At 39.9% G+C, this 129,692-nt stretch overlaps 4 protein-coding genes across 5 annotated transcripts; 2 read left to right on the forward strand and 2 right to left on the reverse strand.

Annotated features, from left to right (window-relative positions):
- The first annotated feature begins 27,604 nt into the window (after positions 1-27,604).
- Positions 27,605-45,493, forward strand: LOC108679264 (activating transcription factor 7-interacting protein 2). Its single transcript, XM_047885309.1, has 15 exons — positions 27,605-27,675; positions 27,866-27,891; positions 30,609-31,673; positions 31,831-31,929; positions 32,507-32,647; positions 32,963-33,082; positions 33,344-33,427; positions 35,785-35,836; positions 36,363-36,521; positions 42,081-42,172; positions 42,499-42,579; positions 42,831-42,947; positions 43,409-43,508; positions 43,802-43,968; positions 44,266-45,493. The coding sequence occupies exons 3-15, from the start codon at positions 30,834-30,836 to the stop codon at positions 44,365-44,367; spliced, it is 2,154 nt and encodes a 717-aa protein (XP_047741265.1). The 5' UTR covers positions 27,605-27,675; positions 27,866-27,891; positions 30,609-30,833; the 3' UTR covers positions 44,368-45,493.
- Positions 45,494-45,676: 183 nt separating this feature from the next.
- LOC108679245 lies at positions 45,677-55,715 on the reverse strand. Of its 2 annotated transcripts, none has more exons than XM_018167852.2 (8): positions 55,440-55,715; positions 50,408-53,206; positions 50,051-50,245; positions 49,685-49,894; positions 48,929-49,054; positions 48,437-48,619; positions 47,949-48,095; positions 45,677-47,523 (listed from the first exon to the last, which is right to left on the reverse strand). In XM_018167852.2, the coding sequence occupies exons 2-8, from the start codon at positions 53,174-53,176 to the stop codon at positions 46,891-46,893; spliced, it is 4,263 nt and encodes a 1,420-aa protein (XP_018023341.1). In that variant the 5' UTR covers positions 53,177-53,206; positions 55,440-55,715; the 3' UTR covers positions 45,677-46,890. The 2 variants fall into 2 exon arrangements, with proteins under 2 accessions (XP_018023341.1, XP_018023333.1); XM_018167844.2 differs by lacking the exon at positions 55,440-55,715 and adding an exon at positions 54,622-54,717.
- A 3,155-nt stretch (positions 55,716-58,870) lies between these two features.
- Positions 58,871-98,100, reverse strand: LOC108679233. The gene is made up of 14 exons (XM_047885308.1): positions 94,859-98,100; positions 93,553-93,624; positions 74,082-74,153; positions 72,967-73,038; positions 72,510-72,581; positions 71,544-71,767; positions 70,737-70,842; positions 69,725-69,945; positions 69,155-69,290; positions 68,434-68,861; positions 67,587-68,144; positions 66,467-67,275; positions 65,868-65,968; positions 58,871-65,150 (listed from the first exon to the last, which is right to left on the reverse strand). The coding sequence occupies exons 1-14, from the start codon at positions 95,755-95,757 to the stop codon at positions 60,026-60,028; spliced, it is 8,895 nt and encodes a 2,964-aa protein (XP_047741264.1). The 5' UTR covers positions 95,758-98,100; the 3' UTR covers positions 58,871-60,025.
- A 16,295-nt stretch (positions 98,101-114,395) lies between these two features.
- Positions 114,396-116,300, forward strand: LOC125179444. Its single transcript, XM_047885310.1, has 3 exons — positions 114,396-114,500; positions 115,256-115,492; positions 116,106-116,300. Exons 2-3 carry the CDS (start codon positions 115,268-115,270, stop codon positions 116,298-116,300), a joined length of 420 nt encoding a protein of 139 aa, XP_047741266.1. The 5' UTR covers positions 114,396-114,500; positions 115,256-115,267.
- The last annotated feature ends 13,392 nt before the right edge of the window (positions 116,301-129,692 follow it).

Consider the following 129,692-nt stretch of genomic DNA (forward strand, 5'->3'; position numbering starts at 1 on the left):
ACATTTTTAAATTACTACATTTTTCAATTTTGTTTTCTTATATTTCATTTTGTTACCAGCAACAAGAAATTTGGGACGTGTAATATATAAATATGTACACATATTAACCGGATTGACAGATCCGAACTCAGACCAACGCTTTATAACTCAACCAGCATCCAGAATGCTGCGTTTTCCGTAGAATAATCCGGTGTACTCGATACCCTGATCACTTGCACTGGCGTTCAACTTGGCGTACATGGGTATAAATTGCTAACCTTTCGTACACGTCTGACGAGCATCTGCATCCGGCGTGCCCGATGCTGCCATTGAAAAACATCGAAATCTACTCCAGCCATCCTCTATTGCAAAACTGCCATAAACATTTGAAAACTATCTTTACATTCCGCCTCTCAAACTCACATTCTATGCAACACTTTGCTAGAAAACTTCGATATTGTAAACTTTCCACATTGCGCAATTGGTGTCAATGTTGTTTGGGAATAACAGTCTAGAGTTTTCATCGATTGGCTCCGCATGAATACCAAAGCCGGTAACGAGAGATGCATTGTCTACAAAGAGGAAACGCAGATTAATCAAGTGAGTGAGGTCAAATGTGCCGCCGGCTTCGCCAGTTGCGACCATACACGGGTTGAGTGAGTTATCTAATCTTCAATCAAAACCTTGATTCCATCATGCACTCCATCAGTAATAGGCTTGTTTGTCGGTTGTAGTAAATGCTCAAAAAATAGTCGACCTTCTTCTGTCTTAAGAGCATTTATCTGAACCTTTGAAACAATTTTTTAACGCAAGGAACTTAGACTCGCCAATACAGCTACAATACCGGCATAAGAGCATCTACACGTATTGTTTACGAATTCGCTTCATTTATGTTCTTTCAATATTAACACAGCAGCGGCAGCGTTAAACGAAACTCAATTTCGAGACTTGATTATAATAAACCAGACGTGCAGCGGTTATTAAGCTGAGTCAGATTATTCAAGTTGCGTCAAGAGTACGGCCGAGCACAGCAACAGCGATACGGCAAACTGCTAGGAGCAACTTCACTAAGGTGGAAGCAATTTCGCACTATAGTTCCGAAGTAGAGTTATAACAACTCCACTGTCAATCGGCCATGAGACATTATATAGGCGAAACGAGACCGTTCACCAATGATGACGGAGTGACTTCGATGTATGAGTATCAAAAATTTCTATTCAATTCAGCCAGTTTATATTAATATTAAATACATATATAAATCAGATTCTAAAATGGACACAAGCTGGTTAACCCAGCTTTGCCCGAGATGAATAATTAATCGTATCATTTCTATGGTCAGATTGTCAATAATTTGTCATCGGAATCTCTTCGATAATTTCGAAATTGATGTTTAACTATTGGGAAAAAAAATGATTCAACACATTCTTTTAAATTCGTCTTTCCCAAATTCCCTGTTCAGCAATATCGCAGGATTACACTGTCTTGCATGACTCCCCTACTCCTGTCCCCAGATTCCCTGAACTCACTCCCACATCTGAAACATTTTTATTCCGCTGGGGGGTGGGGGGATGTAGCGGTTTTCAACCCTATCTTAATTTCTGTGCAAAAGCATGCCTAAACTAGTAATAACTATTTTTTGTTCGTTATTCGATAAATGAACCTACCAATGTTAATTATGTCTCAGAATATAAAAATTGAAAAATTACGTTATTTAGTCACTCACAACCCATCCCCATCACCGCAGGTAGGTAAGAGTGAGATTTAGAGCCAGACAGTGGCGGGAAACTTCGTTGGTCACTTCGAGTGACTTGATCTACATTTTTCGGATTCATGGCTTCGTTATTACTTCCAAATTGGTATGAATAGCACAGCACATTCATTGTAACAAGGGATAAAGTGTTTGCGGTTCAGACAATATTTGCACTGAATGGTGTCTCTATAATAAAATTTAATCATTTAATTGATCGAAGCTATAATTTAACCCTCTACAGCCTGACATAAGTAACCGGAGCAATAATGTCACACAAGCCTACCCAAAAAGGATACATTGTCAGTGAGCTCAAACTGTCTTGCACTGATGGCTGCTGCCACGTACAACTTTAAAATGTTCTTTTTTGCGTACAGATGTCCTCAGGTTGCTACACTCAATGGTTTATGTATAATTTAAGTTGAAAGTTATGTTCCCTGATAGTGACATACGGCGGTAGAGGGTTAAATAATAATCACCAAGGAAATTTTTGCGTGGGTATTTTTATTCATACAGTGAGCAACTTACTCTTTTTTTACCTACTAATCGCTTCACTTGCACTCCTTAATCAGTTTGGTTTTGCTATCACGGCACAGCAGCAATGGTGTGCATAATGAACTTTTATTGTGAATACTTTCATTAGAAGGCATTCAATGTAATTAGAGGATGAAACAAAATCATATTAGAAAATTTCTGCTGAAGATCTTGTGCAAACCCTGAACATAAACGAGCAGGCAAATTTTCAAAGTAATCATTTGATGATAAACAATATAATTTTCTTTCGATTTACATAATTATTAAAAAAGAATCAACATGATGTTTGCGTCACAAACGAGAGTGGGGGAAGTGTGGACGTTGAGGTTTGGTTGGGGAGCAGTGCAGCCAGACGTAGGATAGCCAACTCAGGAGTGGAGTCAGAAACTACAGCAAGAGATTTCTTTTCGCCTTGTCGCACGCAGGCTCGATGCGCCGTTCAGTGTTCGGTGCACGGGACTCCTAACTTATGAACTGCTGCTTCTCACTCCGGCTCGTGTTTTCTTTTATAGTAGTGTCGACGCTAAATGTGCCTAAAAACGAGGAGAGTATTTATTAGACGATGTTTGTAGCGGTAAGTATTTTATACTTCGAAACTTTATACTTCTAATTTTTTTCATACTTTTTTTCAAAATGTTGATAAAATTTATGATTAAAAGTAAAATGCATGATATATCTTTCAAAATTTAGTTCGATATTCAAAGTGGAAAATACGTAACATTACCACCTGTGCAGCTATTAAAAGCTGCACAGAAAAAAAAATTTAGCTGCACGGCTAAAATTTCTCCGTGTAAAGCACCTGATAGAATAAGCCATGTTTTGCCTGTCGCCCATTCTTGCAATTTTCGTGACTTGTTACTTGTGCTTCGTTTGACCTTCACTACTACTGCAGTTTAGTTAGCTACATCGAGGTTTCACTTGGGCATAACGGCAACTGAGCTACCTTTGGTTTTCACTCTTGATTTATTAGGGTTTCATCTTAGCTTCACTTGTGCTTCAAAAGGGCTCTCTGCTGGTTATACATTCTGGCTCCGCATGGACTCTCCCTGGGCTCTAATTGGCCTTTACTTTGCGTTCACATTGTAAAACCATTCGGTTACCTTTACAATTTGAACGATGGAGGTAAAGCGTGTCTACAGATCTAGAATCAGTGTAAATCTAGCACGTCAAACTTTCAAGTATGATATTCTGCTTCAAAATAACCTAGAAACGGTTAATAAACGGAAAATTGATGGATGAATAATTCTAAGAATCATATGGCGGAAAGGCATAGAATTTTATAATATGAAAATAAATTTTCGATATTTGTAGCGTTGAACAAACCTCTTACATAAAAGAGATGGACTAGCATGGCTTGTAGACTGTATAGTGTCTTTCGGCGTGGGCTCGTTTAGGTACCATGCGCATGCTTTGTGTTTTATCGTTTCGTGAATACGTCACAGAAGCACGTGGTTTTCATTGGTCAGGGTTTTTTTTGCGATAATTCGTGTCGATTTGGGTGTGTTTTTTTTTACAAATAACGTGAATAGTATCATTTGTGATAGTTCTTCTTTGGTGTCATGTTCATAATTTGAAAAGTTTTTTAATCATTTTTCTTAGATTGAGTTGCATTAATCCTTTCTTGTACCACTAAATGGTTTTGGCCACCGTCTAATATCTGGGGCTAAAGGCTATGAAGGTTTTTTTCTCCTTATATGTTGAGTTGCCCCGACAAATTTAGTTTCGAGAAGACCGAGTCACGACCATTGCCAAATCGGCTCCGGTTTTCCAATTTTTTCTTGTTCATTAGGTCTTAATCGTACTTTTTTTACTTATATATTTGGCGGGCTAACTAGCATAGCTCTAATTGATTGGACAACTGAATGCTATTCTTCTGTTCCTTATGCTGGATGGGCCCCAACATAATAGATGCCGTGCCCGTCGAAACCGTAACTGGGTTAAAGCAAAGTACAGTTCCCGACATTATCGTCTATGTACCTTAGAAGCTCCGTCTCTTGTGGTGGAAATTCACATACACCAGACACCTAGCCGCTATACTGAGACCATTTCTTTGACTTGTTGACCGTTCGATCTGACGAAAGTTCAAATGGCAAGAGGTCGAGATGAGGAACATGCTGTTTCTTGCGTGAAGAGGTCGATTTCGTCGGAGAAAACGCGTTGTTTCACACAATTTTGATTTACTTATCAAGTGAATTTCAGGACTCTTGCAAGAATGCGTGGGCTCCGTATGTACAGAAATGCAGCCCAATAATGCCGAAGAACGAATATATGACCAACACAGTGCCTGAGTGCCATGAACCGTACGTAGGAAGTCCACAGAAAACGTAATTACGTAAGCGCATTCCCGTGTGGAAGTGTACTCTGCACAGTAACCTATCACTGCATCGTCGTAAGAACTGTAAGGAATTTTTCAATTCGCTACATAATAGGTTAAGTAAAGATAAATAATAAGAGAACCATAAAATTTTATTAGAAGAGATTCAAAGTTGGATCTCCTTAATTGGGTCTTCATCCACGGGAAGCGTCGAAGGTTTTTCATGGTAATTAAATTTTCATCCAAGGAGTAAGTCAAGTGGTACGACTAGGCTCAAGAATTTAGGTGAACAGGACATCAAAATTGTAATCTTCAGAATAATAAGATCCAGGAAAGGGTCGGGATCGGCAACAGGGTCACAGGAACGGCGAAGTTCATACTGTTGACGAAATTAAACAGAATTATAGCACGTGTAGAGACGACGTACACAAAGCGTGGCATATGCAATGATTAAGGCAGTATATATCATATCAATCAAATGAGTATAATGGCACACACCTAAATCTATTCGGGATTCAGTGTGTAACAGTAGTCTACAACTGCCAGGCTTAAGGAATGAAACCCTAACGAAAGAGGAGTGTAAAGTAGGAGGAAGGCTCACCAGAAAGGACAGGCAGGACAGTAGGAGGTTCAAATGCACGGGATAAAGTTAGAGGAGGAATGAAACCCTAAACCTCCATCTACCTATACTAGACCCTAAGCAAATGACAAAAGTTAATTTATATCCACCTTAAACGTCCCAAATGGAGGTTATCCCCAAACGTAAATTATGGTGAGCCTAAGATAAATCCTACCTAGTTAATACACGAGTAATAAAAAGTAAAATAACTCCTGCTAGAAACCACATTCACACAAAATTAAAAGATAGAAGAATAATAGTCTCAGCAAGGATTAGGAGCCTGTGGACGCTGAAGAAGCGTAGTCCAAGCGTCAGGTCGTTGGTAAGATTAGAGATGTTGCTAAGTCGGCTGCCGGTACTAATCTGAGTGGGCAACAAGTGAAGGCAGCAATGCATCCGAAAGTGGTAATTTCTTACAGAATGAATGCTATATTGACTTAAATTTCGCACAGGAAATTGAGCGACATCGGATCTTAGTACCGCGCCTCCGAACGCAAACCTGTGTCGTAAATTCATTCAGCACGAGAATTCCCGTCTACATCTAATTATACTAGGCAAGGAAGAGCGGCAACCGAACAGATCGAAACTACTCGAGAGCACGCTGAGCTCAGCAGCGAACGTCTGATTCCAGCGACGTTGTTAGCGAGGATGAACGCAAACACGTGAGTGTTCAGTGTCGTGCATGGTGAAAATGTTATTCCATTCGCTGATAAGAAATTCACTTTTTCCGTAAGTGTCCTAATTGAAGCCTTCCTCGTGCTAACACGTTCGCAGATCGACCAACGTCAGCTCGTTCGCGTGCAGTTCCGGATTTAGAGCAGTGGTTCCCAATGTGGGCGAACGCAAGATCTGGGAAATGTGGAAACATCTAGGCGGCGGTGAGGAAGAAGTTGGCGGCAGTCCGAAGTCGAAGTCAGAAGTTCGAACTTTTGTTTGACGATTTGGATACAACACGTGCAGCACACGGCTCTCAGCGAAGGATTTTTCCACCCAGATCTGGACTCTTTGAACCTCTCCTGGTTTCTAGTGTAAATTTTTGAAAATATTCAAAATCTGTGGTTTTTTGTGTGTCTATGTGAATAATATGTGTCTGGGGAGCGCTCGAAATGCACTGGGGAATCAAGGGGGCGCCAGCCTGCAAAAGTTTGGGAACCACTGCCTTAGAGGCTTGGATCTTGAGCCGTGAACTTGCACGTGAGCGTAAATAGAGATGATTATTTTATTATTAAAAGCTTGCATCCAGTTATGTCCAATTTTTATCGTTCACCTACCCATAATATGATGCATAGGGTAATAAGATGCATATTGTAATGTGATGCATATGGGAATGTGATGCATAAGGTGATGCGAAATTGAAACGTGACAGGGTAAATATGGAAGTAAAATTGTCCAATGTATAATATGGAAGTAAAAGTGTCCGATGTATAAAATTGCTGTGCCGTTTGAGAAACTCTGGTTTCTAATTGTAGCGAAATGTAAAAAGTAGAATCCCAAAAATCACTCCCGGACCGTGCCTTCAGAATTTCAGTGAATTTTGTGGTCACGCCTTGTATTAGGTTCAGTCGCACTCGCAGCCTCGCACAGCCAGACAGTAGATCTCCAGACTCAATACTAGGCTGACGTACCCAATCGATTCACGCACTTAGCCTCTAGCTAGTTTCGCAGCACAGCAGTTTTGAACTTTCCTGGGCCCATTGAACTTTACCGCTTGCTGATTTATCTCCATTTGTTCTAAGCGAACTACGCTCACGGAGACGCGACTTCGCTGGCTTTCATTTTTTGGCGGTTGACTTCGGGGGCCGAGATTTCGTAGGGAGACGAAAGATCGTCGCACTGATGGCCTGCGAAGGTGAGATCACGGTACAACCCCTGGATTGTTTTTTTTTTTTTCAATTCAGTATGGAACTTGATTCCGATCGTTTGAGCACGTTTCAGTGAATAAAATGCTTCCCCGTCTTTGATCAGTTCGTTGAATTCAAATTTAAATTCTTGCATGTAATATCTAAATTAATCGAACTCGATTTACATTTTCTGTGTACAGACGGGAAGTGGCGCCAAAGAGGAAGGTGCCTGGGAGGAGTCTGTTTTTTTCAGAGTCCATTTATTTAATAAATTTGCTTTGTGCCTCGACTATATATTCAATTTCCCCCATAATTTAGTATTTGATTGCATCCGAGGAGCCGCATGCTTTGATGCTCGAAGCCGGCCGTATGTTGAAGACGAGCTGGAGTGAGCTCCGTAGAGAAGCGAGCAGTAATTTTTTATACAGGTTTTGGATTGATTTCGCTAGTTCTAATGTTAAGGCTTGAGTTTATTTGTAAATTAAGTGTATTAATGAAACTTGTAAGGACGTTTTAGCGTGCAATAAAGCTGTAAAGTAGAAATATTATAAAGTAAAGTTTTCTGGTCATATTTTACTATTTATCGATTCATGTTTTTGGTTTCAACCATGATCGCCTCTTCACGTTCGCTTGGACAGTTAATTTCAATGTTTTACATTTAGTGGAAGATATTCATTGTAAGGGAAAGAGGTTCAATGCATTGGTTCATTAAACGTTGCTTGTCATATTTTTACATGTAATATTTTTTTAGTCACCAATGATGAAGCCTCGATCAGGCATGCTTTGTATTTGGTCATTGTTTCGTGATTTCACGTGATTTTATTGGTCGTGTTGGTTTTGTATTAATTATGTGTCGATTCAATGTTCATTAATATGACCGAGAATCGCATTACTTGTACTAGTTTCTCATTTGTATTGTTTTCCAATTACTGTTTAAATCATTTTTTTACTTTTATTTCTTATTATTATTTCACTTTTGTGTTTGGCAAACGATCATTACTAATGCTTGAGAGGATGAAGGTATTATTTTTCTCTTTGTTTATATAATGGGCTCTGAAAATTTTTGCACTTTCGAGAAGGCCGAGTAACGACGACCATCGCTAAGTCTGCTCCGTACTTCATGTACTCACTTGATCGACCATGACACCATCATCACACTACTTTAACAATCTACATGGCGATTGGCGATCAATATATAATCAGCGTTACAAATTCAGACAACTGTATTTACGAAATGCAACATAAAGTTTGAGTAACATGAATAAAATATAGCTAGGAAATGAGAAGAAAATATGCCCGCATTAACTATAACAAAATTTGTACAATAACCGCTCTAGATCCTCGTGAATAGTCGTGAAAATACTCGTGATCATATTTTGAAAACATAATTGAGATCAGATGGCAGTACGCTGAACATTTTTAAAATTACATTTGATGCGCTCCGTTCACCACATGATGCAAAATACAAATCTGGAAACAGCATAAAAAATTCATCAACTTCACACATGGTCCGTGCCAACTTGATACAAGATAATGCCACAGATATTTGCCGTAAATCTTATTAGTTATCCCTACAGATTTCAAAGAAAATTTACGTTCAATAGGACCAACTGCTTGAAACAACATTTCGACATCATCTAAGGCAATGAAAGTGGCTCTGGGGTTTAGATCCTATGTTGGTTTCTCATTTGAATTATGAATTAATATATAACATGATCTACATTGAATAGAATTTAAAAATAAATGATTTTGTCAATGTTGTTTCGGAGCACTTGGTGACCTCAATCTGAACTCGTGGAAAATGCAGACAGCTAATTCAGATTCAATTACATAAACTATTCTATAACCCTAGAACTTCCACCTGGAGGTGGCCATTTCATGGTATATCATTACACAAATTCAATAATTTAAACTAGACATGACCAGGTTAAAGTTTGGCCCCAACCATTCTAGAATGGCTAAACTAATCTGCGTAGTTTTTCTTGGATCTTTTTTTTTACTAGTTTAAACCAGAAATATCTCTGCGGGTCAATTTTGAGCAAATTGCCTAATAATCAACAGATGAAAAATCGAGGGAATTCCAGGATCATTTTTCAGTGAACATGTTAAAACAAAATAAAATATAGAATGAATCAGATAATTGCAAATGCACGATTCAACTGGTTACATTTTTACGCAGCGTAGCTAGTCATTGGAAGATGACTCTACTACACTAAAAAAATAGTCAAGTTGAAGTACCGTTTTATGACCTCATCACAGTCATAAAACTTATCACAGTTTTATGACCTCATGGTTGAAAAATAGGCCAACACCGTCAAAGTTTACCACAAGCAACCTATTGCAGTGAACATAGTCGACGACTGCAGTGCGCATGCACAAACCCCGCCCTAGATGCTGACGTGCCACATCTAACTAGTCTCAATCGATTCGTTCAACCTAGTCTTTCAAGAAACGTTGTTAATCTTGTTGCCCAAGACTTGGAATTACGTTAATATCTTTCATAACCATTGCAGGAGTAAAAAACTTACTAATTCCAATTACTTTCAAAAAGAGGTACGCAAAATCGCCGAAGTAGGAGAAAGCATTCCTAATTACCGTTATAATCAAATATGTAGGTTATTTAGTTCCTGGAACTGACAGAAAAAATATTGATGTCCAAGCTGTGTGATTTTAATGGATTTTATTACATGTACAAGTGGACATTCTTCCCGAGACGAGTAAATCCCATATTTTTTTTAAATCTTGGGGAAAAAATGACCCTTTAGCCTTTTTCTCAAAGGATCAACTAATCATGAATCCTATATCTATTCAACCGGGGTTTTACACAAATCAGTGTTGAATTGTTGATATTCAAGTATATTGCTGATTGGGAATGAATTTACTTCCGTCGTCCGCCTCAAGAGAAACGCTTTTCCTTGAGCATTGTTAGTTTTGCCTGTTCGAACTCTGTGCCAACCCTATCGATGACAAAATTCCTAATTATAAATAAAAGATAACTGATATTATGATGCAATTCAAACAGGAATAATCCGGTAAATGTTAACTTACCCATAGAGTAATTCGAATTAAAGGCTTAAAAATCACTTATGCGAGTATAGGGTTAAACCCTTTACGTTTCATTGATATGTTTTCTCCTATTTTGCATCAGGTTAGGTATGCAAAGCTAATTACATAGGTTTTATATTGATTCTGTGAACATGACCGTTTTCGTTCAAAGAGTGACCGAGGTGGACCAACGCTCGTCGACTCTGCCGCAGCTCTATCAGCCTCTACCGTGCACGCGTGCAGTCACTGCAGTGGCATGCCAGCCGTCGCATATGGAGGGAAGGGTGTGTCTGTCTATTCGCTCATGCTGCCTTTTTTATACTGAATTATATGCTCACTGACAGAAATAAAGACTATGACAATGTTCGTCTTTTTAATTTAATCTGAGATAGATAATCTTCAAGGCGGTTAATGCATTGACAAATCTTAGACGACGCCATGTCAATGAGCTTCCCAGAAACTTAGCAGACAGCTTATTCACGAACTGTCCTTACTCCTTATCCGAGCGCACTGCACATATTTCAAATTTTCAACTGATACGTCCATGATTGAGTATTGTACTCAAAAGGGTTTTACTACTACATGTAGGTTAGTAAAATTAACCTCAACGCAACGCATTGGATATGTTTGGAGGAGGCCATAATATGAAATATCGATTATAACATATAATCTATTACCGGTATACTGAATATGAGTTTAAATTCTAATTAATGGGATTTGTTACTTACACCTTGGGTACTACACTATGTTCAGCATTGAAGACTATCTGATCATCATAAGGAAACTCGGGCTATCCTTCGGGAGCTTCTAAAAGTGTATTGATGAAATCTTGTGAATGTCAGACTGTATGAATGTAACGTGAGGACTTGAACAGATGTATTCTCCACGGCATAAAGTACCGCATGTACGAGTTATTGGCGACCACTTCTGTATCCTTACGATTCTGTATGAAGAATCGATAGTAGTTCTGAGCCCCAGGGTAAGCAGAAGTTGGCTGACGAAGGATACCAGCAAATTCAGGAAAAAAATTCGTCCGCTCGTTATATAGACGGCTTATCCGCGTAACCCACAGAAAGTGAGCAGAACTTGGTAATGTCGGCTCATAGCGCCCAGCATTATTATTGCAAACAAAACTCATAGATCTCCATCTGCTGATATTTGAGAAAGTCAGATGGCCAGAGGAATAAATAATTAATCGATATGTGTAAAGCCAAATTGTTAATTTGGAACTTCGCCCTCATATATGATGCATGTCATGGTGCATCCATGATACTTCGAATTAATGGTACTAAAGATATTCATTCTTTTCACAATTACATACCTGTAAACCCTAGTAAATTGTCACCATCTTTATTCTGAGCTACACTTGAAACAATCTTACCACTGGCGGAACTTGTTGCAGTGAGAACCGCGGCTACGAACACACCTGTAGTATTGCGCGTATCGATTGATCTCTAGCAGCAACATTGCTCAGGGATTTCCATGCAATATGAGGAAAACCATGTAGCTTGTTTAATAATGGAAAGTGTTGTAGGGATTTTCAAAGAAATTCAGATTTCCAACTTCATTTCATTTTTAATGAATAGGTCCACACCAATAACTTGAAGATCCATTCTTGTACCTTAGATAAAATATAATTTGAAAAATAGATCACTCATCAAATGACGGCGAAAGTGAATATTTTCACTGAGCGCTTCTGCTTTTGGAGAAAAGAGTGTCTCGAGCGGCGCTGCCAACTCTGCATCAATTCGCCCAATCTGTGACAATATAATCTACGTAAACATTAACATATTATTTTAGATTCATATAGCTGAGACGGTCTGCTTGTCCTAATTTTTTATCGTTCTGAAAAAAAGCATGAATCGTGTAGATAAAATTTATCAAATCATTGAATGCCACAAATGTTGAATGAATGGTTTCCGATATTGAATCAGGGATCTTGAGATCCGGACAGCTCCGGATTTTACTGGAAAGTCAAACTTCATTTTTCTGTATCGTATTCATTATTGCATCAGTAGAACCTTGCTTTGCCTAATTTGACAATGAAAGACTATATGAGAAGAAGATTATTTATTGTCGCTCAATATCATGGGCACACCTTAAATAAATAGGAAAAGAAAACTTGAAATGACAACCACTTTCTTTAGACGATTAAAAACTATCTTAAAATACATGAATTTTAGAAAACCTTGAAAATTTAGGATTTCATAGACGACTAGGAATCCTACTTTTTTTCACTGGTACAACTGTTTCGATCAAATTAAAATGAAACAAGAAAGTATTTAGCGATGATATAACTGAATTTTAAATGATGCCAACAATATTGCTCTCACGAAACTTCATCCTTTAGTGAGCAAAACCTAATTTTTACGGGGCAGATCAAAGTGATTAAAACTGGTGTGCACGTTTCTGAAATGCATCACATGCCTGCCGTAGAGTTTTCATTCCATTCTCTGATCGTTTATACATTTATTTACTTGCACCAGTGAATAAATATTATATATATATATATCAAAAATTGAATCAGTCTTATCTGTAATTATAAGTTTTGAGGGCTAATAGTGCTAGTGTGTAATTGGCATGTATAAGATGGTCAAGTGCGTGAAGATTTATTCAAATCTTTGAATTCGATGAATTTGCGCCTTGCAAATGTAAAAAAACAACGAATTTCTGACAAAATAAGTTAACGAAATTCGAACTTAGGGGCTGATTGAATGAAATATGAACAAAGGTTCTTGCACATTTCTAGAACAAGGTAATCGTTGGAAGAAAATTTAATTATCATAGAGGGGTCATATAACAAAAAAACGTCAAAATACCTGTGGAAACCTGTAAGTTTCATTCATACCTTAAATTATCGAAAAACTTGAATTCAGTAATTATGAGAATAGGAATGTCAATCATCTATTCATTCTTCGTCTAACGTTTTACATTGATCAGAGATACTGGGGATAATAAAGGATTTGTTTGCCGAAAATAAATTTTCACCATTGGCCACTCCAAGTCATGTGCGTCATGTGCTTTTAATACGTTGTTAGTGTTCATATCTGCGCAAATGTTAAATAAAAATGAATATATATATATATAATTATGAGGGCAAAACATCCTAGTGATCGAGCATGAGCAACATGATATGGCCGCCATTTTGAGACACCATTGTTTTAAGGTACTAACCATAATTTACTGTACATTTGGCAACGCCGCAATGCGTCACTCGGCGATAGTCATGTTCTCTTTGGTCGACGCGGCCGAGGCTAGCTCAGCAGCCGGGGGAGAGAGAAAGATACGGGTGAGGGTGTAGTCTGCGCACGCGCACTGAGTTGGTCGAGCATGAGGTTTACTGGGTTATGTTGGTAGGCGCAAGTGGACCAAATAGTGCATGCCGTTTTCTGCTGTGTTTCATGTAATTAGCATTTGCTGGTCGTAATCAGTTGATTTTATCGTTACATTGATAATATAATGAATCCTTGGTCTCGGATCACTAACATTCAGAGTTCAAACTTTTCATGTAATAATAAACTATGGAATGACAAAATGCATAAGCATTTCCAATTAACTTCAAACGAAAAAATAAAATTGTGTTTTAATTTTGTTTAATTGTTAACAACTAAACAGTGGACTAGAAGAGAATTTTGAAACATAACTAACATTTACCTACCATGGATTCGAAGTAAAAATTTAGGTTTTTCATCAAAGCAGAGATACAACTTTGGCATTTGTACTGTTTTATTTAGATTATTTGAATGCCTGGTAAGTGGTAACATTAAATACCCTGTGGCGAACAAACGACTATGCCGGGATATTTAGAAATTTATTTTAATTATTATGTAAAATCTGTGCCATGGCGAGCCCTTGAATCGCGTGTAACTCATAAATAATTTCAGGAAGTAATAATTCACGGTTAGCTATGATAAGACACTGGTTAGCTATGATAAGACACTTTTGATCCGCTAATGATCGGAACAAATCTTTTTTTTACCATATATCAGAATTCAGCTACTATATTTTGGGCAGCGTAGTGCTCACGAATGTCTTTTTATCCCTCATTTGAAGTCCGTGAGTCACCGAAATGTAACTTAGGCCAGTTTGAACTAAGGACAGATATTCAGTAACAGCTCCCTTGCAATCTCTGGTCATTTTTTCCGATAGTATTACAAACAGTAAAAGTACATGATGTGATCATCATATGTGTCAATCCGGGCGTGCGTAGTACCTACTTATATCCTAGTCACTCTGATAATAAATTGACCTTTTTCAGGGGCCAAGGAGACCTAATTTAGAAGATGACACAAGCCTCAGTCGGGGAGGAGAGCCACAAGCGGGGAAGAATGCACATTCCACAATTTTAGTCGTAATGGATTACCACCTGCACGAAGAGGGACCTAAGTTTTACAACGCATGCACTTTATAGGCTTTCACTACGACCTGACAGTTAACAGTCAGAGGATGACTCGTATTTAATGAGGCCTTGTAAATAGTGACATTAAACCTGCAAACTACAAAATGAACATAGATATACCGACTTCAAAGGCACGTGAATGGAAATGACCAACAAACTTTTATTTCAAATTTATATTAATTTTTACTTCAAACACCTGATTGAAAAAAATTATGATGATTTTTTTTTTTGCGGAAGTATGATATCACTGTAATGAACATGTTTTTAAAACTAGCTATAAATAAAGAAGTCAATACTCAGTGTTCAAGGTCAACGCTCTCGAGTCGCGCAGCTGGCAGCCTTGCTTCGTGCTCGGTACAGAAGAGTCTGAGGAGTGAGGACTTGGTTCTTCACCACTCGCCTCATGTCTGGACGGGGTTCTGAAGTGTTTTGGCAGAACCTAGATGCTCTTGTCCAACGCTCGTCAAAAGGTCAATTTAGAATTACGTAACTTTTTAATGAGTTATACAACAGCGCGAGAACTATGCATTAATTCATGGCGTGTTTCATTTATGTTTGGGTAAAAATATTCTAATCTTCCCATTTCATGTCTAGCAAGAATACCCCGTTCTTCTGTTTCTTCCTCATAGCTAATAGTAGTTCGGAATCTATGCAGGTGAAAGTTAATCATTTTTCACAATGAAAACATTGTTAAGGTTAACTAAAGAGTTCAAATAGTGGACAATATACTTTCCGTCTCTTCCCTAGAATGCGGGAGTTTTCAGGGAGTCAGTGTTTGTCGATTTCCCTTTTAATCTTTCAGATAAGGCATATGTAGGTGCTGGACAGGAAGATATAGTTGCACAAGGATATTTGGAACGATTAATTGTACCTCATTAAGAAAAGTGGCACTTGTTAACCGAATAGGTATTTTTAAATAAAAATAATATCGCGCTCACCATTTTTATTTCTGAGTTTGAGCTTCGGTTGAAGTGCGTATTATATCGGTGTTAGTGATAGTAGGCTCGTCATCATTAAATTAATTTCATCACACGTGCTCCCAAGCATGTTTCTGCATAAAAGGTTGCCAACGAATACTGCAGATGTCCGGGGTTAAACAATAATTTTTTGATGAACGAATCATACGAAGCATTCATAAACTCTTCTCTGAATTTATTATCAATAGACTGTTCTACCTGCGTTGGTAGCTTCAATTTGAATTCATATGCACATTCTATAGTCCTCTTGATACCACACTTTTCTTGCGCAGTCTCCCTAGCTGATCGATTAATTATCGTTTATTCATTAGATCGTGTCGACAGAATCAGCTACATCTGGGATTTTTGAGTAATTAAGGAAATACTTTTTTTCTTATTCCCATCTCTTGGTTTGGTCTATTGTTTATTTAGAATAAAGAAAATAATAAATACATGAATTTTTATTCTACTCTTTATTTATAACTAGCAGCAGAGCTGGGCAGCGCTACTTTGAAATGTAGCGGGCGCTACCGCTCCCGCTACAATTGCTTAAATGTACCGCCGCTACCGCGCTACTGCCCAGCTCTGGACTAACAACTAACATGTTGACACTAGTAACAGGCTGAGGTTGACAACATTACACCGAAATCTTTCGTGCAGTTTATTCTGTAATTTATATTATGTATGTATCATGCTGGTTTTTAAATAATATTTAATACTATTAAGTAAACTCTAAAGGCTTTATCTAAACATGTAGCGGTAGCGCTGTAGCGGCAAAACCTCGTTTCGCTACTTAAATATGTAGCGGGCGCTACCGCTACTGAAAATGTAGCGGCCGCTACAGTGGATATGCGCCCCAATAGCCCTTATAATTTTGTGGTGCGAGGCCTCAAACTTTCACACACACTAATCACGTTATTTGACGCATACCTGTATTAATTAGATTGAAAGAGCGCTGCAGACATGTCCAAGGTATCCCCTCGACAGAATGTGGGGTTTTGCAGGTATAGATACTCGTTTTCTGCTACAGACAAGTAATCATTCATTCGTGTCAGAAATTTGTTGGCCACAGCAGTCCAGCGCTTGATAGCCCATACATAGTCGGGAGTCTGGATCTCATAGTCGCCAAGGTGCCAGCCAGGTCGTCCAGATGACCGCTTGACTAATCAGGTACCCGGTTGTCCCGGACTCGATCCATTTACCAAGTGCCCTGGTGCCTCTAAGCCATTGACACTTGGTTGCACACGACACCGATTGCCTGAGACACCAGACAATCGATGACACCAGGTTGGTCATGTCACTCCTTTCATCACGGAACTCCATCTACAATTACTGCGAAGAAAGTACGTTCATGGTGTAGTAACTCCTCACAAAGCGAAATTGTTTCTGAACTGATCTGAAGAAAAAAATATGTATGCGCAGTCGCAAACATTGGTTCAAGAGCTTTAAACGGTACATCGCAGATGGTTTTTACTTTTAGTTTTCAACGAGAAAGCGTGAGGTCACAAGCGTTTTTAGCGTGAGGTCACAAGCTGCTGCTAAGAGTACGTAGTGCGCGTCTAACTTCAATGGTTAGGTTATCGCACGTTTACCCACTTACTCTGGTTTTACAATTTACATATTTGGTTGTCATATGCCGCACGCCAACAATGCGTACCTGTAATTTAAAGTTCCTACCGAGTCTCGTTAGTAGTCAGTTTTACTCCTTGCATAAAAAGATTCAAACGATTATAGTGTCGTTATGATTATAAGTGTAACTATCTAACTCAAATTATGTTACTCAGCCCTTTTGTACGACATACTTCATTATCTAGATAAGGTTTGCAAAGGTTGATATGACGCGTCAGTACGTGGACTACAATCATCTTGATATAAAATAGATTTCCAGTTGTAGGGTGAAAATTCTTAGTTTTACGGAAAGTTGGCCGTGCGGACATGCATGTTTACGGTTAGTGATGTCATTAGCCCTATTTTAGGGGTCTTCAGCCCTCTTAGAATATTCTTAACCGGCCCCCCTCAAATAATTATATGTTCATTTGTTACAATTCTTATTACTCTAAAAAAAATATGACAAATTTTGTCAAAAATATTTTGGCCAGAATGTAAATTAAAATAAATAATTACATAAGCAGTCATTAGTAACATAAATAATTTGATAAATCTTAGAGGGCTTAGCCCCACTGTCCTTAAAACCTAGGGGTGTCGCTGCTAACAATATATATTAAGTATAATGTATTATTATATTATAGTCTGAGCTCCATTACAATAGGTGTAAATGCAGCAGCTAATATTGAGGCATGAAAGTTCGCTGTTTGACAGTTGCTTTGCCTCCGCTGCACGCCTAAATCCTAATACCATTTTTTTTCTTTGATTATAATTTTATCAAGTTTTACTTTCTAGTTCAGTTCTAGTTTTAAATTTTATAATTTTTGAGTTTGTTCATATTTTTAATTTAACGCGTTAATAAGCCTAAACCAGTCATGAAATTAGTCAGTGATAAATTTGGTGTGAGTGAACCATGTTCTGCTTGCGACTAATGATTTTAATTGATGGCATTGTAAGATTTTCTCAAAAGTAAGTCACACGTGCTTATAAATTTGGGTCTTTTCTATTTTTACTCATGAGATGTTATATTTTCTGCACCATTTTTGCGATTTGGTGACCGCTAATCTTTAGAGGAATTTCTTAAAAAAAAATTTAACTTTCATCCCGAACCAAAGCCTAACCTTTGCCATTCTGCGTTAATGTCAGCGCATTATTCTGTTGTATAATAAATGGGTGTATAATTCGAGTTGAATTTAATCAAAATCAACTGTCTGTTGCTACTAAAGAGAGAAAAAGCTGAATAAATGACCATTTGCAGCATCTTCGCATACAAATACAACTTTATATCTTGCTCGTAATTTGAAATCAGGTTTGGCAATAAAGCCAGGATGTGGGTGTAATATTTGCAACAAACTAGCTGTGCCCTAGCTGTGACCTAATCCTAAATTGGCGCACCAATCAACGGATGCGTAATCCAACATCCCACTGCTATAGAGTAAAACTTGATGGATTTCGTAGAATCTATAAACCATGATCTCTATTTGTATCATGGCATCTTTGATTCATTCAAATAAGATCACTGAATACGATCGTTTGGTGGATGTATATTTATTTATTTGTATTTTAACCTGAAATTGGTGTAGTAAATTTGATGTAATTTAACTTGTTTTCTGATAAACGGTGTGAAGTTACCCGTTCAGTGTTGGTCAGTGCGCTGCGCCATGTGCACAGCTCAGCTCGTTTTACAAGACTACTCGTCTGCTCGCTTTCCTGCGTCTTCTGACGAATGTATTCTTCTACAGATACTCCTAAGCTAAGGCAAATCACTACTGAGTCGAAACGCTCCACTCGAATTTGTTGAAGACAACATATCATTTATACAGCGAAAATTTACCCTTCTGAAGTGACTAATGTAGGCGTCTCTTTTGTATTGAAGAAATCGCAATACATATATAGGAAGGCTTATTTTCAGTGTACACCAGCGCAATATTACTAATACTAGGGTTCATACTACGTTTTTCGCAGTCTTACCTCCCCCTTATGGAACAGTTGTAGCAATCAAGGACTCGTATGCAATCATGTATCTATCACCTATAGATGATTTCACAATGAGCTATTGCCAAGTAGCCTCTCTAGATCGAACATGAATTAAGATTGGAAGAATCTGTCGGCGAGCAAGTGAAACGCAACGATGGATTTCCAACATTCCGCTGGTGAGACATGGCAATGAGCTGTCATGTTCACAGCCGTGCCAGGAGCCTGCTGCGAGGCTAGGAGAGGTAAGTACATTGAAAAATGCCAAGTACTATTTTGCTAACGAATATGAGCCCATGTTGTGTATTTAGTCTCACACATAAACATTTTTTAAAGAATTCATCGACACAACCTAAAATCAGTTTTGTCTTTTTTTCATCACATGTTACTTGATGGGTTTCAAAGCGAAACTTGCATGGCCTCGAGTCACGTGGACTCCCTTGTTCTTAGAAAGTAGTTACGGTGTACGAATTCACTGTGGTAAAGTTCGTAAAACCTGCTGACTTTTTTAAATGCTCGTTTCGACAAGTATTAGTAAACATTACTGCCTTCAAACTTACTACAAAGTTATTAGGGAATTTTTTTTCCTAATTTTTGAAGCATTTCTTATATCCTCAGGGTGGTCGAAAAGTTAGATAATCACCAGATTGAAGCAATGAGTTGTGGGTTCGAAACCTTCAATGAGATGCGAATATTCCGGTCGAGATCGATATGGTGGCCGGGTGGTTAAGAATCACCAACAAGCCAGTTAACAAAGCCTGAACAAAACTGACTCCACCATATTTATGTTCTAATTCATGAATTTTTCAAAATTATCGTTAAAATAAAAAAAAAACATAGTAGGCAAAAACATAATTTTGCAAACTTGCGATCGAGCGACTAGTGCTGAATCATGAAATATCCGATGTTCGTTCGCCGTACATTAAAGTTTTTTTAATGTAAAGATGAGATGGTTTTATATATCCAAATCAAAAAGTTACTCAACCTGACAATAATTAGGTCACAGAATGAATTACTTTTTTCGTTGTATTTTCACTATGATTATATATTCAATATTTTCAATCATGATTCAACTTAACTTTCATGTCAACTCTAGTCTTGACTCCACAGATATAAATTGATGGAGTATGAAGATTCAAGCACAATCAAGCAATATATATGTCAGGTCGGTGCAGATCTAATCCAAGCCCTGGTGCATCCTCAAAAATTTTCATTGAGTTTCTTTAATTATTAACTTCATAATTTCAAGAGTTCAAAGTTGAAGAGTAGACCCATCACTAAATGAGGCTAACGTCACTTTTTTGAATGGAGTCGTAAGTTACGGGTTAACTACTCGCGGCTAGCTGTGAAACACTCTCACGTCTAGAATCGGCGAAAGGTCAAATATGCCCTAACCTTTAACGCTGACACGCTGTATATTACGCTGTTTACGCACTTTCCAATATTAGGCTCTAACATTACATTCGGTAATCGGTTTTATAAGCTTAGAATATTAATGAGTGATATTTCAGAATGACTGATGAATTCGGTTTCTGACGTCTAACGGAAATTCAATTAATAAGTCAACTTCTAGTCATTTGCCTTGAATATTACTTACCTCTCAAATTTGAAACAACAGTTACTTCCATGAAGATCACTCCTGGCACACACTCTGCTTTTAGATACCGTAACAATTTTTTGAATACCGTTTAATCCTCTCCAACAACCATTATGCAAATTACTAGTTGGCATCTTGAAGATGGGCGTGTCTGCCGGCTTTCTGAGTCATAAGCTGAAACGTGTATGACTAGCCTACTAGGTGGTAATCAGTATACTATTAGGTGGCAAATGGAGAAGTTAAAGACAACAACCTCCCAGCTTTGAAACGCTAGTTGGAGTATTTGAAGGTAATTTAAGTTAAATTCTATGCATAAATTATCAGTAATATATTATGCTCTTATATAATGCCGGTCCGGACGCTGCGTTTTGCACAACCGTTTGTCTGCACAGTTAGAATCGTTGCAGATAGATAGTTCGTGTTAAGACCGGAAAAGTGCGCAGTTTTGAGTCCGTCGAGGAGATGGACTCGCAGTTCCTTGAACTGTGCGGAGAAGTCGGCGCATGTAGACGGTAGCACCGTTTTCCTGTTCATTTTGTTCCTCATTTTCAGTTTGTGAGGCGACAATGGCTGCTTTCGGCACTGTTCTTGAGAGTTTCTCACTGAATTTATTGCATTACATGGAAGTTTCCCATGCAATCTGCGTGTTGAATCCAATGAATATAGATGGTAACAGGAATGAAAGGGGGGAAGCTTACGAGAGCTTAGCGGAAAACTAAACGATGCAACGACAAGCAGGGGAATAGTAGTAAAAATCAATTCTCTGAGAAGTGTTCGCGGTAAAGTGATGATATTGAGGTTCTCATATAAGTATTTTCTTTGATGATATGCGGTATCACAAATCCAAATTAATAAGTATGCGTGTCTATGCCCATTATCGAGTAGTTCCATCAATCACTAGGTTCATCACATGATTCAAGCAGTAATCTAATATGATGGGAAAAGTGCTACTTTATTTGAAGCCACTTCCCCGACCACCCTGCATGCCACGTACTTCTGAGGTCTTGCAATCTTTTCTTTTTAGCAAGACACACTGCAAAAATTGACCATAGTAGTACCTCCTCCATGAAGATTTCACATAAAACTGAGCCTAATATTACAGCAGATATCTTTGCGCCGTGTATCCGCTGTGAAAATTGTAACCTTCTCAGTTCTCACTCCGTCTTGAGACAGCGCAGATCGAAGCAGTGTCTGGAGACTGGGCAGGCCTTGTTGATTCATCGCATTATATCCATGCTAGCTGTATTTCTTAGCTTTCATTGTGTGATTACTATTCCGACTATTTGAATAAACTTCAATGCTTAACTTGGAGAACACCTCTGAATGTCGTTGTGGAAATAACCCTAAACGTTTTAGATAGGCACTACTCAGTCGCTTTCTAGTTCTGTCTGTTAACTTAAATTACCTCCAAATTCAACTGCCAAACTAATTTGGCAGTTAAATTAGTTTGGCAGACTTGGCAATGTATGGCTGAATAATTAGTGAATGATGTTGCTGTTGAGCTTATAATCGCGCATGACGAAAAACATACGAGTTCATATCACTTAGCGGTACACCTACTAATGGCATCATGTGGAAGGTCTTTATTAGGCCCTGCAAGACGCCACGAATCAGAAGGGGTAACTGGGAATATTTTGAGGAGCAAAGAACAGGCGAAGACCATGATGGCCGAGGTATTGATTAACAATACCAATATTTGGTGCAAACTTTGTGGCGATATTTACAAGTTCAATGATGGCAACATTGGTAGCCATCGGGCAGGGTGGCCCATTGGTTACAGTTCCAGAGTATGATTCAAGCAGTAATCTAATATGATGGGAAAAGTGCTACTTTATTTGAAGCCACTTCCCCGACCACCCTGCATGCCACGTACTTCTGAGGTCTTGCAATCTTTTCTTTTTAGCAAGACACACTGCAAAAATTGACCATAGTAGTACCTCCTCCATGAAGATTTCACATAAAACTGAGCCTAATATTACAGCAGATATCTTTGCGCCGTGTATCCGCTGTGAAAATTGTAACCTTCTCAGTTCTCACTCCGTCTTGAGACAGCGCAGATCGAAGCAGTGTCTGGAGACTGGGCAGGCCTTGTTGATTCATCGCATTATATCCATGCTAGCTGTATTTCTTAGCTTTCATTGTGTGATTACTATTCCGACTATTTGAATAAACTTCAATGCTTAACTTGGAGAACACCTCTGAATGTCGTTGTGGAAATAACCCTAAACGTTTTAGATAGGCACTACTCAGTCGCTTTCTAGTTCTGTCTGTTAACTTAAATTACCTCCAAATTCAACTGCCAAACTAATTTGGCAGTTAAATTAGTTTGGCAGACTTGGCAATGTATGGCTGAATAATTAGTGAATGATGTTGCTGTTGAGCTTTTAATCGCGCATGACGAAAAACATACGAGTTCATATCACTTAGCGGTACACCTACTAATGGCATCATGTGGAAGGTCTTCCTTAGGCCCTGCAAGACGCCACGAATCAGAAGGGGTAACTGGGAATATTTTGAGGAGCAAAGAACAGGCGAAGACCATGATGGCCGAGGTATTGATTAACAATACCAATATTTGGTGCAAACTTTGTGGCGATATTTACAAGTTCAATGATGGCAACATTGGTAGCCATCGGGCAGGGTGGCCCATTGGTTACAGTTCCAGAGTACCGAGATTGGCGCCGAGAGGTGCAGGTTCGAACCCAGCTCTGTGCGCCAGTTTCTGAACTGTTTTCCGATGTCGACCGCCAAAAACGGATTTCAGATTCTTTATCTACACCCCAAAAAACATATAATTAAGCAAAAAAACACCCTTTTTTGGATGCACTTAATCTAAAGTAATACCAAATATTCTGACTGCTGAATAATTAAGCAAGTTAGAACCTAAAATTATGTTTAAATAATTTTCACTCCCCTTAGAAACTGGAATGTTTGAATTGCGAGTGCCAACGGGGACATCAATAGGAATGACGGGTTAAAGATAATTACCTCGAGCGCAAGCAATTTCACACCTCTTGGCATAGTGAAGAATGCTTAGAATATCATATTTATTTCATTCTTTCATCAAGGTACAGTAGATAATTCAGAATTCAAGAAAAACTCTTCTTCATGTACTTATGGGCAGGGTGGGCCAGTGGTTACAGTTCACAGAGTACGAAGATTGGAGCAGAGAGGTGCGGGTTCGATCCCAGCTCTGTGCGACAGTTTCTGGTCAGAAACGGCTAGGAGGCCGGGCGGTTAAGCAGAGCAGAATTTGAATCAGTTAGTTGTGAGTTCGAGACCGCAACAAGCTGTGGATGTTCTGCGATGTTAGGAATCGGCGACAGGCCTATGGCCTAATAAACGCTGAAACCGCAATTATTATAAACCGCTAACATACCGGGCATGCGTAGACTCCTTCGTGCCTACGCTGGTTAGCTCCGAGGCTGGAGAGACTTGTATGAGAATAGTAGACGAATACGTAGTAAGTTTGGTGTCGGTTAACCAAAGCCTAAGTTTATGCCCTAGCAAAAAGCATCGAATAAAGTTTCTTATGCCATCAGCACCTGTAAAATACCACAGATGAGTAATTAGTCCCAACCGAGCAGAGAACGTACCACATTATGCTCTTTGAACTTGTTCGTTGGACCTCTCGGTCACTTCAAACCGAAGATTGTTAAATAACGAAGCATCATTGTTTCCCTGGCAGAGGGTTCGTAAAAACATGGCTGGAAGTAGACTCACAACGGGCAGCTACTGGCCGCTACTCGCTATTAATCCTTGAGCAGGCAGTACCTACTACCTCGGTACACGAAGCCACTAGCCTGGTAATTAGTGACGATTATTACAGACCGTAGGTTAAATAAAAAACGAAGCAACGCGAACATTTGCGTCAATTCCTACCGCAGAGTCTGGTTACTCATTAGATACGTTATAAATTTCATGCAGTCCGTTCAGAACTAAAGGACTTATGAGCTGTTCAGTTACGTAATTTTTTTTTTCGTACCAATCGATAACGAAATGACGTAAAAATCTGTAATAATACCATCCTCTGCATATTTCTAACAATTGATTACGTTCTCAAACTCCCCTTGACCCTTCAAATTTTGTAAATGGGCTATAGTATATACCTATAGCGATGTCATTTTACTAAGTAATGTACCTGAAGCGTGAAATGACGAAAAACTCCTATTTTAACCGGGATGTCTAGGTATTGTGGAGTGGGGATTCTTGGGGACAACCAGGACAAACCCTGTTGTCTCGTCTCGAATGAGAAAAGTATCAAACGCAAACGCAGGAGTCCATAATGGGAGCTTTTTTTCTGTCGGAAGCGGTTGTGGAATGAAGACTATTGACAAAAAGTATATCTGGTAGAAGTGTACAATTTTGGGTTTGACAGCAGACTTGGCGATGCCAAACGATGGCGATGTCGTTAATCATTTTGATTCACTGTTAGGCGATCCAAACTCTAGCAATCAATACCAGTAACGTTCAGCTGGCTGCAGTCATAAGTAGGTGCAGTTAGATTCATCACTAGGTACATATTTCCACGAATCGTCTCGCGTCTTATACTTTGAGTCTGAACTACTTATAGAAGTCTTTAACTTTAACCCTATAATGGCAACTTTCCTCTTTGATTCCAAAAAAAGTTCATGGTACATAACATTGTAACCCAAATCTTGTAATGTTCCTATCTATGAGACTATGGGGTTTGTGATGTACATTCAATATATTCCAGCTGACCCTCGTTCGCCAAGTCATAAGTAAATAGATTTTTATAGTCCTATTTTTTGGCTCATAGCTCTTTGTCGTACAAATTTATGGCGCTCGCAAGGTACCAGGACAGTGGTGTGGTGTAGCTTGAGACCAATTCGAACTACAAGTTATGCAGTCGTGATTTCATTGTCACTTTAGGTCCCTCCCGTCTTGAAATGAGTCATGAAAACTGACAGGACTTCACAATTTGAACATTCTAATAAAATCCCTTCTTTACAGCCTCAGACGGTGGACGAGGTGAACTCAAGTTCACAGTGCTGCTGTAGTTATGGCCGTTATTCGTGCCTAATGTCGCCAGAATGTTGAACGAATGTAGATGCCGACTGATCTATTGAAAAACTTAGTGATCTATTCATTCGGTTAGCAAACTATAAAAGGTTCAATTGTTTGGATATTTTTGAAGCAATATATTTTATGTAGTTATATTTTAGGACTAAAGTTACTTCCATAAAGAGCACACCGTGGAGCCGGCTCGCAGCCGCCATCTAGCTCCTCTACCGCGCTCAGCTTGCCGTACTTGCCGACTCTCTCCCTCTTCCTTACCCCACCCCTTTAAATCCACCACTCGCTCACTTCCTTCTGCTTGAACCAGCTTGTAGCTCAAGTCTCTATTAATTGCCATAAATTCGTATAGGTATCGTTTATTCCTTGAAAATTTTCGAAGTAGCGACCTGTTATTTTGTTCAAACACAATTCTAGGCCTTTTCTGCATACCTCAACTACAGTAAACATAAACCTTACGTTTGGACAGACCTGAAACTATGCAAACTATAATTTTAAATTATTTTGAAGAATCATACGAGTACCTCATAGTTAGCCTCCCGTGTTGTGTTAATATTAGCGGAAGCCACTGAAAATCCATAAATTATGGAAAACCATCATGAAACTGAAAACCATGATAGTAATTTAGCTCATGCATTTTTTCAATACGAAAATTAGATGTGTAGTTCAATTTTCAAACTGATAAAATAGTTTTTATAAACAATTTAAATTGAAATGGGAATGGAAATCAGGTCTATTCTTAATCCCAAAAGGCATGATAAGCAAGTACAGAAACAAGGTGGCGGCGTCTGTGAGAACAGCATCCGATAGTTGCTGGTTTGAGCCTCAGCTAGCTGTAAAATTTCGCGATCTAGAATCGACTACAGGCAAGATATCTTCTTCTCGCCCCATCGTTAAATTAATTATTTCTATAAGAGATAGTAGCACATTAATTTAATGCAATTATTTTACAATAGTTATTGCTTCTCAATAAAGCATATGCAGGGAAGTTTTAAAACGTCAAGTGTTAGCTGCTAATCGTTACAGGGACGTGGTGTCATAATTGTACTGCTTACTTGTAACCTGGCTTTGAACGAAGCCTTGGAATCAGTACGTTTACACAATGTCATAGGAATAATTAGGATAACCTTATTCTAATGATGAATTTTAACATTGCTGCGAATTGCAATCATTATTGCATCTGCTGGATGCTGCACATAAGATTTGGATTATACAATTACAGTTAAGTAATATAGAGGTATCAACTCATGTTTAAGTTGGATTGAAAATTTATGCTGCCAGGACCGGAGCCCCGTGTGCACCAACTGAAAGTGTGTATGGTACCATCAAGGAGCCTAGTTAGGACCTCCGATTTTGAGCAAGTAAAATTCGGTTGAATCTGTGCGATGAATAGATGGGTATATTATCGACGGAATAGAATACTATTTATTTTTCACACATTACATGCAAGTGAACCATATTGACACTTTCTACTTGCACATACCTCTTGATGGTCCACGATTTGAGGACCAACTGGTCAGCCATCTTGAATTGTGTACGCTGTTGCCAAATGAGTGAACATGACGGATGTGAAGCAAGTGTAAAAATGTTGTTGAATTTGGTTCTTAATGCGTTGGATAGCCATGTAAATCACGGTATATTCACCAGTAAATCGGGAAGAAACCAAGCAGATAAGCTAAACAAATTTTTTTGATCAAGTGGAAAGCCTTAGGTGCTGTTCATCTTGTGTAGTGAATCGCACATTACATGTTCATGAAAGGCCCTTCTCTTATATAATTATTCGAAATGAGATATTACTCATCAGGCAGCTCACGTAACTTATAGAACATGAAATTTTGTTTGTTTGATCAGCATGTTGATGGCATGAATTGAATAGTCTTGGTATTGTCATGTTCATCAGCTGCCAACTAGTGTTTTCCGCATCGAATAAGTGTGTCGCCGCTTAGTGTTGGCCCGCGTTTGGAGAGCGAGGTTGGTGGTGTCCGGTGCTGCTCTCATGGTCACTGACTGTCTTGAAAATTTTAACAGGTCGGCCTCTTGTTTTAAATATAATTATGGTGAACAATTCTGTGATATGTTAAAGTTCAAATTTTATCTATTAATCCGATTTTCTGCAAAAAGAAATTAAATATGTTTTAAATTTCCTAATAAGTATAACGTTTTAAATTCTGCCGTAATTTCATGAGTACTAACGTAAACTTTGATTCCGACCAGGTAGGCATCACATTATTCGAACCTTTAGAGGTAAGTTCAACAATAAAACAATTAGTACTCATATTCACTGACTATAATAAAATTTGTAAATAAAAGCAGACAAATTTGCCGTATTACTTATGTGTACAGTGTACACCCGTGGTTCCCAAACTTTTTCACTGGCGCCCTTTTACCTTTGGCTCCCCAGTGAATCTCTAGCGTCCCCCCCCCCGACAGATACATATACCTAATAACAAACGCCCCTTTCTTGATATTTAGTATGCTGCAATTTTATACAATAAAGGTTAAACACAAATCACATTCACGTGACAAATGTGTATTTCACGAATAGAACCCCATGTCCCCATTTAGTAAACCAATTTATTTTTTTACAGTTTTAACTGCTTCAGGCTTCAGCACTAGAAATTCAAGATGGCTTGGAATCTTGGACAAATTTACAGCTGGACTTGTGGCTGGTCTCACAGCCAATCTACAAATTCAGTGACCAAGGAATATCTCCCAAACTAATAATAGCAGCTTGATAAAACTTGTAACACGTATTCATTAGGACCTAACGGTGATGTTAAGCTTGTGAAAACATTTTTAAATTTCACCTTCATTCGGGAGTTATATGGCAATACGGGCCAAAATTTGCAGTGATCAAAGAGTTCCTTCCAAATTACTGAAACAGATTTGAACTAAATTTTGAATATAAATTCCTAACTACCAAAAGGCAATTTTTAGCTTGTGAAAACTTATTTGAATCGGTCATGTTCTGCATGTGTTGTGTACAAAATACAAATTGTCAAATAAACGTATTAACTTCTGACTTCAACTTCGCGGATTGCCGACCCCCTACTGCCCCTTTCTTCCTCACTGCCCTCCCCCCCAGATCTTTCCACTGCCCCCAGGGGGGCAATATTGCCCACTTTGGGAAACACTGGTGTACACTGTAGACTGTCTGTAGTACTGTTTAGTAGAGTAAGTTTGTGCATGATGGCAAACCAGATTTTTTAGTATCAGTTCATCAGTTTTTTTTTTGGCAAATCAGTTTTTAGTATCAGTTAATCTAATCAATTTAAACCAATACCTTACCCTTAGGTATGATGATGCGTTTATGATCCATGATACTTTACTGGTTAGTGGTTTACTTATACAGGAATGTAATTTTCCTACTTAGAAATAAGATTTTGCAGCACTAAAGTGACATTTAGGATCCTGCAGCCCAATATTGCACTTTTTTTTTAAATAACAATTTGAGAGTAATACATCTAGCAGGAATCTCACAACTCCAAAAATTACATGAAAGCTCTATTTGTGGCTCAAAAGGTTATATTCCAATTCCATGCCAGTACATTTACATACAGCACTTGAAAAATGTAGTTGGGGAGGTGTCTGAATAAATCCCTGCTTTGAAAGTGCCACTTGCATGTGTGTGGTGCCAGTGGTGGTATTACTGGTATGGAGTATTCAAGGTATTCCTATACCGGTACCCATGTTAAGTATTCTTTCAATATATTTGCATTAATTTTTGGTTGATATGGAATTGCCATGGTCTGCCTATGAATGATGTTGATGGTGGTGGGCTGGTCAGGCTGAGTCTGACAAGTTACCAAGTTCTAGCATTGTTATTGTTGGCACTTGGCCCTATAGAGTCAAAGAAAAATTTATGATATTGTTAGTTTTTTTCTATATATTAAGATGCATTTTCTGTCATTATTGAAATTGCAACATTTGTAAAATCAAATCTCACTATTGTTATTTGTTGAACGATTTATGAAGCTAATAATCAAAAATAATTTTGATAGTTTAAAAAAGTGAAATAAAGAGGAAAAAATATTTTTATATCAATGTAGGTTTACTAGGTTATTATATTCCCCTTTAAGAAACTGCAGTATGCAAATTATATCAATACTAAAAGTGATGATATTATTATAGGTTCCTTTTTTATAGGGTTTACAAAAAAATAGTTACTGTACAATGAACATTATTGTGGAGCTTATTTCTTCCAGGATGATGCATTGAAAGAAAAGTCCCTCAAATTTAGACTAACTCACTAATATCACTATAGACCAGTGTGAACTGTGAACTTGTGAAGGAGGTACAGTGGAACCCCAACCTTATGAACAAACTTCCTTACAAACCATCAGTTCAGGAAAAATATGCTCCACTATGCAATGTTGATTTGCTTTACAATCCCTGGAGCTACATAAAAGCAGTGGATTGGCATAAAATGTGTATCAAGGATTAATTTTACATCAAGCAATATGCAGGTTAATTATTAAAGCCAAAATGAAAGTATGATGGGCCAGAGAGATGCCATGTTAGATGCCTCAAAAGAATAATAATTTTTTACCTTATAGGCCTATTGTTAGTATACATAATATATAAATACACAGTATGAAACATATATAATAAATTGTTACTTAAATGGGTGTTTTCTTTCCTAATCTCAAATATAATTGATTTTTTAGCACAATATATACTGTAAAATGGGGTAACTTTGATCACTTTTTTTTCAAAATGCCATTTTTTTACTAGATAAGTTAAACTTAAATTGTAACATGCAAAATACAGGTCTGTACTCTAGCTTCACTCACCATAAATTGCTGGCTCCTGCCTCTCATAGTTTTGATGTAATTTAAAAATAAAGTGATGTTCTTTGTTACCCCAGCTCTTCTGAAGTATTGAATTGTTAATCATTACTACTAGTAATATTCTTATTGCATTTTTTTAACCTTTAAATTCTACATATCTTTCTCTTTCAGAAAGAAAAAGATGAAACCAGTGGCTGGATAACAAACGCAGTATCCAATAACAAATCAATAGTATCCAATAACAAATCAAGTTCAGATCATTCCTGCAACAAACTCAACACTGAAGAAATAGAGCAAACAAAAACTTCAAGCTCAGGGCAGTTTTCTCAAGTTGATTCAGAAGAAAACTTGGCAGCTAAAAACCAACCAACTGAGAATCCTCCATTACAAGACACTATGAAGGGAGAAGTTGCAACAGCTCATATGCCTATCATTTCTGAGACTCGTCCTATGATTCACATCCCTGCTGGGGTTGTCAGTGAATTCATGAACTCTGAGTCATCTCTACCTCCAGTTATAAACTCGTCAAAGAGTTCAATTTCCGTGCTTAAAACAATGGATTTCAATTTATCCAGCTTAAATGGCATCACTAGTTCGAAGACAATGGCAGCAAAAACAGCAAGCCCTTTAGTGAAAGCTGTGAAGGATGTTGAAGATAAAAAGAATGAAGCTGCATCGACCAATGGAGAATTATCTCTGGATCCATTAATAGGCTCTATTCCTCCTGATTCAAGACCAGCTAAACCTGCAAGTCCAGCTGCCTTGTGTAATATCCCCAATGCTACTCAATTGACTGCTGATACTGTTTCTCCTATAGAGAAAGCTAAAGACCTTCCTCATTTGTCTGCACCCAATAATTTGCTGAAAAGTTCTAGCTTGCAGTCCACTTCTGATCACATGGAAGAACTTGCTTGTGTCGAGAAAGATTCAGTAACCGAAGATTCTTTATTGCTCACTAATTTACCTTTCACAGTAGCTACACCGGTAGTTCTTGCTGATCTTCCAGATCTTCCAGAATCTACAGACATCACAGAACTTTCACCATTGAAGCCTAGTGGAGTTTCCACATCTAATTCTGCTGCAACTTCTAACAACTTGGATGTGCTACTGGATGTTGGAGAAGGAACTTGTGACATGTTAGATAGCACCAGGTCTGGAAAGAAAACTCCGAAAAGAGTGCTGTCTTCGGAAGATGAGGGACTCGTCAAGAAACGACGACTATCTCCTAATGTTGAGGTAACCTTGCAAAAATTGCATATATAGTAGCTTTCTAGAAATTTTTGTTGCATAAGTTTTCCCATATGAAAAAAACTTAGCATGTATATAATTCTGAATATATGATGAACCCAAAATTTAATCTGCTAGATCTTATGATTTAGTCTGTGATTTGCAGACACTGGATGCACACAAGAAAGAAGATGAAGCTATGGTAAATAAAGAAGTTGAGAAATTAAAAATGGCCACTTCTAAACTACGGAAGCTCAAGAGGAAGGCAAGTATCTTGTTAAAATGGGTTTATCTCGTAACCTGACTGATAATTCCCTACATCTTTTGTAATATTTACACTTCCTCTTAGCTCTTAGCCATTCTAACAATGAAAAAATTTTTTCCTTAAAATGCATGCAGCTGTGTTTAACTCTTGCAGAATTGTTCATTCATTTCTGTAAAAGCTTTGAATTTAGACTATCCTTTGGCTTTTGTTTTGGCCTACAATTTCCGTTTTACTTACCTGTAATACATATTTTCAGCAATATATGTGATTTTTTCATTTATTTTTGACCTTGTTGATCTAACTAAATTTCAATGGAATGTTTATGTAAGAAAAAATTCATCATTGAATGCCCACTATACTTGTTATGAGTAAAGACTGAAAAAAATTATTGCATGTATGCTTTTATTTAATTAAACCATGGATTTTTAAATTTAGATTAGGGTGGGTGCTGCCATATTCTTTCAAAAGCAATTTGCACTTCTGGTGTGTAGATGCCAAGAATATCTTTTTACATTCCTGGTGAACAATACCTGCCTTTTAGATCCATTTTAAAAACAATTTCTACTCTCTTTTGCAGGATTTAGAGAACATGATAGTAGATTTGTTTATGAATAAAATTCTACACAGCCATGAAATTGGTAAATACAAGAGCCTCTGCGAGAAGCTGGAGTTTACCCTGGAAGCCAACCGCAAGAAGACAGCTCAGTTTCATAAGGAGGTAAGTTTGGTTTCCCCATTTTCTTCATATATGTAGGAAATGTCATGTTATGTATCTAATTGAACAATAAAACGCAGCATACTATATTTACTTATGATAATAAGTTTCAAATTGCGAGTAACCTGCATTTTGTGAAGCACTCTTGAAGTTGCATAGAAATGTATGCATGTAAATAAAATTATAAATACGTGTTAGGCGTTGAATTTTTTTCAAGTATTGTGCACTGTTTTTAGCCATCCATATGATGACTCGACAAATACATAAGACATCTTGCAAAGACTATTGGGTGTGAGCATTCCAACGATTCTATTTCAGCTGGAGGACCTGCGTAAAGTCACCAAAAAATTACAAGAAGAGCATAATGCTCGCAAGGAATTTCTGGTCACGCCCATCAAAATTAAACGATCTGTTGGCATTCAGGCTGCACCACACATTGTAAGTTGATCTCTTGTAAGAATCGTCAAAAAAATTTTTGCAATGAAACTTTTGATTCTAATATGTTGGAAGATTTGTTCAGAATTTTTTTTTATCCTAAAAATTTTGACGTACTTCGCAGTTGAATGCCAGGACATGAATTTCTCCACCGTAATGATTTTTTTTGAAAGGTTGGACCGATCCACTTTAATATTAACATACCTTACAAAATACAAATCCACTTACAAATTTGATGACCCGAGCTCTATAACCGCGTTTCAGATACAGAAGGGCATCGCCGCCGCCTGTGGCGATTGGGGCAAAAGTGGCCCGCGGATGTCTGCAGGAGGCTCGATGCTCAGTCAGGTCTGTACAATATTTTTTTACCACACTTCTCTGTAACGCCACTTCTTGTTTGTTTGTTTGTCTGTCTGCTACAAATCTTATAATCAATATTTAACAGACTTGTCCAATCGATCTGAAATTTTGCACACTTGCGTGAAGTTGGAGACAATACATGAATCGATTGACAGAGTATAATTTTTTTAAATTGAAAGATTTTTTTTAATATTTTATAATAATGTAGGAAATTCATTGTACATTTGTAACATTAGAGACACCGGCCTCTTTTGAAGTGTGGTCTTGAAATTTTTTAAAGCATATTATTGCCATTACCAATAGAATTTTTTTTATAAATCTCAATATAAGTCTTGGTTCATTTAGTGATTTTTCCTAGTGGGAGGAGATTGGGGAATGGCATAACACGCTCAAGTTTGATACCCAAAATGTACATAATTGCATATATGTTGAAGTCCTTGGTTGAATATAAAGCTCTTGGGCCATACTTGCAAACCTCGCTAAGTGAACGTAAGTACTTACGCTCTATTTTCTTGTCTGTGATTGGTGGATTTTGCTTGAAATGCCGTCTATGATTGGTTGATGAACTTACGATCTCTTAACTTTTTTTGAAATTATAGGCCCTGATTCAGAATCGCGAGGCTTCGAACAGGCTCTGCTCTTGCCTATGAGTTTCTTCACAAGTCAGGCTAGACTTTACTCCACTCGTAAATGAGATGGCGATATAAATTTTTCCATGCTTGTTCAGCTATTTGCTTGCAAACGGTGGACAGTAACAAATAATATGTAAATTTTGTATTAAAAGAGTTATATGAAGGTAATTTCAAGAAGCTTTAAATATTAATGTTGATCAAGTCTGCGATTTTTACACTTTTTCCGAGATGTCAACGAGTTGTAATTTTTTATTTTCCAATGAATCGTATACTCAGCATTTCTTTGTCAGCTTCTTTGGTGTAGATATTATCTACCAAAAACTAGTTACTAACAAGCCTGCTGATACGTGGTGGGAAAAGTCCGTATATTAACTGATTCGATGGAGGTTTTGTGGAAGGTATGAGTGGAAAGAGACGTCGTAAATTACTGAACTGTCAGTGCACGACGGGCGGCACGGTGAAGGCGAACTCAATGAGGGGGCGAGGAATAATACGTTGCAAGTGGTCGTCCTAGTCCAATTAGTTATTGCCGACCGCTTGCCATTCCTTGGCCACCTGAATGCCGCCCATTATCGCAAAAATGGCTGGCTAAAATTAATTTCAAAGACTACAAAGCCCGAGGGTATCAACTAGCCGAGCTTAGGGCATATCAAGGATTTCACAGGATGGTATCAAATACTTCGCTCTCAGACTTCGCCGCACTCTGACTTCACAGTCATAGTGCGGCGAAGTTCGAGGGCGAAGGACTCGTGACAAGGATGCGGAACCCTTGTTCTGTGTTCAGATCGGCAAGTTGCTACATTCGAGCTTGTTGCCTTTGTAATATGAGCAGCTACTTTCGAGCACACACGAGTATCTACTGCAAAACAATGGTCTGAAGAAGCAAGCGCATTAGCGCATTATGATACCTGAGCCAGTACCCATCTTGGTTCTACGGCCGACTTTCAGGCGGCCGACGAATGGCCTGTGGTCGGCTAAAACTAATTGGCCTCGGACGACCACTGGCCATCTATTATTACCCGCTCCTCATTGTGCTCCCCTTCACCACAAGAGTGAACGGAGGGTTATTTACGACGTGAATCCTCCATCAGAACTGCAGCTTCCAAAGAAAATGTGAATTCTCCGATTTAGCAGGAACGAAAAAAGTCTTTTGTTAGAAAATATCTACAAAATAGAGGTTGATTCAGATATGTCTTCAATACCGAACATTTGAGTATGAATAGTACTACTTCCTTATGTCTCCCCAATTTAGGGAAGTCGCATAGCATAATGAACATCGATGTACAACCTTTCCCTCTATCGTAACTGATGCTATTTAAAATTTACATATTTTTGTTACTGTAGAGAAAGATGTAATTAAACTGATAAATAAGCATGAAAAAATTCAATTTGATATTTCATTTACGAGCGGAGATATAATGACTATACTTTGTGATAGAATCTCGTAGGAATCCAGCCGAGCCTGCCTGAGGGCTCGCGGTTCTCAATCAGAGCCTTAATAAATTTTCTGAGAAGTCACAATAAATTGGACTTTTGACTTGTGTACTTGGTTGCTTTAATTTAACTTTTAATTGATTGAAATTCAGACCTAAGTTTGTTTAGAGCTTGCTACTGTGAAACTTCATCATAGACTAAAATCATATTCCGATGATTTCATGTAGTTGATTTACATCCTCGTAATTATTGATGACTAACTTTAATACTCTTCTTCAGAGTAACGGTCACTCATCTCTGCAGTCCGCGATGACGGCGAGCGCTAATGCAGGTGATGCATCATCCGATTTATTATCACTGTGATATTTGCATTGAAACTTCACTCTCCTGGAGTTACAGAAATTACTACTCTCCTTCTACTTCACTCCTGCGAAAATGATTCTATCATTAGCTAGAACCATTAAGAAAAACTAATTAATAGGTTTTTTAGTCAATATCAGAATTTCTAAAACTAATTTCCTTGAAAAACACGTTCATCAGGAGTTAAGGCTAGAATTCAGTTTCTTGTAAACGATTTCGTTTAGTGTAAAATTTTTTAATTACGCACTTAGATTAATTTTAATAAGACTCATCTTGTTATCTTGGAAGTTGAGAAATTGCTATTTGTATGAGAATAACAATCGCATATGAGCATCATAAGATTATATTATTTTGACATGTATCCTCCCTTATGAAGACTTTTTGAAAATTATTTTCATATATGCCTTGTATGTGGCATATCAGCATAGGTGTTGATTCGTAAAAGATAATCTTGATTGCGATGTATCGGTGTGTACTTACCTGCATGACGTCAACAGGAGCGAATCAGGGAGCGGTGATGCGCACGTCGATGAGTGGCGTGCGGTTGGGCCCTTACATCCCCGGCGCCCCTAGCGAGCGGCGGTCTCTGGGCACATCCGTGACCAGCGCAGGCAGTAAAGGCAGTGCCGTCATTGACCTCACTGACGAAGAAGAAAGTAAGATTTAGGATTACAAACAAAATTATATTACTTAGTTTAGCATATAATTTTTATATACTCTGCTGCTGAAAGATGGAAAAGACAAAATTTTCCGGCGTTGATGATTACATAAATGTATTGTGTTTGAGTAATCTCTTTGGTTTGATAGTTCATTGATTAATCGAGACCTTCATGATTAAATGAATATTGTATTTTCTTATTAATTCAAGTGTGAAATCTACCATGCATGCAATAACTCAGCTCGACGCAGGGTTCTTCAGAATAAAATAGTAATGCAGGAAAAATAGCACGAAAGAGCTGTGAGGGACGAGACGGTTACTAAATAAAGTAGTAACTCACCATCATGCCAGAGAACCTCCTGATTGGTTGATGCTTGCTCGCTCAGTCGCCTGCAGGGTTATTTCCTACCTCGCACCTTTTGTTTAATTAAATATATTCCAACCTAAATTATATAAACAAATATTGTGTAAAGTTGTGTTAGGAATTCAACTTACCCATTTAATCATTAATTGTAATCCTGTTGGAAATTAAACAAAGATTCAGTTAAGGTGCTGCTTATACACAGGAAATTTTTGCGAAATTGCACATCAGCCTTTGTCGAAGATTCACGGAACAAAGTCGATGATGCCCCAAGTTACCTCTTTATCCTACCCAGTCACTCACCTACACTCATCGTTTAGCGACGAAGTTTTTTTGTCTCCTCAGCTGTATTAATTACAATTTGACCATCGGCTTTATAAATTGCCTCCTCAAACTCGCCATTACTATAACGTTCCATATTATTCCACTGAGCGCAGACTTTACTCGACGGCTTCTTACGACGAACTGGCGCTTGCAGATGAAAAATATCGTATAGCTACTACTTTCCTGTTTTATAAGCTTTCAACCGGTAAAATTAGAACGAGAAAGTATTTGCCGCCAATTATATCGGCTGAAACTTTCCCCGTTCGCACCATATCGGCTGAAACCTTTAGGCCGGGTTTGCACCATAATGCCGGGCACTTGCTAGCGACGGCCCAGTTCAATATTCTTTAATGTAGGTATTACCATAGAAGCATTCGCACCATATAGGCACGGCAGGTACCTTGCACGGCTGGTGTGAATGCTATAGAAATGCATTAAAGAATATTGGACTGGACCGTGACTGACATATCCCTGGCAAGTGCACGGCAGTATGGTGTGAACCCGGCCGGTGTCAATAAGATTTCGTTGTCATGTTTGACAAAAATAACGTGGTCTCATAATCACAGTTCTGCTTAGTCTCGACTCTAACATCTCACTCGAGAGACGTCTACCAAAAGCGAGGCTGATTCCGCCAATGTATGCAGCTGCCGTAATACGAAGTAGGTTTCGTGATCATCTGGTTATGCAGAAATGCGTCAAACATAAAAAATGTTATTAATGAAAAGTTGAGAATTATTACGGACCCCTTTGTCAATGTCAATATACTTTTCGATTGCGGTAATTTTTGGGATCGGATCGATAACATTCAAGTGTCGATTTATAGAGGCGAGGTCCGTTTTGAAATTGAAATGTTTTATATTGTGTCGGCCTGAATTCCTGAATTGAATTGTAGCGTGTGCGGTCTCTTCAGCTAACCCTCCAAGTCACGCGAGTCAGTTTGCCGTTAAAATTTCAGGATGGATGACATCCCGACTCTTGAGATCTCTGCTAGCTGTCTTGCAGCCTTTGCGTCTTGGCCTGCGCATTACGAACCGACACCTCCATCCGATATAAATATTTTCCTCGCTATGCCTCCCCATGCTCGAACTACCGACATCGATTTAAAAAGTCGTGCACTTCCATCGTCGTCACGCACATCTAGATCCTACCTGAACAATAACCCGCTTTGTTGGTTATCCACCGCTAAGCTTTCACAACTTGCCTCCTAACAATAATTTTCGTTGGCTCTGCGCTTCGACTAGGCGCCAACATGCAGCTTCGCTGCAGTTGCAGTCGACTTCCAAAATGTCGGTCGCTACGTAAAATGTACTATATATCGCGATATCGGCAACCATCATCTATCCCCCAACTTGTCCAAACAGAGCTTCTGCGACATTCTCTTAGCTCTAGCCTCACAGTCTAGCCCAGTGTTAATTTCTCAAACTTTTCCTTCTAGCGCCTTCTGGGGCATAACTAGTGATTTCATACTTATCTAATCAAGTTACAAGTAAATTTAAGTGATAATCATTAGTTTTGTTGCTGAAATTAATTAAATATTTGCAAAAATATCCTGACGAAATTCGGGAATCGCCTAGGTTCTGGCCGAATAGTCTCTATACTCGGCACAGTTATTCTGGGTCTGCTTCGCAACCCGATCGAAATCAGTTCCCTATAACAAAATTCGGGGACCGCCTAGGCTTCGGCCGAATGGTCACTACACTCGGCGCAAAGTTATTCTGGGTCAGTTGGCCAACTGATCGCAATCAGCGACTAGTCAGAACCTCCTTGCCGACTTTATGGTCTCCTGAGAGTAGGGCAAGAGTTGGCAGAATTCCCTCAGTCCCCTCACCAGGCTCTGGTAGCTGTCTGATTCGGGGACCGGAATGTAGACCAAAAAGCGGACATAGAGAAGCTGATTTACGTTCGGTCCGAGTCCTAGGCGGTCCCTAATTCAGGCTCGCCACCAACTAAACTTTTTGATAGGGATTGTTGTTTGGAATCTTTCAGACTTTGAAGATGCCCGAGAGTATGACAAGGGTTGGCCGAGCCGAGTCATACCGAGCTAGCAAGCTGCCCAGAGGCTGCCTATCGAACCCTGAGCCGAAACGGACATAGAGAAGCTGATTTACGTGCTGCCCGAGTCTTAGGCGGCCATAATGCAGAGTCGCTCATGCTTCTAAATTTTGTAGGGAAATTACTATTTCAACTCTTGACTATAGTTGAGCCTCAACGATGGTAACTTTAGCAAGACTAAACTCGTTTACTCGATTAAGCCACTAGCGTAGCAGCGGTGTATTCTCTCCCAAGGTATGTAAAATGGAGAAATGAGCCGAGACTGGTCCAAATAGCGATGCACTTGTTGCTCTAGCTACACCTGTTCACCCTGACCTTCTTTAACCCGGCAAAAAAGGCGTATCGGTGCTACGTCCAGTCTGTCCGTTTTTCTACGCTCACGACTGCGATATTGGCCGCGACCATATAGGAGGTAGTAATGGTCCTTGAAAATTCCCAGAGCATCCTTCCTCCTTGATGGTCCTTGAAAATTCCTACATCCTTCCTCCACACGGTTACATATTTCCTATTGAGTTCTTACTTCTTACTAAAGCGCCACGTTCACCCTGCAACTGGTGTCCGAGCCGATGCAGAAGGTTATACATGTGTCACGACTCAGACTTCCCATTTAATAGCACCCTACCAATTAGCTATAACCTACGAATGCGAAGATGAAAGATCTCCAACCATGGTCGTTGAAGCCTTTCCTCTGGGAAATTCCCATTCAGGGCAAATCCGAATAATCGATCTCATGATCACGTCTTCAAAATCTCGTCTCCGTTTCTGTGTTTTCTTCTTTCCCTCCTCGGCTCCCGAAAAACAGTTGTGTATGAAAACGACCAACCATTAGGTTCGTTGGAACTGAAGTATCTTCACAACTGGTCGGCTTCTTTTCTTCTGTCGCAAAAAATTCGCTTATGCAGAGGTTTCGTCGCTTTTCATCATCTGATTACTTGCGGACCACCTTTTCTCTCGGGCGAGACCTCATTCCTAGTCTCCGGTTATATCCTCCTCGTCATTAATTGATAGAAGACTCCTATCGTTTAATTTGAGCCATCCCCTCAGTGGGGACTTCTGACGCGTGTCTGTGCTCGTCAGAAGTCATATGGCGATTGTTCCTGAGCGCCCCACCGCTGAGCTCGCGGTGTCTGACTGCGGGCTTCAGTTGTTGGGTCAAGTTATTAAGTAGGTAGAATTCTTTACATTTCCATTCTCTGTCTCTCGTGCGGGAGGCCGACGTCCCGTGTAAGCGACCTCTTGTTCGAGTGTCTTCGTTTCTGTTGTTTTTCATCTGTCCCTCCTTGTCACTTCGTCTCTCTGAGATGCTAACGCTGCTTCTTTAGCGGCAGCTTCACCGGGCTGGACAATTGAGACCTTCCGCCCCTTGTGGGTGAAGAATGATTTTTGATTTGAGAAACTTTCGATGACCGAGACCTTCCACCTTTTTGGTGATGTTCATCTTGACTTTCCGTGCGAGATAGCTAAATAGCTGAAGCGAGAGTAAACATGTGGCCACTAAACTAACTTAATTTGAGCCATGGTTCTTTATTACACTGAAGGCTTCGAACTGCTCATGCATTTGTTGCGACTCCATGCTGTCACCTAAGATGGTAGGTTACATGGAGGTTCTTCGACCAGAGCCCAAGTCCTAACCTGGCGTAGAGCCTAATACTTTTGCCTGCCTCAGTCGTTGCGGTGACGGCGATTGAGAAATTTCCTAAAATTTTATTCAGCGTCAAGTTCGTTTCTGACACGGATTGATTGATTGATTGATTGATTGTGTTCACGATCCCATAATCGAGCTATAGCCAGGGGACGAACTGATGTTTCGATGCGACGTTCAGTCGTGGACGATCATTACACTCTAGGTTATTCGCTTCAGAATATTGTGGCGTAAAGCTTATAATACTACAATCTAGATGATATCAAGGGCTGGTTACTGACTGCAGGCCTAACTGCGGTTTATTGGCTGTCTTGCGGAAACATTCTAGGCGTGCCATTCAGGGCTGATAAGTGCACAGAATTGGTGGTGCACGGCTGCGCTTTCCTTTGCTTTACCCTGGTTTCGTTTTACTGAACCAAGGTTCAGGCTTTCCTCGACCAATCAATTTAAAACCTCACCAGCAAAACAAGCTTGACTTATTGCTTTGGAAATATCGCGGTGCTTGATCAAAGAGGTAAAAATATGTTACAATTGTATTTAATTGTAGTGCTTCGAAGTCGACCACTTCGAAGAAGAGGGAAATTTGAACAAATTCGTGGATCGATTTCGACATGAAATGATTTGTATTGATGTCTGTAGAACTTATTGCATCCAAATTGAACTGAATATGAACTAACTGAAATTAATGTATTTTTAAGTCGAGAATGGTTTGGAATAGAAGTTGCCAGTGTCCTACTCAATGTAGTAACATCCCAGTGGCTTATTGTTACTTTTCGATTGGAGCACGAACTTCAGCCTACTAAATCACTGCGCTGGCGGCTCAGTGAACATCAGCCAGTCTTTCCTCTAAACTCTGATGGTTTCGTCACGTGGTTCTGTTCAATACTAATACTACAATCAATCAAAATACTACACAGCTCTCCATCAAAATCTGGTTTGAAAATAAATTTCGTCACGAGACAAATCCAAAGCATTTTTTGTAGCAATAATTCATATTCAGCAGGGCACGAGTTCTGATACAGTTCGAGGCGAAAGAAATAATAGGATGTTCAATGATTCCAGTTAAATGTCATTTGTAGTTTCTGCGAATTTCCCCTGTACACAAGAAAGTTATTGTAAATGTTGGATTGTTTCCATGATATTTTTGACACCGTTTCTTATTTAATTTACTCCCCCAGCTCGTGCCCCGGCCCTGGCTAATTCGGTGACCAAGACTACCCAGGTTGTCAAAGCCTCGACTTCGGTAGGCAGCGCCTTCGTTACTATGCCGGTGAGCTACTTTATTTTCCACTCCTAATTATGATGGTAATAATCTTTGTAATATGAGTAAGATTTTTTTATATAAGTAATGGTGTATTGGTCCCGTTAATTATTTGATTTTTAGTGAAGCCAGAACATCAAACTATTCAATACTTGAATTCTTTTTCCTTTTTGTTCACGACTTGATGTTGTATTTATTTCCTCGAAACTTCCCTCCGCTGCGTTCTTCACAACAATAAAGTTTCATTGCGTGCTGGTTTGTGTAGCGGAGCCGTTTATCTTGACAACATTTGGTATTTCCCAGCATGCTGTTTATCGCTGAATTATTCTTCCTAGGCTTCTGCCGGAGCCCAGTACGTCTTCGTCCCAACGTCTGCCAACGCCTCTGGGACCACCGTTGTCGTATCAGCTAATATGGTGAGAAGAATTCAGAATTGCTTCTTAACTCAGCTCATGATGTAGGATTTTCTTGACAAAAAAAAAAAAACGAAACTCACCTTATTGCATAATTGGGCTTTCCAATTACACGTGTTGACAACATTACGAATTTCACAAAATGAGTCCGATTGCTGCGTCGTGAGTTGCTGCAAATCCTTTCAAATTTTATCTCGGGCATCTTACCTGCTTTAGTTTTGTCGATATGTTTTTAATGCGCTATTCAATTTCAGGGGAGCAATTCCGTCGGGGGCGCCAACAATACGTCGCCTCGTTTCCTACTGCCTGGCATTACTTCGGGTGCCGCGCCGAAGCCAGCGGTGCCTGTAGCATCACAACAACAATCACCGGTTAGAGTTTGGTGATCTTTCATATTTAACTTTGCATTCATTAAGATAAAAACCGGATGTGACTTAAAACAAATGAAATTAATTCAGAAATTGACTTTTTTGTATACACTATCTTTATTGTTAGCGTCATACGGGGTGGTATACAATAAATTTTACATATCATACCTGAGAAAGCGAAGAGTTAATGCAACTTGAAGCTGTAGATTGTGGTGAATTCTGCAACGGACTATTTGGTGAAAACGTATCATAAAGGCTCTGTGACAATTTATGCAAAATGTGCAATAGATGAGAAATATCGTGATGAATATAACGCATTCGCTATTAGCCCAATAAGTAATTTGATTAATCAACTTGGACATGATATGAACTCAGTTTGTTTCTCACAACTACGAGATTGAACAGATACGTCCGCTCGATCCAAGCCTCATTGTAGCTCATTAATAAATGGCTGTCCTCTACAGCATCCTGCTCAGCTGCCGAGGACTGCACCACAGCAAGTGGTTGGTGGGGCGAAGCAGCTACCACCTCAGCCAACATTGAAGCTCAGCCACAAAGAAAATAGTAAGTATTTCTTTTCAACCAGTTAACTAGTTGAAAATATACAGGACAGTATTATATTATACTGTATTTACTCTAAATTGTATTTACCCTGAATCATTCATTCCTCCGTTAGCCGTATTCAAGTCACAACACAAGCTTTGACTTGACTGAAATTGAAGATTAATTTTGTTACTTGAATTCATTATGCTGAAATTTCTTACCTACTTCTCATGAATCTACTTCCTAACTTACTATGTCACGAGATAAATGAAAATAATCTGACCCTGCTTATCCTGAACACTTGCATTTTGCAGGCATAGTTTTATCGTGGACAATGGCTAAAAGCACCGAGCACGAGAGCATCGCGTCATACCAATTGTTCGCCTACCAAGAGAGCAACCAGCCGCCATCTCCGAACTTGTGGAAAAAAGTGGGCTCCGTCAAGGCTTTGGAACTTCCCATGGCCTGCACTCTAACACAAGTACGTGCCTCAGTTTAAAAATTAAATTAATGTCATTTATCTACTAGAAGCTATCTTGGCTATAGAGGTGTAGATAGAAGAAATGAAGGAAAGTTGAGGCAAGAACTACTGATTTTCTTATTGTGGGTCCTTTTGAATAAGCTTTTGTGTGTCCTTGGAATTAGCTATGTGTTTTTTCCCTATTCTCTGCATCTGCGCTAAGTAGAACTTTGCGTGTATTTTTAGTGTTTTCAAGTTGAAAAAATAAAAAAAACGATTTAAAGTGTTGAGTTTTAACGTGATGGTGCACCTTTACAGTTCATGCCTGGTCATCGCTATCATTTCGCCGTTCGGGCCGTCGATGCTAAGAATAGGCTCGGTCCTTTTTCTGATCCTCGCAGCATCAGACTGGAGAAATAGAGCATCATCGCACTTTTTTCGCTTTTATAATAGTATTGTGTATATAATTAGAAGTTTTACTGTAAGGCAAAACTCTTGGACCACCGTCCATGTCTCTGGTGAGCACTGGTGTACCTCTTTTCTATAAGTTCATATAAAAAAATATTCGTATTTACTATGTACAACTAACGTCGTTGATAAATTGACAGTTGGGACAAAATCTGCTTGATGTAGTTGAGGAGGGTTTTGAGGCAGCTCTGTTGCTACAGCTCCTAGATATAAATATGTACGAATTCAATTATTATGACGAGTGTGTTGAAGCTGTCCAAATTTACAATAAGTGTGCTTTTTATAATGTTCTTAAGTTATTAGATCGTCCAATACATGATTATCTCAGCTCTCAGGTTATTATTATCTTCGTGAAGATAGTTGGTAATCTCAATTCGTTGTGACCTATGGTTTGTGGGATCGGCGTCTCGGTCTTCATCGGGCTGAGCGTAGAGTTATTCGTACTTATTTCTTGCATTAGTAGTGACTAGCGGACTCGCTCGACTACCTAATTATGCTTAAACTAAATATGAACCTAAATCATCTCACCTTAGCTCATTCAATGACAATTATTATCCTCGGCCTTTCCTTATATTATTCACTTAAATAATATTTTGTACGTTTTTACCATCGAGTCCATCAGATCAAGTCGTTTAATTTCTCGGTGTAAATATCGTTTGTAAATATATCATCTTAATTGTACATTTAGTATTAGAACTGTTGTTTTTGTGCGAGATTAAGGAAACATTAATTAAGGTGCCATGCTTTCTCTTCGAATGAGCAGAGACGGAGTGCTTGGTAGATCTTTTCGTGTGCCTCCCTCTCCTTCATTAGCACTGCCACGTATGGTTATTAAATTAGCGTAGTTATTATTTATTTATTAATAACGGCAGAGAATAGATTCTGGTGGTTTTTTTTTTCGGGTTTTTGGCATCATTCTTGTAGAATGGTGGCGTTATTAACTTACCCCTTCCTTTCTCATACATCACTGGATATTTTCCTTTACATTTGATTGGTGAAGTTATCGGTACAGGTATATTTAAGCTAAGGAGCAGTTTGACTTGTGTGTGATCGAAATCAGTAAACTGTTGAATTTGTACATCGCTGAATACCTGATATCATACCTATTTGTGCGTGCATCACGGCACCCAGGATTTTGAGTACTCAAGATTCTCAACAAAAAAATGTGAGATGATACCTAGATGTTCGGTCTAATCGTCAGAAAAGGGTGAAAAATATCCTCAAGACCAGACCAACTACTGAACTGGCTAAGAAGACAACATTCAAAGAACATACGTTAAATGTTCAGCAGGACGCTGCAAATTTATAAATCACCAGGTAATTAAATATAATGAGTTCTCTTGATACAATACATTAGTGTATTCCGGTACTTAAGATGGGGCCCGCGAAATATTTTTTACTAGCTCGCATACTTCTAAAAGCGCTTACCACTTATAACGAGGCTTTCCTTATCTCAATGAACTATCTTCAACATATGGCAAAGTTTGGCACCATTGTTTGCAAGGTACTAGCACCCATGAGGTGTTTTCTAGATGTAAAGTTTAGTACTAATATTACGAGTATTACAAAATTGCTCACGAAGCGAAGCAGAAAAATAATGCAAATTGAAAATAATGAACATAACAGAGAATCTCGAAATACGATTGAGACAAATGACGGACTTTCTACTCGACTCGTCACAGCGCAATACGCAGAAATGAACAATCGGTAACAATTGAGATTCCGAAAAAATACGTCCATTTTTCTTTACCTCATCACCATATCATTTAGAAAAATGAATAGGTTACATACCAAATTATGATGATGCACGTAGCACTACTACGCCTTTTTGTCGTGTGAAATATAGGGTCAAGACAACCCACCCAAGGGCAAAACCCGCGCAACTATTTGAATAATGTCTTGCTGATATCTCCTAGAGTTACGATTTGGACAACTCAGTACATATTGAAGCATATCAAATGTGTTCAAGATGCGATTATTTCGATAGCTCCTTTTTTCACCTCACTGCACAACCTGGAAACGAGCAATCGTCGTCTAAGACGTGCATATACAGCACGTAACCCATACATTCAAGATGTTTCTAATAGTAAACACAGCCAGGGATGAACTTAATGCACGCGAACTTATTTGTGACTTGATCAAGGATTGCCAACACTTAAGGTTATAATTAAAATGTCTCTTAAAGAAATAAATGCTTGCTAAATAAATGCTTGCTAGGAGTAGTATTGTCAATGCCCTGTCAGAGATAATTTGTGTGGGGCAAGGATGAGGCATAATATTAGAGATTCATATGGACGAGTGATGCCCTAATTATGCTTACACTTAAAACGTAGGTAAACCAAACTGTACTCAAAGATGCATAGAAATAAATGTACAATGTCGTTGATAGCTATATTCAACGCATCTGGCCCAGTAAACGACCACCTGCTAAGCACCTAAATATACATAAAATTAACGAGGATCAACATCGCGCGGTCACTGATGAAACGTGTTTTCTTTCATCCCAGCCATAAAATAAGCAGGGCTTTCAAGCATTTTTTGGCACTGAGGCGTAATTTGGTTAATGTGAGTCATCCCTTGACTTGGGTCCAGGTAATGACTGGCGAAATAAATTTCTCCATTAGGAATATATGAATGCGGAGGCTCCTGCATGGCATTACCGTGGCCAGGAGCAGCCGAGGGATGCAGCACCGCTCCCGACACAGTGGGAGTTGCTGTAGTCATGCTTCCCAAGGGGGACGGCACCGAGCAGTGAGGAACGACACCATGTAGGGGCACCATTGAGGTGGGCGGCGGGGGTGGGTACACCCCACTTTTGCTATTCGCTAACCCCAAATTTCCCAGATGGTTTCTGCCGGTACTTGCGTTTTGCGGTTTCTTCTTGCCGGAATTATTTGAGCCGCTTCCGCTCGAAGGTGAGACTCGTGTACGTTTTTTAGATGCAGCCACTGAAGTGGACGATACTGGCCCGGTGGTAGAGGTCTGGTGCAGGGGAGACGAAAATGAAGAAGTTGAAGCAGTGGGAGATGAAGAATCTAAATTGCCGCTAGGCTTCATGGGGCGCAGATGCTTTCCTCTCCGGTCATAAATGGGCAGCAGTGCGCCATCCTGGAAGCAAACGAAAATTAAGTTGAAGTTCCACTACGCGGAGTAAACATTCAGAACATAATTCTCCATCAATTCAAATTTATTTCGTACTTATATAAAATGACTAAATCATTCATAGTTTTAACTGCATCAGTTGAGTCCTCCTGCCAAAACCACACGAAAAAAATACTTGCCAAATTCTCACTGACTATGAAGACACGTGAATGTTTCGATGAGGCATACGTTGAATAAACTAGGCAAAGATTCTGTTTAAATAAAGGTCTCCATTGTGAGAAACTACAAAAATATAATGAAGACAGCAGTCAATGTATGGGAAACTTTACACAAGTGCGCCAAATACCACCTGAAGTGAGGCTAAGATCGCGAGACCCACGTAAGTCTTGATGCTCCTCATAACTTGGTGCTCACGACATGGGTAACTTTACCTTCATTTGTGAGAGCAAAGTTCTGAGCCTCTTGTCTGATGTGAGGCCATGTGCGCTCATGAAGGCACGTTTGCAGACGCGTACGTGCTTGCCGCTGATCCGTACGAAATACTCGAACGTGTTCTGACGACGTGACTCTTCAGCGGGCTGGAAAATGCAACATTAAATGAAGTGAAAGAGAACGCGAAGACGTAAGGTAAAAAATAACTAAATTCCATAAGTGCAAGTCGGCGGATGGAATGTAAGCGTGTTGTTACTTTTTTCTATGATGATGGAAAGATATTCCCGTGAGCCATCTCGCAGTTAACGATGCGGTTAAATCATACACCCGCCGAAATGTTGGTATGAAAGAAGAAAATTATTTACCGGACGTAGCTTAGACCATCAAAAGTTAGGAAAGCTTACGGCCAAATGTAACACAAATATAGGCGAGGTTACTGGAACAATAAATTATGCTGTTCAGTGAATTCTAAAGATCCATTACTCACTTTTTTCGTATATCTTCTTTTGACATCACAGAGTTTGAGACACGTGAAAAGGTAGGAGTTCTGCAAATTAAAATCACAGAGATCCCAGAAGTTATTGAAGATCACCACAACCTTGGAGCCCATTCTGTCCCAGCATTTCATGGGGCAGTTGCAGGGCTTGCCAACTTTCCGAGCTTGTACGATCTGACGAACACAGACAATTAACTATACGCCTGGGACTTCATTAGACCAGTTACATTTGCGCTGCCTTCAAATTCTGAGTCAAATACGAGCCACGAGTGGTTGATATGAATTTCAAAACTCATTACATTACAAAATGTAATCCAATTAATAATTGCGACGGTTATCATCGACTAAAAATACATTACAATAATTCCTAGGCGCACAATCTTTTGAATAAAAAATGAGGCTCAGGTGAGAAATAGCTTGAGATTTTATTAAGGAAAGTTATTTTAGTTATGGTGTTGAAATCGGCAATGATTATGGATGTACCTTGCCAAGCCTGTTGACGTATTCCCTCCCTGAATTTCGGTTGAGTTTTATCCTTTGCCGCTTCTGCTTTAAAGAATCGATGTGGTCTTCCGACTGCCGGCTCACAATCGTCTTTGTCGTGTCAATCTGATAGATTAGAGAAAATTAGTGTTGATAAAACGATTGCCTTTCAACAGCTGACATACAATGAAAATAGCATCAGAGTACTACGATAATTATAGTTTTCTCGACAATTCAATACATTTGAGGTATCAACGTTATCTCAATTAACATTCCTAGCCTGAAGACTTAATTTTTATGAATATTCAGGGTCTAAATTACTATAAACAAATAGAGGAACTGACAAGTATATACAAAAATAATTTAAAATTTCGAGTATTCGGGTGAAATTTTATCAGATGAAAAGTACGTAGGGACATGAAAATGAGGAACCGCTTCACAGCTAGTCTAAAAATCGTGACAAGAACATCTACCTCGTCGATCGGGAGCTAGCGGTCGTGAGAATAGTTGCTGGTTATGCATTCCATTCTAACCGGCAAAACTGTGTCCGAAACCACATGCTTGCCTTTTAGTTTAAACGTTTTTGTATGAACAGAACTTGGTGTCTACAGCCACTTCTTAGTCACTATAATTATTAAACCTGCAAACATCCAGCGATATAACTTATGTAGTATAAATGTTCATAATTTTACTTGCAATTACTGTTATTTCCAGAGGTCATCACACGAGCAAATTAAATGCAATACATGGACTAACCGGAGGTCCGTTTCTAACGTCGATGTGTATGACTTGCGTTCGGTGATACGTGGCGCGTCGCCTGGGTTTGCTTCGACGCACTTTGCGCGCGGGCTTCTTCTTCTTCTCGCGCTCCTTCTTCTTTTTCCAAGGGCGACGCCAGGTCCGCTTCACGGGCGCCTTGTCCACACCTTGGGCTGCGTGGCCTGGCGTCATCGCGATCACCATCACCTAATAAAAGTAAAATTCATTTAGTTTTAACACAGTAAATCAAAGATTCGTGTATAATTATTGATAATTTTAATACAGATACAGAAAACACTATTCTGATAACCCCCATCACGTATAAATAAATTTCAAAAATTAAAATTGAAATGACGTATATACCTCATCATCTTTATTTGACACTTCGTTCTGGAGATTACTTCGCGCTGAGCTGTCAGGTGGAACTTCAACAGTGGGGTATGTATCAAAAGTTGAATCAGGTTCATCAGGAAGCTGGAGCTCGCAATCATGCACTGCACTGTCGTCACTTAACGAACTGGACGAATCGGAGTGACATGAGACAACACTTGGACTCATGTGCGAACGCGCTGAGCTGTCAGGTGGAACTTCAACAGTGGGGTAGGTATCAAAAGTTGAATCAGGTTCATCAGCAAGCTGGAGCTCGCAATCATGCACTGCACTGTCGTCACTTAACAAACTGGACGAATCTGAGTGACATGAGACAACACTTGGACTCATGTGCGAGATTTCCGTGTCACAAAATTCCTTCAATTCTTCAACATCACGTACCTCGCAGTTACTCATGTTATTAATTTTAATACCAGTCAGCGATTCATCCATCAAAGTAGGCGTCTGCTTGTCAGAAGTCAAATCTGACGTTTGAAATCGGTTCGTTGAATGCTCTTCAGAAAAAATTGACACTTTTCCAGCAAAAGAAGGTTTGAAATCTTCACTGAATAGAGTCTTAGAATCATTAGAAATGGTCGAAGAGGGTTTGCATTCATCCATCTCTAATGCAGAAGGAGAATGAACGACATTTTCATCCAGATTTTTGGACGGAAATTCAGTTTTAGGACTTAGTGAATGGTACCCATCAGACAAATTTTCAACATTAGGACAAATATCAGTAATTAGTGCAGGTGATTCAGGGGGAGATGTGTTGGTGCTGACCGACACTCGAAGGTGTGGAGGGGAAAGTTCATAAGGATTGCACGGAAAATCAGGCTCAGTGTCTGTGCCAATACACACGGACCGTGTGGCCACTTTAGGCTTGCTTGGCTTCCTTTTCAATGCTACAGTAGAATCCGCAGCTTCTGAGGAAACCACATCAGTTGATTTAGAAGTAACATTTATTTCATCTCCCGGACTTGTCTTGATTTGAGAACACTCAACTTCTTTTATCTGCGAAAAAGAATTCGCATTGGAAGATTCATTTCCTTTACTGTAATTTGAATTAGAGACTGGCACTTCAGGACAGATAAAAGCAGGCAAGTTGACATGTGAAGTTATAGGAGTTGGAACCGATGCATTTAATTTAGATATTGAATCTGGATATGAAACAGCAACGCTGGCAGGTGAAGCAACATCATTGTTTTGGTGAACAAAGGGAATACTTTTTGTTGAAGTTATGAAGACTGATGACGACTCGGGTAAAGCCTTCATGCTGGGTTGAAGAAACAATATTTTAGAAGGACTCTGCAAAATGGACTGAGTAGTGTATTCTGTTTTTCCAATTTTGTACGATTCTCCAAGTGTAGTAGTAATGGATCCATGTTCCATACCAGCGCTTGCTGCAGGTATAGCGTGCTCAGAGGTAGGGAGCTGTAGGGTAACGAGGGAAGGCTGGTGCAAAATTGGCGGTACCGAATCCTGGACGGTAGCCAGATCAGATGAGGACATTTGTTGCAAGGACGAAGTTGAAGGTGTCAATAGTTGTAAGGGCGGTACCTGGGCTGACAATATAAGTGGCACTGAAGAAGATGCTTCCATTTTATGGCCCGGCAGAGAGAGCTCCGAAGTTGATGAAGGTGCTTTTGATCTTCCAGTGGAGTTTGCTGTTGTATTACTACAAGAAGAATTACTGACGGTTGTACAAATTGAAACAGTGTGGAGCTTATCGTTTATGGTATTAGTATTGGCAGTTTCACAAGCATCTTCAATAATTTGCTCATTATCGACACTTGCAGGAAATTTAGTTTTTACTTCAGCTTTCACGGACGACTGTTTAGTGTCAGACTCTGATGTCACCAAGACACCAGTACCAGACAGTTCAGCTTCAGTCTTCAGTAACTGAATATCTTTTTTCATTTCTTCTTTCGAAGAACCATCATACTTCTCAGTTTCATAAGAACAATTCCCGCTTGAGTTCGTTGTGGTAGTGACACATTTTTTAGTGGTGCCTCCCATTGCAGTTATACTAGAGCGCTTATCAGCTGCACAATGTTTAATGACATCTGGACTTTCTGTATTCAAGTGTTTAGGTTTCTTTGATTGCGCATCACTTGAGACTTGAGCCCCCATATCCGTTTTAACAGACTGTTGGTTAGCATGAACGAAATTATTGGTACTTGAACACTTATCAGTAATTTTGAGGGGTTGTTCATTCTGAGAATGTTTTGATTTTGCATCCTTTGAAATAGAAGTCCCGTTACTCTTGCTTGCATTGCCAGTATTTCTTGACTGAGCAGCACGACTCTGCTTTGGTTTAGACTGTCTAGAATTTGATTTCGTTTTCAGAGGGACTAATGGCACATGAGGTGGAGGAAGCATTGCTTGTTGAAGCCCAGGCTGGGGAATGATATGTTGCTGTTGTTGTTGATGCTGTTGTTGTTGGAGATGTTGGGCTTGGTGCAGATGTTGTTGGTGATGGTGGTGATGATGCATGTGCTGCTGTTGCTGCTGATGAATCTGTAATTGGTGTTGATGAGGGTATAGATGATGTGGGTGAATATGATGGTGATGATGATGTGGGTGAACTTGGTGAGGCTGCATGGGTTGCAGCTGATGCTGATGATGTTGTTGAAGGTGGTGATGATGGTGCAAGTGCAGCTGGTGGAGGTGATGTGGGTGATGGTGAAGAGGGGAAGGAGCAAGAGCAGAAGATGACGGTGACATATGGTGAGGAGGTGTGGGAAGAGGAAGTGTAGAAGTTGCAAGTAAAGAAGTTGAGGTGAAAGTCGGAGCTTTTTGTGGTGACAGTAATATTTGCTGTGACTGCTGGGGCATATGTTGAAGAAGCTGTTGTTGTTGTTCTTGAGGAGATTTCTGTGGCTGTTGTTGTTGGATGGTCTGTCCTGTAGATGTCATGGTAGATATCATCATATTTGATGTCGCTGTTACATTTGATGAACTTGTGTTTGTCACAGACAGCTGGAGAGGATACTGTTGTGGATGTTGATGCTGCTGCAGGTGAAGTTGTGATCCTTCTTGTACCACCTCACAAAACTGTATAGGTGAGAACATGTCCTGAGCATAATTGCTTGAAGTGACACTTGATGTTTCCGTCATTGCTGAAGAGCACCCTGCACTGGACCAATCCTGAAAATTCATATCAATTAGTCATGAAGCATGATGGTGCTACATATTAATTAGGGAGAATTGATGGATATAAAAAATAGTAAAAATATAACAACTGGTTGGATGATTTAGTTAAATAAAATAATAAGCTTTTACTTGGGAACTACCACTCAGACTGTTCCCAGCACTTGAGTTTCACTTCTATAGAAAAAAATATTTTCCAGATGGAGTGAAAGAGTACACCACCCACAGGCCCACATCACCATGGCAAATGTGCTGCTAGAATCTCATATTTAACTTTTTGGGTGCAAACTGTTACCACTATTATTGGGAATTTGTCACCAAAACTACCTAAACCTTCAACTTGCTTCAAGGTTCAAGATTTGTCCAAAAATTGATGTAAGGAAGTATTTTAAGAGAAATTTGTTGGCAAGATCTCATAAAGACCTAGATTTAGAAGCTTATATTGCACCAAAGATCTTTAGATATTTGCCCACTCTCTGCACTCTGGCCAGTGGCCACAACATAGCTGGAATTTTGCCTAGACATGACTTGCATGATGAGTAAAGTAGGTTTGGCTAATTCATAAATAGTTTCTACCTTACATTTAGTCTGGCAATCATTGTCCATTGATGATAAAAATTGATAAAATTCAAGCATAAAATTATCTAGGTATTATCACTAATTTATTATGTAAAAATTGTACATAAATAAACTCATTGATTAGGTACAAGGTACTCTTAGTCTTAGCCTACCAATTAAATCAAGACATCCTTACACTTGCTGAGGTAGAAAATTTCATAAGAATTAACTATTAAGAACTAGGTATCTGATGCAAAAAAAGGTAGGCATGCTGCATGCAAAAGTAAAAAAATGCAAGCTAAAGGTGAGAAAAATCAATATATATTAAATGCTATTTGGTAATAAATTAGGAAAACAATTAAAATGGTAAACCTAGCAAGGAGAAACTCTATAATAATCATGGCATCTCTGACAGCTTGAATCATTGACTGAAAGTCTGAATGAGAGGCAAAAACATTGAAACTGACACAGTGAGACTGAGAATGTCCAGTGATTGAGGCAAAAGCCAAAAGGGCATAACACTCATGGCAAGAAAGCAATTTTTGCTTAAATTCTAAATTTATGGACAGTTGGAACTTCAACAAGAATGAATTTATGCATTGTGCAAATGATTATTTTAAAACCTTTGATACAGAATGCAATTTTGAACTGTTTTTGTAGGAAGAAATTTCAATAATATTGAATCATGGCCAAGATAGCCTAGTATGCACAAAACTGACAAAAGACTCATGTCGAAGATCTCTGAACATAAAAATCCATGAATCACAACTTCACAAGTGTCACAACCGTAGTAAATACCAAAATGGAAAATAAAAATGTAGCACTCTGCTCATTAAAAGTCTTCGTGAACTTACTCGAAGATAGCGAACCGCACTCAATTTCCAGCCTTCAGGCAAGAGACGCTAAACGGCCGCCATGTTGCTTACGCCCCGAACACTTGCAAATACCACAAACAAGATTTCAGATTCGTAATCTACACCCCAAAAAACATATAATTAAAAAAAAAAACACCCTTTTTTTTGGATGTAGTTAATCTGCAATAATACCCATGAAACTTGATGAAAGTAATAAAAGGCATGCTAAAGGCGAGAAAAATCAATAGAAACTAAATGCTTTTTGTAATAAACTAGGAAAAATTAAAAACTTATCAAGGAGAAACTCTTCAATGACCATGGCATAATGACATCTAGGTTAGCTACTAGGTAGGTAGGTATCTAAGGTATGACTATAACAGCCGGAATCAACGACTGAATGATAGGCAAAAACACTGACACAGTGACACTATTAGGTACACTGAGAGTGTCCAGTGATTCGGGCAGAAGGGCATACCTGGGCATAACACTCAGGGCAGTAGAGTAATTTTTTGCTTAAATTTCAAATTTATGGACAATTGGAATTTGGAACTCCAACAAGAATTAACTTTATGCACTGTGCAAATGATCATTGTCAAACATTTGATTATACAGAATGCAATTTTGAACGGTTTTTGGAAAAACAAATTTTAATAATATCAATAATCAAATCATGCCAAGATAGGCTATGCACAAAAGATTCGTGTCGAAGATCTTTGGACATAAAAATCCATGAATCAGAAGTGTCACAACCGTAGTAGATACCCAAATGGAAAATAAAAATGTAGCACGCTGCTCATCAAAAGTCTTCGTGAACTTACTCAAATATAGCGAACCGCACTCAATTTCCAGCCTTCAGGCCAGAGACGCTAAACGGCCGCCATGTTGCTTACGCCCCGAACACTTGCAAATAGCACAAACAACTCTCTTTTAGCCCTATACTGGGACTAGAGATGGATCCACTCATATTTTTAAGAAGATAATGAAAATTAAAATATTAAATCCGCTGTTTTGGTTACCAAACGACACAAATTCTGAAGTAAACAAGTCTTTTGGTGGTCTCATTCGTCAGTCGCAAGCTAACATACACAATCGAAGCGGCACCGACGCTGCGGTGGGACGATTTTCGCTTGAACTTGAAGCAGGAGAACAAAGGGTCATAACCCTCGACCCAACTGATTGCTAGTGACTTTTCGATATGTATTCAAATCACGACACACAATCAAAAGTTACATTGGTTAAGTAATGATATACTTATCTCAATATTATAGAATGTAATAAATTAATTCATAAACAAAACACGCTCGTACTTAAAAAATATTTCCTACGTACCAGCTGTAACCAGCATCCGCTTGAAGATTTAGTCTAAAAACAAAGCTCGCCATCAGAAACTGAAATCTTCGATAAATAAAATATATAAAAAACAGTTCAACACAGTTTGTGGCGATAAAGGACACTTATAAGGATCCAATAATATGAAAGCACCTGATTTTGGACACATTTCTCATGAGCTACTATAACTACAGCCGTCTCTACATGGTTTTATCTTAAATTGTGGGAGCCACAAAAATTTGCAGTGTGCAATGGAAACTACTCAACGCATTCAATTGAAGCGTATTTTCTTAAACAATGCAATGTTTGCTGCACCCACAAGGAGGAGCGTAAAATGTAGTAAGAGTTGAAACGGTAGGGGTAAGTGGTATGATGACCCATGAGAACAATGAGATGAGCTACCCCGGCCGTCCCCACCCCACCTTCACGCACGCGCTACCGCATTGACTGTCGACTAATAAACAGAAATGAAGCAACTGAATAATGATAAAGCGAGGACATTGATTATACTTTCAGTACCAAAAATTCTGTTATGTATTTACATAACAAGGATAAGGCCCCATGAAGAGTTTTAGTCTAGGACTCTAGGCCGTCAGAGTTCCGATGACTTGATGGAAGCGCTATGTGAAAGCTACCCCGGCCGTCCCCACCCCACCCCTCCTTCACGCACGCGCTACCGCATTGACTATTGACTAAATAAGCAAAAATAAAGCAACTAAATAATGATAAAGCGAGGATATTGATTATACCTTCGTTACCAAAATTCTGTTTTGTATTTACATAACAGAGATAAAGCCCCATAAAGAGCTGTGTTTCTGACAAACTACGTTAAAGAGAGAATAACGTTAGGCCGTCAGAGATCCGATGACTTGATGGAAGCGCATGAGACATAGGGATAATGTGAAAAAATTCGGGGCTCATGATTGATTTTCTTTCTATATTCTAATAACAATCAATTTGGAAATTGGAACAAATATTTGTAATTTGGAAATTGAAGCAAATATTCATCATGAGTGCACGGCATAGCACGGCAGGCAGCTGCAAACCGGACCCAGTGGAGGAGTGACGTCCAAGCCTTGTGCGCCTTATGGCGCGGAGAGAACTGAACTGAACTTCATCATGAAAACACATGATTAACGATTGTTCGCACTTCAAAAAGGGAACTTGGAGTCTCTATCAATATCTATCAATCTAGATTCTAGACTCTAGAGAAACTAAATCCTGCAGGAAAGCAAAACCATTGAAATGTTGGGAGTGCAATTTTACTCATAGAAAATACAGTTCTATAGAAAATTGTGATTTCTATCTACGATAACATTCAACTGACACTGTACATATGTAATTTAATGTGATTTATTACTTTACAAAATAATGCATAGTATAATCTAAAAATAGTATCAGAGCGTTTCTACTAGTAATGATCTATCTAAGAAGCGGAAAATTATTCATGGATACAAACAACTGTACTGCAATCGATTCATCGTCTCCAAGCAAGAATCCTCACATACAACAAACTGAAATATGATTATGTGAAGTATCTTCAGTATAATCATTTTCATTCGTAAAAATAATCGAATAAAAATAATATAAAGTAATCCTTCCAGGCAAATAATTTAAAAACGTTTGCTTTGTAGCAGTGCAATTAAAATTATTTTAACAATGACACTATATTTTCACTGAACACATTAAATTGCACCGAGACTCTCTAAGAGCTTTCATCCACTCAGGAGGTTGATCTGAAAAATTGGTAACACACAACTAACTGAAATAGTAACACAGTTGAGAAAAAACTGAAAAAACATGAAAAAAATCACAAATCGAAGCGTTTTGATCGAGATCGAATTTCTATAAATAAGAAATAACCATATTACAGAAAAAGAACTACTGAAACAATTGCATAACTACGAGATTTGTAATATGAAGATTCACAAATGAAATAAATAACTAATGATCAGTTTAAGTACGTAACACATTGTAAATTTGAACAAAAATATGAGATGAAATTATAGCATAAACACAATAATTGTGCTAGGCACACCTGAAGCTCAATCAGAAAGAAGTGGAGAACTTCATAGCTAATAAAGTTATAAGTTTATCGATTGTTGTATTAGCTCAGCATTTAAATATACTTGAAAAGGATATCGGCGTTAATTAGATCTCCTTCTAATGACATATTTTCCTTAAGTCTCAACTTAAAGCACCCATGTTTACTCCATTAAGCCGATGGTTGCCCCAACGAAAAAATACCTAGGCTATTGCAGAAATTATTTTAGTTTCGATTGATGCCCATTTTTCGTATATAACTATAAAATTAATCGTTCCATAAAGAGACTCACTTTACCAGAGAGGGTGCGCTTCGGAGGTGCCATTGACTTTGGCATTCATCATTGTTTTCGTGTAGCCGGCATGCGGATAAGAGGTGCAAATGACGTTGGAATATCTTGGCATTTAAAATTACCTCAAGCTAATTAAGAGGTACTCAAGGTCAAATTAGATCCAGCATATTACAAAGCTTAAGACAAATAGAATGTTTAATTTGTTTATATTTGATACTCGAAAAAATGTGGAAACTGATGAGTCAGCGTCGAACAAATATAAAGTTAACATTATTGTTGGCTTTAATTCGTGATTTAGCGCATTGAAATTTCAAATAAACACAATCCTACACTTCTAACTGTACTATGAATGATACAGATGAAGAAGAGTATCCAGTGAAGTTTTTTTGGCAGAGAATTCTATAAAAAAAACAGCTTTGTAATTATTGTTATTTGGGGGTTAGGATAAGAGAGCTGTCAACTGATCGTGTGCCAAGCCTTACTTAACACAAGATGGCCTTCTAATCGTATAACATACAATATAATTAACTCGACGATAAAATTCGAACATCGAGGTACGTTTTGTTCTGAATTTAAAGATACAAAATCCAGACGAGCAATGCCCAATACGCGCAAGAACAAAAAACCTGAACTAATAATTTTATCCTAATTTATATTCATATATCCTAAATTTTTAAGTACCTTTCAACAGTACAAGTTTTTAAAACTTTCAAGTTTAAAAGACAAAAACTGATAATTGGGTTCATCCACGGAAAGAAAACATGGAAATATAATTCTGTCATAATAATTATGATATTCGTACAGAGAGATACAATTGATTTACAGCCATGAGATAACCCTACCAGCCACAATAACCGTCAACAAGCTCGAGTAAAATTAACTATGTGAATAATTTAGCTGTCGTTCAATAATGAATATCAAATTTCTTCGACAGAGATGTTTATGAATCCAAAGCATTTAAAGCGAACTTAAATTATTGACACAAATATGTAACAATACATAAGGCTAACACCACAAAATTAGGGAAAAGTGTTTTCCTTAATTGTTCTCTGTGCTTTGCTCGCTAATTTGATACTTTCAACGAGTTTCACAATTGAGATGACACTTGGTCGACAAGAAACACCTCGTTACGCTTAACAATTTGATCCTTCTAACAAGTTTCACAATTATTAAGATAACACTAGGTCGACAAGATACACGTCGCCAAGCTTATCAATTCATCTGGTTCAGTTCTGGGCTACACAGTTGAGATTACATCATTGTAATTATCGAAGAATGTCCAGCACGATCAAGGAGGTATAATCGGGCATAGGTTGAGATCATACAACAAAATGTTAACATACGTTACGTGGTCGGAGAAATAACGCAAGAATCACATGAAATATTTCTAGTAGTTAAGTATTAATGAGAAATATGAAATAAGATGCCTGTATTGACGTCAGAAACTCCAGTCTGATATGTAGCGAGCTTCAGTCAAGCTTTATCTACACTTCCCTGATAGCTTTACACAGTTTACAGATTTATACGGAGTTAACTGCATGGAAATCCACGAAATTATAATCAAGTTTGTAAATATTACATTCAGAATTTACTGCATGAATTTAACGTTTTTTCTACATTTATTCAGAGTCTGCAAACCGAATACAGAATGTACCTGATAAACTTAGTATCAAAACACAGTTTTCTCGTGACAAGCGACTTGCATCAAAAGAATTCATTTAAATCTTAAATTCTGTTCTTCACACGCAGGTTTCTCGGCTAGAGCAGGAATCTGCCGAGGAATCTTGGGTCGCTGACATGTTTGCTTCTGAAAGATTGGCACAGATTTTGACACCTTCAGGGAGATTGCCCAAGCTTGATCCGAGCAAAGCACCATCAGAATCTATAGAACACGAGGAACCAGCAGCATCTTGCACGGGGGTTTTCTCTAAATTCGACCTAAAGTTATCGTTAAAGTTAGCACTATCATTACCGATATTTACACGCCTATCATATTCTGCATTTTGACTAGATTTACACGAGTCAGAAATCTCTAAGCTACCTTTACCTCTGGATACCAACGTACTTTGATCGCTGCTGTCTATTGACACTGACTTGGCAGCACTAGGAATATCTGAGTAAGTTTTCGATTGACTTAAACTAGTCCGATCGGCAGGAAATGTAGTCCTACTCTTCAAGCGTTCAATGGTGGGCAAGGGTGATGAGCCCTTTGCTAATTTAACATCTTGCACTGGCGCAGCGGATGATGGGCCAGGAAACTGCAGGTCCTTAGTGGCTGAGTTGGAAGAAAATAATTGGGACGAATTATCGAGCGGAGAAAACTGGTTAATTGGAGTTGATGTCAACAAAGGCTTAGAAAGAACAACTGGGACGTCGGGCTGGCAAAAAATAGCAGATTCAAAGCCAGGAACTGGAGATACGTGTGACAGTAGAGATTCGGAAGATTCTACTCTTCTTGATAAATTGGCAGCATTGGAATTCCGTACTTGGTCTTCCCGAGGAGTAGGATAAAGTAGAGGCTCAGTCAGCGAGGAAAGAAGAGGCACGGCTGACGTCGGCGTAGAAGAGAAGTTACCAATTGCTTCTTCATCGCTGGAACTGCTTATAAATTCCGCAACTTGGTCTTCATTTATACAATTTTTAGATGAGAATACTAAACCCTGTCTATTAGTATTTTTTGATCGACGTTTGATGTCTCTCCTTCGAGTAAACTCCTCAGCGATATTTATTGGAGGTTCCTGGTTAATGAATGCTATAGGTGCGCAGTCAGAATCACTAGATCCTTCAGAGCGCGGCGTGGTCATGAGAAGCTGGCACGCAGCGATGTCGGTACTCACGGTCGACGAGCGATCTGTCTGCGTCACATCGTAGTCTGCCTCAGATGCATCACCCACATCATCTCGGGGTGTGAATCTCTCTTCAATAGTTCCAGGGTCCTTTACTGAGATTCGTTTTCCATCTACTGACCCATGGAATTCAAGTATATCTTGTCCGTGTCTAGTGAGATTGCGATTTTGCCGCCCTAAGCTAGCCGCATGCTGGCTGCAATCTGGAGGACTAGCGGGAGACTCGGGGTAAGATTTACTACCTCGATCACTCTTCTTCCGAACCCTTCTTTTGCCTTTGATATTGCCAGTATTGCAAGGATAATCATTATCGTTTTTTCCAGGAGCATTATTCTCATTCCTAAAGAAAGGAAAGTTTGAGGGAGAAAAAGGACGTCGCACTGGCGACGAAACAAAACTAGATGAAACAGAAGCATCATCAGGGGTATTCTGGTGCAAGCGATGCAACGGAGAATCAAAAGGTGGATCAGAAACAAGCAGGCTTGCTGGTGGGCTTGTGTCAGCCCCGGCTATCAGACTTGTGGCAATGCTGCTGTCGTCGATACTGACATCGCTACACATGCTGTTCCGGCTCGTGTTGAACGTACCACATACACTGACTCGGTCGCTGACATCGCCAACACTGAACCTTTTTTCTCCACCACCTTCACAACATGACATTTCCTCGCCAGTTTCGCTGTCCCAACTCCCAACAGCTTGGAGGTCTTCGTGCCAAGGGATATTCAAGCGCTGACCACGAGCTTTCTTCGCAGTTGATGAGCTGGAAAGTACATGAGGCCAACTGGGATGTGAATCGACAAGTGATGAGTGAACGGTGATATTATCGGGGTCAACGTTCTCGACTTTCAGCCCAAAAACAGGAGAAGAAGACCCTATTGATTCTTTTCCAAACGAATCAGCCAAGGCATTGGCTGTCATCTGCGTTAAACCGTTGTCAGGAACAGAGTTTGGAGAGATATACTTGGAATCAGCAGAAGCTTGATCACTAATCATTTGTGGTAACTCATTTAACGGCACGTCGCCTTCGTTACTTGTAGCCCACTTGTCTTTTACAACTCCACTCTTCGACTTGGTCCTTCTATGACGCTGTTTTCCTGGCAGCCGACCTCTGCTGCCAGCTTTGCGACTCTGGTGCAACTCAGCTTCGTCGGCCGAGCTCTCGCAGGCAGGACTGCGCTGACGAGAAACGATTACTTCTGTTTCAACGTGCAGGTTTGGACTGGCTTTGCGATCGGTGACATGAGCCTTGGAAGGCGTTTGGTATGAACTCTCGGAGGAATACTGGTAGGCATTAGTAGCGTCAATACGAGGGATGTGGTCTGTCTGGTTTGGACTTCGAGAAAATGATTTTTTATGTTTTTCGGCATTAGTGATGTTCTGGTCTTTGTGCGGACCAAAAACGCACAGCAGCTCAGGTGTTGGAGTCTTAGAGGCTTGTTTATTCGCCGACATGTAGGAATATAAATTATGATCCACATGGATGTTTGTGTTATTCACTTTACTAGACGCTCCCAGAAACGATGGATCGAAGCTTGACACGTCAGAGCCTGAGTTATTGGAACGTACAGGTCGCGGTCTGTAGAGCACCGAAGAGTTACAGTCGCTGTCTTCTTCACGATTAATTCCAAAATTATTTTGTTTGATCAATTGCTTCATCCGCTGTTTCTGGAAAAACCTCTTTGCGACGCCAGCTTGTTTTGGATTGTAGAACATTTCAGGAGAATATTGAAAATTTTCAGAAGCAGCACCAAAATTTATCATTTGCAATGCCGTTCCTTGAGGTCTGACGTTTTCAGACTTGAGTAACACGTCGCTCTTAATGGGTGAAGAAACTTGGTGAGAAACAGACGATGACTTGATGGTGGGAGAACGAGAAGAATCGTAACTATGAACGCTGTTGGCGACCGCATGCAAGACGTTGTTCTCTTGGTGGTTGTTGTGAATAGTCTGGACCGAGTGAACGCCACTGAAATGATTTCCAGATGCAACACTCGTGTTACTGACAGGAATGAGATGCGTGCCGCTACCTCCACTGCCACCGCTGCTGCTGGCAGCAACTGTATTGTTAGCCACTTGTACTTGCACTTCTTCTCCAATCGGTTTTATCCAAAAGCATGATTTCAGGTCGGTCGCACGCCATGCTTGCTTAACGTCTGATCTCCCAAGACAAAAGAATAAGAAAATAAATATGCCGAGACTCGACGAGCAGATGGCGTAGACGAGACTGAAGATTGTTATATGATGAGATATTACGGACTGAAAAGGACCAGCAGTCGTGATAGCAGCTGATGCCCAGGTCAACACAAACAGCAGCAATGTGACTTCATGCGCTCGCAGCTGCGTCAGCGGACTGTGGTGGCTGTCATACAGATTTTCGCTGACACTCGAAGACAGACTGAGCTCATCAGCGTTAAGTCTGTCAGAGTTGAGATGAGCCGTGAGGTGAGATGTGTGGCCTGAATTGGTGGTGACATTCTCGGAGTTCGGGGAAGCAGCGTCCAGAAGTTCTAGTTCTGTAGTCTCGGTATTAGCAGCTGCCTCAGAGTAGCTCCCAGGATCAGACTTGATCATGCAGTGAGTGAGGAGACAGAAGACGCACAGAATTGTTACTAGGACGACGCATGGAGCATAGAAGGCCCCCAAGCTTGGAGCCCAGGCAAGGAAGCAGTAGCTGTACCCAGCATAATGGTGCAGATTAACAGCTGCAGATATACCGCACAAAATCAGAGCGATGCCCCAACCTACGAGGTAAAATCTCAACATGGGTTTCGGTGGCAAAGGAGAGTCAGGAAGAGGATCGTCCGAAAGCAGAGGAGGTCGCAAAGCTTTCGTAACTTTCTTATACAGGTTTGACACAGACACAATAATCCAGAGTAGCACGCAAGATGAGAGATAATGCAATAGGATGCCAATGCCTTGACAAAAAGGTCGACTTTCGGTCTGATAAACACCAACTGTAAAAAGAACAATGAGGAGCATGAGGGCAATCCAGGTGTTGATGTATGAGTGTTTGTTTTTACTGGTAGTGTGTATACGTGGGTGATGAATGGCCCACGTAACGATGGTGATCATTAGCAGGAAAGCGCACACAAAACTCCCAACATAGACAGCCGGAGCACTGAGGCGGAATTCTGCACCTGTGTCAGAAATTCTGGTTTTCAAGAAACTCGTGTCTTGCAATATACCGTAGTGAGCGAGTCGGTCACACTGGAATATGATTTTAGAGTTGACAATCCTCAACACCTCGCAGCCCTCGCTGGACCAAGATCCCATAGACCCTTTTTGAAAGTCGCCAGCTCTCCACCACACCGGTCTGATGTTGTTACTGTATAGAGTCGTGCGCAACGTCACCGTCACTGAATTGCCGAGTAACGAAAAGCTCTCGTTGAGACCTTGATCATCAAGGCGAGCGCCGATAACCACCGATGTCACATCCCAGTTAACGAACGAAGAATTTTCAACGGCAAAGTGAGGGAAAAGCTTAGAGGTTTCGAATGCGAAAACATGGATCCGACGGGAGCTTGGCGGAGCGTAGTCGTGCGACTGACCCAGGTGCATCCAATCCATGTTGCGTTTAAGGAGAGTGTCGGCGAGGTTCGGGCCTTGAGGTTGCGGCCACACAGTTTGATTGGGTACAAGCAGGTTGCTACTCAAACGAGTGACGTCTCTTGTATTTCGCTTGTTATCGTCATTCAGTTTTGTGTGCTGTTGCTGTTTAGATGCTATACCAGATGAAGATATACTTTCGTTTTCAAGACTGAGGAAATCAGGGCCATGTTGGTCGCCTATATTCGATTTTTTGGGGGGAACAAATCTATCTCGAAAATCAGCGGTCCCCGGGGCTGCATCTACGAGACGCATGTTAGCGGGTGCCGATGATCCAAAAGCTGTGCTCACTTTTTCTGTATTCGACTTGGTTTGATTTTTGACAGGCGGCGAATTCTCCGGCAGATGGAAAAATCGACTGAAGTGTGCCGCAGGAATCTCAAGCACTGCGTCGACCACAGCATCGTCGGGTCTGAAAGGCGGAAATTCAATGAATGGAAAGAAATTAATCAGCGTTTCCTTCGATTTTCGGCAAAAACATCATACACATTTCTTTAGAGAAAAAGTATTTCTAAGTTCATTAACAAAAATTGCCTAACACGAGGTTAAATTAACTTAACCTATTGAGCCCAAGATTCGGTACAAGTTCATAACAATAAGACACCAACGTTGCCATTTAATAAGAAGTAGATACAGTTTTTCATCCTTCATTTCAGGCCACGAAGAAAACCTATGTCATGCTCCAGAAGACCACAAGCAACTTTGAAGAGGGCTAGCTTGTCTTTTCTCAAAGACGATCAATAAGAAGATTATCACTTAGTGGCAATTAGAACTCAGTGACCAATAGCAAACTTGGAATTTTACAGATTCTGGCACAAATTCGACGCCTGTCATGTAAACATAATCGTAAACACGCAATAGTTGACTACCGAATTAGAGGCTACCGAATTAGAGGCTACCGAGTTAGAGGCTACCGAGTTAGAGGCTACCAAGTTAGAGGCTACCGAGTTAGAGGCTACCGAGTTAGAGGCTACCAAGTTAGAGACTACCGAGTTATAGGCTCGACACCGCTCGAGGTCACCAGATTAAACTCGAGTAACGGTACCCATCTCCCCCAGAGGTTCAGAAACACGCGGGTTTGTCGAGTGTTGATGTACAGAGAAAACAGTTGCAGCAAACGAAGCTTTACCTCGAGGCGCCCTGAGACGATGACTGGCAAGACAGGCGTCGCTGTCTGCTGTGCAGCGAACGTCTGTGAAGAACGCACACCAACGCTTCGGGAGACGCAACCTGCAATTCAAATATTCATTTAAATGCATCATGAAGTCTTCATCAACATCTGTACTTCATAAACATCTGTAAGATTAGCTTTCTGCGATTAACGTCAACATAACAACATAAATCACCAATTGTAATTAAACATTTGATTTTAAATGCGTTCACCGTGTACGGCGACTAGCTCTAAAGCTTTCATAACAGGTTTTAGTTTACTTGGTCTGAAGGTGACAATATAAATATTATTACATGATGTAATAAAATTTGAAAATGTCTATTTTAATTACTTTTTAGGGACTAAAATACATTTTTATCCCTTAACCGTGACGATATCTTGTAAGTGTTAATTTTTCACTAATCAATGAATACTGAACGGCATAGTGTGTATACCTACAAATGATGATAACGAATATCGTTGGAATTAACCTGATTGGCTTATTATCCAAGCATTCGAGCAAGTTTATCTTTGATAGGCCAATCAGCCAGACATTAAAGAGAATATTGAACCCAAACCTTTTTCTGCAGACGTTCATGAAGTCGCTGCAGCGTCTTCTTGTTATCGCTGTTCGAGAACTCAATATAGCGAGGCCCGTCAAGTTCCAACGGCGCTGCTGTGTCCGGAGTGTCAAGGTCTCGTAAGACATTTGACGTCGTAGTTTGCACAAAAGGAGTCCGTGTAGATTCAGGCACAAGATTTTCTTCAGTAGAATCGCGTAAATGAGCAGTAGCACTTTCAAGGTTCGATACCTCAGATTGAAGTCTAAGATTATGAATCGACTTGGAAGTTGAAGAGTCAAGACGCGCAAGCTCTTCAAAACGATTTCCTGTTTCTGGCTTTGTAGTGGATGGAGCAACATGGTCGACATTTCGTTTGTGTAATCTCGAATTCATTTCTTGTTTCTCTGCACTGAACGAATTTCTTTTGGCGTCCATTAACGCTTCATTGTCGGCGAAAGAGCGCTTCACCAGCTGAATATTACCAATCGCAGACCTCGATACTCTAGACGATCTTTCCACGATACTTTCAGGTTTTAAACTCCTGATTTTTAGTTCGCCATCGACGACGTGAAGCCTTCTTGTAGTAGAATTATCGCCGTGCTCATCGGAGTTCGTAGAAGCAATGTTTGGATCGAAGCTTTCAACAGCCGAGCGCCCCTCAGGATTGCTGGCTAGGGCACGAGGCTCCGGCATGGGTATTTGTAGGACGTGCAGATGGGGAAGTGAGGCCTGGCTGACGGTCGGCACGGACCTCGTCACCGTCCACAGCGCCGTTAGGAGCCTGTTACACGCGTGGTCCCTCGTCTCCGCAGCGCTCAGGTTACCTGCAAATCAGTCTCTCAAGAAATTTGTTTTGCTTAAGAAAACAGGGAGAATTACTTTCAGGAATAAAATTCCAATACAAATTAAAGCAATAAAAATAAGAAAAAAGAGCACTACAGAGTGATAAAAAATAACCACGGCTACACGAGTCATGAATTATACAAATATAGGAGGCTAAACGAGCAATATTAAACCCCACCTCAAAAACAAGCACAACAGACGCAGTTGTCTGACTTAAACGATGAAAACGAATCATATGCAGAATTAAAATGACACATAACGTGGGCAAACATAAGGAATACGAGTTACTCACCAGCAGAAACAACCATGGACGCGGCAACGAGGTCTAGAAGCATGGCGGCGACCTCTCTGTTCTCGGAATTTCTGAGTGCAAATGATGGCTGCAGGTGTACATCAGCAGCATTAACACTCGCCGGCGCACTCCTAGCTACCTTGTCGACGCTGGCCATGAGCTCTGAAGTGTAATACTCAATTGTACGTGCAAGAAAGACCACGTCTGCGGGGCCATTCAAGACCTGCTCGCCTCCACACGTGAAGTTATGCAAGCTACGCGTGCTCCTCAACAAAGTCGTCTTGCTCGTCGTGAGATTAGTCAGGGAAAATTGCTGTAGAATCCGCGTGGTTTTGGACGCGAAAGGGCATTCGTCGGTCCTGAGTTGCTCCCAGGTACCATTAGAGGAGCATGTGTGGTACGCAGTGGGTGGGTGGAGGACTGGGTGGTCCCCAGTGAAGTGGTACAACTGGTTGTGGTGGAATGAGGTGGATGAGGAGGATCCGTGGCATGGTAGACTCACTACCACGTTGGCTACGGTGTGTGGCCACGAGATGACGCCGCGCTCGTCGCGCGTCTCTGCAACCATTTTATAATTAGCAATTCAGTGTTAATAATATAATAAAGTAATAAACCTGAGGATGTTAACGACCTCTATGACTGGAATAAGAATATAACATGCTAAAAATGAAGAATAACATTACAGAGCATGGTAACTTCGTATTAATCAATTCAAGTGAAAGTGGATAATTCATCTAAACTTCTTGTTCTGATGAATTATATGAATCTTGTTCACACGAATGTATATGAATTACAATAATTTATTTTCAGTGCCCCGCGCAATAACGCAGATGGATCACTCACTGACCATTAAAAGGACAGTATTTGGTGTGGCGGTGGATGACATAAACGCTGAGCGACTTGCTGTTGCTGCTGGCGCGATACCGCGGCTTGGGTATCGCGGTCAGCGGATCGCGTAGCTTCGTGTCGACCGTTTTATCAAGATGACCGTGCGAGTCGTTGCCTCTGTTCATTTTGAATTCAAGCTTATCGACGTTTGTTCCTTTAGCGATGAGAGTTCCCGCAGCCTTGGGAAAGGCGGATGTTTCGACCTCGACAGGAACTTTCCGATCTTCCCCAAGAGGAGCAGTTCCAGCTTCCCCCTGAGAAGTTGCACTAACTTTCCCTGTTTTATTTTTACCAGTTTCATCGGTGGTATTTTTTTCCTCGGAGGTTTCGACTCGACATGCCCACTGCCCACCGTGATGTGCGCCCAGCCGCCGGATTTGAACCAAACTATCAAGAAGCAATCAAGTTAGTGTTTGATTGTAAAATATATATTTGGTACGAATGTATTTTTTGAAAATTCAGCACAAGAAAAATTCGAAGAATTTCAGTATGCCTTTTTAATTACAAAATCGTTATAATTGAATGTTTTGAAGTTAATGCGGCATATGAACACTGCAGCTGAAAACGTTCCCAAACGCTGCCTCAGGTTGATCATTAAACGCTGATCCAGAAACATAAAACATTTTAACTTGAAATTATAATTAAAAAATTCGTCTAGAAATTGCAGTAAAACAATGAACCTCTCGACTCCGTCCTGACGGTGACGGGTGCTGACGACGATGGCCTCTGCGGAGGAGTTGTCAGGAGGCCCCGGGGTGGCAGAAATGGCCTCCTGTTGGGGCACGACCTGCGGCCTCACCGTCACCAGCCGAACTCCTGACGTAGATTACATTATATGGCTAATATCTCACGCAAAAACGCAAACATTATTCAACGGGAACGAGGAAAAATCTTATTATATAAACTCAGCAGTACGTAAATTCAACATAAACTCCAGAGGCATTCTTAGTAACTCTGAAGTCGTTGACGAAAAGGAATTGAATTTTAGCTAGTTGATCAGTAGTACCAGGGGTGGTAGGTAGAAGTAGGAGTAGTAGTAGTAAGATGGTTTGCTAGCGCTTCAGCTGTCCAGTTATTTCGCGCCGAAGCCCAAGGATTAACTCGTCAGTAAGCCGGAAGGTCTCCTTATTAAAAATTTCTCAGATGCTTCATCACCCGTAAAGGGCGGAATGTCTCAAGTGTCCAGCCTAGCGAGTTGATCAGGGATAAGCGAAGGTAATTATGGGAATATTTGTGAAGGTTAACCTTACCTTCAGCCACGTCAGACGAAGGCCCGGTAGACGACGATGGTGAAGAAGTGGTTGTGTTCGGATGAGAGGCCGGTGTGCTGGATAACGGAGTGGTGGATGGTGGTGTGGAGGTGGGGTGGATTAGAACATCGTCCTGATACCAAAAAATTTTGGCTTCACGTGACGAATTTCTCGTGGCCAACGAGAACGAATCTTCGACTGACAGCTGCCGCGGATTCAAACTAGCGAGAAAAGAGGGAGAGAAAGTTAATATCACGAAGTTAATATCAAAATGTTTATATAATAAGGCTAATACAACAAGGTTAATAGTATCACAAGTTTAATGATAGTTCTATAACACATAGTCTTCACTGATGGCCAAATGTTGCCTAAACGTAGGCAATAAATTTCAATATAAAAATGGCTTTTTCTCGACAGTTATGATGTTTCATTGACATGCAACACAAAATAAAAGCATGGCAGTTAGGTTATGCAGGGCACGTGTAGTGGAATAAATGTTCTGCATATTACGATCATGGCAAGAGGTGAAAAAGCGAGTAAACTGAGCCAGTGTGAACGAGTGATGAATAAACGCATTCGATTGCTGAATAATTTATATATTCAATTATATATAGGACTGACAAATGAAAGTATTGGATTACCAGGATTAATGAATGAAAGTATTGGAATAGCGATTGAAAGTAGCAAAGTAGCGAGTGAAAATAATAGAGTGAAGAGTGAAAGTAAAGGAATGGTGAGCTAATTATATGGAAACAAGAAGTGAGGTAAAGTGGCTGAGTAGCGAGCCGAAAAAGGCGAGTAGCGAGCAGAAATAGCGAGTGATGAGCACATGTTAGCAAAAACCGAGCAAAAAATCACCGAGCAAAAGTTGACGAGAAGCGAGCAAAAAATAGCGAATGACGAGCACATGTTAGCAAAAACCGAGCAAAAAATCATCGAGCAAAAGTTGACGAGCAGCGAGCAAAAAATGGCGAGTAACGAGTAAAAATATTGAAGTGAGCACAGCACGTACGGGAGGCTGAGGAAGCAGCGCAGGGTGAGACTGTCGCCGGCGAAGACCACCTGGTCCCAGCCGGGGTCCAGGTCCAGTGTTGCTGGTCCTGCCGGGGCGCCGCCCTCTGTAACACAAGTGAACTTATACTGATCAATGTGCGACGATGTAACACACCAACTACTCATTCTGATTTTATGTTCAATAATAAACCGTAAGTGTGAAATAGTGGAAGGTTTTTACGAGCTAAACTTATTGCCCGCCACTTCAGGTAAATTTATTACCTTATCCTTTGATGTGCCCCAAGCCATCCTCCCAAAGCCATCCATCCTTTAATGCACCCAAAGCCATCCATCCTTTGATACACACAAAGCCATCCATCCTTTGATGCATCCAAAGCCATCCATCCTTTGAAACACCCAAAGCCATCCATCCTTTGAAACACCCAAAGCCATCCATCCTTTGATACACCCAAAGCCATCCATCCTTTGATACACCCAAAGCCATCCATCCTTTGATACACCCAAAGCCATCCATCCTTTGATACACCCAAAGCCATCCACCAAAGCCATCCATCCTTTGATGTACCCAAAGCCATCCATCCCTTGACGTACCCAAAGCCATCCATCCTTTGATGTACCCAAAGCCATCCATCCTTTGATGTACCCAAAGCCATCCATCCTTTGATGTACCCAAAGCCATCTATCCTTTGATGTACCCAAAGCCATCCATCCTTTGATGCACCTAAAGCCATCCATCCTTTGATGCACCTAAAGCCATCCCCCCACACGTGCACGACCCTTGACGACACCACGGCACGCAGCTCACCGCAGAGGAGCTCGTCCAAGGACAGGGAGCGCACGGCGATGCCCCTGAGGTGATCAGGACCTGCACACGTCGTGCCCTTTGACACCCTGAGGGCGCCGTCCCCGCTGCTGCCCCCCGGGGGCGGTGGGGGCGACGTGAGCCCTGAGGGCAGAGCCTGTCCAGTGATGGCCGCCACTAGCCATTGCAGGGAACAGTCGCACCACAGAGACGTCTGTGTCAGGTCTCTGTCATGTGGAACGTTTCATCAGCGTTTAAATATCAAATAAAAGGAATGATAAACATGCAAAATAATATTTTGATTTTACAAGTTTAGTTTCTCAGGCCGTTAAAATACAGGGATAGGCAACTGGCTACTCTTTGATATTTTCCCACTAAATTTCAATGCATTTGCTGAGTACAATATATTTGACGGGCTATCAGCAATTCCATTTTGCAGTAAAAATGATCAACATGGCAATAGGAAAGATATTGGCTGACATGCAGTATGCAAAATATTTACAATTGCATGTGAAATATGAGCAAATTACATCATGAAAAAAGAACGAACTGATATGGAAGGATAAAAAAAACATGGTTCTCTAAGCATGAAGTTCACGGCACTGCAACACATGGTTCTCTAACTAAAAACTTAAAAGCAAAGAAAACTCCACAAAAATGCATAGTATCTTTAAAGAAAATGTTTCGGAGTCCAACTATACACCAACTTCCTTTTCGCTTATCGGTCGCTTTTTTTTTTTTTTTTTGCTTTTCGCTTTTTCTCGCCAACTTGCCTTTAAGTTTTTAGTGAATTTGCAATTCAAGCAAACGAGTGACATTATTATATATATATATAATAATATATATATATTACTTATAATATATATTATATATTAATATTTATTTATATTAATATATATTATATATTAGGTATATTACTCTAAGCACGCAGTCTACGCCGTGCTAGCCATCAATGGAAGGCAGACTCACATGAAGGAGACGGACGGCAAGGCTGAGGCGAGGCTGGGATGGAGGACGCGCAGCGGATTGTCTGACAGTTTTCTTTGAGGATGGAAATATAACATTAATATCTAATTTATTTATAGAGAACTTGAGGAATATTTACCTCAGAATCGTTAATTCCGTCAAGATTTTTTGTAGTATGTGAATATAAAATACGGAAAAATGCACAATTACTAGAAATAGTTTGTTTTAAATTAACAATTTATCGAGAATGAGAGGCAAGTGGGTAGTACATGATAATAAATTGTTGCCTCGCTGATCCATATAGCACAATATCACAATGCAGCCATGAAGCATTTAGGGGAGAACAAGTCAAATGAATATCAGTTTATTTGGCAGTTGTTGTAGGCACCCATTAAATTATCCGTGCATTTATTCTGCTCTATATTTCGTGAAAATATATTTGTTATGAAGGGAAACTCACATTCGTTTGAGATTGTGGAGACCTGCCAGCTGACTGCCGGTGAGGACGGTGAGGTTGTTGCTACTCAAGTCTCTGCCGACACGAATAACTTAATCATTTAGGCTAATCATCGGCATAATAACAGATTTAATCGGCAATATAACAGAAATCATTGGTAAAATAACAGAAATCACAGGCAAAATAACAGAAATCATCGGCAACATGACAGAAACCATCGGCAATAATAGATATTATCGGCAAAATAAAAAAAAACTATTTTTATTAATACCTGATCGTAAGTATATAAGCACAGAATTCGCGAAAACTAACACAGATGTGACGACGAAAAAGGCGCGTGCATCCCAAAATTTGATTTAGGAATACCAACATAAGGACATACAAATGCAGCGCATGTATGAAAAAAACACAGCCAGGAGTAAATGAAAGCTCGTGCAGAATAATTAAGCCATACGCCAGGATTAAGTGAAACTTGAAGCACATTCACCGTAGACTGAACTACACGCCTGGGTTGTCACAGCTGCCGCATATTGCAGCAGCGCGCACAAAGCTCCACGAGCCTTTTATCTGACCAGGCGTAATTACCACAGAGAATCTAATCAACTTCTCGAAATAAGCTTTGACATTGAATAAAATGGTGCAGTGATTTGGGCTTCAGTGACAATCTGGAGCTTTGACATCGCCAAGTGAACGCAAGGAATTGCAAGCAACAGCGCTTGAACAAGAAGAAAAGAACAAATTACGCCTCTAGATTTAGAATATCATCAAACAAATAGCGAGAATAAATCAGTGCCTGAATTGAGCAGCGACAAATGCACTCATAAACACGATTATTTATCATGTTCAGTTTGGCTACAGTAAATGAGTACTTGAATTATAACCTAAAATTACAAATTCCATTACAGTCAAATTATAACCTAAGTAAAAATTATAACCTATAATACCTCGCTAAAATAATCTCATATACAATTACTTTACAGAGTACCGTACATACTATATCTACTATTTAAATTATGAAATCATAACTCAAATTATGAAATCTATCTATAATCATTACAAAATTTCTCACACAGACCTGAGAGGATCATTTTTCAACATAAAAGCAACGCAACACTCACAGTCTTCGGAGGTCTGACAGCGTCCTGAAAGCCCCGTCCTGTATCGTGTGTAGGCCGTTGCTTCGCATCTCCCTGTCATCACAAACAAATAGTATATATAATTAATAATATATAATAATACAAGTACTTACATCATTAGTCTCATACTTAAATCACAAGTTCACAAAAAATTTAAGCGGAAAGAAACACAGCATATCGTCAATGTAAACGTTTGGATGACCAGCTCCATCAACAATTCGAAAAATAATATAATAATGAGTATCAAGTTAAAATGATATAATAATGTACAGTAAAAATAGGTGTACTTTTGTAATAAGTGTAGAAAATCTCTGTGAACGAACAAGAGTAAAAGCAGCCTGAGCAATAAGAGAAAAACCTGCCACCAGTCGGTAGCTCGCGAGCAGGGCGAGCGTTAGCTGAGCGAGGGTTCGTGTTGACAGTACAAACGAGCGAGAACTGAATCACCTAATAAATCAAAGGCAGGACTGCACTCGATGCAGTCTAACTGCCACTCACCACGTCAAACACTGCAGGACTGCACTCGATGCCGTCTAACTGCCACTCACCACGTCAAACACTGCGCCATGACTTAGATTTTAGCATCACGATCGCAGCCAACAGCACAGGACGCTGTCAGAGCAGCACGGGCGTCACTATCGCGCACTTTTTTACTCTGTTACGTATTTTGCACCATTGTAACCTTTTTGTAGCTTTATAACATTATAGCCAAATTAAATAACCAACATTATATAAATATAATAATAAATTTTTAAAATATAAATAATATTTTATATATTTATTTATTTTTAATTAAGTTTCTATTCACTTGGAAACTATCCAAAAATTGAGTAAGTACTTAGTTACTCAGGACACGAGTACCGTATATCATTTATGGGTATAGCAGTTATATACGAAGATATATATAGGAACAAGACGAGACGAGCAGTCGCTGTATACGTCAACTGTCGCTTGATGAGCTCTAAACAGGACAGTTTGACTTCGTTTTACTGATTAGCTTTGTATAGGCCGCGAAGTTTAAATTGCTGCTCACGTGGTGAATTGCATACTACCAATAATATAAAGGCGGTTATAACTTCCTTCTCTGCCAACTAAAACGGTATTTTTCTATCAGAAAGTAACGTTAAGCGTCATTAAATCTCTTGGTTTTTCGAATTTAAAGAGTGAAATACTATACCAAGAATAGCTACGTACTTCCTTAGGACGGTAATTATCGCTTCGGTACTGAATACCGTGGCGTGCAGCAAACCTCCTTTGATGAGACCATATATAGCGACTCTATAGAGGCAGTAACTGGGCAATCAAAAGCTCTTCGAGTTCATCGGAGCTCGTCACGCCCAGTCCCTCGGGGTTGAGGTTCCTCTCAATCCAACCCCCAATCCAAGCTACTGAGTCTCATTTGAGGCTAACTTCTGCGGTGGGGATAAGCCTTCCATCCCGAGACATGCAATTCATTCGGACAAATTGAATTTCCAATTTTGAAGCTACAATGTAAGTCCTCCTTCTTACCAACTCCAACACAGAAAATTCAAATTATAAGCTTCGGATGGTGTTATGTCGTTAAAAGCGTGTATTGAAACTTTCCTGAGGTAGCTAATTTTTTTTCAAGAACTTTGCACTAACAACCTGATCTTTAAAAGACTAAAGACTAAATGCAAGATGCAATAATGGAATAATAATTCCGGATGACATCTCTCGTCCTCACGCCAAATGGTAATTAAATACAAAGCAATCAAGTTTTTTAATCAAGTTTTTTGTTGTTGGTGACTATTCATTTGACTGCGAAGGCACATGCCACTCACAAAAACGACTAGGTCATATTGAACAAATAGCGCCACACTTTCTGCACGTATAGCACTGGTATGCACATTAGCTACAAAGTCTAACTAATTTATACTGAGACAAAGTCTCCCTCATTTCTCCAAGTGTAGCACTAGTAATTGCAATGGATAGCATTACAAAGAGTCTAACACGGTGCCTTGACCGCGGACGCGTTTCTGTTACCAGACACCGAAGAGCTACCGAGCTGTAATAAGCATGACGCTCGATGATGGAAGCAGCGCTGCCATCCATTATAAGAAACGTGAAACCTCTCGAGACCTCAAGAGTTTTGGAGGAAATGCTTTCCAAATTTTAGTGCAAAACAATGGTGTAAACAAATTAGATTAGAGAGTAAAACTTGATGTGAACATGAATACGAAGCGTTGTTTGCTATGATAGGGGGCAAGCAGCAGCAGGATTCATGCAGTAATCAATAAAGTGATAACAATTCATCAGTTTCAACATGGTTCAGCATTAACTGAACGAACAATTGACAAAGAACTTTTCTCCTGCAATACATAATATATAACGCAGGAGTTCACGTCATTTCATGCGCAATCCAATATTTTTAGTCAAATATTAGCTCATGTTTCTCATATTAAATACTATATTTTGCTCGGCGATGAACCTTTGAAGCACAAGCAATTTGTATCACAAAAATAATTATCATAAAGCGATTCTCAAGCTCCAAATCACGGAGCATTTTCCATCGTGTGCCGCTCTCATGTCGGTTTCTGAACAGAAAATATCGAGATTTGGACACATTTTAGTGGGCATAAATGTTGCGGCAACAAAATTCGAAGAAAAGCGAGCGTCTTTCCGTTGATCGAGATCGGATTTTGAGCAGCGTTCTATATTCCATTAAATTCGAGAGTTTGCTTTGGCAGACGACAGACTGGGACTCCGCCATGATTGATGTCGCTTGCCGATGGTGCTTCTAACATAGCAAGTAAATTGAGAAAATCAACAATCAAGACTTGGAAAAAATTGAAATGCCATCAAGTTGAAGTGAACTTTAATACATATCATCCTATTAGAATTAACTCAATATCTTAGCAATTAAAGTTAAATTACAAAGATATAACTCAGTACTCACTGCAGTGAGTGACAGAGAGCGCATTTTCTCGTTGACGAAAACGTGAAGTAACGGACAGACAGACGGACATGGCGAGCACAATAGTGCATTTTTTACATAAATAAGAAAATGCGCTAAAAAGCCATAAACATAGGCATCTCAATTAAAACGTGTTGGCACGGTTCTTTTGATACGTTGAAACTTGTGAAGCGTGTGACAACATGGCGACGTGTAGCATGAAAAGCGTCACTAGTGTGCCGCCCCCATGGCGCTGTCACCAGCGATAAAGATGGGACGCGAGATAAGGAGGCACGGAAGCAGGGAAATAGGTGCTTGCAGCGAGGGAAAAAACAGGCCAACTAAAGCATATGGGACGGACCACGAAGAGACCGAAATGGTGGAAATAAAATATTTTATGTCAACAATTATATTGATGTAGAATTGTAGGTATCAATAACGAAATATGAGCGAAAACATTTTTGAGTCCTTGCGAATATAGAAAAAAATTTAAATTGATGGTAATCAAATTAACTCAAAATCATAATAATCAACGAATACTCTAATGATATCTACTCCGAATTTTTAATCTCAGCAGGGTCTTGGTCTCGATCACACTTGAAACAACCAATGAGCGATGAGATAAGAATTAATGACGAAATTCAAGATCAGAAATTAGCTTTATAGATAAGCAAAAAAGTAGCAAAAGCGCCCAATAGAATCAAGCACCATGATGCCGTCGTATGCTCAACTGCCACAGAGATCTGGCAAGGTTAGCGCAGTGGTGGTGGCTGAGGTCGTAAACACTACACCAAAAGTTTGCGTGGTAATGGCTATATAGAGATGGGCTGGGGCTTGAGGCTAAGCCGCGGCACACGATACGTAAACAGCTGTGCGTCTCTGAGCGTTCGGACAGACTGCGACACTAAAGCTTAGAGGAGTGCAGGCTTGATTAGCGTCACGCAGCTGAGAGGACATGCGTGACTAACATCACGCAGCAGCCGTCATTTAGCAGGCATATTAATTCAACAACGACAAAAGTTTGAGCGATAGCATGGAGCTAGTGTACACCCGTTGAACAAGTGATTTATTCAACGGTAGCACGTGAGTTCATCCGCAATATCGTCGCGGTGGCGGCGCGAATATCGACTGTTCATTAAGCGTGTTTGCCACAGCTGCGCCAGCTCCATTGACTTCGCATTACCTCAATTCAGGACACGAGAGCGAGTCCTTCAGAGCTTCCCTGTAATACCTAGGCTCCTTCCATGCCAGGAACTCGGCGCCTTCACAACTACCTTCACGTCGTAAACACTCCCACTTAAAATACTTCTCCATCCAATCTAATTTAATCGAACAAAATATCCTCCTGAAGTGAGCGCAAACGATTCCCCGGTACAGAAATGTTGCCGCTATTTATCCACGCATTTTTGTGTTCCTTCGCTCTGCTTAATCGTAACTTTCTTGCATCTTTTCATGTCTTTCCCCTCTGTTCCCAACATCTACTTCCTTTTTATTCTCCCTCTCCCTTATATTCTTGTCTGCATACGCCATCATGCCTTTCGAAGTATTCTTCAATGTACATTATACCAACACTACAGTACATTCCTCAAAACTAATATAATGAGTCTATCCACAATTCATTATGTATTCCAGCACATCCTTTTTAAATATCCGTCCTTATTCATCCTTATGCATGGCTCATTATCCTCTCAACCTCATCAAATCCCTCATCCTTTCTCTCCACCTTTAGTCAACTCCCGATCCGTTCCAGCCAAGCACCCGGGGAAAAAATTAACAATTTTTCAAACCCGAAATTTTCCGGGCGTGAAATTAACGGCTCCCTCACAGGCGAAGTAAGCTTCCTCACAAGCAAGCGTCAATATCTCAGACCCGATGAGACTTTATTACTTGAGCAGCTCGAGCAGAAACGAGCGGCGCAGCTTTTAAGTAGCTATTGGGAAATGAGGCTTCGATCATTGTAAAAAATCGACCGAGTTTCACGGACACTTCAAATCTAGAGACGCGTATGATGCACTTGAGTCGTCTCAATGCTGATGGTGAAGTGCGTACTTCATCGGTGTGTTTTGCGTATACAGTGAAGGTAGGTACCGCTAGCAGGCATATATGGCAAGTGATACTCTTACCAACGACTTCGAATAGTCTATGAAACGCATTTTAGTTGGAAAATGGATGTAAGATGCAAACTGAAGATTGGAAGTGATAGCCGTTAGCTATGTTTTGGAAGGAAAAGGCAGAGATTGGAATCATATGGAGAGGTGGAACATAAACATCCACGTAAAATTCAATTTATGAAAGTTGTCGCGTACAAACTAATGCTTGGAGATGTGGGGAATACGTAGGAGTGCAGAATCATCCCATCCCTAAAATGCGGAGTATATTCAAGACGCGGAGGAGCGTCGATACAGTAACTATGTGCAAATAAGTAAGAACGGATGATATGGGGAAACGTGCGTGATGATGAAGGTACGGGGAAAAGGTTCTATAGCCCAGGAACGGTGATGGGGGATTAGGGGATGGGAACAGCGTGTCGTCTTGGAGCGGTAGCAGCAAAAGCCAAGGGATTTACGGCGGTGGCGCGGCGTCATCGGTCGCCTGGGACCTGCAAGGACGAGGGGACTGCAGCGTCTCGAGGCCGAAGGAAGGTAGCGAGACCAGGAAGTAGACCAGCAAATGAAGGAAGAAATAGCGTCTGGAAAGCTAGTGTCACGGCCACACGGCTTGCTAGAGCTTCTGCTATTATGCTATCTCGCACCTCATGTCAAGTATGAACCTCATCTTCGAAATGGAAGATCCTATATAGGACTTCTGACAAGCACAGACACACGTCAGAAGACCCCTTTGAGTGGTAGCGGCTGAAAAAAATATGGTGAAGTGATCATTTCACGCATCATTTCAAATCAACTTGAACACAAACAAATAGGATTCGGAAGCCGCAGTTTCTAAATTGGCTCGCTTAAGTACAATTTCATGAAACAATGCAGTGTCCTATAACATGAGCAGCACCCCACACCAAGATGGCGGTACAGGCCGTGAATGAAGGCCTCCTGCCAATTAGGGCCAAAATATGGCCAAACCGTCGGCCTTCCGATCTGTTCGCTCCCTTCGTGTCAATATTGGCGACCTCGCCCGCTCCTGCAATTGTCTTTATGGCCACGGGGTCTTCCCTCTACTTACTCGCCTCCATTCACCTCTCGAAAGAGGAGTCCAGATTATTCCTTTTTTTTAAATCGGCGTCAAGATATCAAATTAATTTTTGTCGTTTCGTATGCATGCATGTAATAAATAATCGTAATTTTCAATGAATAAAATAAATTTCACCGGCTTCCGTGAGTAATTTGGATGAGAACTCAACTAAAGATGGGCCAAGCCGTTTATTTGAGTTGAAAAATCAAACGAGTCAAATAGCGACCTAAACTGGGAAGGATATAATTTAGGAATTTAAACCAATGCATATTAATGGAAAAATGGCAGTGTTAGACCTTCATTCTGCAATCAAGGCATGCGCAGTTAGCGTGCGTCACAGGCACACTCAAAAAATTGGTGGTTATAGTGTCTAAATAGTGACAATTAATTCCTGCACGTAGCACTGATATTGGGGTAAGAGTCGATATGGGTCAGGATCGGACATAAATAAAAAGTGCCTCACTATTGGGACAATTTCTCGCTTTTTACTCAGAGTGCGTGGCCATACTTTCAAAATTCGCTAAGTGAACGTAAGTACTTCCGCTCTATTTTCTTGTCTATGATTGGTGGATCTTGCTTGAAAGGCCGTCAATGATTGGCTGATGAACTTACGATCTCTCAACTTTTTTTGAAAGCATGGGCCCTGGGTCCCTCCATGAACGCATGCAGGGCTACACGACGACTCCAGAAGGCCCTCGGCTCGTTCATACGACTGCTGAAAGTCAGTGCTTATAATTTCAGACCTGCACTGATCATAGAGCGACGGCACTCGGTACTATTGACATGTCGTCGTACATATATAGATGTATAAACCTATATAGATGAATATCAGTATCATCACGAACCAACTATATAAACAACAAACAAACTTTTTTTCAAGAATCTATAGTCACAGGAGCACCTAGTCTTTGATAAAGAAACCTCCAGTGTCATAACATAGCGTCGATGTAACAATACGAACTATCGATATAAATTACGAAAAACTGTTTTTAACTGCTCCAGTAACGCGGCTGCTCACAGCATTAATACATGCTTCTCACATAATACATCTTAATACGCTGAAGCGTTACACAAAAGTAGCCACACTTACGTTATTTCAGTGAAAAATAACCTATTTACCGTGCCACTTAGCATCGAAATTTTTTATTCTTTAGTTAAATCTAAAAAACGAATCCCGCCTAATCACACACGCATGCAAAATACGAAGACCGCGAAACAACATTTGGTCCTGCTAAGTAAATTGACCTCAGCGCAGGGCGAATTTCGGCGTGACAGGTCCGGAATACAACGAAAGAAAAAGATAAACGAAAAAAAGATAAACACAATATAACAAAGTAATAATGTCACTTGTTTGCTTTAATCGCAAATTCACTAAAAACTTAATGCGATGTCCCAGTGTCTGACAGTGACTTCAAAGTTTTAGCTTCCAGTTCCGGTGTTTCTGATTTGCGCATTTTAGAATCATTGTATATTTTTAAACAGAGGCCTAGTTTGAATTTAGCTTTTAGCTCTTACCCGCTGGAAATTGTAAATAGATAGGTTTTACAGCTTAGGTTTTTTGTTGCAATCATGGCTGTACTAATTACTGATTTATCTGTATTCTAGAATTTTCGAACTGACGATGGAGCTGGACTCCGAAACGTTTTCTTTAAAGATACTATGAATTTTTGTGGAGTTTTCTTTGCTTTTAAGTTTTTAGACAATATAACAAGATAAATACAGATGGCACTGAAAAAGATAACTTCAATATAACAGAGGCTACAGCAAAGAACCATTAGATCCCTGACTACGGTCTCCATGAGACCAGTTTACGTACGCCTTATTGCGCGCTTGGTTTTCACAGGTGCTGTGTCAATACAAAATTCATGTTAAAGGATATATTTTAATGAATTTGTAGAACAACTTGACATCATGATTCCAGCACCTCGTTCAAAACAAGCATATATTTAGCCGTTGAATGGCGACTGGTAATATACTTATGCGTCTCTATGGGACATAAAAGCAATTGAATGAATCCGACACGGAGTTTTCCGGCGAGTGCGGACGGTATTGGATTCTTTATCAGCCAGAAACGCAGCGTCAGGCTCATGATGGTGCCTCTAGAATACGTATAAGGAGCGGCGGCTAGGCCGTGTCGGAGCCGTCATTTGCATATCGAGTAGTCAGGCCTACGCGGGAACAACTATCAGCTTTTTCAACTTTTCTTCCTGTCGTACTGCCGAAAATTTGTATCGCAGTCCCTTCATTTGTTCACTCATTTGATTATGCAACTATATTACAGTGCTATACATGGAATTAGGCTAACAACGCGCTATGAACGAAGTGTATATAATGCTCGTTTGTAAAAGTGAATTTGCCACGGTGTGAACGTACAGAACCAAAGTCTACGGGCAAAAGAAGACTACTCTGAATAAACTGGAACATTTTTAATCTACAAAATTTCAAGGCTCGTCGAATGGTCATAACCCACCCCAAGATCACCAGGTTCACCTATACAGTTAGCGACAAAATTATTCATACACCCTTTCTTTTCTATGCTTTCTTCAATAACTCGCAAATTTCAAGAGTGTATGAGCCTAAGATTTGATAGAATAAAACAGTATGTAATAGGGAAAATAACACTACATTTTCAAAACAAAATGTAATGAAGGTGTTGGGGGATGATTTTTAACATGCAAAAATCCCCCAACACCTTCACACACACTTACTCGTACAGTTGGAAAATACTAACATAGTAAGTATTTAAAGCAAAACTAATCATTTAATTAATGCGGTTCAAGTTAATGCTTAATTCAGGCATCAATAAATTAGAGCATCTTGCAATATCGAGGGAAAATGAGTGCTCGATATCCAACCGTACTGAACGCAAAATTTTCAGCAAATAACATCTTTCGCGTGAAATTTGTGGTCGATTCAGAATGCAATGAAGTTCTTCTAAACTGGATAAGGGCCTGCCTTCACAGCTCAGAATACTGGGCAAAAAGTGAGGTAAATTTAGGCCGCATCCGAACCACAGGCAGAAGAAAAGTTCAAAGCGCTTCTGCGATGCTATTGCGGTTATACGGAGGCCAGAAGGGAGGCTCAGGCACAAGCTTCAAAGTGCGGCGCACGATGCCTTGAACAACACTGGCTTAGAATACCTAATGAAGTGTACTCAAAATTTATGTGCAAACGCGCAATACGGGTGTAAAAAAGATTTGTGCTTAGTTTAGACTTTAGATCAATATCAGAGTACCATGAGGCTTTGTATGCCATTAAATTATGTAAATATGATATATAATATATTCCAAACAACATTTGTGCCGTCCAACATACTTAACTATTTTAACCAAAAATATAACTCAGTACTCACTGCAGTGAGTGATTTTCGTCGACGAGCATTTTTCTCGTCGACGAAAACGTGAACTCACGGACGGACAGACGGACGGACATGGCGAGCACAATAGTGCATTTTTTCCATAAATGAGAAAATGCGCTAAAAAATAATAGTTCAATTTGACATGCCCATGCCCAAGGATAAGGAACTAAAAACTGTACAACAGAACAAAAGCAGCTAGACTAGGACATTGATCTACAGTGCCGACACCTCCATAATGCTGTCGTATTGAACTTTCATAACACGCCTCTACTATTGGCTTATTGTTCTCATCGATAATAACTTGGGACGCGCGATCTGCACGCATCAAGAGCAATTAAACACCTACAATGCCTAACTAAAACAGGCGTCGGAAGCTGTGATGACCTCTCTTATACAAAGAATGAAGAAAAAACTCATTTTAATTCTTAGATGTCATATAAGTGGTTATTGAGCATAGTACATTATATCAACTATANAACCTCATTTTAATTCTTAGATATCCTATAAGTGGTTATTGAGCATAGTACATTCTATCAACTATAGTCCATTCGTGCTTGAGGCATCATCTTGAGACTAGATAACAAATAAAAAATATGCAGGGACGTGAGTGTTATGGCACCAATGTCGTTATTGAGTCATCTATAGAACAGGTATTTCAAATCAATGTGATTCAGAGACTTCTCAACCGCATTACTTCTATACATTTATATCAATTAATTTGGCAAAAACTTGCTCCTCCAGACATTGAAATTGCTTCAAGGACTACAAAATATTCCCGTTATTTTCATACTGAACATACTCAAATACAGATTCCACGAATGCAAATTGCCCAGTATATTCAATCTAAGTCAATCAGCATGATTAACCCCACTTAATCATAGACCAAACTTCAAATAAGACTCGGCACTTTCCAGCACGTTTGACCCATCGTTTAAGCCTACTTTACTTCCTCTTCGACATAGTTTACCCCAACTAAATCGAATAACAGCCAACAAACCCGGCGGAATCATTAGGTTAAATTCATTGCCAGCACAGTCTATATACCTACGATACCTCTTTGGAATATACGCAATTATTAAATAAATATAATACTTTCCACAGCATGACGGAGCATATTTTTCAATCAGAACAAAGCTTAAATCTATTTATATAAGTTTCAATAGACAGTTCTTGAAACTTAGCAGAAGGCATGTCTGAAGCAACATATTTACATCAGATATTGTTCAAATGATTATATAATAGAATGAATAAATTTGAGCTCGTTTTACTATTTTGTGTTTTATATATGATATATTCTAGATAAATAGAAAGAACTGTAGTTGCAGCGTCTTCCCCGGTGCTAAAGCAGCTGCAGGATTTAGGATTTTCTCAGCAGGAATAGCGTCAAAAACATTTTTTTCTAATTATCCTAACCAAGATCAGACACCGAAGCAGTAGTTCCAAAAATATTCAATTGAACCTATAGCATCACATGCATTATCTATAAAATGTCAAGATTTACCTCATCATTACACATGAATGAAAAATAATCATTTCAGAACTGATAAATCAAGCATCGAATGCTTTCTCCAGCAAATTATTTTCAGGCTGACGAGTTGATTTATGATTTCCTCATTTGTTCACTTGGCTTGGTTCACTCCATATACATACTGCCGGGCACGTGCCAGTCACGGTCCAGTCTGATATTCTTTAATACATTTTTATATAAGTATTCAAACCAGCCGTGCAAGGCACCTGCCATGCTAGCTACGATCAATGCAAAATATATTTTGACCGGGACGTGACTGCAGCGTTGCCAACTAGTTTTTTGCGGATTATATCAGATTGACAGCTCAACAAACTTGATTTTAGCAATTTTGACAAATCAAAAATATCTATACCGTGCATCAGTTCAACATACTAGATTTTATAAAACTTGTACGTAAATATCCTAGTCAGCAACGCTGCGTAATTGGCATGTCACGTGATACGAAATAGGAACTGAAGTGGGGGGCAGCCCGTGACCGGACTGAACACGTGAATGTGCCGGTCAGGGAATGGACCGTGACTGTCATTCACTGCATTAAGCGTGCAAGGCATCTGCCTTGCCAACGATGTGACTGCTTCTATAGAAATACATTAATGAATATTGGACTGAACCGTGATTGGGAAATGCCTGGCACGTACCCGGCCGAACTCTCCTTCGGAAGGAACTCCGTCCAGACTCAGAAAATGCTAATTTAATCATTGAATTGGTCGCATTAGCCCCGTTTCTTTGCACATACAGCCTAACAAACATTCGAAATGCTTCTTGAAGCGTCATCGCATCCAAAACTTGAATGTTGAAGCAAGGGAACGTGAGCATGTTGACGTATTGGCAACGCAAGCGAGTTTTCGTACATGCCAAGCCAGCCAGATCGTAACATGTACAGGTTCTGATGTACACGTAGCGCAAGCGTGTTGACAAACGAAACGTGATCGTGTTGAAAATAACGCAGTGTTGACAAATATCCGATGCACGCGTTTTGACGCACACGCAAAGCACGAGTGTTGAAACGAACATGTGTTGAAGTGCATATAAGCTTGCAAATGAATCCTTCTCATTTCTTGCACGGTGCTTGTCGCATGTCACGCTAGGTCCTCATTCCAGCGTTATGGAGAGTGGGCATGGAACAGCTTGGTCAGCCGCTCATTACGAGTCATTCGTTCTTTCTATTTTTTGCCAAGCCATTCCCAAGAAATCTGTTCGCGTCGAAATAAAGCAGATGGCCGAGTCCAGGTTGTGGAAAGCCGGTTCCATCCGAAGAATTAATCGGAATGTAATTTTGGAAGTTATTGAATAATATCGAGGTTTGAGTTAATATTAATAATAAGGGCAATGTAACAGCAGACTTAACGCTGTGTCATTAGGGTGAACGTCGGCGCGATTGAGTGCTGGGGCCATACTTTCACAATTCGCTATGTGAACGTAAGTACTCACGTTTTAATTTCTTGACTATGATTGGTGTATTTTGCTTGAAAGGCGGTCAATGGTTGGCTAATGAACTTACGATCTCTTAACTTTATATGAAAGTATGGGCCCTGGTTGCCGTAGGCTGAAAAAAGGGTAAACCGCATTCCAGTAACTCGATTTTCAAACTGCGGAGGCACGCCCAAAATTCATACCTACGAGCTACTCGTATGGTTTATAAGCGGCTGGAATTATAATCAGATTAACATTCAATGGGGTGAAAATTATTGCAATTGTCGTAGAACGAGTTTAAACTAAAATATTTAAAATTTTATAACCTGGATCAAGTTTAAAAGACACTATTAGAGAAACATTCAACGATGCGACATTCTGGCAATATTTGGCAACAAGTCAGATAAAAAATCTATACAAAAATTTGCGAGGCTATACCATAGACAGCAGGTGAAGAAACAAGGGCCTGATAAGCAGCGGCGGCAGACGCGACAACCCGGCGCTAACGCGACCACAACACGCACCACGCGACGGGGTGTTGCGGCAGGGAGAGGGTCTACAGCAAGGAGGGTTGCACAGGTGAATCTTGCGGCAGGATAGGGGGTTAGGGCAGAGAGGTGTTGTGGCAGGATAGGTGGTTACGGCAGAGAGGTGTTGCGGCAGGGAGAGGGGGTTACGGCAGAGAGGTGTTGTGGCAGGGAGATGGGGTTACGGCAGAGAGGTGTTGCGGCAGGGAGAGGGGGTTACGGCAGAGAGGTGTTGCGGCAGGGAGATGGGGTTACGGCAGAGAGGTGTTGCGGCAGGGAGAGGGGGTTACGGCAGAGAGGTGTTGCGGCAGGGAGAGGGGGTTACGGCAGAGAGGTGTTGCGGCAGGGAGATGGGGTTACACACTGTCGCCACACCATATCCCAGGTCATCAAGCTAAGAGCGCGGTCATAAGCGAGCACATTGCCGCAATGAAGGATAAGCAAATACAATCCTCTGACATCAACAAAGATCCGTCCAGTGATGGCCGTATCACACAACGGCTAAATTTTCCGTCGTTGATTTAGGTTGCAACTTTAATTTGTGTACTCGATTAGGAGAGAGAAAGAGAACTTCCACTGCAGAAGGATAATGGTTCTCGTTTTTTTAGCCATTAAACAGTAGTAGCTTCGGAATGTGTTAATTTCCAAAGCATTCTCGGATAAAGTATAACACTGGCGATGCACTGAAGATATTCAATTGCTTTCAAAGGTCGACATATCATGGATATCTGAGCCATAAATGATTGTCGAGCCACGTTCTATAGTGAGCCACGTTTTTTATGCAGCCACGTTTCATTAGAAAAATTATTTATTTACAACAAATTGCCACAGTCCTCGGATAAAAAGTCTAAAGGACAGACCACCAATAGAGACCTTGAATAATTAAAGAGCGAGCGTCAATATTAGGGCCCTAGCTGTGTTGATCAGGCGTCGGCTACACGCGGGGCAATATCTTCGATTCGCTGATTGCGTGCACGCTAGTTCTAGTGCTAGTTGCAGCTCAGCATTAACAACATCGCAATATGCACTAGAGAACTAGAGACATTGAAAAACATTTCTGCATTATGCTTTCATTAATAAACATGTATTTAACTAACATCCTAACATCAGTGTTATATCAAAATCAAACTTGAGCGTTAGAAAATGAATAAATTAAAAAGTTTTCGTTTGTCTATTGATTTGACTATCAAATTGTCACCGTTCACCGCTTCGACAAATTAAGTGTTTATTCGTGACCCACGCCCTATTCGTACACGTAGCTATAGCATTATTATTTAGAACCAAATCAATGTAAATATAATATAAATTAAAATATCAACATTAATTATAATATAAAAATTTAGAAAAATGTATGGATTTACCTTACTCAACATTTTTTAATACGTAACAATTTATCTAAATGTAAATACTAACTAAAATGTGAACATATACATGTGAAAATGTAAATATACCCTCGATGCAGCAAGTATGGCAGGGTTTGTGCATAAGCCCAACACTCCCAGCGTAACATGGCAGGTCGTTAGCAAATTATGGCGCCTGGTTTGGTCGTTAGCGCTCGGCGCGAGGCGCAACAAAGACACTTCAGCCCTGATGGCTTTAATGAAACTTGATTAGGCTTGTGGCGCTCAGGCTGTGCTCTGTTTGTGCTGATCATCACTTCGATGTTTGTGTGCTTTTCAATTGAAATAACCACTAACAGGGAGATACAAGTTGTGCTAAGCCAATTGAGTAAAGCAGTTGTGTGTAACCAGACGTGTTCAAGTTAATCATACTAGTAAGCAGTTAATACGTATAACTATTCAAGCATGCCCAGTTACACAATAGGAGTTGTGTATAGCCAGTTGAACTTGCCCATTTAAGCGTATCATGACAAGTTTTAAGTAAATCGTGATAAGTTCTAAGTGAATCGTGATATGTACTAAGTGAATCGTGATAAGTTCTAAGTAATTCGTGATAAGTTCTAAGTAATTCGTGATGAGTTCTAAGTAAATCGTGATAAGTTCTAAGTAAATCGTGATAAGTTCTAAGTAAATCATGAAAAGTTCTAGGTAAATCGTGATAAGTTCAAAGTGAATCGTGATAAGTTCTAAGTAAATCATGATAAGTTCTAAGTAAATCACGATAAGTTTTTTGTAAATCCTGATAAGTTCTAAGTAAATCCTAAGTTCTAGGTAAATCACGATAAGTTCTAAGTAAATCATGATACATTTTAAGTATATCATGATAAGTTCTAAGTAAATCACGATAAGTTCCAAGTAAATCATGATAAGTTTTAAGTATATCATGATAAGTCCTAAGTAAATCATGATAAGTCGCGTACAACAAGATGTGTAAAATGAGAACGATGAACTAAAAGTTACTCCTGCAAAGCTTCACCCCTGCTAAGCTTTTAAACATGTCGACGTGGCGAGGACTATAGCGATCTAACATCAATTTCAGTTCGTGCACACGCGAGAAAAACAAGGTTTTAGTAGATCTTTACTCGCGAGAGTAAGTTAAGTAATAGAAATAAAGTTATTTAAACAGAATAAAAAATTGCTTCCAAGACTCGTATTAAACCATCCAAGCGAAGTACATCAAAGTATTTTCATTAAAATTCAAGTCAGCAACATGCATGACTCATGATCACTTGATCATGACTTACGATGGTTTTACTTTGTAGTAGTATATAAATTACTTTCTTTAGTACGATAAGGTCGCAAGAAATACAGACATTCAACTAAAAACAATTAAGTATTTCAGCTGGTGAAGCTCGGTTTTCTTAAAAAAAAAAAAAAGGCAAAAAAAGAGCAAAAAAAAAAGGGCAATCCGGACACACGCGGAGCAGAACAGCCCCCGCACTTCCATTCCACGCCGAGCCATTGCATGGCCCGTCCTGTGTTTTTCCAAGGCAGAAAACAATCCCAAGATTTTCAGGCAAGAAAGCTAACGATGGAACTTGACCAGACGGCTGTCAGGTCATGAGATGTTCTCATATCCCCTGGCTTTTGATTAAGAAACTCTTTGAACGTAATAACACAGATAAGGAATTTATCACATCTATGATCAGTAAATACCTCTTCTATAATAAACATGGTTTTCGTGGCTATTTCATACATTTCATTTATTCTGATGTCCAAGCTGTGAGTGGTTATATTCGATCCGTATTGAATATCTGATAATTTGATTCTGTTCTCTGCATCTGCAAACATATGAACAATATCTCACTTTCATAACGTCGTTGTCATAAAAACAGCTAAATGGAACCATGTACGTTTACGACATGGTCGCTGGCGATCACAACGCTCGACATTTATTAATGCTAATTACTCCAGTTCTGCTGTAATGTCATTATTGTGCAGGATTCATTATTATTATTTTTTATCTGTCACACGAGCGCAAGAATATTGCAGTACTGTCCACTGCCCTTAATTATTCTTACGATGAATGTTGGTTTTATAACATTTTCCCTTAGAAATAGGAGGAGCTGTTAGATTATACTTGGCAAGGAATATTTGTTCAAGTATTATGATGCTACAATTAGATGCCAGAGTATGCTTGTTTACACACCTGCGACTTATCATCAAAGAATTAATTTCGAATTTCCAGGTAGCCGAACAATTTTTCAGATGCCAACTAGATTCAAATACGTAGTTCCATGAATGTTTTGGTCCCCGTACGAGACGAGCATCGAACCCCGCTGTTATTGCGGTCTCGGCAACATCCCGCGGCGCAGATAAAGCGAGCAACTTTATGCTCAAGTACAGAAAAGTGCCAAAGTTGAGAGCCCCCGAGTGCGTAACTCGTCTGGTGTTCTCTCAAGGAATTGCTGCACGGCAGTCTAGTTAACATTTATTTAATATTCATGGAGAGTAAAGTAAAAAAGCATCGAGTACTCAAAGTAAAGTGCACGGAGAGGATATACTAACTAATGGCCACGGGAGAGCCACTTACGAGGCATGCAAAATTCTAGGTCTTTGAGGGACTTCAGGAGCAAAAGGAAAACCCAAGCATCTCATACATTCTGAGGTGGTACTTAATTACATATTTAATTGTTCTACGTTCGCTGCCTGGCATGCTTGGGTATCAGTATTTATAAGCATGTTATTGTGACACTGAATTAATAATTTCTCTTGAGACTTCTTCAACTTGAAGAGGACACCGAACTTTCTTGTCTGGTATCCGTGTGCTGAGTTTGCCTATGACGATCACATGGCTGCGTATTGAGACATCACGGTTCAATAATACGTTATAGAGTTGATATAGCGGCATAAAGGCTGTATTGGTGGCCTCAGATCACTGGCTGGTCACCATCATCGCCTGATTAATGATAATCACACACCTAACATTCGCAGCGAGAGGAACAATCATCGTCTTTTTAATCAATTAATTTCGTGCGACTTACGGTGATCGCTAGATTAACAGTAATAGCGAGATATCGATGGTAATTCATACCGGGATTTACGACCGTCGCATTGATTACAATCAACAAGACATTCGATTACGTTATACGGAAGTTATAATCGTGGCTTGATTTACGATCAAGGATTTAAGAGAATCGCAAAACTAGTGATCATTGCATAAACTTACTACATAGAAAAGTGTGCGACAGCGCAGAAAAAACGACCAGTTCTGCCCGAGCGTCTTTTCCGAGACACTCGCAGAACCGAAAACCATTGAATTATAGTTCATATAATTATGGTTCGAATTATAGTTCATATAATATAATAAGGAGGAATGAATGAGTGATAACTCTAATTCTTACATATTTAAGATAGGCGCGGCGAGGTATTATTTCAAGAATAGATCAGATAGCTATATCGACACGGTCGCAAGCGGACCAGCGAGAGTCGGAGCCATAAGAACGTATAATAAAGAGGCTGGGCTGCGACTGCAGCAAATAAAGTTTATTCTGCGACTGCTTCATGTGATACTTGTGGAGCTTATATAGACTTGCTACACTGACATCACGGAAGGTGACGCGGGTAATGCTACTGAAGGTATGGGTGGTGACATACGACAACCTGACACCACCACGTACAGAACAAACGACCACCACAACACTAACGACTACTGCGGAACTTACGACCATCGAAAAACAGAACGTCCCAGAACTAACGACTGCTGCAAAATTTACGACATTGCAGAGCTAACGACCACCGCACGATCGAGGACGCCGCTGCCGCGGGGCAAAAGCTTGGAAATTTTAATGTTGGGTAGGAAAGTAGGATACTTAAATCTATTAAAGATTCGTTTTGCGTGCATGAAGGCTAATAAAAGTTTCAGATGCTTCACATTAAAATAATACAAGTGGGCTGCGGAACTTAATTAATTACTCCACAGCTGCTACAGTTCCTATATGCACAAGCGGTCACATCATGCCTGAAACAAATGCAAGTCAGCCCTGCGCAACCTAATAATGCAAGATGGAGGAACAAATCAGCGATGAGACTGAAAAAGGATTAGCAAGCAACTCGATCTGCAGCAAGCAATACATTTGATAAGATAGTCTTACGTTATCCAACTGATTACCTTCGGTTTTAACAAGACTGTATAGGGTCTCTGCAGTCTTCGAATAGTAGCATTTCGGCCCTGACACCGACAGTCAAAGATGAATTGATGATTAGAACCAATCAACATTTTACCGATATTCAGTTATATACCGATGCCAAATTAAACCGATATATGAGCAGACTATTGGACGCTCGGGCTTGTTTCAATAAATTGTTATCATGTCACGCTCATTTAAAGAAATTGCCAATTTTGAAATTACTATACTGATAATACAGATGAACGGAAAACAAAGTAGGCCAAGGCTTCGTAAACTTAATAAAATCCATGATAGGCTCCTCCTGAACGGTTACAGCAAAAGGAATTTGGAACATGTTACCGAAATAAAATAAAATAAAAACACAATTGCGAAACAGAAATACATACACTAAGTTTATTCAGGTATGAAAAGAAAACCAAACCCTTTAAGAGGACTTGTTCAATTAAAATGTGCGTAACAATATAAAGAAGTAAGCAATGAGTAACGAGCGATGAAGTAGTAAAAGGAAATGCTTCGTTAGTATATTTTTTCTACGTTGGTAAAACATAAATGTTTTCTTCACATGAAAGTGTTCAGCAAAGAGGATATTATTGTACGGAAAAGTAGTTTGTAATGATCATGTTTTACATGAAGATAGTCCAGCGCTATCACTAACATGAACGCAATCAGTTCCAAAATGACTGGAATTGGTGTCAGTGTTCGGAGCTGGTATTCAAATAAATGACTTTCTGAAGACAGCCGATGTGTTCTGAATAATAAGAGGCGGCGATCCATCCCAGAAATACTAAGGATACTAAGGATGTACTCACAGTTTGCGGAGGCAAGCATACGGCACCAAGTCGTCCCTCTTGATAACCGTGATGTCGTTGCCAGAGGATACTAAGACAAATACTAAGGATACTAAGACAAATACTAAGGATACTAAGACAAATACTAAGGATACTAAGACAAATACTAAGGATACTAAGACAAATACTAAGGATACTAAGGATGTACTCACAGTTTGCGGAGGCAAGCATACGGCACCAAGTCGTCCCTCTTGATAACCGTGATGTCGTTGCCAGAGAGATCGCTGAGCAAAAGAATACAGTTAAGGTAACATGGAAAATTCATTTATTGGACATATAGCATTAGATATGTTATCACATTCTTTCTCGGTGACACTGCAGTTTGTACCAACAGTGCGATGCGGGTAGTGAACCGCGAGTCTATCCTACTCAATACGTTACTTATGTCATAATTATGTTGTTATACTGGTGGTGAGTAGGCAAATCTGTATTGCTAAAATATTATTGCGGATACAAGACATTCATCGTTGAAGGAGATTAAGACCAAAGACAATATACTGTAAGTTATTGCATTTAGGAGACGCTAAGAGAAAACTTATAGTCTATTATTATCACTCGCAAAAATTTAATTCTTTGCGACATGCTCGCAGTAAATTCAATGCACGTGGTGTGTCAGCCCGTTTACTAAGTAGCATAAATTCAAACAGAATTCAAAGACTAGCCATCGAGATACACAATTAAAATTCGCTTAAAAAGGCTGGTAACCATCTGAACGCTTGAACAGGCAAAAACAGACATACCAAGCTATTTTTATCAGTATGGCGTGCACAAAACCATTGTGATTTACATTCGCTTCCAACACAAATTCAGACAATAAAGAAATGTACGGTATACTGTCAGCTTCAAACCTTTGTGAAACAAGAGTGAAATGCACTCACCTACAACGTACACCTGAACCACTACGACGTACACTCACCTACGACTAACACTAACAACTCCGACATATACTGGCTTCCGACTAACACCCAAACAACTCACCTACGACTAACACTCAAACCACTGCGATGCACACTCACAAACGACTCGCACCCAAACAATTTCGAAATATACTAGCCTCCGACTCGTACTCAAATCCACTCCGACAGATATACACTTACTTACGACTCGCACCCAAACGTACACTGCAACAACAGTGAACAACTGACGTCATTTGAGCAAATTAGTACAACTCAGGTTCACCCGACAAATATAGCAACAGCAAGCGCTCACTGCTCGGCACTTCATATCAGCTGTCGGACAACCACCGAATTTCCCATGCAACTACACCCGTGAGGTGGACGAGAATACCCACCTAGTCAACTAATTTGAACTGAGTTAGCCATAGGTCAGTCTAGTTAGCTTTTATTTCTTGAGTGAATCTAGAAAGTAAACGAAAGACAAAGTTTCTTCATGGGTTGGAAGAAATGCAATAGATGAGGAATTTAGAAAAACATGCATTTAATAAAATTAGTATCTCACATTTTTCTGACGAGGTAAGCAAGACTTCTGAGTTGTTCTGGACAGACTTGCTCTATACTGGACAGCTTCACACCGACCGGCTTACACGTGACTTCTTTCACTGTTACGACGCCGCTGACTTGCACGTCAGGTTGGCGGTCCAAAAATCCTTCGACGGCCGCGTTCCGCGAGTTCGGGATGCGGCCGGGATACAGCGGGTTCGATCCCACAGCCCCGCCTGCTAGAGGAACCCTCTCAGGTATGCGAGGGATAGGTAATCTTCCTGAATTTAGAGGATCTGGGATCTCTTTGGCACGATGAGGGAGCTGAGGAACACGAGGCCTGGGAGCGTCTTGGTCCGGAGACCCCCATGGGATCAAATCTGGGTTATTTAAATCTTCCTCTGTGAGCAGGTAGCGCTCTCCGTACTCGTTGGTTGGCCGCCGGTTGTTCGGCCGGCCATGCGCAATATCAACGTCCGAGTTTTTAAAAGCAGCAGATCTGAAAGCAGTCGCTTTTGGTTGAAGCAATTCATCCTGGGAGGAATAGTCATCGAAATCGCCAGCTCCGAACTTTTTATTCTTAGCGGGGCGTTGAGGGCTGAATGGCTTTTGGTCGCGTCCTGCGTCTCTGACGTTCCTTATCTTCCACAAAGGGAGGGGATCATTAGTGGGCGAACCTTCAAATAACGATCGTTCGATCCTGTCTCTTGCGTAGCGACCGCCAAAAGGATCATTTTTCAAGGCAAATTCAGAGCCAATTTGGGCCTCATCAGAGAGATAATGCGCTCGTCGACACGCCCAAGAGTTTTCATCGACTTCAAAGGAGGAAACCTGGCAAGCGTTTCTGAGGCAGCCGACAGTGGAGGTAACCGCGCTCTGTTCGCCGACTGCACCGCACAAAACTGCGAACATCGTCATCGCTTGAAGAATTTTTAGGCCTACATTCACTCTGGACTTGGGTCGAAAGCAATGCCTACGATATGTTTCGGAATATCCAATGTCAGCGGCATCATGCATAACTTTTCCACACATCGCTCGAATAGTTCGGCACAAGGCATTTAATGATCGAGCAGCACTGTTGGCGAGAGCATAATTTTGCAATGGCTCTCCGAGTTTCCTCAAACTACATAATACTTTGGGACCGAGCATAAACAAAAAATACGTAAAAATTGAAAATAATTCAAGTGGATATTTAAAGCATTGAGTGATGTTAAACATCACATTTAAGAGCCACAGCATGATATACACTAAACTTTCATTCGAGATTGTTTTGAAGAGATTTAAGGTAGGAAGAAATAAATAACAGGAGGAACACGGACAGTTTAAGGAAAAGAAAGGTCGATTTAAGGAAATGCAAAGGGGGTTTAAGCAAGGGCACGGGCGGTTCAAATAAGAGCAAGGGAGATGGCAGCATCGGTTCAGTAAAGGTCCAGGAGGCTCTTTTGTGCTACAGTCGTGCATCCGAGATCGATCTTGGTTTGCGAAGCTGCCGCTAAGCCTCTGGAATTTGTAAAGGAGTTCAGACGATTCAGATGAAGCGCTTCTCAAGAATTCGCGTTCATCTTCAACTTCAAGACGAGCGTCCGGAGACACGGAGAGTTGAGAATACGGATGAGGGACCTCCAGTTCACCGCCTACACGGGATTTATACGACGGTTCTTGTAACTCAGAGATACAAAAATTGCATGCAGACTCGTGCTGCAAGCGATAACATGATAAATTGTTTTCGAAGACATCGGGATCGTATTGTGAAGGGTACAAAGGGCCTTCGTAGTGATTGTGCCCAAAACGTGTTTCTGGATGGGGTACATCAGGCTTCAAATTATACCGATGCTCATCAGGAATATAAGAGAGGGGTTGTGAATGAGATAAATTCCGCTCGCAAGGAAACGAATTGTACTGGCGTGACCGCCCGGGAATTTCGCTATAGAATAACATCATTTCAATGTGACGTGTAACATTATTTCAAGCTAACACATAACGTTCTTTCAAGGTAACGTGTAACATTATTTCAAAGTAACACGTAGGCACTGCATTTGCGCCGCAGCACCGGACCAACGCAAGCAAACAGCGCCTACTTCACATTTCCATGAAACTATTGCACTTCGCACTTTGGCTGAATACACCATCTGGAAGTTGAAATTGAAATGAAATTGCAGGCATGCTTTAGATTATTTGGCATTTCTTCGTGATTTTTATTCATATATTCACTTTTTCGGGAAGTTGAGATCTTAAAATTTCGTTTAGAGATAAGAGAAATGTTAAATGCAAAACAATAGTTCGTAATGAAACCATTAATGATTTTGTAAACTACGCACTTCGTCTTATCACTTATTTAAGAATAGTAGCACATCATGAACACATTAAAAAACACAGCTTTTTGAATTCACGGATTCACTAAGCGTAAATATTTTCACTGAACTAAATAAAGAAATTCCCAAGAAGACATCATCAGGTTTCCAATATTTACGGAGTCATCCGAGGGTCGGTCGTCATTCGACCATCAATCACCAAGCCTGTCGAGTTTCTTGTCAAATATCAATATTATCTTCGTATCATCTAATATCAATGGAAATCCGAGCACAGTTATCTCGTCACAGGTCAGACTAGCATTCCACTTCAATAGGATTGGAATGGCCAGCATTCGGAAGTAGGCTACGTATATTTATGAACAAATGGTCGGAACAGGTGCTGCAGGGAGAGACAAGAGAAAATCAGAGGCAGTATATTGCGTTATTGCCGTTCCGTAAACGTTGTAATTATCGTTGTGTTCTATATTCTTACACTGTACATCGAACTGTTCGGTGAGGGGTTTACGAAATCTTAAACACGGTGATTACAACTGTGAAATCGCGAACAAAATCTAAATACTGATCCCAATAATGAAGTTTACCTCGTACTTTATTCTTGTAAAATGTTGCATGGGGCATACATTAGAGCCCTTGTTCAGCCTCCTCACCGACGAAGAATTTAGACGAGAAGTGCAACAATTCCAGAGGGAGAATAACGCTAATACAGAAACAAATTAGGAAGATAAATATGAATTCATTTCATTTCACACAAATAAAAAAAACACGATTTTTCACTGATATCACTCCAAAAAAGTCACAAGTACTTGAATTTCCAGCAGATTTTCAGGAAATTAATTCACTGTAGAATTGATTTTTTAATAACAGTATTTCCGATTTTCAGAGAAATAATAAATAAGCACGAAATGTTTTTTGACACTCACAATTGTGCGTGTTCACTGGTGGAACTTTCTGAAAAGAATAAAGAAATATTTTATAATAAACATGAAAGTAAACTATAAGCTCACTAAATAGTAGCACATCGCTGACGAAAGGTAAAGTTCCCGGTACTCAATTCTGACCAACTTTCCATAGCAACTTAGATTCGGCATCATGAAAACTTTTCAAAATCACTATCATAACTAACCTTTAAATATTAAGTATCAAAATCTACAATTTTCAATAAAGAAAGCAATCAACTAAACACACGCAAACAATGTCTGCGAATTAAATATTTCAGGAAATTCTTAGCGATCAGTGTAACCTGCAGGCAAAATGATGCATAGTAGAAAATCAGAGATAAATGTAGGCAAAGCAAACCAAATGACCGCAGCGTATTACTAGCGTATGTAGAGACCGCAATTGCAGCATCTACGTTAATGCAAATCTCTGTACACATAGGGGGTGTAAAATAAACTCGACAATGTTTCTTGCACGAGGGAAACATCATTACGCGCTAAGACGAGCGCTTTGTTATCTAAAGTGAGAGGCAGTGAACTACACACAATAGAAACACCACGGAGAGCGATGGTCGCTTGAGAGCAGCACACATACCCTCACGCGACCACAGCCCGCGGGCTACTGAAATAACCCTCGGAGGCGAGGCGAGCAGCAGCAGGGCGTGACGCTGCGCAGCGCGCGAGGGGAGACGTGCAGGCTGGGAAGTGAGAGGAGAGATGGAGGAGTGAGTGGGGAGTGAGGTGGAGTGAGAGGGGAGATGGAGGAGTGAGAGGGGAGGTAAGTGGAGTGAGAGGGGAGATGGTGGAGTGAGAGGGGAGATGGAGGAGAGAGGGGAGGTAAGTGGAGTGAGAGGGGAGATGGTGGAGTGAGAGGGGAGATGGAGGAGTGAGAGGGGAAGAAAGATTGAGGGGGTTGCAGCGAGGGCAAAAGAGTACCCTTGAGGGAGGAACTGCAGAAGTGAGGGAGACGAAAGTGACGCTAGTATCAGTGGGGCGGAAAAAAGCGAAGGTAGAAGCTAGTGAGGAAACAAGTGAAAGGCGCAACAGTGAGGGGCATCGTGCAGTTGACTGCCCCTAGAATAGTTAGTTAATTGCCCTTAGTGCATCCCTTAAATTAGTTACCTGCCCTCAGTGCATCCCTTAAATTAGTTACCTGCCATTATTGAACTCCTTATATTAGTTACCTGCCCTTAGTGCACTCATAAAATTAGTTACCTGCCCTTAGTGCACTCCTAAGATTAGTTACACGTACGTGTCCTTAGTGCACCTAGAGTTAGCTTTCCTTAGATGGAGTCCTTAATTAAAGCCCTAAACATAAAGCATAGCAAATTACGAAGATCAAGACTCGGCAATCAACGATAAAACGTTAAAGTAGCGAATCGCTCTCAATACACAAGCAGGAGAGTAGATTTAGTTCCATAGCTGCAATCTACAGAAGATTGTTCATTTATTATTAGTTACAGTTTATATACGAGGACGGCCGTTACGTTCCATGGTAACAATCCTCTTTTTAATGCACTAATAAAAAGAACAACGCAAAAACAGGGAGCATACATTACATACTTGAACCTGAATATAATACGAGGCTCAAGACCAATCTTTACCTTCGGACTTGCATCGTCTTGTTTTCATTTTAATTTAAATTATTATATTAATTATATTAACACTATCAAACATAATTATCATCGTAAATTATATTAACAGTATCAAAATATCAGAAAAAAACACTGAAACAATGAAGAAAATTCATAACAAAAGGTTCATGGCAAATACAAATGGACATTGATGGGGAAGAACTTGCTGAGTCCCAAAAAATTTTACCAAATTCATGTTTTTCACCATTATGTCTTCTAATTCGTTCGTTCATGTACTTATACCGTTCAGCACAAAGAAGCCACCATGCCGCGGTTTGCAAGCTGTCCAAAGACAATTATATGCAAAGAACTGTCACTACTTATATCGTACAATATATGAAGAGTTGTAAAGATTGAGTCCGCGAGCGCAAAAATTTCCTCGGTAAAGTATCATAACTACGAGCTTTACATAAGCATCCTGCTCGACAGAAGAGAAATTTATGTAGGGAAATTCGACATCGCGGGGACAGTTATTAATGGCAAAACCGTCGAAACTGGGGATTGATCACATGGAAACTCTACAGAAGTGAATGAAAGTTCCGTACTTCAACGTCACGAGGTATTCATCAGTTTGCATTTGAAATCAAATTAGATTTGTTTAAAAAAATATAGTTGCAGCAAAAATAAAATAGCTTGCGTTCAAATTCTAAGGAGGAAAATCACGCGCAAAGTGTCCGTAAATATGATGGCAATGTACAACCCAGACAGAGGCCGAGATGCTGTTAAAGATGCAGTAGCGGGTTTAGAGCGCATCGCATAATCCCCATTTGAAACGGACTTCCTTCAGTTCGAAGAAATACGTCAGATGCGAAACCAATTGCTAGGGCCATACCAAGTGTTGAACCCTCTCGTGCTTTCCCGACTGAAGATAAACAATTAGGAAGTATACGCACTTCTTGACTCCGGCTGCACAATCTCATCGATGTCAGTAGAGACAATGCAGAGATGTCGTCTTACTCCTCTGCTATAGAACTACAAGATGCGCAGGCCTGAGGTGATAGGAGTGGGAGGCGAGATGAAAGTCTTAGGAAGGATCCAGCTCGTGCCAGCGACAGTCGACAGGATGAACTTTGTCTTCCAGTGCCAGGTTGTGGAGGGGCTTGTTACTCCTCTGCTTCTTGGCATCGACTTCATGAGCAAATTTTGTAAGACAGTCAACCTATACAACGTGCATGAAAGCTTGGATCAAAACGTCATTAATTCTGTTGAAATGAGAAAAGCGTACAATGATGTATCCAAAGACATTAGAGACTTGATGATGGTACGGACTCGGTCGAAAAACGGGCAGCTTATGCGACAGAAAATCCAACGACAACACCGGCAGCTCAGTCTGAGACTCGCGTAAAATACAAACTAAAACTTGTGGCACAACGTGCGGGGCACACATGACATCGCCGACCCCCAAAACCAAATTATCCGAAGATCGACCAGGATTTAAAGCTTCGGGAACCCTGAGCAAAGTCTCGAAGAGAAGCAACTGCTAGGAATGTAAACGTAGCAAGTGTGTTAGAAAACCTCTTTTGTGGTCACTCTGAACATCCTGAACCGCGAAATTAAGGCGATGGTCGATACGGGTTGTAGCAATACCATCATGTCTTCGGCAATGGTGAGGGAAGGTAACTTGGATAAACTGGTTGACTACTCGGAGAAGCTTTCCAGCTGCGTTCAAGGAGCAGCAGGGCAAGAAGATATCACAGGCACCGTGGTGCTAGTGCCGGCCTCTTACCAGGACAAGGCGCTCGTGTTCCCGAGTATGGTGATGCAGTCCGATGAAGAGCTCTTCTTACTGGGGGTAGACTTCATGAAGGCTTACCGCTGCTGTCTTGATATCAAGTAATCGTGCCTTGAGATATCGTATGATGGCATCCCGTATCGACAGGCTATGGAATGAGTGCGAAATAGAGTCCTAACATGCAAATCAACGTAAACGTTAAAGAAAGTTTGGAAATGGTAATGAAAACATTGTTAAGAGTTTTAGTAGATGATGGGAATGAGTGATGATTCTATAGCGTGATTAAAAATGCGTCACAAAAAAAGAATTACTTTTAGAAGACGAATGGATTGAATGAAGTTTTACACTGAATTTGTATTTTCCAACTAATGATCTATGATTGTAACTTTTTTTCAATTATTTGGCAATGGAGTTCTCCCATGTCTGAGCGTTTAGGCAGATAAATGGAAATGTGCACATCATTTTAACCTATTTGACTCTCTATTAATCAATTCAAACTTGTCAATAAAAATGTTTATGCAATACATTGACCTTTTGAAGTTTAACTAATTATGCTGTTTTTATTTATTCCAAAAAAACTGGTATATTAATTCTTACTGGTATATTCATATGTATTCAATTTTATTTCATTTATTATATAAAATAATTAAATTTTACTTTATAATTCAATTTTTTAATTCAATAATTCTGGAAACTAATGAGGATTGTTGGGAAAGTAGTGATCTAGCTTCAAAGCTTTAATACGCAAAGAGTATTTTTCCTTCAGGAGTAACTGCAAGTATTGAGTGTTGTCTAGAAAAACTTCACACTTCAAGAAAAAAAGTTATTTTAGCAGTTAAAGTACCAGTATTTGAATTTTAAAAAAGTGTGACTGTTAAGTCTGTCAAAAAAAAAATTATCATGAGCTCAAAGGCTACAGGCTATGCCAGAAAATATTATATATTAGTTATCAGACTAACTTTGCCAATAAAAACAGCTCCAAACAGCAGCCACATTGCTTTATTTTATCTCTTACCAACATAGTTAACTAATCAGATTTCTCACAAAACATCAACAGCATGACAAGTATATACATGACTCAATTTATTTTTTATATTAACAGGGGTAAATAACTTTTACCTGAAAAAAATATATTCTTGGCTCAGGAATAAGACATTTTCTATACCTGCTTATAAGCTTTTGCCAGAAAGAATGTCAACACAAATCTACATTTCATCATATTTACCAAAACTGGCTCATATCCGGATTGAAACATAGGCCAGCTTTGCCCAAAAAATTACCAGGTCGTTGGAGATAATTGTTTCACTAAGGCTTATTAAATATCGTGGGCAAAAGATGAGCATTTTATTGATAGATGTAGGTGAAATTAGCAGGATGCCTCAAAGCAGATATTTACAGGATGCTTATGGGTGGTTGGCAATTGACAAATACTACATGGCAGGGCATTTATGATCAACATGACCATAGGTAAATGTTTGGTATGGAGTAAAATCCGCAGCATTAATAAATGTGGAAGATGAATACCAATCTATGCAAACAGCAGATAATGATCTCTACAATTCCAATCAAAACATTGATTTCCTGTGATCAGACTTGACATATATGCCAATTCAAGGGTGAGGTATCTCAAGGTATCTCAAGATCTGTGGTAATGCACAAGCTTCAAAATTTCTGTTATCAAACAATCTTGACAATGCATTTGTTGTTAATTTCATTTTTATGAATATTTTTGGCATTCATATCTTTACATATTCAATGCTGCAAATTGGATGCGCTAAAGGATTCCAAAATCCAGTTGTGACTCAGAGAACAGGATCAAAATAATCAATTTTTTTCTGAAATCTTGCAGCTCAAAAGGCATACAATTTCTTTAATTAAAAATCTCCCAGTTCCAGTCTATGCTTTGATTGAAACTCACAAATATAAAAAGCATTCCAACAAAATTTGATTTTATGCAGTTTACTCTCACTTTCCTGACAAGAATTTCCATGCACAAAATGTTTATATTAATGGTATGGTAATCAGTCACCTTCACGTGAGACTGCATGCTAATTGCCAGGAGCAACGAGCCAACAACTTATCCCTGAAGTTGAACTGAACCTTGATGAAAACAAAAATATCATATAGTAATGTGCTAAATTGTCTCTAACTTGAAGCAAAATATTTTTGTTGCTATTCAAGAACATACTAAAGATAATATGCAAAATATGTTACTGTTTGCATATTGACCTCCACAGTTCAGAAAATGGGTTTACAGTTAGAAAGCTGAACTCATGGGTCACAAGCATGGAAAACATCTACCTTTAGGGCCGCGACTAAAGGTTTCCTGCTATTTCCAGAACCGTGAGATTTCCGCTAAATGAATTACCTCCAATCCAATTTTCAACAAAAGTGCACGATCGGGCCGCAAGATTCCAAATGTATTAAAAATTTGTCACGTTGGAGCCACAAGATTTCAGAAACAAGTAGGAAAATTCCAATCCTGATTATTGGGTCATGGCCACAAATTCAATAAGCTCACAGCAACAAAAACACAGTTGCAGCCCAAATTGGCAAAGAACATGTTTTACTAAACTTAACTAAACTGAATTATTTATTAAAAATTTAATTTTTGAATTAATCCAATCCTGCAATTCTTGTCCAGACTCGAGTCCAGTTTATATATACTTATAATGAAGCTCCTACTCTATGACTGACTCTGAAAAACTGGCCAATGGCCATTATCATGCATAAGAAATTGATTAAAATATTAAGTAGGTACATGAGAACATTAAAATTGAACTGATTCTAAAAAATCTTGGGTTTGCCACTATGCAATATGCTGAAACAAGCATGGAAAACATCTAAATTTAGGGCCACTAGAACTTTCCGTCATTTTTGGAACCACAAGATTTCCGCCAGGTGAATTTAATTACCTCCTACCTAATTGTTGCACAATCCAATTGTGCAACAATTAGGACAAACTTGATTGTTGCACAATCGGGCCACGAGATTCCAATTGTATTAAAAACTTGTCACGTTGGAGCTTTACAAGATTTCAGAAACAAGTAGAAAAATTTCAATCCTGATACAGAAACATGGAAGCTGGAAGTAACAATAGTTTATAATTTTTTGTCCATTGAATATATCATACCCAAACCCATACCCTAGTAACCCTACATTACATACATATATATATATGTATATATTATATATATAGTGGCAGACCGTCAGTCAGACGCAGAGCAGAGTTTTTTAGACTCCACCACAAGTACATTTTTGAGTCCTATAAGTAGACCAGTAAAGTATCATGGATACCAGCATTATCATAGGGTAAACACGGTATATTCCATCACATTGAGGACGCATTGAGAAATGAAAAACTATAAAAAATAACTATATGCATTACTCAAGTTCTGTTTGCTTTATGTGACTCTCAAAACACCACACTACGCGTCAGCAACGGCGAAACGTCACAAAATGTTGCCATATTTATTTAAAAGCCTTTAGAATGCAAACCTACCAAATCCCTATATTCCGTCACTGTGTGTGGCTATATTCAGCACGTGGTGAGGCGTATTCCGACCGCGCTTCAAATTCTACTGATACGTAATGCCGTCATCCACGTGTTTGAATTATGTTTGCTGTGTGAGCTGTATTGGAATACAACACGGCTTTGAATTAGAACACTAATGAATATTGAACACTACTTAGTTACGCTTTTAATTAACAACTATTGAGCTTTTAATTAACAACTATTGAGCTTTTAATAAGGCAAATTTTAATTTTTGTACATAGCTTAGAACGATCTATGTGTGTCCAATTCAAGTTGTGACGGAATTAGTTTTCATGTGTCTAAATCCATTTCTCAACTTAATCATCTATTAATTTATTTACCGCTTGAAATCACCGAATACAAGTAATAAAGTACACTTAAAGGATTCCTATTATATTCACAGACATATTTAAAAGTCTCAAACCATAATATTCTTCCTATACAAACAGTTATTCACTATTTGGTAGAGCAAGGTCAACTGTCAAATTTGACACATTTTTCGATGATCTCACACTGGCCAACTAGCTAGTATCTCATGAGATGTAATTAGCAAATCTTTAAGTCGAATATGAGAAAAACCTAGTATTAGTCATTGACTTTCATTGCTTTAAAATCAAATCAGTGAAAACCGAAAGGCAGACAGTCAGACACTAAGTTTAATCTAATTTGAAAACTTTGCCTCATCTGCCAACAAAATGAAAGTTTCAAATAACAAAAGCAAATTGAGTAGAACTTTTCAGAATTAGAAAATAAAAATACAACACACCGACACCAACAGCAACAAGCAACAATGGCATTGTTTGAAACTAGAAGTCTAGAGGTGGAATGAAAGCATTTGCATTTGGCAGAGCCGAAACATTAACATTGTTACGAATGGTCATGCCAAACTAGTTATTGCTTGAATGAAACAAAATAGAGTGATAAGTTATTTTCAAATGTAAAATAAAAACATATTTTTCATTAATTTTGCACTTCTGCAGTTCAACAGGAAGGAAAATTTTTTCTCTTCGTTTTTTGGTCCGGGTAAGGAACCAATACTTAATTCACATGACATAGATGACTTTTTGTGCTCAGCCGTTGGCCATAAATTTGATTTCTAAACTAGCCCTGTAACCTAACCTACGCTCAGCATAAACAAGCACAGCTACACTAAGCTTTAGAGCAATGATGCTGCAGCCAAACTAGAAACACAGCAAGATACCCCCATTCCACAACGGCTTAACCCTCCACCGCCTGACGTGAGTAACCGGAGCAATATTGTCACAAGCCTGCTTTCCAAAACGGATACGTTCTAGTGAGCGCAAAATGACTTGCAGTGATGGTTGCCGCCACTTTCGACAACTTTAAAATGTTATCTGTTGCTTACAAACGTCGTCAGGTTGCTACACTCAATAGTTTACGGATAATATAAGCTGAAATCTTCTTCTTCTTTTCCGGATGTCCAAGCTGGGTGGACTTAAAGCCACAGGACAACCGCAAGGATGACCGTGGGGCCTGAGAGCTTCTGCAGTATAAGCTGAAAGTTATGTTCTCGGAGAGTGGCATACGGCAGTAGATGGTTAAAGCCACAGCGCTGTATGTCCGCAACTACTGCTCCAGCCAGTATAGTCTTCCCTTAAGGTACTTGTACACGGGGACAGTGCAGGCGGCAAGTAGATCCGGCAAATTTCGGCCGCTTGGTGACTATCAGGCAAGTAAGCCTGTACACGAGGTTAGTATAAGGTGCCGATATCTTCTCGTTCCCGCCCGCCAGTGCATCGTTAGAAGCCGTCGAGTAAGGTCTGTGAAAATGGATAGTGGGATCACTTACAACAACTCGAGTTTGAACATTGTTTATATACTCTTTATTCTAACCTTTAAAAATGCAACGTCGGGAACAACGGTATTATTGCAGATTAACTACATCCAAAAAAAGGGTGTTTTTTTTTTAATTATAAATCTGAAATCCATTTTTGGCGGTCGGCATCGGAAAACCGATTTTTTGCAATAATACCGATCACACGTAGCGCACGACATCTTGAATGAAACTTACCCGTTGCACTGCAACGGGTAAAGAAGACGAAAATGTTACCCGTTGAACTGCAACGGGAGTTAGTATAAGGTGCCGATATCTTCTCGTTCCCGCCCGCCAGTGCATCGTTAGAAGCCGTCGAGTAAGGTCTGTGAAAATGGATAGTGGGATCACCTACAACAACTCGAGTTTGAACATTGTTTATATACTCTTTATTCTAACCTTTAAAAATGCAACGTCGGGAACAACTAAACCCTGACTAATTAGGTCTTCTTTTAGTTCCACACTACTCGTTTAGCTCTTCATTTGTTGGAGTAACCAGCATGGCGAACATTCCACATTAATTCATATTTTTTGAATATCTCAAAAACAATTGAATATCGTCTGGACCCCACTTTGTTGGGTTGTTCTTAGAACCATTATCGTTCAAACATGCCAAGTCTTCACTTAACCCATGATGCTTCACAAGAGCGGCACAAATGCTCTCACCATGGCTGCATCAGTGCAGTTACTGTCCGCTTCTCCAGCGAAAAAATTCAACACATCGTTGTCCCTCTCGGCCGCATCTCGGGCACATGCCTCTGAAGAGGCTGAACCCCTATACACGAGGACAGTAGCGTGGACAGTTCAAGCGGCGGATGAAATCGCGGCAGTACTGTCCCTATGTCCAGGCACCTTTATGCTACCACCCCATCATGCGCCTACCTCTACACTTACTCCGCGTCCTACCCTAGTGCAGCCGGGTCGCCTGCCGAAGACCACCACTGCCCTGGATGTAATGGACTATCATGATTCCTGCCTTCCGGAACGTAGCCTTCAACACTTCAAGCCGTCCGTATCTAAGCCGTGGCTCGAACCAGCACTCGGTCGAACGGCTACTCATCGAAGGACGATAAATTTTGGAACAGAACTTTGCCGTCTGAAACCTAACCTTAGATACGGTGAACGTAAAATTACGTAATTTAACGATGCTCGGAAGTCATATTTGATCCACGGCCTGGTGGTGCACGGCAGGTTTTATGCCAGGCCGGAGGTGGACAAAGCCGAGTGGTTCACGGCTGATTGGTGGATGTCCGGAGAGATCCAAGGCGTTCGATTCAGGGCTTGTTGGTGCACAAAATTAGTGGTGCACGGCTACGCTCCCGTGCAGCCAATTTTCGGCTCCAATATCCCCCACTTGTCCGCCACTCCACCATGCAGCAGCCAATGAGGTTAGGTTAGGTGCGAAGAGGTATGCTTGAGTGGAGAGGTGGGGTAAGCGTGAAGGTAGACGCATGCTGTGTAATGTGTAGCCTCACTATACTGGCTACAGCAGGGGCTATGGGGTAAGTGTGAAGGTAGACGCATGCTGTGTAAACGAGTTTAGATCTATGAACAAGGCACGAAAAGGAAAAGAATCGGCGACAGGCCACATCAGGCCTACATTTCAGCGCCGACATCATTATGTTATGTTATGTTATGTCAGAACAAAACAATTGGTCAAAAACACGAGGGAGATGTTGGGAGAAACCCTCGTCGCTCAGCTGCAAAATTGACTGCAGAAGCAGGAGTCAGTCGGACATCAATGCGTAGAGTCCTCAAAGATGACCTCAAAACCTCCCCTAACAACAAACAATGCATGACCTAACAGAGTAAACAGACCGTCATGAACGAATGAGGCTCGAAAGATGCCAGCACATTCTGGATCTCATTGAGGATGGCACGCTGCCCAACTTGGTGTTCAGTGACGAGAAAAAATTTGACATCGGACAAGCGTTAACCGTCAAAATGACAAAGTTTGGAGTCGGGATGGATCTGTGGCAACCAGAACAGCAACACGATGTCAAAATCCCATGTCCGTGGTGGTTTGGGCAGCGGTAACCGCCACTGTGAGGTCCCCACTCGTTTTTGTCCCCTCAGGAGTGATATCGAACAGTCAGCGATACATTTCGGACGTAAACACTTCAACGGCTCACCGTGGAGTTTTCAACAAGACTCTGCCCCATCACATGGCTCGAACATGACCCAAAACTGGATCCCAGCGTTCATTAGCACACAGAAATGTCGAGAGGATTCAAATCAGGGCTTCTTGAGGGCCATTCATTTTTGCTAATGAACGCTGTGATGTGACTAATTTCTGGATCCCCTGGAATTAGTCATGCACATCCCAGCGTTCATTGACAAAAATGAATGGCCCTCAAGAAACCCTGATTTGAATCCTCTAGACTTTTTTGTGTGGACTATTTTAGAGAGCAGGGTCTGCAGAACACCTCATGATTCTTTGGATAGTTTGAAGTCTAAATTGACACGAGAATGGGACTTGATCCCTCAAGAAATGCTGCGTGTCTCCTGTGACGCTTTCCAGCGTAGATTGGAGGCCGTCATTAAAAATAATGATGGTCATATTGAATAAATATGTCTGAGAATTGTTTAGGTAATTCTTGGCTTCTAGCTCATCCAATAAAAAAACAATGCACTTGTTTGTTTCATTGAGAAATAACAAAAAACATGCGTTGCCATAAATATGGAGGACCCTGTACTGGCTACAGCAGTGGCTGTGCATGGGCTTACGGTGCTTGAGGCTCTAAGCACTTGACCTGATAGGCTACTATACCCAGTAGCATGCTAGGAAGTTGTGAATGATATATGAGGAATATGAAAGTGATGAGGGTATTGGGCAATGCTTGCCTCTAACAGGCACCTTGATGATGCACATTCAAGTGCTGCTAACTAGATGGTGCTGCATGATAGACGGCGCGGACGGCCTCTACCTCGACCACAAACTTTTTTTTCAATTACGATTATAAGTTAATTTTAATATATGAATAATTTAAAACGGTACAAATATAGCGGTACTTACAGTTCATGTATTTAAGACTCGAGTTCCTTTTTTGGATATCCTGACCGGTCAATTGATATTTAGGTTTACAAATTCGTAAATCAATCACTCACACACTTAACTCGAGACATACGTCTATCTTTCTCAAGACTAGCATCGCCTTCTACTATAATACTATATTATTGCCATCGCTCTTTAGACGATTTTTGGTCAGAATTGTCTCGGAGTTTTTTCTCCAGATTTTCCAGTTTACTGCCGACATGACTGTGCCTTACCGCAACTGATTAAAGAGTATACATCAATTAATGTAGACCAGTCTCAGCAGCAACTGAAATATTGAATAAACGAAAAATACGGTGGCACGTAAGTCAGAATACGATATCCTAGAAATACTTAAAACATTCAAAAACATTCGGTTTAATCAATAAGGACACGATGAATCACTCCAATTTAATAGGTACAAAGTGAAAATATTTATATTTAAATCAACTTACGTTTGTTATGGATTTTCATCGTTTGGTTCACGACACGTGCTATTGTGCCATATTGACTGAAAATATATAATTTCAGTTGCAGTCAATGCCTTCGGAGAGATTTGTTTCAGATAGACAAACATAAAAATTTGCTAATCCTAACATATTAACATTTAATGCCGCCACAGTATTGAAGCTAACGCAAAACAAGTTTTTAGGCATGGTAAAGTGCATTCCGCAGAGAATGCATTTTCTTTGTTATCTTAATCAAAATCTCATTATGCATGGCCTAACAACTTCATAAGCGTAAATAGTACAAGGATAAACGGGGAAAAAAGTAAACTAGCAGCAGCATAGACTAGAAGCCAGCAACCTTCAGTAGCTTTAATGTTTTGTAGAATCTGTTGAGTCAGGAAGCCCTTTACACGTTTTTCCCCTGACAACCTTCAGGAGTCCTCAGCCCTCGAGAAGCCGAACGTCAGTCGGTACCCACCCTTCATAGGAAGAAGTTTCCCGCTACTCGTGCACGGCGATTCGGGCGCAACAGATCTTCGCGTTGATTATTACTTATAATTCAATAACACCTTTTAATGGTTTATACGTTGCATTACGTTAGCTATAATATACAATTAATTATTAAGGTTGATATTGAGAGAAAGAGTATTAGGAATTCTACAACGTTCATGAATATTGAAATTATGAAGAGGAAAATCGGAAGTAAATCAGAGCGAGTGCGGATAAATATTAGAAAAATATTATTAAAAATTAGTATCGCTAGAAGGGCCGATTTTTTAAATTATGTGAAGATTTAAATTATTTTGGTGTTTGCGATGCGGCCGATTTTACACAACTTCAAATGTAATCCGCTTGACCAATTAAATTTTAAAATTTTCAAGTTTTTCAACTTTAAATGATAAACCGCACTCATCCTAAAGTAATCTAAGTTAACAAGCTATGACATTATATTAAAATTCCCCAAAACAAAGTGTAAACTCAGTATGCGAGTACTTTAGGGAATCCATCAGCATTTAATTGATAGGGGCCCGAGTGTTTTGTGGCCGATACTTATCCCTGGTATCAACGGTTAGCGTTTAACTCGAGTACTTTAATAATTAGGTCATAACAATTTGTTTACTGATGTTTTATACACCAAAATACTTTGATGTGGGAGGCAGCTTGATTAATTTAGTTAATAACACAACACACTCTTGTTTCAAGAAATTCTAATCAAATATATGAATTTATGAAGCACCATCATCAATACATTACCCTGCAACAAATACCTTCTCTGCATGTTTCCTTTGTTTGTACAAGTGACAGTTGACGGACACATTTTCTAAATATTTAGCGGCGGCCTCCTCATGTCTTTTGCTACTCAATCATGGCTCGAGTTGACCAACTCGTATCAACCTTAACTAAAAAATGACCTCCACTCAAGCACGTGTATATAAAGAATACGACAAACAACAGCCATGGAGCTGCTTCCGTTTAATGTAAAAACAATGCAGCATTTAACTCCAACATTAAGCTGCTGCGATGTTACTCAAAGAAGTTATTGCTCAATATTTTAACAGCTTTTTAGAGGAAATGTCAATGTGACTGTCAAAAGAAAGAGAAATCGATGCCATTATAGGTTGATGACAAGAAACATGTTTTCGCTCCTGAAATATGTTTTCGCTCCTGAAATATGTTTTCGCTCAAAGAAAATGTCGCTCCTGTTGCTTTCCAGTTTAATTGGTTATAAGAGAACTCCACTTGGTGAGCGTGTCATATGTGCATGCGGGTAGGGAAATGTAATGAGAACGAATATAATATAATTGAGCACGTGACTGAGCTGGAGTCAATTGTACTCGAGTATGATTATGGGCATCCGTCAACAGTCCAATGCCACGATTATACTTCATGTTCATTTTCTTTTTATTACCAACAGCGAACATTTATTTGTGCCTCACAAACTTCATTAAAGTCACAGATAAAAAAATTAAAACGTGTTGCGCGCACAAATTGAATGCCTTGATGTTAGGAATAAAAAAAGGTACAAGAAGACGCTCAAATAAATCAGCAATAATCGGCGAAATTCTTTCATTCGCAGTGGAAGAATATTAATATTTAAGTAATAATCATATAAATTTAATATTTCATAATTTATAAGTTTCTAACTGGATTCATTAATAAGGATTAATCAAACGCGCGTGCTAGAAGACAATAAAATGCCGGCACATGAAACATCTCACGCACTTAGGTGAGTACTCAGTTTAGCTCCCTTAAGTATTTTGAATTGTCTCACTTAAATTATTGGTGGAATGTTTTTGTTTGTTATATGGAATTAAGATGTGTGCTAGAATCTCGTCTTTATTAAAGTCACGTCGGAAGCGCTTTCAAATTTGATGATTGAGTGATCTCAATCTTTATTATATTAGGAATGTTTACATTATTGATAGTCTTTAAAAAATATTTCTTCGTTTTGATATATAATTCGAGCCATTTAACATTCACTTAATTTATTTCATTGTGTTCATGGTAGTCTAAAGCAATCGTAGAGCTAAGAAAACCTGAAACCGATTGCATAACCGATAAAGTTGTTTAATGTTGGTTATTATTATTATTATTAATTATACACGACCTTCATTGAACATTATTCTCATAAAATTAGGAAAAAAATCGCAATAAATGAGACAAGTGCGACATTTTTTTAACACTGTACAAGAGAAAACTTGTCATTTAAGTACAATAAGTTATCATTAAATGCAATTTTGGGGCTAATTAGGCTTAATATAACAAATAAGTAGTTTAAATATGACATAACCCTGAAGAAATGTTCAACAATTTAATATACAGTATATATAGTGTTTAAACGATTGCATTCTGAGAGAGAAATTAAGATATTCAGTGGCGGTATTTGTGTATGAAAAGAAGCCATGAAGATATAAAAAATCCCCAAAACGAGAAGTTGGAAACATAAAGAACGCATGCGATGCAATTGCGGAGGATACAATCAGATACAAGTTGGCCTTATAAATACTCAATAAATCGTGTTTGACGGCAAGCAAAAATGTTCAGCAAAAAAAGGACGCTCAGTTTACTTGTTTCCTTCAAGGAATGAGTTCAATTTATGTTGATCTATACTCCAAGGTAACGAAGTCGAGTAACTCCGTTACTCGACCTTGAAGTATAGTTATTATTAGTTATTAGGTTATTATTGAATCCTTATATCTATTCTAATTTAACGCTTCTATAAGCTGGTGCAAATAATGTATTGGCAAATACTAACGTTTCTTTCCTAGCGTATACTTTCCAATTGTTTTCTATAAATTATCAAGTTCAGACGTGATGGAAGTCTGCATTCAAGACATGAAACTGCAATCAATTACATAATCGATTACGATATTAACATTTTAAAACATAGAGAATGATTATTTGTGGTTTCTTTAATCATTCCACACTCTAATCTAATCGATCAGTGTCAATATATTATCATTGAATGAGGCTACCACAATTTTTGCCTCATTCCTCGCCGAGCCAAATTGGCTCAAACGCGGCCCTAACTGACCTTCGGTCACTAAGATTTGCAGTCGGGAACTGGCCGACTTTTTTCTTGTCTACAAAAACGACAGCAATTGAACTTTTTACTTAAGGAAGCTAAAAATGGAAGTAATCATTCAAAGCCACAGCGACATTTTATAGATTCATATGCATTAAAATAATTGAAATTAGAAATTCTATTGATTCCGAGAAGAATTTCAAGGCGGTATTCAGATACAACACGAGTCATTAATGCTAATGAAGTAAGGTTAACTTGCAAAATTTCTATTCAAGATACATCGCTTAATACGTACAAAATACAAGCAATTATTAACCTCCATATAAAAGATACGACACAATTGGAAACTCTAGCAAAGTCCTTGTTGAGAACATGCCGATCTTTACCTTCGGTTCAATTGTACCTGAAAAGAATTTATCATTCATATGCAAATAAATCGAAGAATGCATTCTCAACACAACTCATTCGATTAGCATTGACACTATCATCGCATATCTTCGTTTAGCCATAACAAATAAGACTTTTGTGACGACTGTCATTTTTCGCCATTTCAGTGACACTTGGGCGAGCGGAGAAGACGAGCGGGCCGGCGAGGGAAGTTGAGTTTTTGTCAACATTGCAACTGTACTCCAACGAGACGCGGTCCAGTCTCGCGCACCATTTTCAAAACGTGAGCTTATTTTACACCTGTTTTCACACGTGCCGCAAGAGTATTGACAGCTGTCAATAGCCAATATAATATGACGTGTTCATGTCAACGAAGCAACTGCATACCAAGTTTTACCAACGTCTCTCCAACGAGACGCGGTACAGTCGTGCGCACAACATTCAAGCCGAGAGCTATATTGTGCCCTCAAACTGAAAAGTGTTAGTCCCGCTGGGTTTGTTTGCATCTCATTATTTAGGTAACAGAATCCTATCATATAATCAGCGACGTAAATCAAAGAATGCAATTTTTCTCATTTTATTTATTGGTGCTTGATTTTCAGGGCATTGAAATAATTACTTAAATTAAGCCTTCGTTAATTTTTTGCGAAATGTATGCGCTATGTCGTCTTAAAAAGTTATTTAAAATAGGAGGAAGTTTGTGACAACATTCACAAACTCTCACCACTCCAAGAGTTCACTTGAACTGAAGCCTTTATTCTTTTTCAAATACTTATTATCTTGAAACCTTCGTTCATAACCATTATATTATGTTGGATATTTTATAATAAACTAAGAATTAATATCGAACGAATACTTATTAGCTGAGATACAGAAAATTATTGTATATATTGAGAGCGACATTCCTAGAAATATTTTCCCCCTTTCGTACAATCAAAGAAAAAAATCTTGCCATCTGATAATCAACCATTAATGAAGACCATAATCATCCATGCTTAAAGTAAACAAGGTCACCGGCAACAATATGTATACCTCCAGGTAGTTGGTGTAATGAAAGATACGATGACATCGTCTTGGGTGCCAGGCGCAGGCAAGCAACTGTTCCCAGGCGCGAAGCCTGCGTGCCTGTCTTGCCAGGTGCTGGCCAAGGCGCTGTTCCAGTTCCTCCGCAGCACCACAGACACCGCACTCTTCTACAAGAGCCTCATTGCCATCTGCCAGAAGCTGCTCTTCAGACAGCCTGGCGTCTGTTCGGGGCTCATAAAGAATGAGAAGGTGACTGACTAAATAATGTTAGTCATAATGCGATAATAATTAATATGAACTTTCCGCTAATTAAGATTATTAATACGGAATTACATACTAATGCAGGTACGAATTTTAATGATTTCCTTAATTACTTTCCAATTTAAGTTTTAAATATCCAAGTTTGTCGACCTCTGTTCTGTTTACCTACCGCTGCAAATTCTTTTATTAGCCTATATAGGTTCGACAATTTGCTCCAAGAATTTCGATTTTACTGATTGATTGCACTTCAAGTTCGGAAAATGCTCGATATTGCTTTCATGTAAGTGTTTAGTAAGAACCTCAAAGTAAATGCTGAATAAGGGCTACAAAGAAAATGTTTGATCTGGGCTATTATGTGTGAGCGGAATATGGACTTACAAGTGTGTGCGCTTTACATGGGCTATGAAGTAAGGTTTTGATAAGAACCATAATGCAAAAAAATGAATAGGGTTATAAATAAAATTCATATGGCTATCAAATGTATACTTGATTAGAATCATCAAATAAATGCAGTAAATAACCAAATTGATATTGGTGTCAGCCTTATACCTAAAGCTAATGGAAATATGTACGATTGCCATACTCGACGTTATATACACAGGACGTGATGGAGTACGTCGTACGTCGTGGTCATGTCAATCACGTTCAGTTGTGTGCACTCATCTTCACCTCCAGCTACTTCCCCACTCCGCCCTGTGGACTTCAATTCCAGGACAAGGATTGGAGCGTTAATATTCCTGGTCCTATTCCTACTGGATCCTCGGGTCAGCTCAAAGATGAGGTAAATTTAAATTAGTTCCTTGAAGTATTTGGGTTAAGGTTTTAAGCGAACTTAATGGAACCAACCTTATGGACATTTTTAGCTTTAGCAACAATTAAACGTAGAGAATGTATATTGAACTACAAATACTTTTCATGAGTCAGAAGGATAAAATTTAAATACATATTTCTAGTTTTTTCGTTATTTTATAATGTAAAAGTTGGCATATTTGAATGCACTTATCTATTAGGGACCAATGCAAATAAAATTCAACTACCAATTCAAATTTGAAGGTGGACACATCCCGCGCTATCGAGTATGAATAAATTGAATGCCGGTATGCAATTATGTCTAAATTATTTTCATAATATACCTATAACCAGAGGTGGGCAGTAGCGCGCTACATTTTCAGTCGCGGTAGCGGCGCAACATTTAAGCAATTTTAGCGGTAGCGGTAGCGCCCGCTACATATTTAAGTAGCGATACGAGGTTTTTCCGCTACAGCGCTACGTCATAACGTTAATGATAGGTGCATAACCGCTTCATTTATAGACAAAGCTTTTAGATTTTACCTAATAGTATTAAATATTATTTCAAAACCAGCATGATACACACAAAATATATATTACAGAATAAAACTGTACGAAAGATTTCGGTGTAATGTTGTCAACCTCAGCCTGTTACTAGTGTCAACATGTTAGTTGTTACCAGAGGTGATATTTTAGAGAGTAGGGTCTGCAGAACACCTCATGATTCTTTGGATAGTTTGAAGTCTAAATTGACACGAGAATGGGACTTGATCCCTCAAGAAACGCTGCGTGTCTCCTGTGAAGCTTTCCCGCGTAGATCGGAGGCCGCCATTAAAAATAAGGGTGATCATATTGAATAAATATGTCTGAGAATTGTTTAGGTAATTATTGGTTACTAGCTCATCCAATAAAAAAACAATGCACCTGTTTGTTTCATTGAGAAATAACAAAAAACATGCCTTGCCATAAATATGGCGGACCCTGTACATATACCAATATCGCCATGAGTGGCGCCAGGTAATTTAATGCAATTAATGAATTGTGAAGAAGTTTTGGATTGCATTTTGAAACTGAAATTATAGCTTTAATTACTGCTATACTTTAGAATGCTAATAAACAAATATATATATATATATATATTCTTGAATAAAATTGTAGCGATCACCTTTAAAACAAAGTGATTTCCGACATTTTCTGTTGTCCAGGCTCCAAAAGTTTCTTCGGCAATACCAGCAGAACATCGGAGAGGAAAATCCGCAGACTTTATCAACGGCGGGAAGCCGTACCTGAAATTTCTGCATCTCGCAGACCTGCACTATGACCCTGAGTACAAGGAAGGATCCAGCACGGACTGTGGGGCGATTATTTGTTGTGAGGCCAATAGCGGTCAGTTGTGCAACGAAATCTTATCAACAATGAGAAAAGGAAACATAAAGCCTAATCAAAGTATCGAACAATACTATTCGTTAACGGCATATTTAAACGAATTAAGCTCATGATTTACAAAGCTGTGATCAAGGGAGAATTCAAGTTTATAACATATATGACGACAGTTTTTTATTAACCTCATCCAGATAACTTACATAACATGTCTTTTATAAGTTAAAACGGATGAAAATGTTTTAATACATCTGTATGTAACCTGCAGGATTGATTTAGATATTGCCAAAGATTTCGGTTGGCATTTTATTCGTTTCTTATATACAGGACCCCCAAAAGAAGGCGACGTTGGGGCGGGAAGGTGGGGAGACTATGGACGATGTGATTCCCCCGAGATACTAGTGCGCAACATGCTGGAGGACATCCATCGCCGACATAGCGTGAGTCCTGCTCATACACGTGCAAAAATAACGGTTGTGTCGCCCGCCAAAAATCACCGTTGTGTCGCCCGCCAAAAATCATGGTTGTGTCGTCGGCGATGTATAGGCGTGCAAGGCGATTGAAAATGTGGCCAGTGGGTGACAGACCGTGCTTAAAAAATTCGACAGGTTTACGGCAATTTCCATCTGTGGTCTTTATTTGGTCTAATATTAGGCACGTGCCGCACCTCAGTCAGCCGAATGTTTACTTAGAAGAACTCGACATTTAATGCAGCTAGAGCTTAGATCCATAATATGTCATGCCAAATTTCAGAGGCGTTGTTGAAATGGTAGTGGACAAGCGTTGTTTGAAGATTTGGCGGTCGGCCGCAGGTTGCAGTGGTTGTGACGAACTGAGGAAAGTTTAATTACCGGGATAACTTGAATTAAGATCCGAGTGCCGTTATAGTGATTTCAAGCTTAATGTACATTACCTGAACAGTTTGACAGCATTTAACGGCTGGTCAGACAGCCCAGAAACGTAAGAATGTTCTCAGAAAATCAACTGAATATCGCAAATATCCGATGTCAACTACAACTGAAGAAGAAAAAAGACAATTTGCAGTGAATTGCATGTTTTCGCGGTGAATTTCGGATAAAATTAAAAAACCGCCTTAATCTATGTCATGTAGATACACACATCCATGCACTGGGGATTGCTGCTCAGTTGATAACTACATTTATTTTCTGTTTAAACTAATAATCTAAAACAATTTATTCTAATAAATCAGTAAAATTATACCTACAATCGCGTGCCACGCATGACACAATCAACTTCAAAGCCTGTGAGAGTTCGCGTACCACAAGGTGCTGCGCTCTTCAATGTGATGCTGCACGATATTCCACATGTGAAGCTGGTTGGATATGCTGATTATTTAACACTTTTTGTAAATGGGCCGTTCTTAATTGAAGCACGTGGCCCCATGCAGAGGTATCTTGACGAGATTGGTGGGTGGTGCACTCGCTGGCAGTTGGAGTTGAACCCAGCAAAGTGTATACTTTCCTAACATATCGAGGTGGTCAAACTTTTAACGTAGTTCTAAATTTAGGTGCTTCACGCAAGCCTGAAAATATTAAACTAGATAGTTTTCGTAATCGGATAGTCAATAATTGAAGACGATTTCTTTTTGAGGCGAATTTACGGAATAATTAGGTTGATAAAATTGATAATTGCCGATGCATTTAATATTCATTTCCGCATTACAAACGCATATTACGCTCATTTCAGTACAGTAGCCTCCACTTTTAGAAAGAGATGCTAATTAGTCGAACATCTGGAAACCCAGCCGTTGGTCACACATTTAACTCTAGGACTAGCCCTTTAGCCAACGCTCAGCATAAATTAACATGCGCAGCTACACTTTGCTTCAGAGCTACGCAGTCAGTTTAGTCTTCATTGGGTCTACATCCAATAATATAGGTAAATTTATGCAATGCCATGTATCAAGTAGACCCATTTACTGACGCACGTTTAATTTACAATCAAGCGTGATGGAATCTAAATTTACCAAGTAAAAACTTTACGTGATCTAAATGGGATTGGAGTTGTCAACAAAGGATTGGCGTTTTCACACTTCATTTCTTTTCGAAGCTGCAGGGCTAATCTTTCTATTGTTAAAATGCTTGAAGGCTTCGCCAACTCGCTAGTGTCCAGATTTGAATGTTGAGGCATGAGTTTTGATCGTAACTTTCAACAACTTGACATGTCTCGGACAGAAATATCTATATGCTAGTCTTTAGTTGAAGAGATTTCCAGTCGAAAACTATGGAAACGCCGGCCTTCATGACACTACTGAAGCCTCTGTGACACAGCCTTAGTTAGGTTACGTACCATGTAGGACGATCTTCACGTTTGACTGACACAAAGGTGCAAGTATTGCAAGGGCAAGAATATTGTAAAATGGGTCGAAGAAAAGTAAATGCGACGTGCATTAGTTCTTCAAACAGTGTGAGACAGCGGCGCAGTGCGCAGTGACAGATAAGTTAACGAATGTCGCCCAAATTTTCCCTGCAGAAAAATTTAGCTCAACGTTGACTGCGCTCCCTCGTAGCGCTAGTTCGACATCAGAGGACGAAGTTTCAAGTGAAAGTTTTTCAGTCTGCATGCACATCGACGAAAGATTGAGAACTATCTTTCTTTGGCCGGAAGCGCGATAACAGTTAGCCCACACCCAGACGACGAATAAAATTACTTCGCATGGCTCTGCAGGATGGGCTGCCGGAGCCACGAATTTTCAATTATTCTTTATAGTGAGGTCCCGGGTTCTGAAACCATCGTCAATGAAATAGGCTTAGGAAAGGATTTGGCTGACATGTATGAAAAAAATTTTAGGTAAATAAATGCACATGACAACCACCTCGAGCTGAAAATGAATTCAAGGCCATAACATTTACTCATTGCAACTACCGATTGTTTCAGCAAGGGCGTCGCTTCATTACTTCTCGAGCGAGCGAGCCCAAATGCTTAGATCGACTGTTGTACAAGTCGTGCAAATACCACATTTCATAAACTTCCCATTAATTCATGATTTTAAAGTGATATTAAAGTTAAAAATTCATCGAATTCAACACATATCAATCAGAATTAAAACTCTGAGATCAGTTCCTTGGAAAATGCCTAAACGTCGGTAGGGTAGCATTATTGCTGTTTTATAGGTTTTTTTAGCTCTTCATATCGCTCGTCAACTTTCTTTCACAACACGTTGATATCCAAATTACTCCATTCTGTGCCCAGAAGTGTACTTTAACGTGAAAAATAAGTTGAATGGTCGATGTAATAGAGCGCAGAATTTCATCTAGTCAAGTTTTAAAGTATCGTGAAAGGGATATTGCCGACCAAAACCAGTCAATAATTTACAAAATACCGTTCCGACAGCCGGAAGATACAGTTCGGCCTAGGTCTATTTGTTAAAATGATTGCGGCAGTATTTACGATTGTTAATTACCGTGTGCACTGCTGAGAAGACTGCGCAGAAACCGCAGCTTTTGCAGGCTGTGGTTTAATTGGCATACATGATAACCCGTGTTTTAGATACTGTCAGAATGTACAAAGCTGGTGGACTTGCGTCTCTGGCGTTGCTTTTTGAGCCCCGTTCACACGCTTAAACTTATCGTCAGTCTTGCATGTCATGCCAAAGTTTAACCGACAAGACGGAAGACTGGTCGAGCGTCCACATTATTCAAACTTTCCTTCAGTCTTGTGCGCTCTCGGCAATGGAGGGGGACGCCTGTCGGAGACCACCACTGCCGTGCTTCGAATGGACTATCATGATTCCTTCCCTCAAGAACGTAGCCTATAAGACTTTTTGGCTGTAACATTATCAACCGCAAGCTACTAGACAGGTCACATCCATTGAATTAGATCAATCAGCCAGAATATTAGATCAATCCGCTTCAGAATATGGTGGCGTAAAGCTCCTAATATTTAAGGCAAGATGATGTCATGGGCTGATTACCGACGGATGGCTTAACGCGCGGCTGATAGGTGGTCACCCGAAAATATGCTAGGCGTTCCTTTCAAGGCTGATTGGTGCACAAATTTGGTGGTGCACGGCTGCCTACCCAATGGAGCCAATGGAGGAGCTAGTGCTGCTCGCTGCAGTGATCGCAGTTTGTGCCACCAAAATTAGGTTAAAGCGATGCAAACTTACGCCGTGGCCCCGAAAGAAAACCGTTTTTCATTCTCATAGATGAGTCGACAGATGTGTCCTCCCAAAAGCTCCTTTGCATCACATGCCGCTATTTTTCAGCCGAAAAAAACATTGTAAATGATTTTCTGGCACTGATTCCCGCTACGTCAACGAAAGGAGAAGACCTCTTCCTTGCTCTCAAAAGCAAACTGGATGAGCTCGGCCTGACAATTGCGTAGGATATGGCTCTGATGGAGCATCATATGTTATCGGCACTCATAGCTTGGTTTGGTCACATGTCAGAGCTGAGTCGGAAAAATGAGTGTTGATAAGAAGTACTTGCCATTCCCTAAAGTTGACGGTGCAGTACGCTTTTGAAACCTTGCCAGCATTGGATTTCTCATTGGATCCAGCATTGGATTTTTTGGAGATCCATCATTGGAGATCCAGCATTGGATTTCTTCTAAGTGAAGTACCGTCATTTTTCTCCAGAAGCAGTCTGCGACGTGAGGAGTACCTGAAACTCTTCGAAGCAATGAATCCAGAAAGTGAGAGATCTGGAACTCCAGCACTTTTCAAAAAAATTCTGCCACTCACTGGTTGGTCCGCGGCACATGTTTGTACAATCTGCTGATCAACTGGCATGAGCTGAAAGCATACTTTTCTTGCGCAGAAGTCCATGCTCCTGCAAATATACGGTACAAGATCGCTGCAATTGCAAACATGCTGAAAGATGAAACAATCTTCCTTTTCATTACTTTCCTCACTCACATTGTTCAAGAGTTGGAGCACTTGAATGCTCTTATCCAAGGGACCGATGTCGATCCTGAAAAACTTTTTAGAGAGCTCGATCTCCATCACAAAAGCCTGAAGTCAAGAGTTTTTGACAGCCGAGGGTATCAGTTGACTTTGGTGCCAAGTTCAACGCTGAGGGTCAGACTTTCATACAATAGTAACCAATTCATTAGAAGGTACCGTCTGAAAATGTGTTGAGAACAACAATAAGCGATGTTCGAAATTTCTGTTGGACCTTCTCAGTGAGCTTGAAAAGCAACTACCAGAAAACAAAGCAATTTTCAGTGGTTTGTCTAACCTTGGACCCTCCAAAGTTTTGTCTCAGATGAAGAAAGACCCATTCAGTCAGCTTTGCCAGATGGTATATTTCTATACCAGATTTCACAAATCTGGTATTTTCAGGAAGTGTCTGGTATGAATATTTTAGATCTGGTATATTTGCCTAAATCTGGTATTTTCTGACTTGCTGCAAATTTACTGCATTAAGTTCCACTTCAAGTTTGAACTTCCACCAGCGTAGGCGTGGATTATATAGATTACCTTCAGAGCGGAGCGACTAGAGGTTTCCCGCCATTTTTGGAACCGCAATTTTAATGCTTGATGGAATAATTCCAATCTAATTGTTAACATTTAACAAAAGTGCTTAGTGCAATATAAGCACGACAGTGATGATCCTTGATTTTTAGTGCATTTTCGCATTTATGGAAAAAAGGCGCTATTGTGCTCGTCATGTCCGTCATTACGTATGTCCGTGACTTCACGTTTTCGTCGACGAGAAAATGCGCTCTCTGTCACTCACTGCAGTGAGTACTAGTTATAGCAACGGACACCGCGTGATGCTCCGTCCTGCGATTATGTAGGCCGTAGGGAATAACCTCCATTTTTTCTCTGCGGCATAAGTTATAAAACAGAAATAGTACGGAATATATATATTTCTTTGAATTAAAACTTCGAATTTTGAAGGAACCCTTCAATCTATTGTTCAATTTAGTATAAAGCAAAGTGGATGAAAATCTACTGAATGGAATAATTCTAAGGCATTTTCGCAGAACTTGTGTGTATGGGAATAAAAAACAAAATTTTTTCATTAGAATACTCGTCGTTGATTTTTAAAACATAAGAAGGATTATCTCATAGCTCATATAAATCATTTTACTTGTCCCAACGTTTGCAATATGGTCACCAGCGTTAGCCGTCAGCCAATGAACGTGCAAGAAACACCGCATTACCAAATATGGTCATATACCGAGGCAGCTCCAAGAGTGTTAGTCCATTGCGGTATAAGGGGGAAAACACATTATGGAAACTTCATGGCCCAATCTCTCTATCTATTCCAGATAAAACTGATAATAATTTGAAATAGCGCCTGAAAATGAGAATGCGAATCAACATTATATTTATTTTCCGTTTTATTTCAAAATCATCAATAAAGAGTGGAAGTGAAAGAGTTCTCCCCCACGGTACGTCAAAGTCCATTTGACCATTTACCGGCCAGTACTCAGTACTGAATCCTTCCGCGCCAGTCCTCCAGTTGCTCTGATTACGGTAACGCAGCTGGCTCCATTCCTGGGCAGAGATTAACGAAACTTCGCTAAGTTCACGTAACTTTTCGTACTTACGTTCAAAAAGTTACGTATGGCGTAAGTTAGTCAAAATTTGGCATTAACAAAACTGTCTTACGCATGACTTATCTGAAAAGGTATTATCGAAACCATCCAACTAACTGACCAATCAGAGGCTTTGGATTTGCTGTTCCTAGCTCCTGTCGACTCAGTGCGCAGAGCGCGTGGATGGAAGGAGGTTGTGTCGTGTCAGCGGCATCAGCGTAGACTGACTAGGGTGCATATGGAGAAATAAGTGTGACGTTATCCAAATAGCAATGCACTTGTTGTGATCATTCATCAAAATTTCTTGCAATCAGGGCAAAAAAATTGCACTATTCCCATTCAAAACTAGAAGACTTTTTAGAGAGACCTAGAATTTAGAAAATTTTATGAGTTGGAGTTGTGACTGTCAGAGAAAAAAAGAAATATGTGTACGGAGCTAAAAAAATGGTTGGCTTGTCAACCTCCACATAATTTTGAATCAAAAAGGCATGAAGATATTTTGAATCAAAAGGCATAAAACTCTTGAACATGAATATCAACATTTGCTTGTAAATTGAAACACAAGAGGAAAACAAATTAGCTTCTGGTATAAACTCAATCGAATATTTTTTCCTAAAAGCACTAGCACGATCCCATATTATACCTAAGTCTCATTATTGACAAAATTCTATTACAATTCAACTTGCTGCTAGTAAATTAATAGTCTCATATTGCTTCAACACTCAAAATTTGTACGTAACTCCGCTTACGACACCTCCGAGCAGGCGTACAGTTATGCACAAATTTTTGTACGTAGCTTCCCGCGCAAATGTTTCGATAATAACACTCAGTAGAGTCACGTCTACTTAGCTGTACTTACGCTAAACGTTAGCGGCTACGTATACTTAGCATGTTTTGATAATCCGGCCCCTGTTCGCCTGTTTCTTCTGCCATCGAGTTAAGCCCTTTCGATAGCCGAGTGGTTACTGTAATTGAGTTGTAATACTGTAGGAGGAATTGGTGGCGCTTACTTTAGGTCAATACGAGTCGCAATTGACGATACTTATTTTCTCGAGAGCGTTGCATCTGGACCTTTCTGGCTGTTAGTATGAAGTATCGGTGCACTTATTTCGACGCCGAATCCGAACCTGATATTGTCGAAATAAATTCGCGATTTTGAAACGTACTCTGAATTTTCGTTCTATTCCAAAGACTCTGGTTTCAACAACGTTAGCTGAACGCAGATATCCTATAATATGATTCTACCATGTAACCATCGGGAGCTACGATCTACCAGTGCACCCCCCGCAACCATAGTTTGCACTTTGCCAGCGTCCTCTGCAGCCTTAGTGTAAGAGGTTGCTTTTCTGTGCACCTCTTATATGAATGGTAATTAGTATGACCTGATGGATGGTTTTTATCAGCGGGATCCGAGGGTATAGAGGAGCAGCGTAAACGATTATAGAATATACATTTAAGATTACATTTCGGCTTACAGTTTAGGATAATCCAAGTTCATAAGTTGGAGCTTTAACATTAAATGTCTTCGGCGTCCAGTTGATATGAATAAGTCTAGACTCTAGAGTGTATCCGCGGGGCGTTCTCCACTCAAACGTTGAGCTGGCGTTACTGTCCTGTTTGACATAGACAGGAGCTATGGGGTATACCGACAGCGGTCCTCGCCAAAGACTGAAGTTAATCGCATGAGACAGAGCTTATATAGCTTCGCTATTTGACGTCACCAAGTGCGTTACTTGATAAACAGGGAAGGCTAATACAAGGAAATGTTTATGAACATATCGCAGTGAAGGAGATTATCTTTCAACAAGGAATATATTAATGAGGAAATATCCAGGGACGAATGGTTTCAACATTGTCGCCTGACATTAGTCTGTCATCGTGCCTTGCAGCTATGGTCTGCCATTGTGACTTGCAGCCATGGTCTGCCATTGCGCCTTGCTGCCATGGTCTGCCACCGTCCTCTGCAGCCATTCAAGCGAAGCTGCGCGGCGTTGCATATGTCGTCTGGCACCAACAGTCCTGTGACCACGTCACCCGACAGCTGTTTCTGGTAAGTAATGACTATTTAAGGGGGGTATTGAGAACTGTCCGAACTCCAGAGCGAGCTTGCCTGGGTTCGCTGCCGTCACGCGTGAACTCTATCTTACGTCTGGCAGGCGTGGTGCCACAGGAATGTCATGCGAGCGCAGTCCAGCGTCGAGCTGCACTACACTAGAGTGACTAGACCCTCAAAACAGTGCACGTGTCATCAATGAACTTCGACTACTACCAGCAAACTCTCTGCTATTTACAGCGCGACTTCATAGAAATAAACAATACAGACTGACCCAAAAAAAAGTTGGTAAAAGTAAAGGCTTATAACTCGGAAAGTATAACAGTTCTAGCTAAGCTGAAAACAGAGAAGGAAGCCTACCAGCTTTTTTTTACTGACTCGTAGAGATGCTGATTATAACCTATACGCAAGAGCTCGAAATCAAGCTAAAGAAAGCTTGATTTCGAAAGCTTTTGTCGCAGCGCAGTAAAAACCTCGTAAAAAATATTTCTAAAAATGCTAAAAAGAACCCGAAAGCCTTCTTTTTATACGCTAGCTTGAAGTGCAAGAGAAAGGACGGATTTATGATTTGAAAGTAGATCAACGAAAGATATCCTCAGATGAGGGCAAGGCTAACGTTCTTAATCCGTTTTTCAGTAGCGTATTCACTGAAAAGGACTTGAACAGTATTCCAGCTATTGAGGAGCGCACAGTCGGCTTTAAATTAACAAGCTTTGAAATACAAGAAGAAGAGGTTCTCAAGCGCTTCATCGCTCTAAATCCAGCAAGTTATGTGGACCTGACGGCTTCCACTCCAGACTACTCGAAGAGTTAGCAACTGTCTTAGCCGGCCCTTTAACAGTTTAACGTCATTTTTTCGAAAAACTTTGAACAAAGGGATCTTGCCGGCTGACTGGAAAGAAGCTTAGGTGACACCATTGTTCAAAAAAGGTCACGGTGACATCGCCCTGACAGTTTGACAAGTGTCGTTAGCAAAGTAATGGAATCTGTTGTGAGGGATCGATTGATAGTGGCTGGTCATTAATGTGTTTGTGGATTTACTAGGAGCAACCTTGAGTCTGTTCAGTGTGAGCCATTGTGATAAAGTGTTGAGATATGTTTGCGCTTGTTGAGTACATATGTCTGCGGATGGGTGAGTGGATGTTATTGTGACGTCGTCTGCGTAGGAGGCAATGTGGATGTTCTTTTGACAGGTTGGTTGACTAGGCTGATAAGTGGTAGCTGTGTTTTAACGCTGACAAATGTAAAGCAATCCACCTTGGCAAGAATAATGAGAAGCAAGATAACAAAATGAGACGATACGGTTGCAACGACAGAGTGATGATGTCGAAGTCATCAAATGGAAAAAGATTTAGGAGTTAATTTCAACAATGAGATGAAATTTTCTAAGCATATTGAATCCCAAGTTAATAAAGCCAATAAACGACTTGGACTGATCGGACGCTCTTACGAGTACATAGATGCTGAAGCGATGAAATTGTTGTTTGTCACTGTCGTGCGCCCGAACCTAAAGTTTGGAAACGCCGTGTGGTCACCAAAACTAGAAAATGATAAAAATTTAGTCTAGTCTTCAAAAACGTGCAACAATGATAATTCCGTGATTAAAAGGCAAGCCTTATGAAGAAAGGGTAAAGATTATGAAGCTTCCAAGCCACTGTTATCGACGTCTGCGTGGTGACCTCATTGAAGTATTCAAGCGTACCCACTGTTTTACAAGTTCTCAGAAGGATTACTAGAATTTGGAACAAGAACTAACAACAGGGGCCACGCTATAAACTAAAAAACTGCGTTGTAACACATCCATGCGACAACCTTTCTTCTCGCTTCGAGTCACCGACATGTGGAACAGCCTTCCTGATAGCATCGTTGACGCTCCGAGTATGAACGTCTTCAAGAACAGACTAGAGTCACTAGACGAAGCTATGCAGGAGCTTATGTTCAGTCTTGAACTGCCCAGCACCTTACGGACCAGGGGCCGGATTATCAGACCATCGCTAAGTACACGCGTCTAGGAGTTTTATGATCATTCACTGAAACAATATCTTTCTGACTTTTTGATTCAAAATTAAGTTGAGGTTGACAAGCCAACCATTTTTCTAGCTACGTACACAAATTCCTTTCTTCCTCTGCTGATAGTCGCAACTACAACTCACAAAATGTTCTAAATTTTAGGTAGCTCTCTAAAATTTGTCCTATAATTTTGAATGGGAAAAATTTAATTTATTGCCTTGATTGCAAAAAATTGCAATCAAGGCGTTGTCATTGCTATTGGAACAGCGTCTCTCTCATTTCTCCATATGCTCCCTAGTCAGTCAACGCAGATGCCGCTGACACGACATAACCTCTTTCCATCCACGCGCACTGAGTCGACAGGAGCTAGAATAGGAAATTCAAAGCCTCTAATTGGTCAGTTAGCCAGATGGTTTTGATAATAGCTGTCCTGATGAGTCTTGCGTACGAAAGTTTTGATAATGCCAAAATTAGGGTGGACTCACGTAACACCTATCTTCTTGCACGTACCGTACGTATCAAAAGATACGAAGTTTCGATAGTCCGGCCCCAGGCAATAAGTCCAGCAGCTTATCTCAATCAATCGTCAGTTATGGAAAGATCAGGTTCCAAAGGCCAGATCCCTTGTGAATCAAGTCACGAAAAGTACACGAATCGGCAACAGGCCATGGGCCTATTTCTTCAGTGCCGACACTTCTATTCTAGAATCCGTTGTGCAGTAATCAAAACAGTCTGAATTACGTATACTAACTTCGATAGCATGGTGCATTTTGAAGTGAATCGTTTCAAATAAAAATCAGTTTCTATTTGTATTATTTGTTTACAGTGCGAAAAATATATTTATCCGCGTAACAGATTTCGAATAAACAATTTGGACACTGGATCAGCAAGTTTGAAGAATTCTCTGTCAAGAATTGTTTGAAGAATTCTCTCTCTGCGTTCACTGGGTGCGCACTGCGCAGCCTTAGGCCGATTTTAACTCTTAAACGAGCCTTAAAGCTATCGCTGCGTATAAAAACGTTCAGCTAAACTTAGCCTCAGAGCTACGAAGTCGCAAACCACATTAGAAACACTGCAAGCCATAACAGTTTCGCGACGGCTTGGAGCCAAAGTTGCTGTGTGCGTCCATTGTTACATCCAGCACGGAATCTACACCCCAGCATGCGCCTGCCTTCACAGTAACCCCGCCTCCCCCCTTGCTGCAGTTAATCACCGACTCTAGTCCTCCACTAAGTCCACTTGCCCCGCTTCTCTACATTGTAGCAGCCAATGAGGTTAGGTTAGATCCAGTTAGGTATGTTTGGGTGGAGAGTCTGGGTAATTGTGGATGAAGGCAGCGTTGCCAGATGGTATATTTCTATACCAGATTTCACAAATCTGGTATTTTCAGGAGGTGTCTGGTATGAACATTTTAGATCTGGTATATTTGCCTAAATCTGGTATTTT

Source organism: Hyalella azteca, unplaced genomic scaffold, assembly GCF_000764305.2.
Source record: "Hyalella azteca isolate HAZT.00-mixed unplaced genomic scaffold, Hazt_2.0.2 contig17504, whole genome shotgun sequence".
Taxonomy (NCBI): domain Eukaryota; kingdom Metazoa; phylum Arthropoda; class Malacostraca; order Amphipoda; family Hyalellidae; genus Hyalella; species Hyalella azteca.

Excerpts from the sequence above, each read along its gene's own strand:
- LOC108679233 (XM_047885308.1), bottom strand. The coding sequence starts at position 95,757 with ATGACGATGTTCGCAGTTTTGTGCGGTGCAGTCGGCGAACAGAGCGCG. Across the intron at positions 93,625-94,858 it reads GCTTACCTCGTCAGAAAAAT|CGATCTCTCTGGCAACGACA; the intron begins GTGAGATACTAA and ends TCTTTTGCTCAG. Across the intron at positions 71,768-72,509 it reads TTGCCGTCCGTCTCCTTCAT|AGACCTGACACAGACGTCTC; the intron begins GTGAGTCTGCCT and ends TCCACATGACAG.
- LOC108679245 (XM_018167852.2), bottom strand. The coding sequence starts at position 53,176 with ATGACGGAAACATCAAGTGTCACTTCAAGCAATTATGCTCAGGACATG. Across the intron at positions 48,620-48,928 it reads ACGTCAACAGGCTTGGCAAG|ATCGTACAAGCTCGGAAAGT; the intron begins GTACATCCATAA and ends TGTGTTCGTCAG. Across the intron at positions 48,096-48,436 it reads AAAGAAGATATACGAAAAAA|CCCGCTGAAGAGTCACGTCG; the intron begins GTGAGTAATGGA and ends TGCATTTTCCAG.
- LOC125179444 (XM_047885310.1), top strand. The coding sequence starts at position 115,268 with ATGAAAGATACGATGACATCGTCTTGGGTGCCAGGCGCAGGCAAGCAA. Across the intron at positions 115,493-116,105 it reads GGCTCATAAAGAATGAGAAG|GACGTGATGGAGTACGTCGT; the intron begins GTGACTGACTAA and ends TTATATACACAG.
- LOC108679264 (XM_047885309.1), top strand. The coding sequence starts at position 30,834 with ATGAAGGGAGAAGTTGCAACAGCTCATATGCCTATCATTTCTGAGACT. Across the intron at positions 31,930-32,506 it reads TACGGAAGCTCAAGAGGAAG|GATTTAGAGAACATGATAGT; the intron begins GCAAGTATCTTG and ends TCTCTTTTGCAG. Across the intron at positions 33,083-33,343 it reads TTCAGGCTGCACCACACATT|ATACAGAAGGGCATCGCCGC; the intron begins GTAAGTTGATCT and ends ACCGCGTTTCAG.